The sequence below is a fragment of the Equus przewalskii genome, chromosome 9 (genome assembly GCF_037783145.1).
Source record: "Equus przewalskii isolate Varuska chromosome 9, EquPr2, whole genome shotgun sequence".
NCBI lineage: Eukaryota > Metazoa > Chordata > Mammalia > Perissodactyla > Equidae > Equus > Equus przewalskii.
The window spans coordinates 49663082-49803135 of NC_091839.1; the positions used below are offsets into that span (position 1 = coordinate 49663082).

The 140054-nt window shown below is 39.4% G+C and overlaps 2 protein-coding genes across 10 annotated transcripts; one reads left to right on the forward strand and one right to left on the reverse strand.

Moving 5' to 3' along the window:
* Window positions 1-293: 293 nt before the first annotated feature.
* On the forward strand, window positions 294-7271 carry POU3F2 (POU class 3 homeobox 2). The gene has a single exon (XM_008519424.2). It carries the CDS (start codon window positions 489-491, stop codon window positions 1818-1820), a length of 1332 nt encoding a protein of 443 aa, XP_008517646.2. The 5' UTR covers window positions 294-488; the 3' UTR covers window positions 1821-7271.
* A 26376-nt stretch (window positions 7272-33647) lies between these two features.
* FBXL4 (F-box and leucine rich repeat protein 4) lies at window positions 33648-100666 on the reverse strand. 9 transcript variants are annotated; one of them, XM_070556720.1, is made up of 9 exons: window positions 100531-100666; window positions 83866-83983; window positions 82641-83224; window positions 75493-75838; window positions 66301-66545; window positions 60414-60576; window positions 42535-42606; window positions 38612-38924; window positions 33648-34199 (listed from the first exon to the last, which is right to left on the reverse strand). In XM_070556720.1, exons 3-9 carry the CDS (start codon window positions 83150-83152, stop codon window positions 34036-34038), a joined length of 1815 nt encoding a protein of 604 aa, XP_070412821.1. In that variant the 5' UTR covers window positions 83153-83224; window positions 83866-83983; window positions 100531-100666; the 3' UTR covers window positions 33648-34035. The 9 variants fall into 9 exon arrangements, with proteins under 9 accessions (XP_070412821.1, XP_070412818.1, XP_070412823.1 ...); XM_070556717.1 differs by having other exon boundaries at window positions 60414-60627; window positions 100531-100650; XM_070556722.1 differs by having other exon boundaries at window positions 83895-83983; window positions 100531-100641.
* Window positions 100667-140054: the final 39388 nt, after the last annotated feature.

The following is a 140054-nucleotide window of genomic DNA, read 5'->3' on the forward strand; positions in this document are numbered from 1 at the left end:
GGACTCCGTGTCCGGGGGGAGGAGGAGGGGGCAGCTCTGCGCCAATCAGTGGCGCCGGCCTGGGAGGTTGCTAGTGGTATCCACGTAAATCAAAGGGCGCGGAGCCAATGGGAGGGGGCGGAGGGGGCGGGGCCCAGGCGCGTGCCGCTGCGAGCCGGCGCTGCCAAGAGAGCGGGAGAGAGCTGGAGAGAGCAGGGAGAGGGGGGAGCGCGGAGCTAGTCAGAGAGTGAGCGAGAGCAAGAAGGAGGGAGAGGAGGAGAAAGAGAGCGAGGGCGGGCGGGCGGGCGGGCGGGAGGCGGCGGCGGCGGCAGCAGCAGTAATAGCAGGAGCAGCAACAGAAGGCGTCGGAGCGGGCGTCGGAGCTGCCCGCTGGGGGAGAGAGAGAGGAGAGAGAAAGAGAGCGAGCGGGGAGAGGAGCCCGAGGCGAAAAAGTAACTGTCAAATGCGCGGCTCCTTTAACCGGAGCGCTCAGTCCGGCTCTGAGAGTCATGGCGACCGCAGCGTCTAACCACTACAGCCTGCTCACCTCCAGCGCCTCCATCGTGCACGCCGAGCCGCCGGGCGGCATGCAGCAGGGCGCGGGTGGCTACCGCGAGGCGCAGAGCCTGGTGCAGGGCGACTACGGCGCTCTGCAGAGCAACGGGCACCCGCTCAGCCACGCTCACCAGTGGATCACCGCGCTGTCCCACGGCGGCGGCGGCGGGGGTGGTGGCGGCGGCGGCGGGGGCGGGGGAGGCGGCGGGGGCGGCGGCGACGGCTCCCCGTGGTCCACCAGCCCGTTGGGCCAGCCGGACATCAAGCCCTCCGTGGTGGTACAGCAGGGCGGCCGCGGCGACGAGCTGCACGGGCCAGGCGCCCTGCAGCAGCAGCACCAGCAGCAGCAACAGCAGCAGCAGCAGCAGCAACAGCAGCAGCAACAGCAGCAGCAACAGCAGCGGCCGCCGCATCTGGTGCACCACGCCGCCAACCACCACCCGGGGCCCGGGGCATGGCGGAGCGCGGCGGCTGCAGCGCACCTCCCGCCCTCCATGGGAGCGTCCAACGGCGGCTTGCTCTACTCGCAGCCCAGCTTCACGGTGAACGGCATGCTGGGCGCCGGCGGGCAGCCGGCCGGGCTGCACCACCACGGCCTGCGGGACGCGCACGACGAACCGCACCACGCGGACCACCACCCGCACCCGCACTCGCATCCACACCCGCAGCCGCCGCCGCCGCCGCCCCCGCAAGGCCCGCCGGGCCACCCCGGCGCGCACCACGACCCGCACTCGGACGAGGACACGCCGACCTCGGATGACCTGGAGCAGTTCGCCAAGCAGTTCAAGCAGCGGCGGATCAAACTGGGATTTACCCAAGCGGACGTGGGGCTGGCTCTGGGCACCCTGTACGGCAACGTGTTCTCGCAGACCACCATCTGCAGGTTTGAGGCCCTGCAGCTGAGCTTCAAGAACATGTGCAAGCTGAAGCCTTTGTTGAACAAGTGGTTGGAGGAGGCGGACTCGTCCTCGGGCAGCCCCACGAGCATAGACAAGATCGCGGCGCAGGGGCGCAAGAGGAAAAAGAGGACCTCCATCGAGGTGAGCGTCAAGGGGGCTCTGGAGAGCCATTTCCTCAAATGCCCCAAGCCCTCGGCCCAGGAGATCACTTCCCTCGCGGACAGCTTACAGCTGGAGAAGGAGGTGGTGAGAGTTTGGTTTTGTAACAGGAGACAGAAAGAGAAAAGGATGACCCCTCCCGGAGGGACTCTGCCGGGCGCCGAGGATGTGTACGGGGGGAGTAGGGACACGCCACCTCACCACGGGGTGCAGACGCCCGTCCAGTGAACTCGAGCAGGGGGAGGGGCAGAGCGCGGGGCTCCCCCTCCCCTTCGGTCCACGGCCCTTTCCCGGCCCCCTTGTTCCCTCTCTAACTTCTGATTGTTCTTTTATTTTTAATTATTATTTCCCCGTCCCTTACAAAGAAAAAAATTAAGGAAAGCAACTAAGGCACTGGACTATCCTTTAAACGGTAGCAGGTGTAATGATATGTTTTGACCTTTACAGGCTAGTAACCAGGCAATGAAGTGGATTGTCTCACAGAGAGCGTGAGGAGAGAGTGTGTGATAGAGAGAGAAAGAGAGATGGCAAGCACTGAGTTAAATACCTGGCAAAACTAAACAAATTACCAAAAAGAAAGAAAAAGTCCACCAAACCTTGATAAACACCAAACACAGCTTCCTGATGCTCCGAGTTGGCACTTGCTGCTGTGTTTGTTTAATGTGGACCCCCATCAGGAAAAAGGAAAAAATACACACGTTCCTTGATGTAGGCAAAATTTAACCACGTCAGTTTGCACTGCAAGAAAATCGAAGTTTACAGGAACAAATTCGTGAACGTATTTTTCTTTCTCCCACCGTTCATTTTGAAATTGCCGGGGTTTGTTTTGTTTTATTCAGCGGAGAGAGTTGAAGCCAGCTCTTGGCCACTCTCCATTTCTAACGTTCTTGTGTTGTCCCTTGTTCTTCTTGCTGTTTGTGAACTTTGGTTACCTTCAGATCCCCCCCCCCTCCTTTACATGGGTGTAACGTTTATTTGCCCCTTTTACCAAAGCAAAACGATTGGCTTCAAACAAAATAAATAATTCTCTGCTTTCAGGAAATGTGCATGGTCCACCCGCTTTATCCAAGGCAAGAATCCAGTACGGAGTACAAAAAGGAGAGTGAAGCATTGGTTTTTGTTACCGGCCACAAAGTAAACTTCATTTTCAGGCAGTGTTTCTGGGGGAGGTGTGAAGGGGAGAAAAAGAAAAATCGATAGTGAGTGACTGATTGCTTCATTTCATCAGGCGGGCCCATTGTGAGAGAGCTCAGAGGAAATGTGGAGGTTAAATATATTTCCAGAGTTGTCCAACAGAAAGAAAGTGGCACTTCGGAGAGAACTAGGGAAATATACATCTTCAGACACCCCTATATAGTTCTCTGCCTTCAGTTTTAATAACTTAATTATGAGGAATTATTTGTGCTGACAACAGCAGTTAAACTTTGTTCCTCTAATAGCTTTTTTTTTTTCAACATAAAGAAAATAATCTGGGAACTTAATGGTGTATGCAAAGACTGTGTTTCTTAGCACACAAATACGCACATGCATACAGAGAATATCTCCACTCTACACTGGTTTTGTCTTCACTAGCTCATTTGTTTATCAAATCGTATTTAAGGTCCCACACCCTCTTCTCCTGTAATTTATTGCAGAAAATACTGGTTTGACTTGGACAGCTTTTCCCCCCTCTTTCAGTAAGGAAGCCAAATGCAGTGGGAAAAAATGCTATTTTCAATCCTTCCTTTTGTTAATAGTTTTGCTAATAGTTTTAAGTGTGTCTTTTTACCTTATCTTGATGGAAAATGGTTAACTCCCATAACAAAAGACTCGACCGAGAGAGTAGGTGAAAAAACTTGTAACTGTATTGAAAAGAAATACCATTAAGCTGTGATCAGTTAAAATATTAAAAAGTAATCAGCACAAACGGGCGCTAAAAGGGAAAACACTTTTTATTAATCTTAAAAGTTTAGGGCTTTTTTTCTGGTTAGGTATTAGGCAAATTTTTATTTTAAAAGATTAAATTCTCAATGCCATAAAATTATGGTTCCGAATCAGATTAGCATTGCACTCAGTAGTTAAGGTTTTAGGAAATATGCTTTATATTGTCTTTTCAAACACCTGTGATTGTTTCATTTTCAATGTTTTTGCAAGATAAATGATGACTTATAATGGGCATATTTATTTGCCTGTATTTCATTTCCCCCAATGAATGTCACAAGGAGATGGGCATGGAGCTGCTTTCGGTGCATCACGCTGCTTCTTCCTGAGGTATGGGGACTGGCCTTTAGTGGAGCAATCCAGAGCAGGGCAAATAGCCAATGGTGGAGGAAATGAATTTTCAGATTCTTATTACCGAGTGGGTAAGGTCAGAAGCTGGAGTTCAGGGGATGTGTCTAAAGCTTCTCTAACTCTCATAGGTTTACTAAGTTACCACTGAACCTTACCACTATGTATATATGTTTAATATCTGTCTTTTGAAATGCAGAAATAGTTTAAATGTTTCTTTGTCTATTTTTCTTTTTTTTTAATGCTACCCAGGGAAATATTTTCATATCATTTTTAAGTGGCCTGCCTCAATGTATATTTATTTCTTTTAAAGCAAAAAGGTTCTGGAAACTGTTTTTCTGTAGCTTTAAGTGAGTAGGTGAGCAAAATCTATATGGGATGTAATTTTTTTGTTCAGTCTCTTTAAAAATACTTTGTTTTGGTACATTTGGTTGTGCTTGTGGGGAAAATAAAAACGCAGAGATCCTTATATATTTATGTTAAAGTAATATTTTATTATCTACATAAAACAGAAATGCACAATACCTTCATAGTTTGTTCTAATTATTGAAATATCTTTATTTTATTTTTAAAGATAGTGCCAAGTTTTAAGGGGGGGAAAAGCCCTAGACCTTATACTGACTGAGTGGAGTTCTGTGTGAAACACTTCCCTTCCTTTATACTTCATAAAGTTTTGGAATAAATTTTATGCATATACTGCCAGGTTTCATGTTTATAACTTTCAGGGTCTTTTTTTTTTTTTTAAGAGAGGCTACTGTTCTGATTCACTTTTCTTGCAAAAGCTATCAGTCCCAAACCTTTCAGTCTCCACGCCTGTAGCAGTGAATTGAAATGACCATTGGGTTTGAGCTTCAATTTGTTTGTCATTTCATGGTCTGACAAAGAGACGTTTGTCCCCTTTAAATTTATGCAGACATCCCTGTATCTTCTTTCCAGGTTAGCTTTACCTTCTCTGGTTGCGCTTTTTTGGAAGGCATCAATGGAACAAGACGGACTTTAATCTCTACCCACATGTCCTCACATAATGTGGGATCTACAGAAGAGCAAGGCTTAGTTAAGAGGACTATTCTTTTTAATAAAAATTAACAAATATCTTTCAACAAAGAATAACTGACAATAGGCAATATGTGTGTTTACCAAGTGATTAGAGATAGGCCCTATATATTATTCCTGTTAGGTTTACAGAAAAAGATGGATTTTGCCATGGTTTATTCAACAGTGTCTATTTCTCTTCAGGCAAGTAAACAGGCTCTAAAACAAGGAAAGAAAAAAAGAAAAGAATGTATGGGAGAGACTCAAGACCGTGATGCCAATAACAGACCGTTTCAGATAGTTTTAGATGGAACATTACACTTACAAAATCAGTTTTAAGGTTAGTGAGAAATCCAAGCAGTATTGGGTTAGTTTACAAGTTTCCTGGTGTATTTAAAGTCCTCCTTGGAACGCTGGTTTAAGTATAAATGTCCATTTTGAGAGGTAGTTTCTGGGCTTATTATATCTGATCATCTTTTCTAACTCCTAGTCAATATTACACAGGTCCCAAACAGATTCAGCCAAATGATCTTATCAATAGTCTGAAGGAGAAGTGACAGAAAGAAGAAGTGTTCTGTGACCACAGATACGCTGATGGGTAAAATGTTTAAGCTGGATATAGATTTGAGTTCTGGGTCAATATCCTCCTCCATTGTAGGCAGAAAACAAGCAGCATCTGCCCTCTGCAGGGCATTTTAGTGGACCTTGAGAAGGCATTTTTTGTTCTTACCCACAGGGGCTACTGACTAGAAACCATCACGTGTTAAACGGACACGCCATGGTTTTGACCCATGCTTGCCATTCAGATTCTAAAGCTACTTGGGCAGTTTTGATGCTGGTTTGGGGAATCAGTACATGCTAAGGGGAAAAAGCTCCATCACTGCCACTGGAAGAAATTTCTGGGGCAGTCATCCCTAAGATGTTGGCTAGCCACAACGACAAACCTTTCTTTTCCCTAAAGACAACAATGCGGAATACGGCCATGCTGAAAGAGCTCCTGTGTTTCCTCAAAATATGTCACTTTTAAAGTTTATAATGTAGGATGGGAGAGAAAGGATCATGTGGGAGAGTTATATGAGGGTCAGATGGAGGGGATGGCCACAAATATTGTTCTTGGCACTTCTCAACATCCTCGGTTCCCACGAAGTTACCTCCTATATATTTCCGATGTAGCAACAAAGGCACTCTGCCTCTTCTCCTCGTGCTCCTACCAGTGGAAACCATATACTGGTTGGACAAATTTTCTGGTGAAATGGCTTTAATAAAGGCACTCATCTTTCTAGCTTCTTATTTCTCCAAAAGCAACTAATAAAGAGATGCAATAGCAACAATGGGGGGGAAATGGCATGTGAGTGCATTGGTACCTGCGCCTGTTTGTCTATACGCTGCATTCATTTGCCTTGCTACAGAAGCAGGTTGGGTAGTGCTGGATGAGAGAAGTTCTCTTTTTATCACTGGTCTCTGTGATTTGTCTTTGTTGATTTTTCCATCAGTTTATAGAACTCTGTTCTAGATTCCATTGCAGTCCTAGACAGGTTAAAGAATGAGGTAAAGAATGGAGCTTGTACAGAAAAAGAAAGAGGGATGGTGAGGTGAGGGTCAAAGGTAAAGATGTTTCTTGGGGTCTGCTTGTATATTTCAGTGAGGCAAACAGGACAGTGTTTATTTAAAATGAAAGGAAAAAATGAATCTTGAAGTACTATGAATGGATCTTGACAATATAACTAAATGAGATGTACAGCTAAATTTTATACATTTTCCCTATTTAGGAAAGTTTACTTTTTCAAGGATACACAATCTCTTAACAGGGGGCAGCTAGTGGCAGGAGAGACCCATGGATCCTGGTACATATTCCCACCACTTGATTCAGAGTGAGAAATAATACAAAAGTGGCAGAGGTTTGCCACTCAGCTAGCAAACCATGGAATAAACTTGCGCACCTCTGTAGGACTTGGGCTAGAGTTATTTCAATGCCCCCTATCTAGAGATGGGTATGGGAGCACCAGAAAATGGCTTTTTAGTTTTCTTTAAGGCTTTGCTAGATTATGGAGATAAAGAAACAACCAGAATATTTCACATTGTTCACATTGTATTTGGTGGGAAGCTAGGAAATTTGTTTCCTCCTTTTTTTTTCCTAAGAAAAAAAGTTCATTAACTTTATCCTGTAGTACTTTCCCATTACCTAAATAAGAACTCTGCTTGGCTTGGCTGTTAGAGATTTTAGAAACAATATCAGACTCCATCGAAACAACCCTGGCCTCCCTTATTGTTCCTAGAATTCTGGTTGTTGATTACATTAAGATGTATTTCTTTTTTAAAAAAAAATGTCTGAAATGTTATTTAATACACCAGTAAAAGTGCATCTATATCTTAAGTTTATTCCTTCCACGTCTTTCTGAGTTTTTATAGCTCTTTGTCTGGGGTTGGGGGGAAACTTCCATAGGCGGTTCGCGCGTGAAGAGTCTGAGTCTGGAGTGGTCTGTAGCTGGCGGCAAACAGCTCTCTGCTCTCAGATTGGGGAGCTGTCATCCAGAAAAAAGAGGGAAATAAATGCCCCACAAAGATTCACTTGTCACTAATTTTAGAAAGACAGGGGAGCATTAGGACCCCATCGGAGCAATATGGAGGGGATTTTGATTGTTATAAATTGTATACGATTAACTCTCGGTGTGCAGAACGGCGGCGATAGGAAACCTCGCTGTGGAATCAATTTGAATCTGCGTCCTTTTTCATTTGGGGCATATATTTTTCCTCCCACTAGTGTTTCCTCTGGGTTTGTTGTTTAAAAAGGAAAAAAAAAAAAGCCACACACGCACAAATGTAGCCAAAGTTTGGCAGGAGAGTGGGAAAAAGAAAAGTTTCTTGCGGGTTTGTAACACAAATTAGCCATTGTAAATCAGCGGGCTTTAAGGTTCCAGGCAAATCCTTGCAGAAGTGTTGGGAGTTCTTTCTCTCCTCATGTTAAGAAATCTCATTCCGTCAGAGGAATTTTTCTGTTCCACAGCACATGATTCTGGAAAGAATGACTTGACATTAATAACTTCTGTTTCTTTGCTCCCCTAACAAAATATTCCTTCCAAGTTGTTACAGCGCCTGGGCCAGGCGGGCGAGGGGGCCGCGACCAGCATCTGCTCTGAGCCCGGGCGCAAGGGAGGCGCCCCCGCCTCGCCGTGCGCCCCTCACCTTGGGGTAGCGAGGGCCGCTGGAAGAAAGGCCCAGCCACCCCGCTTGTCGGCGCAGGGACCGGAGACAAGCGAGAGGAGCCGGGCATTCCCTGTCCTCCAGTCCGGGCCTTCTCTCCGGGATGCTGAAGAGCCCCGGAGTGTTTGCCAGGAATGGGGATTCTCTGCGCCGCCGGGCTGAGACGCCTGAACCCTGATGGGGAGGGTCGACAGCCCAGACGTCGAGGGCCATTCCATCACTCTTCCTTTTCAGGGAGAGCTTGGAGGTGGGGGAGGGGGGCAGCCCGTCGACTAGGGGTGGGTTCTCCCACCCGGGGCACCAGCCGAGGTGGCGAGGAGGAGGAGGGCAGATGCCTTAGGTACGGCGGCCGCCCCTGGGAAAGTTGGTTTCAGTCGCGGCGAGTTGGCGGGGCCTCTGTAGGGGCGCGCGTGGCAGGGACAGAGATGCGATGGGGCGCAGAGGTGACTGAGGGTCAGTGGTCCAGGGGTGGGTGAATCTCCTAGCTTTCTGCCTGCGCGGTTTTTCTGCTTGACTCTGCAAAGTTGGGCCCAGGACATTGCTTTTTGCATGGGAGAGGCAATCGTGGGAAAAGGTGGCCCAAGAGAAGAGGGTAGAGAAGGCAACTGCAGGAAAATCAGGGAGGAAAAAGCGATCAGGTGCCTGTGAAGTACAGTAATTTGGCCTTTTCCTGCTTGTTGGGGGCGGGGGGGGGCGGTGAGGGCGTGGGGGAGGGTCAATGAGTGGAGCAAGGGAGCCGAGGCTGGCAAGGAAGTTCTGAAGCGTGCTCCCTTCAGCTCCCACCCATCAAACTTCTGGCTGCTCCTGACCTCAGCTCCCTGCCTCCAGTGGAGAGGAACCTACCCTCCAAGCGCTGAAGCCTGGAGGAAAACGAGCCTCTAAACCCCGGAAACCGACCACTCCCTGCTGGGCCTCAAGTCGCTCTTCTGTCTACACAGGAGGAAAGTCAATTCCCCAGCGCAGGGAATCTGGGGGCTCCTCTGGGCGCCCCATCATCCCAAGTCAGAGCTGAGGACAATGAGCAGGGAGGGGCCGCCCCAAGACCCGAGGCCTGGGGTTCTCTTCCGGGGGCTGGGCCCTCGCAGCAGGAGCGGACGCCCCTCTTAGCCCTCCAAGGGCCCTCGGAGGAGTCTCCTGGTGGGAGGAAATCACTAAATTCTGAAAATCCTCGTAGATGGGCGCTGGGAGTTCTAACAAGGCCTTTCGCCTCCGGAGTAGGAGGTGAGGCCCGGCGGGGGAGAGGGGCTCCTGGGGCCTGGGGTGCGCGGCGGGGCCCCTGAGGCTGGAAGCCGGCTGAGGAGGAGTGGGAAGGCGGCCAGGGCAGAGGCAGGGCTCTGGCGGGGCGCAGATCGGTGCTGGCGCCCAGCCGGCCTCCGCCCGGCGCGCCGGGCCTCCTGCTCGCTCCCGCCGCGCCCGCTCGCGGCCACTCACCGGGCCCTGCGGCCAGCCCGGGCGGGGACGCACGCAAACAAGGATGCTTCTATTTACTCGCCTCTGCCTGTGGATTTCTAAGACATTCAGCAGGCACAATCATTAAACTAATTTGTATTTGATTGTTTGGGCGGACGGAGGGTAGTTTTATTGCGCTAAGCATTCAAGCAGGCACGCATCGCTGATTACCAGTATACATTAAATAAAGTTGTTTGTACACATTGTCTTACCACATATAGGCAGAGGCTTATTATTCTAATTACTCTAATTAGTGCATTGAAATGTTTTCTACTTGATTTGAGGAGACAGTGATTAGTTCTATTACTTCTTTTAACTCGTATTTTATGGAAAACTGTTGGTGCATGTTCAAATTACTTTATTTGCCCCTGGAATATAACGTTGACCCAAACGCAGTGAACTGCACGGCCCTTGTGGGGCTCCAACTTTGATGTGGGCCTCGGCTTGGAAGAGGCGTCAGTTATTTATTATCCCCCCCGCCCCCCCTGCACTGCCGCGGCTCCCAGAACAGGTCCCACCGCCCCCTGCCGCATCCTGAGCCCCAGATGCGCGCCCCACGCTGGCCGAGTCCGAGCAGACGCGGATCCGAAACTCGCTCGGACGCCGCGTCGCTGGCCTGCTGCCCGCTGGTTCCCTGGGTGCGATTACTTTTAAAAGACGCCCTAAAGCATATTTTCCGTGAATCTGTTTCTTGAGCTTTAATGTTACTATTAATTGATAAGATCAGCTCATCAAACATACTATTTCGATAGGGAATTGTAATTAAAACCTTAATCCTGTTTGAGACTCTTTTCCTTTAAATTCCTTTTTCTTATGGAAGGGGTGCAAAGTTCACTATAAAAAGTATTATAACAGGGAGATTAATTCGTTATCTAAATAACAATCTTTGCTATTGATCCAACGTACTTTCCGCTACCTTTTGTGTTGGTCGGGGAGGCCCTTAAAAAGGAGAATATGACAAAGCAGAAGATTTGGACCGAGCCCCGCAGACTCGGATCGACTTGGCAAAGCGAGGGGGTCCGCGGCCCTCCCCGCTGAACCACAATCCGAAGAAGCTCCCGAGATGGGTCCTGGCGGGCTCCAGCGATGCCTGGGGGATGCGCCGCGCCAGAGCCGCAGGCCTGGGAGCCGGGCCTCCTCCGCGCTCCTCTCCCCTGGCAAAAGGAGATCTGCTCAGTTTCTAGGTAAATATTCCACCGGTTCTGCTTTTACTGTTAATATTTAAACTCGGATTATCCCGTCTCTAAATGTGCGTTCCTAACCTTTGCCGGTGGCTGGGATGTAATAAACCCTGGCGGGGCCGGGGCGCTCAGCCTCCCCTGGTCGCGGCCGCCGCCTCCAGCCTCCCGCCTCCCGCCCCCACCCCGCCCCGCCGGCCCCCGCCCCTCGCCGCCCGCAGCCAAAGCCGCCCCGGAATGAAATCAGCGCCTCCCGGCAGCTGACGGCTGAGCATCCAGGACGCTCACAGGCTGGGGGGGGGGGGGGCGCTTTACCCCGGCTGAGAAGTCCTCGGGGGCTGCAGATGGAGTTGGGCAACCCCGGGGCGCCCAGGAGGAGAAAGAGCCCTGCGTCCTGGAGGTAGCAGACCCCACAGTGGGGTGGGAGGCGGGGAGCTTGGGCGGGGCAGCTGGTGTGTTTGTGGACAGCAGATTCTCTCCAAACCTGAGTCCCCTCCTCGAACGCCCCCTTTAAAAGAGGTCGTGGCCTCAGTTTGAGAAGACGCCCAAGAATTTCTGAAGAGAAGAAGAGCGTCTGTGCTCCTTGGTCAGTTCGGTGGTCCGAGATTTTCTTCTTTTCTAAGAGCTCGCCCCCTCCCCCAACCTCCTTCTTCCCTTCTAACAAAGTCTTCTTCCTCCACGCACAGACTTGTTATGTAACAAAGTCTCCCAGGCGAGTTTAAGTGGAGAAAAAAGGACACCCCAGCCCCACCCCCTCCTTTCCTTTCCCTTCCCTCCTTCCTCCCCCCTCTCTTCCCCCAGTGCATCTGTTCTCCAGGACTTCTGTCCTTGCACCCAAGACGGCTGCAGGCCTTAGCCGAGTAGAACTTTGGCGCCCCACAGTGGCATCGGCTCGGAATGACTCTTGATTTTACAGCCTCCTAATGTGTTCAAATGTTTTGTTTCAGTTCCAATTCTCCTTTCCCCTCCCCTTCCTCTCCCTCGTCACCCTGCATTCTTTCCCTCCACTCCTCCTGGCCAAATCTTTATGAAGGTGACTCTATGCATACGACTCATGCAAAAGTTTCTAAACATCCATTTCTAAGTAGTTCCTGAGTAGGGATTTGAAAAGCTTCCTCTGGGAAGGCCATATATTCTATACCAGAAAAGTTCCCCAAGGTAAGAAGAAAAACATCGCTCCCCCAATTCTTGGTTCCTACATGTTTGGACTGTGGTAGGCAAGTCTTCAGTCTCTCAGAGAAGCCCCAGCTTCTCAGGGCCATCAGGACCCAAATACCAGGTAGGAAGCAATGGTTAATAACAGGTAGGATCCTTCAGCAGGAAAAAGGCAGCCCAGTGAATGCTATTTTAACTAATCCCAGGTTTCACCTGTGACTTCTTCCCATACAGTAGGTTTGTTCATAAGCTTTAAGGTTCAAAGGTGAGTTTCCAGCTGTCACTTGAACAGGGACCTATCCATGGAAGAACTTTCCAGAATGGAGAGAAAACATCCCCCCACTCCTAGATACAACCACCAACGATGTCAATTCAGCACGCGGAGCAGAACTTTGCTCCCTTCAGAGCCCAGTGATTTAGTCCTTCTCCCACACTATAGGCCGTTTCCACCACAACTGGTGATTTTTCCTTCTGCCTTTATCCCAAGTAACATGACAAGAAGGAGGAAGAGGAGAACAAGGCCCACAGGCAGCCCCCAGCAGACCTAACAGAACGGGAAATGGGCCTGCATCAGAACACCTGCATTTGTGCACCAGCTCTGAGCTTATGTGTGAGCAACCTCGAGGAAGTCAGTTGACACCTGCGAATCTCACTTTGTTCACATGCAGAATGTGGATAATCCCACTTCTTTCTTTCCAACAGGATTTAAGTAAGTCCCAGAGGAAACAATGTCTATAAAGTGCAAGGCCAACGTGAAGTGCTGTTGTGGCCAACTTCAGGGGAGGCCTCTGCTGTGACTGTCCAGCAAGATATGTTAATTTAAAAATAATGATGCAGCCTTACGTGTATCAGTGTGGGGAAAGAGAAATGCAGGGACAGCCATCTCAATTGCATTATCCAGGAAAAGCACTAGTGATTCTGATGAGCTTTAAATCAGGGCTGCCACCGCAGGGGATTTTTTTGTATTTAGGATGTTCAAGCCCTGGCTTGTAGCTAAAACCATCATTAGTGCCTCCAGCGCCACACACCAGTAATCACAGCGATTGTAGCTCCAGTGCGATGCCAGGGCTAGCCCAGTGCTCCTGCAAACCACTCCATTCCTTTAACATCTTACCACCGCTTGATGTTTATAGCGTCCTTCTCTGGGTGTCATTTATAGCAGCCTGCACTAGTCAAGAAGGGATACTGGGATCATACTCTTAAAACCAGTCACACACACACACAAAGCAAAGCAGCAGCAGCAACAGCACTAACCACCAGCAGCTTATCTTGTATGGATACAGGCCTCCCACCTGTGGAGAGCTCCAGCGGGCGACGGCCACATCCGGTCCCTGGGCTTGGAAAGACAGTTTGGATCCAAAAGGCGCTCCGCGACATCCCGGAGTCGCCCGGAGGGGCGCTGTGGCGGAAGCCGGTCCCCAACTCTGGGGTCCCCTCCGCCACTCAGAGTTCCCATCCCACTCAGAGCGTCCTTCCACCACCCCAAGGTCCCTTCTGGGGGTCCCTCCGCCACTTTGGCGGAGGAGGAGTGGCCCGGCCGGTCCCTCCCTTTGCCTGCACACGGAGAACCCCCGGGGGCACCCAGCCGGTCAGAGTGGGAGGAGAGGGGCCGGGCGCTCCCCGCCCGTGGCGAAGCCGGGCCCCCAGCGGGCCGGGTGCGGGTGAGGCCGGGTCTCCGCGCAGTCCCCGCGCAGCGACCCGACGGCGCGGGCGGGCCCCGGGCGCCTGCAGAGCAGACAAGGAAGGGTTTCGCCCCGGCCGCTCCGGGGCTGCCTCCTTCTTCTCCTAGTTGGCAAGGCGGGGGCGGCAGCTGCTCCAGGGCCAAGGTTTACAAACACTTTGTCTCCCCAGGAATTCTCAGGGAGGGGGTGGCGAGAGGCGGTTGGGGACCAGAGCCGCCACCCCGAGCGGAGCAGCGGGGCCCCAGCACCGGGACACCCGCGGGACCCGGCAAAGTCGTCTCACGCCGACCAGGAGGTGGCCAGACCGGGAAATGACCAGCGGCCTACGGTCCCCTCCTCTCGGCCCAGCCGCGCTCCAGCGGCTCTCGCCTAGATGTTTCCTCCTGAACCCCGGAGGCCCCCGAGGCTCCCCCATCCCATCGCGCGGGACGGGAGAGCCGCACGGCCCAGGCTGCAGATGGCCCCGACGGCAGGCAGCGCGCCTTGCCGGCGGGAAGGGAAGTAGGAAGACACCAAGACGGTCTCCGAGAGCCCGCCTATCCTGCCTGAGCCGAGCACCTTCATCTGCTGTTGGGAAAAGCCAAACCACTAGCCGAGGTCAGCAGGACTTCTGCCAAATGCGGAGTCCCTGAACCAAGCGGTGTGGGCACTGCCCCCGCAACCAGGCGTCGATAATGCGGATACGTGACACGCGCGCATTCCCGAAAGCACAGATCCAAGTTCAATCCATCAACATTCTTAGTTGGAATAACCCAAGTTGGAAGGGAAAGGTAATTTAGCAATCGTTCTTTTTTTTTTTTTTTTTTGGGGGGGGGTGGGGGTTGAGAGACAGGGAGCTTTGGCCAAAAGAAGAAAGAGGTGGACTGGGCACTCTGGGCAGGAGGCAACTGGCACGCTGTGAGGCAGGGAGGCTGGGCCGGCTGGGCCGGAGAACAGGAGCCGCGCCCGGCGTGAGAAGGCTGCTAAGGGAGCCTGCGTATGGAGTTAATTGGTAGAGGGTCTTGAAGAAGTTTTAATTAGATTCAGAGGCAATTAAGAGCCATTGTAGAGGAGTGATCCGATGAAAATAATGCTTCAGGAAGGAAGAGAGTTGGTGTAGTGCATCGGATAGGTTGGAGAGGATGAAAAGCTCGGAGGTAGAGAGGAGGCTGCGGGAGGAGTGACGCTAAGTGGTCACAGAGGTCTGCAAAAGAGGCGGATGATGGTGCCGGAATGGCTGTAGGGGCTCAAAAGGAGAGAGAAAGAATATCGAGACCATGATTACGTTCTTGCGGAATCAGATGGACAAGGATAGAGAGATGGGAACCAAGGAGAATTGTAGAAATTGTGTTCGGTTTCAGATATGCTAGTTTCACTACTTGTTCTCTCTCTCTCCCCCTCACACACACATACACACACGCGCACACACGCACATGCAGACACACAGAGTATCATGAAGCCATCAGGATGGCAGGTTTGTCAGCAACATTTATCTTATATTGAACCCACCTCCAACGCTGACCCTAGTAAAATCAACGTAATTTCAATTCAGGAAATTTGTATTAAGTATCTACCACGTGCTAGGCCCTTTCCTAAATGATGTGTCTGTAACCGAGCTGGGGAAAATAGGAAGAGAAAAAAGTGAACTTAAATCAGAGGCCACACGTTTTTCTTACACGGTAGGCGCTAACCACGGTGCGGAGAAACCTTTACAGGAGGACCGCAGCCAGGCTTCCAGCAACTTCCCAGAAGGAGGCCTCCTTGAGCCACAACACTTCTTTTTTCACGTATCTTCTACCACATATTTTCATCCAAATCTTTATTTGCTTCTAAGGGAGTTAAAGAAAGGAGTCTATTTTAAAGAAATTTAGACGGACATTAAACTTTCCTTATTTAACGTGTCAAGTCAACTAAAATTATGAAGGGTTAGATTTGGGGATAATATATTTGTTTATATTTACTATTATTTCCCAGTTAAAAGATAGGGATGCTCTACTGGATTACTCTGAGTTAGGAAGAAAGGACGGCCATCTGAATAGAGGCCAGTGGAGCACAAGCATGTCGATATCCTCTTGAATATAGTTTAAAGTAACTGACACTGCCTGGCTTAAAACACAGAGCATGAACGGACTTCCATACCATTTCTCTTCCTCTTTTGTGTGCCACAGATAGTCAACCTACATTGCTTCTATTTTCCACTTCTTATTTAAAATCAAGCTCACCAGAGGACCTTAATTTTCTTTTTCTTGGAAGCATCCTAAGTAATATTCAGAAAAGGACTTTCCACCTGAAAACGTTTGTTAGATATTAATATTTTGGGGATACTGGGGAAAGAATGAGAAACTATTTTCAGCAATATATGTCAGAATAAGATTTAGCCCTAATTTGTTAAGAGGATTAAAGTTTACTGGAGTCCTTTTGCAAGCATCTTTTTCAGATGTTGACATACAACTCCCAGCCCACCCCACCCCCTGCCATGTTTTACAAAATGTACCATATAAGAAACCTTTCAGGTGCAACTAAGTGGCCAGGAGAGGCTTGTGGCTCTGAATGAGAAGATGTATGTGTGTAGTGGAGGAGCTGCCGGATGCTGCCTGCCTGGCTGCTTGTCATTACCATAATTAATTTGGAAAGAAGAAAAAATGGCATTATGGAATGGTACTGCATGTGGGCTGAATTATCAGAATTGTCCGTATAGTGAGGCAACACTTTAGAAACCAATAGAAAAATTATTTCTGGAAGAGTTCCAGGTAGCATAGATTTGAATGATAATTAGAAGATAATTATGAAGTATTAAATTCTCTTTATAATTTTGTAGTATTTAATATAGAAATATCTTTAAAAAAATAACAAATACCTGCATAGCTGCCACACCATTTAAGAAATAAAACATTGCCAATACGTTATTCACCTCTCAGTTAGGGGTCCTCGATGGCCTTCTCCTCGCTTCCCCGCCAGAGGTAACAACCATCCTGAATGTAGTATTTGCCATCCATGAGTTTCTTTCCATTTTTACACAAATATTTTTATTCTTCAGTTTCTTATGTATTAAAACTTTATATAAATTATATAAAACTTTTGAATAAACCACACCATAGGAAAAATGTTAAATATCTCAAATGAAAATAACGGCATTGTGGCTACACTGCTACACTTCTCAGACTTACAGAATGCAATGTATTGGTTCAAAGGCCTGTATGACTCTTTCAACCTAGTTATGTTTTCAAAAACTAAAGCTCTACAGAGCAGAGTAAAAGGCAGAATGGATAGTAATTACAATATTTATGTTTTGCCTTTTCCAACAAGAGCAGAATCTATCTTTTTTACAAATTTATCAGCTTAGCTGTGTATATAAGCCAAAGAAAATAGACTAGCATATGTGTGTACTTATAAATAACTGTATGTCCTAATACATGGCACTTCAGAAATATTTACTTCGCAATGAAAAGCATTATTTTTCATTTTGAGTACTTTTATAAGTATTAAATGGTTCAGGAAGGATTCTATTGAATGCACCAAGAGGATTTGGAAATAAAAAGGTGCACTGGTTTTTCTCCAATTATAAATAACAACAACAGCGTTTCCACAGATGGTCACCACAATAGCCCGCATCCTGCACAGTTTCTGTGATGAGGCTTTGCCACTCCTCTCGTCAACTGGTGGAATTATTCCCCCTACCACCAGTCCTGCTTAAGCTGGGCTGGTCCTTGCTTTGATCAAGAAAATGCGACCATGCAAATGACTCTACATGGGTTGTAAGATGAGCTTCTAGAGACCTTGAAACTTCTATTTTTGCACTCTCAGAACCGCTGAGGGAAGAGGAGAGGTTACCTCAGCCACCAACCTGGCAGAACCCAAGCCCGGCCAATCAGCTAGGTGAATGCAGCCATAAGTGAGCTTGGGCAGGAACAGAAGAATTGCCCAAACAACCCACAGAATCACGGGAAGTAATAAACCATTATTGTTTTAAGCCGTACATTTTGAGGTGGTTACAATGCAGCAACAAGTAACTGAAAGAAAACAATATGAGAATGGGCTCGTGCTATAGGTCTGGCGTATTTGCACTGTAAGGTGAGGCCATAAGAAAACGTTCACAAAAGGAAGTCTTCCTAGTTCTACATCACAGCAAAACTCAACATTTAAAGGTTCTTGGGGTGTCATTCCTGCCCAACTCCCAGTCCTCCGAGGTATGTCAAAAGTGGGTGAAAAATTTTCAACCAACGAGTCCAAATGACACAGTCCTTGTTGCTAAGGGTGTGGGGAACCCTGAACTACTCTGATATCAATACTATTTATAACTGCCACAAGAAGCTTATAATCCAAGTACACAAATACGTATCAATTTCCAGAACAACAGAAGCATGTGAATAGTATGTGTAAGCTGACTCAATTAGAATTCTGAGTTGGAGGAGAATTCAAAGCTAGGAAGGGTAATATAAGAAAATGGTTCAGCAGTGTTTAATAAAATGAGAGATGTGATTTGGCAGGAAGAAACGGGATGGTACTTTACAGAGGGAACAACTGGAAAAGACACAAAGGGAACTTGCCCTTTATGGGAAATGAGTGGGAGAATTATAAGAATATTTTCTTCAAAGTAGTAATATATGACTAGTAGTATATGACTTTCATTTGTAAGTAACCGAAACTAAATCAAACAGATTTAACAAACAACTAAAAAATAAATTTATTGGGTCATGCAACATAAAACTTCTGAAATGACTCGATCCAGGAGGACAAGAGCATCAACAGGACTGAGTCGGGCTCTCTTCCTCTTCTGGCAGGTGAACTCATTCTGGTGACTGGAACTGCTGGCTTGATGATAGGTTAGGTTTGTATCCTGTCCAACAAGGAGCCGCACCTTGAAGAGTTGCACAGGAGGCCCAGAATGAGTCTTATTGCCCATCTTTTTAAACACTCCGTGTCTGGGTGATTGCAGCATGAGTGCATGGGTGAGCGTGCGTGTGTGGACACCTCTGCGTAAGGGGGTTGCAATGCTCTGATTGGCCAGACCTGAGTTCACGTGCCAACTTCTAAAACCAAGGAATTGGCTCCATCCAAACCACATGTCCTGAGAGTCTGAGAGAGGTGTTTCCCCAAAGAAAGGCGGGGTGGTGGTTCAAGAGGAGTCAAAAGATGGCTAAATAGGAAAAAAAAAACTAAAGAAAAATGAAAAGTGTCTACTAGAAGCAGTGCACTTTCAATACAGTAATGCTTTTATTTTAAACATCTGCACGCTAAGACCTAAAAGTAAGGGTATTTGGAAAGCTCTTTTTCTTCTCTATCTTGACTTAGCAACTTAAAGGAAAACGTTATATCAATATTTAAGTGAGTTAGAACAGTGAAGATTATTAGTCTCTTAACCCACAGTTTCCCTATTTTTTCCTGTAGAGGTAATAGACCTTTCTAGGAAACTACGCTTAGAAGATTAAAAGATTTCAGCTAAAAAAATGTACTTATTTGAAATTCCACAACATTCTTAATGAAAAAAATATTATCTGCATAATTACATTAAATGGCTTCTGGAATACATTACCACTAATGATGCTAATAGAGTTAGTCCAGATGCAAACTATAAAAACATCCATTATCTTTTGTCCTTGAAGGAACTTCAAAAATTGCTTTTTTTTCCTTGTAGGAAGCCTACTAATGGTATACTCTAATTTCTTGTATGTTGTTGTGTAAACTGTTCTACAGAGCCTCAATATCTCACAGAAGTTTCTGAAATGATTCTGAAAATATATCCCATAATTTTGTAATTTTTTCTGTGGCCTGATTTCATATTGATTTAATGAATGTAGTAGCCAACGTATTTGAGTCTGATTTTCACATTCCTTCCTAGCTTGTATTCAGCTTACCAATGTTAGGTAGCACCATACACAATAAAAGCATTTTTTACTATTTTGTAAGAAATAAGTTACCATTATTGATAATACATAAAGTTGAAAACAAATTTCATTGAGCATCAGTGTTATGTTAACTTATAGAATTTACAAAATATGTCTGCAGTGATAAAGTGTTTAAATATTCTGGGTCTCAAGTTCATTAAAAAAGTCCTACGAAAATGCTGTTTATTAAAAATAGAGTAGATGTTTGTAAGGTAGGCAAGATCATGGCGATAGTTCAGTCTACACGCTTAAAGCTCAATGAATGACTAGATCTCTCCAATAACGTATGTATAATGCAAACTTCTGCTACCTTTGAGTGATTGTATGACACGGTCATTAGCACAAACAAATGTTTTGAATCTAGTTAATAAAATGTCATTTCCTTGTAAATAATTTTAGGTCACAGACTTTTTTGTCCTTGTTGGGAAGTGTATTAGTCAGGGTTCTCTACAGAAATGGAACCAACAGGATATGTATGTATGCATGTATGTATATATATTTATACAATATTAGGAGGAATTGGCTCATGGGATTATAGAGGCTGGCAAGTCCAAAATCTGCAAGGTAGGCTGACAGGCTGGAGACCTGGGAGAAGCAATGTTCCAGTTTGAGTTCAAAAGCAGTCTGCTGGAGAACTCTCTCTTGCCTGGGAGAGGCCGAGCTTTTTGTTCTAGTCAGGCCTTCAACTGATTGGGTAAGGTCCATCTACGTTAGTTAAGCTTTACTCAAAGCCCACCAATTTAAATATTAATCTCATCCAAATATAGAACACACCCAGAATAATGTTTGAGCAAATATCTGAGCACTCTGTGGCGCCAAGTTGACACATAAAATTAACTATCCTGAGTGCACCCCTTGTCAACTTGGCATCCATACACACCTCTTGAAACCATACTTAATCTCCAAAATAAGAGAATAAGAAGGGCATAATACCACTCAACATGAAACAACTATTCTGCATACAACCAAAACCACACTAATGCTTTCTGCAGAAGAGGATGCAAAGTCCTTAGACGATGATCGCTCGTCTTGATATCCCGTAACTTAAATACTACGACGTAAAGTTAACAATACTTAACTACTCTGATATAAAGTCAATACATCTTATATTACATGATAAGGAGATAAGAGAGAAGACAAAGATATTTGCTGTACAGACACACATAAACATATTCATAACAAAATAAAGAGGAAATACTCATGAGAATTACAGTTCTTATTTCTGAAAGTGTTCACATGGTCATATCCATGACCTCCTCCTTCCACTCCTCATTCCATATTCCCTTTACCTTTAGCAAGCACCTCTGCTGGTCCTGGTTCTTTACCTGGAAGGTGATCCGCCCTTCATTCCCGACAGTTTACTGGCACATAGGGCATTTCTAGTACCTGGTCTGGTAAGTAACAAGCAGGGAAGTCTAGGCCAAGGCAGGGAAAATGTCCAAATAAGTGGACTATTTTAATTTTATTTTAGTAAAAATGTTGTAAACATTGCAACAGCTACTTTTTCTCCTTTAGTTTTCAAAGTGCTTTGGACCTATTGCCTAAATAAGCTCAGTTCTCTTATAGTCAGTTATATTTTTATGGCATAAAAACCTCTATTGATACATATGCTTGTTTTAGAGGGCATGAATCAGAGGATGCTAAGGAATAAATTATCCTTTTAGTTAGTTAGTTTGTTTTTTAATCAAGAAGATTTCTAGTTTTCAGAGGAAATCCAGAATGCTATTACCCACTCATATACCTACCTCATATACGTAGCACATAAAGGTAAGTGCTCAGTTTTATGGGAATGTAAATCTGGTGCCTTTCACCAACAGTGAATTCATAGTTGGAGTTTCATATTTCAATTAAGTAATTAAAACTTGTTGAAATGAAATATCAACTTTAAATTGCCCATAATTCAAAATAAAGTATCACACATAATTAAAAAATAGACTAGAAAAAGATGGAAAGAAGAGAGTTTGCAAAAAGGATGATGAATCTGAAAGTAATAAATTAAAATGGCTTTCAAAATAGATGGGAAATTAAGAGAAAATAAAAAGCCTTTAAAACATTGTCTACTTTATAAAACTTAGATCTTAATAGTCTTGCCTTATACTAGAGACAGGCCAAGCTGCAGAGAATCTCCAAAATTTATTCAACAAATATTTATTGAGTACCTACTATGTGCCAGGTATTATTCTAAGCCCTGTAGATACAGCAGTGAACAGAAGAGTCCTTGTGCTTATAGACCTAAAATTATAGAGTGGTGGGTATAAATCAATACATAATATGTCAAATAGTTATAAGTGCTATAAACAAAAATATAGCAGAGAATGAAGGTTAGTGATTGATGGATAGAAGGGAATATGCTATTTAATTTTGGATGGTCATAAGGGCCTCTCTCTGAGTAGTTAATATTTGAGCAGAGACCTGAAGAAAGTGAGAGCTGTTATGGTGAAGCTATATGGAGAAGGGTATTTCAGCGAGGAGCGAGGTGCAGAGGGCGAGTGGGGATTTGGGGAGATAAGATCCTACAGGAGCCAGGAAGAGGGCTTTGGTTTTTATTCTGGAGGATTTTAAACAGAGAAATGACAAGATCAAGTATGTTTTAAAGGAGTACTTTGGCTGTGGAGATTCGACTGTAAGCTAACAAGAGAAGAACAGGGGGGCTGGATGTAATAAGCCAACTGTAGTCTCGTTTCATAGCATTTCATTCTGAGATGAATCTGCCCTGTATGCATTTAGAGAATGTTAATACCAAAGCACTTTCACTTTAAAGGTATATTAAGATATTTTGGTTTCCACATTTCTAAAATTTATATATGAACATAATTCCGTCACTTACAGAGGTCCAATACACTAAAAGTGGTAACAAAAAACATTAAATTCATGAAGACAAAATATGAACACCCAATAAAGAATGTATAATTGAGAAGCATGCTATTATCAACAACTAATTTTAAATTATTATGATAAGTATATAGGATCCCAGTATGTGGGGTTTTATTATTATTATTATTATCAAAATAATTTATAGGGTTTGTACTGCTTAGACTAGTTTGGACACCTGGGGTGCTTGTTAAAAATGTAGTTTTCTGGGTTCTATCTAGTTTCAGAAACTCCAGGGGTTTGGGGACTGCAAATTTACATTTTAAACAAGCTCCCAGATGATTCTTATATATAATGATGTTTAAACCAGCAAATCTCAGAGTAACGGAAGAGGACTAGTTTGAATATCAAGATTAACAACAAGGAGGACTGTATTTTATCACTTTCCCTCAAATACATTTTTGAATAGGGTAGGATATGAACAAAGGAAAATTAAAATTGCTCTGCTATAATTCTAAGAAAAACAATGAATTAAACTATAATAAAAATTGCAGAAGTATATGCTTTGTTAATTAAATGACAATAAAAAAGCAGTAGAATGAGAGCTTTAGAGTAAGAATGACCTTAGGAAGCTTGTGAAACAACTTTCTTATTTTACAGATGAGGAAATTGAGACCCAGAAAAGTTAAATAACAGCCAAAAGGCAGTGCAGTCCAGATTGTGGACTCCTCATGACTCCTGTTTCCCCTCTGTCATTTCCATTGCTACACCATCAGTTATCTAGGAATGTCTATTAACTTACATTTTTTATTTCCTACAGAATTAGGTGATAGTGATATTGGGAAAAATTTCTTTTATTTTCCAAAAACAAAATAAAGAGAGTGGGGATCCTTTTAAAAATTCTGATTCTAAACCAACATAATCAGTAATACATTTCTTTTTAAAAAATTCAGAGGTAATTCCATTTTATATTATTTTGACATCCTTGGGCTACTCTTGGTGAGCTCAAATATTTGCGGTACACTATGTTACCTGGAGGTACTATTGGTTAAAATTATTAGTTCCCAACACTTTTGGCTATGACTTATGATGGTTTCCTCTAGGAAGGGGAGTCTTTTTGCTCAATGGCTGGGCTTGGCCACGTGACTTGCTTTGGCGAACAGAATGTGAACAGACTTGATGAGCAGTATGTCTTAGACACTTTTAGATAAATTTAATGTTGCTGCCAGTTCTCCTGCATCTGTGCCCTCTGCCACTAGAAGGGCATATCCCAGGTAGGGCCTTCTCTTTCAGCCTGGGTCCTGGACGGAGCAGGCCTGAACCCAAAACACAGCCTGGAGGACAACCACAGCAACCCATTTACGGTAGCCAACATGCCACATGAGTGAGAAATACATGCTATTGAAAGCCACTGAGATTTTTGAGGTTGTTATTCATTGTAGCCTGACAAAAGCTAATATATAAATGCTTCCAAATCTGGACCAAAAATGTGGTACCCGAGGCAGAAAGATATCAAAAGTAAAAATTCTGAGGTTCCTAAACTAAGAATCTTTGTTATAAAAATGTGTAAATATCTTATCAATGTGCCTGCATATATATTAGTGATAGAATGTTTTTATGCAGTTTAGAGTTCTGTATATGATAAGTACATATTTGAGTTATGGTCATTTGCGTTGGGAAAATAGGTGTAATGAATCTACGTGACAATTTCATAATATAAAATTGGACCAACATGCAGAAAGGAAATGTCAGAGTTTATCTGGGGATATAGTTTTCAAAGTCTGTGAAAATATAGTGGGAGGTTTTTTAAAATTGTAATCCCACAAACACACACTGCCCCATCCATTTACGTGACCAACGTCAGATTTACATCAGCAAAAACAATTTGCTTCTCGTCATAAGTTTTTTCAAAGTTTTTCTTCTTAATATTCTTAGTTCTCCTACTAATGATTATTGGATATTAGTTTAGGAAAATTTATTTTAATTTTATTCCTTCAGTGTATTCTGTGGCACGGAAGAATTGCACAGATTTTGAAGGACCACTTGACTACGGATGTTACCATCTCTGGGGGAAAACCAGCTATAGTTTATTATGACTACTCTTCAGAAATTATGAGATCAATTTCAATAACTTTATCTGGCAGTGGTGAGCTGGAGCCGGTTCATATCAACTCAAAAGAGCAAAGTGTGTGCATCTGATCCCAACCCAGCACTGAGCGACTTCACAGTGAGAGCTTGAAATCCGTCACAGTGGGAGGACATATTTACATGACAAAAATTGGAAAGCACTGCAACTCGCGGCTTTCCTCAGCTCCCCCACCACCACCCAGAGAGTTGGTGGTTAAACATTTATCAGTGTACCACTAGGCTTAAAAATTCACCTTCCTTGACCTTTGGTACTTTCACGTTCAAAACATAAAAATTAGGGGGCCTAATTTGATTTATGGGGGAGGACTGAAAGCCAGAGTTAACACTGAAGCCAGTGGCTTGTCACAGAGGGTTAGAAGGCTGGAGGCTCTCAGGAATGAGGCCTGATAACGCTTCAGGAACACTCCTGCTCCGACTGTAGGCCCTGGTAAAAGAGATGCACCGGGAGGAGGAAATGAGAGCCTTGACTTTGGCAAGGAGTGTCCCTAGATGGAAAATCAGAAGATATTTTGAGAGACAGAAGGAAAACAGTAGTCTCATAGTGTTTCTCTCTTCTGTGCAGATACCCATGGTCAGACACAGTGCTGACAAACGGGAAGGGAGCATCTGCTGGGAATACACATTTCGCGGGTCTCTCAAGTTTACAAATATTTCTGATTATAAGGACTTACGAATATTCACTTTAGGTTTTATTGGTTGAAACTACCTTTAGGACTTTTGAAAAAGTAAACAGGGCTTCAACACTATCAATTCTTTATTTGAGGTATCTATCAGCAGAAACATCTCAAGTGAGAACAATGGTGTGCCAGAATTTGTGTTAGTATTAATTCTCTAGCTTTTGTTGTTGTAATCTTAGTGGCAATTTATAAATATTCTATAGAAACCATAGCAGAAATGTAACTTCCCATTAAAAAATAGTTTAACAAAATAAACACATATTTCCTTGATAGACTGAAATGAATATGTGTGTGTGTATATATATATGACCACATATATAAAATAGGCTTCATATAAAAGTATCTATTTGGGAAGAAATGATTCTTGTAATAAACTACCGCCTTCCTTCATTCACAGACTTGAGTAAAACAGATGCTGGTAGTGAATTTTTACTATATCTTTCTTTAAAAAAATTATTACATATTAAACATTTTTTAAATAGTCGCTCATCAGAATTTAATCTAAAATTTGTAATTTTTTCTATTACTACAGAATTGATTAAAATAGTTAATGGACTAGCACAATCTATAAATATAAATAAAGCCACTTGACAGTGAAATCCTACATTCAAGTATTAAAAGTCATCAGATAGCACAGCAGTCCCTTTAGCCATTCCCAATGACTAGACTCGGATTCATATTTCACAGAATTCTAGGATACTAAAGGTAACCACATATTCTAAAAAACCTAATATATGAATAAAAATTGAGTTAGGAATTGTGGGCCAAAATAAAAAGTAACCATGCTCAGAAATATTTTGTGAATCACATCACCCAAGTATTAGTCAACTTCCTCATCTTCTTAAATAATAAAGACATTTTTCTTAGAAACAAATTACAATGCATAATCTTTAGCAAGTATATTAAGTTACTGTAGTGAATACTTTTTTTTTTTTTAAAGATTTTATTTTTTCCTTTTTCTCCCCAAAGCCCCCCGGTACATAGTTGTGTATTCTTCGTTGTGGGTCCTTGTAGTTGTGGCATGTGGGACACTGCCTCAGCGTGGTCTGATGAGCAGTGCCATGTCCGCGCCCAGGATTCGAACCGACGAAACACTGGGCCGCCTGCAGCGGAGCGCGCGAACTTAACCACTCGGCCACGGGGCCAGCCCCTGTAGTGAATACTTTTTATAATACATCATATAATGCTGCTTAGCAACATTGTCCAAACTGTACTCTGAGAAAGTGAAGTTTCCACAGAAAACTGAGAAACACTACAAAACTTAACTCATTCCACCTTCACAGTGTCCATGAGATATCAAAGGTTTTGCAGTTCCGCAGTAAAGAAACCTAACTTTGTTGAATTCATTGTAGCCCATGTTTATTTCACCATAGAATTTTTTCTTGGCATATAACCATTTTTGAAAATTGCGCTGTGGTTTTTATACGCATTCTGTAAACCTGGCCCCATTACCCCAAGCTGTGCCTAGCACACAGATGTCAATATATATTTGCTGTCAATATATATTATTGACTAAATAGATGAATGAATGTGTCTTGTGTTTGGGTGTGACTAAGAACTGCTGAACGATTTGGGAGCTAATTAGCAATGAAGGAATTGGCTTCTACAAAAAGCAAATACCACATTACATGATAACTTAGAAGTAGGAAAATGCTGTATCAAAACTTTGGTTTGTTCTAAGTAACAAATCAAACAAACTTCAAGTAAATAAATCTTATTTGGGGAAATTACTGAGAGAGCAGAAAGAAGTAAATAACAGAGTGAATGCCGTTTACAGTTTAATTGCAGACTCATGTAATTGTAGAGTTTAAAATGCATCTGAGCTGATGTCATTTTATAGCCTGAGGACGGGCTGTTAGTGTTCAGCATGTAGATGACAGCTCATCTTCCGGGCTTAGCCTCGTCTCATTTCAGAGGATGTGACACAAACCTATTTACCCAAACCTTCCATTACATTCAGCAGTGTCCTGAAATGATCAATTTTGAAAGTGAGCTAATGAGATACTCAAGCTTATCTTATTATTCTAAAGTACAGAATAATACAAACAATAAAAATCATTAGACATTGAACTGCATTTTTATACAAATAAAATTTTAAATATCTCAGTCTATACAGATTCTCATTTGTAATAGAAAGAGCTGTCTTATCTTTGGTGTAATCTACTCGTCTGATCATATGACTGCTTTGCTTTCAAGTTTTTCCTTAAAAATTTTATAGCTCAGACTGCACTAATTTGCTTTTTACCAAAAACATTAATAAAGATCTTCCTTCCTCTGAAAATGTCAACTTCGACATAATTACTTTTTTCCTTTCAAAATGCAATCAAATAAACCAGTAACAGTATTCATAAGTACAAAAATTCAAGCCAAAAATTCAGACTTACAGGCAAAAATCTTAAATACACTTTCTGCTGTGCCAAGGGTAAAATCTTGGCCTCTATCCATATTTATAAAAATATATATATAATAAATCATGATCTCTGATTAAAGTATCTTTTCTCTTTGACTTGTAGCTATTGCTGTCACTTATCACCTCATTTGCTTATTGACATTAGTGCACCACTAGGGAACTAGGCTGCAAGTATAAAACCATGGTTGCTAGCATAGTTTTTTGGCAATAGTTAACATTTTAAGGGTCATTGACAAAATTTTCAGAGTAGCTGAAAAGAAAAATTCTTCTCAAGTATCGATGTGTTAAAAGCTGGAAAAACTAGATGCAACACTGATAAATCGGCATAAACGGCTTTGAAAATGAAAATTACTCTATAACAAGCATCCTTTAATACCCTAAAGTGAAAAGTGAAAAGCCAAACACTCATTATTAATATACATGGTAACCAAATGTAACTTTTTTTTTTTGAGGAAGATTAGCCCTGAGCTAACATCTGCCACCAATCCTCCTCTTTTTTGCTGAGGAAGACTGGCCCTGAGCTAACATCCATGCCCATCTTCCTCTACTTTATATGTGAGATGCCTACCACAGCATGGCTTGCCAAGTGGTGGCATGTCCGCACCCGGGATCCAAACTGGCGAACCCTGGGCTGCCAAAGCAGAACATGCAAACTAAGCTGCTGCAACACTGAGCTGGCCCCCAAATGTAATCTTTATTGAGTCTCCTTGCTAGTGTTATTACACTTGAAAATATGAGCTTTCAGTCGTTAGTTAATTCCCGGGAAATACCAAAAAATAAAGACTTCTGCAAAGAAATCAGTTTTTCTTCGCTAGGTATTGGTTCAAAACTCATCACTCCAAAGGGAAGGAAGAATAGTAACTGTCTAAATGTTTTGCTACATATTGTATATTTTCAGGGTCTTATTTCAGAGCAATTTACATTGAGAGGCTCCTTTAATTATCCTCAGAGAGTCAGGGATATATCTTTACTATTACTAGCCAATGGGAAGAAATTTATCTTACCAAAATGCTAAGATAAATGATTATTACAAAGTTTAAGTCAGCTGACAATGTTAATAACTCACTCGGCTTCAAACTTTCATGGTAGTCTACATATTCTCTCTTGTTAGGGGAATCCTTGTACACTGTTGGTGGACTGTAAATTGGCACAGCCATCATGAAAAATAGCATGGAGTTCCCTCAGAAAATTAAAAATAGAAATATCATAGGATCCAGCGAAACCACTCCTGGATATACATCCAAAGGAAACGAAATTAGGATTTGAAAGAGAGATCTGTACTCCCACATTCATTTCAGCATTATTCACAATAGCCAAGAAATGGAGACAACCTAAATGCATGTCAGCAGATGAATGGATAAAGAAAATGTGGTGTGTGTGCTTATATATACACATCATTATATATATATATATAAATGGAATATTATTCAGATTTAAAAAGTAGGAAAGGGGCCGGCCCCATGGCTGAGTGGTTAAGTTCGCACGCTCTGCTTCAGCGGCCCGGGGTTTCACCGGTTCGGATCCTGGGTGCGGACATGGCACCACTGGTCAGGACACGCTGAGGTGGCGTCCCACATGCCACAACTAGAAGGACCCACAACCAAAAAAAAAATGTATACAACTATGTGCCAGGGGGCTTTGGGGAGAAAAAGGAAAAAATAAAATCTTAAAAAAAAAAGTAGGAAATACTGCATTTGCAACACGGATGAACCTGGAGAACACCGTGTTAAGTGAAATAAACCAGACACAGAAAGAAAAGTACTGTACAATCTCACCGACATGTGGAATCTAAAATAGTCAAATTCATAGAAGCAGAGAGTAGAACGGTGGTTACCAGGGACTGCGGGAGGGGAAATGGGGAGATGTTGGTCAAAACGTACAAAGTTTCAGTTATGCAAGATGAATAAGCTCTGGAGATCTAATGTACAACAACATGAGTACGGTTAACAATACATTATCGTACACTTGAAATTTGCCAAGAGGTTAGATTCTAAGCGTCACCACCAAAAAAAAGTGGTAACTCTCTGAAGAGACAGATACGTTAATCAGCTTGAACGTGGTGATTATCTCACAACGTACATGTATTACCAAATCATCAAATTGTATACCTTAAATATATACAATTCTTTGAGTTAACATACACTGCCAATCCTCTTTTTGGAGGTGAGCTGCTACCACAGCATGGCTACTGACAGATGAGTGGTGTAGGCTGGTGGCTGGGAATTGGGCCTGGGCAACCGAAGCAGAGCACGCTGAACTTAACCACTAGGCCACCAGGGCTGGCCCCAAATATATACAATTCTTTATTGTCAAATATACCTCAATAAAAAAGAAAAAAATTCCAAAATTCTCTTGTTATAGTAAAAAGTTTTTGTTTTCTTTATGTCCATAAAATACTGTTCTTCATTTTAAAATCTAAATGGTAGAATGAGAAAGATAAAGGCTGAGAACAGGTTTGATTGTGGTTTATAAAATTAGGGATGGGCAAACCTGGGTTTACTAACTGATTTGAGAATATCCTAGAACGGGGGTTGCAAATCCAGTCCACAAAGCAAATCCAGACAGCCACTTAAAAATGGTTTTTACATTTTCTAATGGCTAAAAATAAAAATCAGAGGAAGAATAATATGTTGTGACACATGAAAACTGTATGAAATTCAACTTTCACTGTCTATAAGTAAATAGTTTTACTGGAATCTGGCCACACTCACTGATTTATGCACCGTCTATGGTTGTTTCCACACTACAATGGCAGACTTGAGTAGTTGTAGAGACCTACCTGGTGCTCTTATCCTTTGCACTGCTGCTTGACACATTACAAGTTGCAGCTATAACTACCAGCATTTTGAATGCCACACATAGTCACACGACAATATTTTTTAAATTTTTTATTATCAGTGCATACCCATAATGTCCTAACAAAAAAAAGTAGACTTCAAATGTCATGTATTTAAGGCACAGTGGAGTATGGATTATTTTGTTACCGAATTAGATGGCAAAGCATTGTGTTTAACATGCAATGACACCGTAGCTGCTCTGAAAGAATACTTTATATACATCGGAATGACCGGACGAAGTACTCATCACAATATTCTCAATTCATAGGAATGCAGTGGAGAGAAAAGTTAGAAAATTTAAAACAAGGTATCTCATCACAGCAGGGTTCTTCACAAAACTAAAAAATGAAAATAAAGCTGCAGCCAAAGTGAGTTTTTGAGCGGCTCATTTATTAGCCAAGCACGGGAAGCCTTTTACCAATGGTGAGTTAATTAAATTGTTTTTGATTCATCAGCTGAAGAAATATGTCCAAAGTAAATGTGCTTAAGACTATTTAAATTAGCCATTTGGCAAGAACAGTTGCTCGAAGAATTGTGAACATTGGGAAAAACATCAGTAGTAATAAAAAAACAAGGCAAATGATTCTGAGTGGTTTTCCTTGGCCCTTGATGAGTCATCAGATGTTACTGATACAGCCTAGTTATTGTTTATTTGATAAGTCAAGGCCAAGGTTGAGGTGACTGTGAGTTAGTTTCTATGAATAGTCTGAGTGGAACAATGACAGGCAAGAATATTTTCTAAGAGGTAAGAAAACATGAATTCAGTACAATCTGAAGCAGAATCTGGTAAGATGGATTACAACTGGAGGTGGTGAAAATGCATATGGAATAAAAAAAGGCTTAGTTGGTCAAATTTACAAAGCTTGTGAAAATATAAAGTATTTAAAACCAAGGGTTCTTTACTGTATTATTCATCAGCAGGTACTCTGGAATATCTGACTCAATCTTGTGTTACTGAAGCAGTCGGGTCAACGGTGAATTTCCCGTAACCACCATCAGTTATCTTTTGTCAGGTAGAGAAGCTGAATACCCAGACTGGCCCTACCCCACAGCAGTTTGTTGGCTTAGCAGTGGTACTTTTATTGTGACTTTTTGAGCTCAGAGCTGATACTGAAATTTTTCTGGTCAAAAAGAAATACCCTCAATCACTATTAAGAGAATGCTGATGGCTTTGGAATTCAGCTTTTGTTGCACACTTGAAAATGTTTTGTAATGACTTCCATCAAAAATTGAAACAGTGCAAAACAACACAAACTGTTATTCCCACTGTATGTAGGATTCATTGGGGTTCAGGAAAAGGCTCCAGACTCAAAGAGAGTTCTAGAGCAGTGCTTCTCAAAGGCAGACCAGCAGCATCAGCATCACCTGACTACTCAGTAGAAATGCAAATTCTACTGCATCAGAAGCTCTGGAGGTGGAGCCAGCAAATCAGTGTTTATACGTGAAACCTACTAAAGTAATTTTGATGACAACTAACACTGTGTGAATCACAAAGTAACCCAGCAAGCTGCTTTGTATACTTCCTGTGCTATCAAAAGGTAAGACAAGAAGTGAGATCTCCATTCTCAGGCGAATTTGCAGCAGACATATTCTCTGAGGTTTCCTCACCTGTAAACGGGAGTAAGTGATGGTATCCATCCTACAGGGCTGTGGTGAGGATGAAGTGAGCCAGTAAATGCAAAGAACAAGAAACAGGGCCTGGCACACAGTAAGCATTAACTCAATGTCAGCTGTTGATTTAAGATAAAAGTACTGCTTCATCCAGTTGGTAGTCAAATGATAAATCTCATCCTCCTAAAAGGTCCACCGAATACAACCTTTAAAATGCTTACATATATTTGTGAGTGAAAAGAAAATCCAAGTGCATGAAGATAACAATGGAAGATAACCAAGATCTTTTCCAACTGCCCCTTGCTTCTGCCATCAAATAGAAGAAAGGGCGGGGCAAACAGGACAATTCTCACACAGATGTTTCTTACATGGAGGAGATCATTTTAACATTTTAATATTTTAAATGTCACAATATTACTTTATATTCTATAAAAGAATAAACACAGTACTACTAGTAATAATTTATAACACCTACATTTTTAAAATTGGACATATTGTATGGCTTAACTCAATAATATATTCTTATTTATTCAGTAAATATTTATTGAATGCCTAGTATTTGCCATACGTATAATTCACTAGCTTAATAACTTTGGGGGGAAAACGCTTTCATATACGTACTGTGGAGAATACCCTCAAGAATTGCCTACAGATATATATATTAACCATGCTAATTTTTTAACTATGTGCTTTTTCTTAAATGCCTATATCTAATAACACAAGAAATTCTAGAATAATGCTGTCTGATATGATAACCACTAGCCTCAGGGGACTAGGGAACACCCGAAATGTGTTAGTACAAATGAGGAATGTGTTAGTGCAAAAATGTGCTAGTACAACTGAGGAACAGAATTTTTTTTTTTTTTTTGGTGAGGAAGAGTGGCCCTGAGCGACTATCTGCACCCATCTTCCTCTATTTGTCTGTAGGATGCCTCCAGCATGGCTTGCTGAGTGGTGTAGGTCTGTACCCTGGATCTGAATCCATGAACCCCAGCCGCTGAAGCAAAGTATGCTGAATTTAACCACTACCCCCCCAGGTCAGCCCCAGGAACAGAATTTTTTTATTACATTTAAGTTAACTGAAATTAAAACAGCCACACATGGCTCATGGCTACCATACTGGACAGCAGAGTTCTACGAGATCACTCTCAGACTTGCAGATGTTAGAACATTTTGCCCTATGTGGGAAAATAAATTTTGTTACATTATACCCTTAATATCAGTTTGCTATTCAAAATAGCCCTGCCTTTTCATGCCACAGAATATTCTGTCTACTTTCTTGGCAGCAGAACTAAATCAATTCACTGTTTAGCAAAACAATGTTTCTTCTTCCACTATAGCTGACTTCTAATTATTTAAAGTGCTAGGACACAGAAAAAGAAAACCCATAAAATCCACAAATAATTCAAGTCTTAAACCTTTCCCTCTGGCAAATTTTTAAGGCATCTGCTTAACAGTTGGAAAGCTAGTTTGTTCAGTAGTTTACATCTTGTTCTAGATTATGCCCATATTTTTATACTGGTATTATCCAGTTATAAAACAGATAAATACATCAGAAGAAAAGTAGAAAAACTAAAAATTTTCAAGTTGAGGAGTTACTGTATCAGCTTAAAACAATAATCTTAACAGATGAAAAAGTAAGACTCTTTTCTCCAGCTAACTCTGACAATTTTGTACATATCAAACAAAATACTGGCCAGGTCATAAGGCTTATTAATAAGGCATCCTTACATGCAGGTGTGAAAAATTCATTTTATTTTGCATAAATATCATGACAGTTTATTGCCCAACGTGTTCCTTTAAAAATAAGTTAAAATGTTTCCATAATACCTTTTTTATTAAACACATAATTATTGACTAAAGCATAATATCACTGATTAACATAAGATAAAAATAATATGAGCCCCTCAAAAATTCTTGAAGAAAAGTGCTTGCAATATTTTGTGAAAACATTTGTTTACATTTTTACTTGATTTAATGGACAAATTCATATTTTTCTTTAAAATCTACAAACGTCCTAATTCCCACCATTATAAAAACTAAGCAAAACAAAAAACAAAACCACCCCCAAATAGAACCCTAAAAAAGAGCATTAATTTTATTATAGACTATACATTAAGTCACTGAGTAAAGCTCTTTTTTATGAACACTTTTGGAAAGCTCGCATTGAGTTCTAGCACAGCTCTATTATCAATCTGTGAACAGAAGGACACATCAAGTAAGGAGAGATCTCTACAAGATTCCAGGAGTTTTCTTAAGGATGCTGGACTTACCATTCTTGTCCCTGTTTAAAAAAACAAAATCAAACAAAACACCTTAAATATAACATTTACATAATATCCTGATAAAGAGTCACTTAATTATTTATTGTTTAAAATGCATTTAAAATAATTTGCCTTTTAAAAATTTATTTAAAAAAACATTTTTTAAAAAAACATTTCTTTAAACAAAAGACTTCATACTGAAACAGTCCTCTAAAAAAATACAAACTGAGTCTTCCCAGCCAACTCGGCATCTAGGACCTGAATTTTGTCACTACTCTATCCACTATCTTCATTCCTGCCTCTTCTCCCTTCCGATCAGCTCTCCAGACTTTCCTATTTCTGTCACCCCAGTTCAAAAGGATTTGCACATCTCAGTTTCCTCAACCCATGGGTCAAATCAGGCAGCAATGCTTACAATGATTCAACCTCTAATTCTGAGCAATTACTGAGCAACATCCCTGTAGAAACTTCTGTTTCAAGCACCCAAGATGCAAAGATGAATAAGACCTGTGTCTGCCTCAAGGAACTCTTGGATCAGAGTTGAAAGCAAATGACTACAACACAAGGTGATCGGTTTTACAGTAAGTGGTGGGTATAAAATGGCACTACTGGAAGATGGACGATGAGTACTATTTAGCCCATATTTAATCTGAAGTGATTATGGGCTATTTGGATGGAAGCTAAATTATAGAAATTATGTAAAGCACGTGATACATGGCAGGCACTCACTAGGCTCAGATGATACCGTCAAAACATACCTTGCTTTAACTACAGCTTCACTAGGGAGGAAAAAAAAATCAAAATTGTATTATATAGACACATCTACTGGGATGGGGATTAAAGTTTCTGAAATGTTAACCTATACCTTTTTTTCTGAGAACGCCTTTCTTACTCTCCTCTCTGCCATGGGCTCCAGAAGCTGTAACTATACTGTTACCCTATACTGCTGTGAGTGGCCCCACACCAAACCAATACAGATTCTCCTGGGAATTTAGAACTGGAATTCAGCAAAGCCTTCAGTGTCCACAGATCCCTTGAACTAAAGACATGGACAACTGGGTTGGGACCAATATATTGGGCCATGGTACCTGGAGAAGGAGACATGAAGGTCCTTGTGAGAGTACTGTGCCTGAGGGCAGGGGTAGGGCACAGGGCCAGGGGACAGGTGCCTGAGCATGCAGGATAGGAAAACGAAGGAAAAAGAGAAAACAGCTTCCTTGCCTTTTGATGGTTTTCCAGTACCTCCTGAGGGCTGACCATAGCTAGCTCCTAACCATGGGATCTGAGAGAGACACCTGTATCTTTATAATAATTTTCTTTGCTTTTGCTTAAGTTATCCTGAGTGGGTTTCTGTGAGATAAGATCAGAGACCCTCAACTAAGACACTTGGCGATGGGGTGCTCTTCACGTAGGGTTGTGACTGTTCTTTATTTGCCTGTCTGGGTCATTAGAATCTGAGTTTCCTGATAAATCAGGAGTTCCTAAAGCCTGAGAGAATGCCACGGAAGGAAGCTGGAGACTGAAAATTTAACTAGGCTAGCATCCCCTGTCCTATGCTTCCAGAGCACCCTGTAAAGCTTTTCTTTTGTTATCCACTGATGACACAACTATGTTTTCAGTCAGCTTGATCCTTCACGCAGGGGCCATGTCTGTTTTGTTCACTGACATATCTCCAGTGTTTAAAAGAATGCCTGACACAGTATATGCTCAGTAAGTGTGTAAAGAATGGATGAATGAAGGGATGGTAGTTAATTTCCTAATACTATCACCCTGGTTTGGACCCTCATTAGATGGATTATTGCAGCTAATCTCTCTGATTTTGATCTCTTCCTTCTCCAATTCACCTACTACTTGTTTCCAGATTAATATTCCTAAAACACAGCTCTAAATATATCACTCATACCCCTAATTAAACCCAATAATAGCTCTTGCTTGTTTAATTTTGTGCAGATTCCTCATCCTGGTATTCAAAATGCTCCATGAAAGCCTCATTATACTAACATTCTAACTCAAATTAGATTGCCTATTCTCTGAACATATTCTGGATTTTTAAGTCCTATGCTTTTGTTTCATTCTATTCATTCAGGCTAAAATGCCCTCCTCACCCTATTTCTTACTCACTTTTCAAGGATATCTTTCAAATACCTATTAACCTTTTTAATTAAGCTTTTCCTTATTTCTCTAATCATATACACTCTCTATTCTTTGAGGCCCACCAAAATGGACTTGCTTCTGGCTTGCATTACAGTTATTTATATATTTGTTTTACTCCTCCTTGCTGTGTCATAAACTCTCTGAAGGCAGGGACTGTATCTAATTCAGCCTTGAACTGATCAGGAAGCATTTTCAGCATGAAGAAGGTATGCCATTTAACACTCAAATGTGCTCATCAGAAAATGACAAATAAAATAACTATGAGCTTTATTTGACTCAGAATCCTTAAAAAAACAAAAGGGGATTCCAACACTTAAGGATGAAAGGAAACCAAAAAACAATAAAAATAAATAAAATACAGCATAGTGGTTAAGAGCGTACATTCTGGTTTAAATCTGGATTCCTTATTAGCCATGAGACTCTGAGCAAATCACTTAACCTGTTTCAGGCTGTCTCTTCAATTGTGGCTAACAATAACGACCTCATAAGGTTGTTGTGAAAATTAAATCAGCTAATATACACTTAGAACAGTATAAAGAATACAGTAACACTGCTATTAACATTACCATAAATTATTATTATTGATATCATTTTTTACTATGCTCTTTATATTTGAAATAAGATATTCCAATATATTGGCATGATGGCTGTCTGCCATCTATAATTAGTTTTGACATATAGATAATGATACTTCCTTGCTCTTATGCTCATGAAAGTTACAAATGTTTTCAAAAAGAAGTCATTATACTTCTTACCTATTTTTCTTTTATGTCTCTGCCAAGTAATTCATAAACTTACAGGCCAAAGCTAGGTCACCTGACAACAGACCCCACTGTTCATCATTGTGAACAGTGCTTTTGTTTTAGAATCAGTGTTACTGATGTCTCTGTGGTTCTGTAGCATCTCTTTTAGACACGAGCTACTCTTCATCTCTAGCGTATGAATCTGGTATTTTTTTCTTTTTTTTGGTGGGGGAGAGTTGTAAAATAGATCTTAACCAACAATAGCACCATCCTCTCAAGTGAAGCCTGATGCAATTAGTGATCCATTTTAAAAGCGCTAGCCGCCTTTCTTCATTCTCCCTGTAAATTCATGACTCCTTGAACTTTTCAAAATATTTCTCTTATAAAAGGTCTAGGCTAATTCCAGGAGAAGGTGGGTAGGAAGGAAGGAAACAAGCAAGGTAAGTGGGTATGCTGTAATGAAAAAACAGTACGGACTGTGGGGTCAAAAACCTTGGGTTTGAACCCTTGCTCTGGCACATACTAACTGCTGGGTTTCAGTACCCTCATTTATGAAAAGACAATGATGTCCAACTCCCTGAGCCATGAAGATTAAGGAAAATACAACACAGATGAAGTACCTAGCCCCAAGTGTGCATATACTAGGCAAGAATTTCTCCCTAAATTTTTAGCTTAAATAAGTAACATACAACTATATAAGCAACATCTATAAATGTATCATCAACCTGGACTGTGGAGAGATTTTAAGTGAAACCACAAACACAGGTGTTGAAATCTCCAGGTTTTCCTTTTGTTCAATGTTTAATAAACAGGAACAGATATAATTAGCACTTCATGGACTACTCTATCAGTACTTAGTAATGATTAGCATTAGTAGCAATCCACTGGTAATAGATTACCAGAGAACACAGTGCAAGTGCTCTGTGGGTTCACAAAGTCCCAGTTGTGTGGGCAATCGTAACTGTGGCATTGCTAGCATTTCTGAAAGTTAAGGTAAGAAGGCACAAAATCTCCTGGGGCTCCTGGCTGATAAATTGCAATAAGGACACAAGAAATCCCAGAACTGGGAAGGATTTTCAATAGACCTGCCTTGGGGTAGAACTATTCCTAAAAACTAGAATCATCAGGGATGGAGATCTTCCAATAGTCCTTAATCAAGTTTAACATCAAGAATGAACCTGAATTCATTTTACAAATGGATTAACTTCTTACCCGGCCTTCATAACAATGGAGAACACAGCTCATATAAGTTCTCACTCTTATTACTAGAGCAAGAACTAATGGTCATTTAGAGCTTTCTGATAGGTTTAGACTAAAAAATTCTGTTATTGTCCTCACTCTTTTACTTAAATTCATATATAATTACTCTCTATATCAGCTGGCCTGTCTTGCACTTCTGATCAAACCAAACAGTCTTAGTAAGACAAAATTTTTACTGCATCCAAGAAGTTTTTCTTTTCCTTGCAGGAAGTCTGAGATTAGCTTTTATGTCAAAGAAATAGACGTTATCACAAATTTATATATAGCATCCTTACCTAATATGTCCAGTTGCCGTAATCGGGTACAATTACATGCCAGCTCTTCAATGTCTGTGTCACACACAGACCTGTTAGCCGTGAGGAAGAGTTTCTGCAAGTTGGGGAGCTGGCGCGCCAGTCTAGCGAAGCACCCGGTGCTGCTCTGCAGAGTGGGACACCAGCCGAGGTCAAGCTCCTCCAGCAGCGGACACCCAGCAGCCAGCTCTGCTATCCCGTTCTCAGTGATGTTCTTACACCTCCACAGATCCAGAGTGCGGAGTTTTTTGCACTTGGCTCCTATCATGCTAGCTATCACATCATAGTCTTCAATCTGGAAACCAAGAAATTCCAATCTTTCACATATTATGCTCAGAAATGCAAACTATTGAGAGCAAGTTAAGACATTCTTAATCATCTCCTATTGTTTGTTTCCATGTAAACATACCCACATTCTCATTAATACAGATCTGCCCACTCATCTCACAGATCTGCCACTGTTTCATAAAACAGCAAGAGTAATCACTTACTTAAAAATCCATTTAACAGAACTCCAGACAGAGGACGTTAATGAATTGAATCCCAAGGCAGCTGGAACTCCTCAGTCCCTCAGGAAGAATTTGAGGATTCTGTGCTGTTTCTTGTAAGCCTCCCATTCTGACCTTGCTGCTGCTACTCATTGAGACGGCTGGTCTCTCCTCTTTTATATATGATGATTAATAAACTGGTAGGTATATAAGATCTCCCTGAGAAGGGTGTGCACTTCGCTAGGCTCTAAAATAGTATGTGAATACGTTGATAGTACTAAAAAGGACCTAGTTTTGGGTTAAATGAGGCATCTGGGGACTGAATATACGAGACGAAAATAATTGAGATTAGGCTATGTTCACTGTTGTCAGTTACTGGAGGTGTCACCTGATTTATCTCATGATCACAGGATAAACCTCTACTAATCAAGGAGTAAACACTTCCGTTCACAGGCTTTATATGCTTCAACAACGTTTCTTTAAACAGGTTCTTGTAATTGTTTCATTTGATTTTGTTATAAGCAGGTGTCCAACCTACACCAGAAGTCAAAAAGAAATAAAATAGCAAACATTTCCAATGATTATTTCCTTTGGATCATTTGATTATTCATACTTTCAACTACCATGCGCCAGCACCACTCTCGATGCTAGGAACAACAGGGAACCAAAAAAAACTCTGTTCACATTTTGGGGAAAGACATACAAATAAACGGGCCAAATAAATTCAGAAAGTAGTATGACAATAATAAAACAGGGTGACATGAGAGCAAACAGAGTGTCGGGTGTTGAGGGAGGGAGTGTGGTTGTTGGGATCTCCAGGAAAGAGCGTGGCGCACTTGAGGAACAGAAATAAGATGGGTATGTCTCAAGGCAGCAAGGGAGAGGAAAGGCTGCGAGGGCAGAGGCTACACAGGGCCAGGTGAGTAGGCCATGAAAGCATTTGAATTTTTAAGTACTAAGGAAATCAATGGAAGGTTTGAAACAAATATGATTAACATTAAAACAAAACCAAAAAACAGCTCTGGCTTCTGTCTGGAGCATGGTCTATGGTGCGTAAGAATGGGGGTGGAAGCCCAGTGAAGAGGCCTGCACTAGCTTGGAGATGAAGGGGCTTGGACTAAAGTAGTGGAATTAGAGACATGGACAGATTGAGGGCTATATTTTGAGTAAGAACCAAAGGCTTAGACACAGTGGTGATGATTTCTGAGGTTCTGGTCTTCAGCGCTGTGTATGTAGAATCAAGTAGAAGACCGGAGAAACAGATTGGGGGAATGGAACTATCTAGGTGAGTGTACCCAAACAACACAAAACCATAGCTTTGATAAGCAGTGTAGCCAATTAGCTTTTTTAGAAAGAAGCAATTTAAAAACTTTACATAACCCATGATTCTGATTGCTATTATTTTGATAGTCAAAAATAAAATATCAAACGAATCATCTTGTCTTTTGGTCAATTAACAGGAAAGAAACTGAAATAAACATGGTACTAAAATATCGACCAAGAGCTGTCTGTGTTACTGTCCTGGTGAACCCTGGACAATGTTTCAATCTTTATGTTAGTGGCGGTTTCGGTAATAGCAGTATTTCTGAACTTCAATGTCAAGTCCTTAAAACCTCATTTCCTGGCAAACAAATATCAATGGTAACAATACTTTACTGGTAACTACATACTTTAATTTCAAAAATAGTCTATTTACCTAAAGTAGTCTTTCCCATAATATAGTACATATTAATAGATATAAAATGAAAAAATGAATTCGGTAGTCAGGTAAAGTTGGAAAAGACTGGTTTAAGCAAAGGCAAACAGTTTCTTTGCTGTAGGACATACCACTGAAAACTCTAGGAGGACATAAGTAGCCTCATTTCCTAATTTTGACCAGGAAACCCTACTCACCCTCTCCCCAGCCCATATACATCTTTTATTAAGTTAATATCTTTTAGGACTAATGATCCAGGGGTCAACTCTGGAAAATGTTGACTTGAAATACACCTAATTCCAACTATAAACATATATATATAATTCCAACTCTAAAGTGACTGTGGCCAGAGACCTGCTTTCTAGAGAATGCTGCCCCATTTTAAGGGGAGGTAAATAAGAGGCAGAATAAGGTACTTCTAGCCAAAGTTAAAAAAGGTCCTTAACAATCTAGAGAGGGGAGGCTAGCAATAAGTAAAGATCCAAGTGGCAGTAATTGGCTGGTTTGTTGTCACAGAAAGTGCCATCAAATGTCACAGGGCCCTTATAGAAGAGCCACTGGAGGGACCCAATAGAAGCCCATGAAATGGCTTGCTATGGTAAGAATTTGACCATAAGTAAGGAAAACCTAACGCTGAGTTACTGGGCTCCCAAGATTGTTTCCAGAGACAGGAGAGGGCCTGAGCCCATACTTGGGGTTTAATCAGGCTAGCGATCAGGATTAAAAACCATGGAGACATGGAGATAAATGTGTCATTAGAACAGGCCTCTCTAGCCCACACTGCCAAATCTTGGGGCATCTCTAAAGCCAGTGTTGAGCTCAAAAAGGTGCTCAAATGCGATCTATTTTAGGTTGAATCCAAGCATAGGGCACCAGAAGAAATTCTCTGATCTTGCAAGCATCCTGCTTATTCAGGTCTTTCTAAAAAAAGGATGCAAAACTGGAATGGTTTCTGCTTTGAAGGGGTAAGGAATGAAGAGGAATGGACTGCTCCACCGTCAGTTATACTGGGAGATGCATTTCCTGTGAGGGTCCGTATACGTGCATGCACACACACGAGTTTTATTGTTCCTTGAGTCTCAATAGTATTCACAAGCCATGTAAAAAAGACTTGACTTATCCCATGAGCTCTTTCAATGGCACATAAAATCATAATTTTAAATCTGGGAGGACTTTAAAGACTATGTAGTTCAATAGTCCCTGGGCTTTTGGATTTCACAGACCAGTAACATTTCAAAACGATCTGAGTTCTGACATAGGGTGTCCATCTTTTTATCTTACCCAGAAAGAACAGTGAAACAAACAAAAATAAACCTATCTACTATCATCAGCATTTCCAGGAAATAACCTCAGAACTTAAAAACTAAAATTGGCTTTGTGAAAACTTACTGAACTGCTGGCATTTGGGTATGATGGATATCTTATTTTGTAAAGAAATCCAGAGAGGTAAATAGCTTGTCTGAGATAACATCTGCCTTGAGGCAGAACCGAACTCTTTCCACCACACTGTATTCTTTCCTTGCTCTCACAGATAAATAATGTCAATGTTCCACAGACATATTCTCTGATTTAAGAAAAATACTTGAAAGTGGGGTACACAGTAGTGAACCATAAACCTGAAAAGTTGTGGGTGGGGGCGGGGTGGGGTGGCTCAGGATTAAATTCACCCATGGAAAGAAAGAGAAAAAGTGATTGAGTGAAAAGAATTTTTAAACACTTACCATGACACAACTACCCAAACTGAGGTGCTGAAGCTCTGAGCAGAAGTTCAAAATGCTGAGCAGCGCAGTTTGCTGCCATCAGGGACCACATCAGAGGCAAACGTGAAAAGTGAAAGAAAGTGAAACAAAGAGAAGAGGTCAATTAGACATTAAAGGCTGTCACTGCTTTTCCTGAAATAGAGCTCAAAACCTACGTTACAGACACCACAAATGCCATTTAATGAGTCCCCAGTGCTCCTGCCATTGATTAGCTTGGAGTCAAGGTAATCATTACAAGTCCCCATGTAAGCCGTCACTTTGTATATGGTTTTGCATGCCATAAACACACCTATATTCCCTCTGACCTCTCAGTTCATTTCCCAGAGGTAAGCAATTTGGAAGTCTGGTTAGGACTGAACAACGAGACAAGCTAAACAACCCCTCCCTCCAAAACACCCACAGAGGGCTGGTGACACTCTGAAGAACAGAGGCAGCTCTGACATTCGCTGATCAGCTGCAGCCTGATGGAACTGCCAATAGAGTCACCCCAAATCAGGACTGCGCTGGTGACTTTAATGTCAAAGGATTCTCTCTGCTGACAAGGATACCAACAACCATTGAGCACCTGTCACTAGCAACATGCCGACTGAAATATACACAATGTGCACTTTCTAGTCATGTTCCTGCCATTTAAGCCCATCTATCCTGCACAATGAAAACGGTCTCACCACTAAAGAAACTGAAAGGGACGCTACACTGCTCCATAACCACGGTACCTAAAATATTTCTAAACAGTCATAATTTCATTTGATAACATGCTTGCCATGAAAAATTGTCAAAAACAAACAGTGCAAAACACTCAAATTTATGGTTTTTCTTTTACAAATTGAGAAAAAAACTATCCAAACTTATGTGGCAAAATTTCTTTCTAAACATTTGAACTAAATCATATCTAACCAAATTAAGATGATATTACAGAAACTCTGTTTAATCTGTTACAAGTGATCAGAAACAGAAAAGTATCAGTTGGGAAGGGGATGAAGGAGGTGTCAATGACAATACAGAACATTTGTACAAACTCTAGATAAGATTCTCATTGAGAAAATAAAGTATTTCAGATAAATAAACTTAGTTAAGGCAAAAATAAAATAATAATAGTTCTAATAGGTCCTAGGACAATACTGGACTTAAGACTGTTTCCCTGTCAGCACTTCTTTAAATTTAAGCAAAAAATAAATGTCTACTTGATTTTATGCTTAATTTTCAACACAACTTATAATATTTACAAGACAATCCCATGTAGCACTCAGAAATCTGACATTAGATGAGGTATATGCACATAAGTTAATTTTCAGATTCTCCAAACTAAAACTTAGCTATTTTAACTTACTACCAGATGGGAAAATGACGTTAGGTTTGTTTTTATTAAAGTACCAGATCCTTATAACAAGGTTATTTTATAAGATTTTCCCATGAGCAAGATCCAGAACATATTAGAGAATGAAATTAAAAAAAAATACACACATTTCATTCATGGAACCTGTTTGGTAATTTGTTTTTAAATTACTTACAATGAAGAATTTGAAACAGACAAACAAGTATAGAGTCTAAAATAATGAACATCCATGTAGCCATAACTCAGATTTATCAAATCTTAACATTTTGCCTTCTTTGCTCATCCTATTCTATTTGAGCACCCCTCCAACCATTCATATACTTCCTCAGAGGTAACGTTTATCTTGACTCAGTGTTTAAAAAACATGCTTGAAAATTATGCAAGTTTACTATACATTATGGATACATAAATAGCATATAATATTGTCCCACAGGGTTTTTACATACATGGTATTACAGTGTGCATACACTTCTGCATCTTCCTCAACAGTATCTTTGAGGGAATTGTCCATGTTGATATTCACGGCTTTAGTCCACCAACTTTTTAACTGCTGTATACTATTCTGTTATGCAAACATACAATATACACTCTCATTTGATATTTACTTTAGAGTTTTACCATAACAAAGAATGTTAGACTAAACATTCTCATATGTGCTTCCCATGCATTTATAGAAGAGTATTTCTCTAGAGCACATAGCAGAGGAAGAATTTCCAGGTGTTTAGGTATGCTCTGACTATTCGATTCTGCAAAATAGCTCTCCTGAGTGCTTGTGTCAATTGATGCTCCCACCACAGTGTAAGAATGCTGGGTCCCCACATCTTTGCCACTGTATAGTCTTTTCACCCTTTCTAATGTCTGCCTATCTGATGAGTATGGAGTGGGATAATGTTTATTAGTATGATTACTAATGGGGTTGAAGATCTTTGCAAATGTTTATGGGCCACTCATATTTCCTGCTCTAGAAATTGCTTAATCATATGCTTTGATGATTTTTCCATTAGGCTGTTTCTTCCTTCTTGACCTGTAGGAAGTCTTTTTTATCCTGGATACCAATCTTTGTCAGTTATATCCATTACAAATATCATCTCTAAATCTGAGACTTGTCTTTTTGCTTTGTTTACAGAATCTTCTGAGACACGAAACTTTAGATTTTAATATAGTCACATCAATCTTTTTTTCCCCTTTATGTTTGTACTCTGTTGTCTTTTCTAGAAAGTCCCTCTTTACCCAAAGAAGAATATTCTTCTATTTTTTTTTTAATGACAGCTTTAAAGTTATTTTTTTTACACTTGGGTTTTTAACCCAACTGGAATTGATTTTTATACATGGTAGGATATCAAATTTCATTTTTTTTCCTTAAGAATAACCACTTGTCCCTGTTCAATTTATTGAAGATTCTACCTTATCCACTGATTTGTGATGCTTCCTGTCAGAAACCAAGTTTCTGTATATGTGTGAGTCTATTTTCTGGGTCATTTTGTTTCACTGGTCTATTTGCTTTTCTCGGCACCAATCCTTCAGTCTTAATTATTATAGTTTGTAATAAGTCTATAATTCTAGTAAGAAAAATATGCTTTCCTCATTCTTCAAAACTCCCTTAGCTGATTCTTGGCCCTTTGTGCTTTCAAATGAATTTTAGAATCACCTTAAAGATTTTAGTTTACCTTTTTAAAAATAATACAAAAAGATTAGGTTTTTCTTCTTCCTCGATAGTCATTATTTTAATTTACTGGCATTTTATCAATTTCTGTGTCATAATTGCTTATTACATCTGATACCTTCTTACGGAATTTTTCTTCTTTTTGAAGAATATTTTTAATAGTTCTCTTCACGAGTGTCCCTGAGTGGCAAAATCTTAACAACAATGACATTTACCAAGTAGCTAATATGTCAGGCACTGCTGTAAATTCTTTATACATACATCTTCATCCTCACAACAACCCTAGTGTTCATATGTTTAATCTTCACAACAACCCTGTTCAGTCGTTTACTCACTCAATAAATCTTTATTGAATGCCTACTATGTGTCAGGCAGTGTCCAGGCACTGGGATACATCAGTAAACAGAGCAGATAATAACCTATAAAGAGATACCATTATTCCCACTACACACAAGGAACTGGAGTCAAGGGAAGGTGAGTAACTTTAGTCTTTATACTTCCCCTGAATCTTGAATGAAAGTTGAGCCAGGCTGAAAACTTTAGGGTAACTATCTTCTCTCATCACTTTGAAAGTATCACTCCATTACTCACTAGCCTCTACTGTTTGGTAAGAAGTCCACTGTCAGTCTAATTGTCTTCTTCTGCAAGGAATGTCTTTTCTCTCTGACAGCTCTTATCCATTTGTGTATTATATTCTACAATTTCATCACAAGTATGTCTAGATAAAGATTTACTTTCATTTATTCTGTTTAGTATCCTGAGTGAACACTTGATTTGAAGACTTGCATCGTTCTTCATGAAAGATGAAGATTCTTAACATTTCCCTCTTCAATTTTTGCTTCTCTATCATGCCTTCCATTTTTTTTCTTTTGGAACTCCTACTAAATGAACCCTGGAGTCTCCTAAGTACCAGTGCCTAGAGCAGTTTAAAAAATATGTCCACAAATTATTCTGTACTTCTTCCTTCCAGAGGTGGAGATTAATTCCTCTCCCTTTGAGTGTGGGCTGGACTTACTTATCTCTAACAAACAGAACAGAGCAGAATGGTATGATGGTATGTTAGGTTATTGTGATGGTTAATTTCATGTGTCTTGAGTGTCATGGCTCACTTGACTGAGCCATGCTGTGCCCATATTTTTGTTCAACCATTATTCTGGGTGTTTATAGGAGGGTGTTTTGGGATGGGATTAATATTTAAATCAGTAGGCAGAGTAAAGCAGATTTCTCCATATTGTGGGTGGTCCTCATCCGATCAGTCAAAGACCTAAAGAGAACAAAAGGCTGACTCTCCCCCAAGTAACAGAGAATTCTTCCTGCTTCAAACTGGGACATCAGCTTCTCCTGACCTCAGACTGCAACGGAAACATCAGCTCTTCCTGGATCTCAGGTCTGCCAGCCATCAAACTGGAACCACACCATTGGCTCTACTGGTTCTCAGGCCTTCGGACTTGGACTGCACCACACCATTGGCTCTCCTGGGTCCCCAGCTTGCCGACTCACCCTGTAGGACTTGGGACTTGCCAGCTTCCATTATCACACGAGCTAGCTCCTTATAATAAAGCCACACACACACACACACACACATACACATGTCCTCATATCTGTTTCTCTGTAGAACTCTAATACGGTTACAAACGGGCTGTGGCTCCTCTTGGGTTCCTCTCTCCTCCAGTGCTCGCTCAGGCAAAGTCAGCTGCCATGTCATGAGGACACTCAGGCAGCCAACGGAGAGGCCTATGTAGAAACACTAAAGAGGAACTCTGCCAATAGCCACGTGTGACCTTGGAAGCTGATCCTTCAGCTGCAGTCAGGCCCTAAGACAAGGGCAGCCCCAGCAACAACTTGGCCGCAACCTTATTAGAGACCCCAAGAAAAACTACCCAGCCAAACCGCTCCCAGAATCCTGACCTAAGAAACCGAGTGAGATCATGAACGCAGGATGTTTTAAGCCATTACGTTTTGGGGCAATTGATACACAACAATAGATAAATAATACAGTGACTGGCACATAGTAGGCACAATATATTTATTAAGGCTATTGCTATGAGGATTGAGTTTATACATATATATACATAACAAATAAACTACTTCAGTGGTGCCTGACATTCAAAACTTTTACAAATTTAAGTACATTCCTCAGACCTCTCTTCTAATTTAGGAATTCTCTCTATATCCAATTAAGGATTTATGAACTTATTTTTTTATTACAATGACTGTCATTTATTTCCTAGATTTTTTTTACTACTTGTTCTTGCTGTTTTAGCCTATTAATGTTCCATGATTTCTTTTCTCTTTAAAAAGATGCTTTCATTTACTTCTTTGAACTCCCATGTGCTGACCTCACTCTTTTTCTTCTTCCCTGTCTATGGGTCTTGCAGACTGCCCCCATCCAGAACCGGACTTCTATTGAAAGTGCAGTGGTCGTGCTCTGCAGTGGTGCTGGGCATACTGCAGAACCAGAAGGAGGCTTGGCTCAGTCTGACCATGAGGTGCGGCCAATGCCAGGTCACTATATACCTTTTGGTATATCTGCCCAGGCCCAAATCCCTCCTTTCTCTCAGATTTCCATCCAACCCCCGGGGTGGCTTGGCCAGCCATCCAACACTGTCAGTCTAGCTCTAACCAATTACTCCCATACTGGGACAATGAGATCCTCTTGATATAGTTTGACATTTATTCCATGTTGAATCAGTCCTTCTAGTTAAAAATAAGAGTAGGACAAAAAATATTTGTTGTTGAGAACACCATATTAACCTCTTGGACTGTTCCTTAGAGGAGCTGTATCTATTGGTTACTGTCCCTCTTAAAGATTGTATGTAACTTTAAGGCATAGACTTAACTCACTTTTGAATTAAGATTCTCATAATTATACATCTAGAAAACATTTTGAGTAAAGGTAGATGTATGCTGGAGGAATTTCAAATTGTAAAAGAGCAACACATGGATACTATACTTAATCAGGCAAATATTTTATAATAACTATAGTCTGCCCATTAAATTGGGAATTAAAGTTCATTTAATAGTAGAGAGAATTATCATTTTTCATTCCCACCTTAAAGAAGGAACTAATATAGAACAAAGATATGCATGCTGAACAATATCACACATCTTTGCTAAATAAGAGATGTGAGATCAAATGTTGAGACCAAGATATAAGGGGACGGAGGTGATGGCTAAAGGAAACAAGGACGACCTTGGAAGAGATGCTGTGAGGAATGTAACAAGGAGTCAGACAGAGATAAATAAAAGGGCTGACAGGTAGCACTGAGGTGAGCAAGTAGAGGTTAACAGTTTCATGACTTTCTCCAGCAGAGCTCATGATAAGCCAGAGGCTGAGGGTGTACCAAGGTTGGTAGAACAAGGTCTATAGATTGGTATGCAATCTCTCTAAATCCTTTTACCCAGTTTCCTCCTAGAATATCTTTAGGATATCCTTTCTCTATGCTGTTAATATTCAGAATTAAAGTACTGCAATTGATACTAAAACAAAGAGGAGAAACTAACTCTTCATTTCCAGATATAAAAGGTCCTGATTTTGGAGAGACCACAGGCTCAGTGGTTTAGAGGAGAAGTTGGCAAACTACTGCCCACAGGCCAAATCCAGCCCACGGCCTGTTTTTGTAAATAAAGTTTTATTGGAACAAAGGCACACCCGTTCATTTATGTATTGTCTAAGGCTGTTTTCACACTACACCAGCAGGGATGAGTAGCTGTGACAATGACCATATGGCCTACAAGGCCTAAAAGATTTACTATCTGGCCCTTCGCAAAAAAAGTTGGCCCACCTCTGCTTAAGAGAGTAATTCTGCCATAATGAGTACTTGCAGCACTTCTGCACATCTAGAACACACAAATAGGTGCACTAAAGCTACATGATTAAGTGTACTATGAAAAAGGTATTCAGAAATAAAAAGTGAAAAATTTTAGGAACTTCTTATTAAGACCTAAGGTATCTTTTAGATCTCCAAGTCCACACAGATTCTGCTGGTTTGTTTTGTGAAACTGAATAGAAGCACAAGAATAATTCTATAAAATTAAAATACAAGTTTAATAGTTAGAAGCTTTAATAATGGAAGGCAGCAGATTCATTTCAAATGAGTCTGTAATTTTTAAACAAAGGCCAACCTTATTTAAATCTCTGTGGAAAGGAATTCACTAAGAAGTGACTGGATCCATGTTAATTTCTTCTATAGAATTATCAAAACATGCCCTAGGTGAATGCTGGCATCTAGTAGTAGAATATATGATCATAAAGAAAGAATCCTTTTGTATTCCACCTAAAATCTACCTACTAACCCTGTTAAGCAGCTTCAGAATCTAATGGATAACTATAAGCTATAGAGAATTATTATCAATGCCTCTACTTGTTACAAGGAAATCTACTGAGGTGAAAAAAAAAGGTAGAAATTCAAATTTTCATTAACAGCTTTTTAAGAGATACTACCCATAAACATCAGAACCTCCCATCCTCCAGACGTCTAAAGTGCTAAGCAAAAATACTTAATAAAATGATAACTGAGGTTTATTATACTCACATATAAGTTTTAGACAGTCCAGATTTACAGCTTAGTAAGAGTTATATTTATGCATACATTATGTATATTTCAATAACATAGTGAGACTTTGTATAATCAACGTATGCAGTATTCTGTTCACTATTTAACATTAATACAGGTTTATAGTTGTTATAACTAGTTTATGACTTTTTTTGCTCAGTTAAAAATTAATTATTGCTTATCTTTAATAAAGAATGCTTCCTTTAATTATAACACTTAATATAGGAAGGTAGGATTCTACATCAGCATTCTCCACGCTGAAACATGGTTCCTAGAAAGCATATTAAAGGAACATACAATGAGTTTATATACTACAGACATACGTTAGCTAAAATATAGACTAGTGACATCACCTAAGAACAAACAAATGTACTTTCACTGATCATGATATATTTCAAACACATCAGAGCAATATCTACAAGTAATGAGACCTGATTTTATAAAAGCATATTTGCTAAATGAAAATTCATAAATTTGCATAACAAATACCACCAAAGAAATCCTAAGAACACAATCGCTCAATTATTAGAATTTAAAATACATATATATGTATGGATTTCTCTTTCTGTAATTTTTTTTTTTTGGTCCCAGTGTTCCAATCTCAATAAATTTGAGGAGGGGAATATAGAATAAAAGTTGAAGCATTTTGAGAACTATTTAAAGTGCTTGAAACTAACTCTATGTAGAAATAAATAATCATCATTCCAAAATGCTTAAATTCAATTACTTTACAGAGGTTTGCTCTGAACCATCTACTACAAATTGTTCTCTTTTATACAGTTTAAATATACAATATGGTATAGGTTATGTGCTGATACATAATCATAACTTGAAAATAATATTCTTTTATAAGTTAAACTTTAAGATCAACATTGTGGTGGAAAAGTTAAACTTCTGATTGATCCCTAAAAAGAAAAGGTTAAAGATCATAAATGAACATAAATTAATATAAAGCTCTTACACACGGCTTTAAGGAAAAAAAATGAAAGTTCTCTAAACCTAACTGTAAATGGCTAAAGCTACTCAAGATCACAGACTTAGAAATTTGGCTATATACTACAAGTTTCAGTATAAGGTTCAAATAATTTGTTACATTACAAAAATCCATGTGTATGATAGAATAAAATCTGAGACTAAATCACACACATTCACCTCCCCCTGTAGTCTCATTTCAGAACCCTTTTTACCATGGTAGTGGATCTCTCCTATAATAATACAGTTGAATACATCTTTGCTCACAAATGACTAAACTGATCGATTTCCATATCAACCCATAATGGATGATGGCAGAGATCTGCAGTCAAAAAGTCATGGCAGTTTGCACACCAGCTAGATTTTACAGTAACCTTATTGACTATCTAAAGGAAGAACATTTGCTCAGAGGAGTCAGGGGTGAACTGTCAACATGTAAGAGGAGTCTGAGGCATATGTTGGTTGGCGCTGTTCATCTAAAGGATGCCCAGCTAAGAGAGTGCACTGGTCCAAAGGTTTTATCTATCTTCTTCCAAAAGCACCTCTTTCCTTCCTGTTAAGATGAAGGTGTCAATCTGTTCTGTGCTGATGCCTTTAAGCATTTAAGGCACATAACTAATTCTCAGTGTTGTCATTCTAAACTCACTAAACAAGTCTTATAACTAATTTGGTTTCCCTTGTGACATGCTAACAGTACGAGACTGTGTTCATCAGCTCTCTCTAATGAATGGTGTCCTTCCCAGGTAGATTTCTCATACCTGGTTTATGGGTCACAGTCATGAATGTGGATAACGAGTCCGAACTCCAAGAGATGATCACCCTCCCCACCACCACCTCAGTGCACTGCCAAGTCAGGCTTCTTGACCCTGACTGAACCGCACACTCAGGTCACACACACACACAACTCAACCAAAAGCCTCATATTCCCACCGGAACTTCTATAAAGCCAATCAGGATAGAGGGAAGTACAGATATATTCTTGCCTGGAGACATATCAAAGACTTTTTAAAAGTTTGTTACTTTTAGTATCTGATAGTCAATAAGTTAAATATATTAAAAGTTATTAAAAATCTTAACTCGACTCTATTTAAGAATAATTATTAATATCCTTTTGTTTCATATGTTATCTAGCTAAATTAATCTGTCTGAAATTGACTGTATTTTAGGTGACAGCTAATGACAGCCTGCATTAGTCAACTTAGGTGATCAAAGCAGTTTCTTCCTATTTCAATTTCTCCTCTTGGTCTTAGTTAGTTATCAGCACTGGCTCTGTTAGGTGAGAGGCCATCCCTTTCATTTGAGTTTGTTAGCTGTACTGCCTCTATTAAAGGAAAGGCCATGCCTGCTTCTTCTTACCAACATGAATAATGTGTTCTTTAAATCAAATAAGAATGCAGGGACCGGCCTCGTGGCCAAGTGGTTAGTTCGTGCGCTCTGCTTCGGCAGCCCAGGGTTTCACCGGTTTGGATCCTGGATGTGGACCTAGCACTGCTCATCAGGCCATGCTGAGGCAAGGTCCCACATGGCACAACCAGAGGGACCTACAACTAGAATATACAACTATGTACTGGGGGGTTTTGGGGTGAAGAAGAAGAAGCAGAAAAAAAAGAAGACTGGCAATAGATGATAGAGCTCGAGTGCCAATCTTTAAAAAGAAAAAAGAATGCACTAAGACCACCATTATCTACGTATTGGGAAGGAAATTCATGGTACTAAATCAAATCATACTGTTTTCAAAAGACAGTTTATATATCTTTTGTAGGAAAGCCCAGATGCCTTCATCAACAGACAGGATGAAATGAATTTTTACTTATATATCTTCTGCTGAATTACTCTGCTGAATAAACTGGCACCAGAGGAAAAAAAATATGAAGCGAGTTGATATCCAGCAGAAGTAAAGATCAACTACTTTTGTTGTCTTCCAGTTCATGAGGACAAAGGCAGCGGGGTCCTTGAAACTGTCCTCCAGAGCTAGCAGGCCAAGTAAACCGTTGCTGAACCATACTTATGGATTACTGTCATATACTAGTCCCCCACAATACCTATAATCAGTTTTCTCACTTCTTCAGATTCTTTCAATTTATGCTCTATCATTCCTGAAGTGAGGCAATCAAAACTGGATGCAGGTGTTCCATTTATAACTCCAACTTTTAAAAAACACTCTTGGTTTCTTGTCTGCTGCTAAGCAACAGAATGACATTCTTACTGAGCAACCTTTCATGTCCCATCTCAACCCCGAATCCAGATTTTTTTTTTTGCAAACAAAGAATAGGTTAACAGGCTCAAACTTCTAACACTAATCTAGATTGTCTTAGTATATACACAGGACTTCTCTTAAAGACACGTTTTATGCAATACGCTAAAAAGTTATTCTTATGCCATTCTTACAAGTTGTATTAGTTCACTAGGGCTGCCATAACAAAGAACCACAGATGAGGTGGCTTAAACAATGGAAATTGATTTTTTCACAATTCTGGAGACTAGAAGCCTGAGATTAAGGCGTCAGCAGGGTTAGTTTCTTCTAAGGCCTCTCCTCTTGGCTTGAAACTAGCTATCTTCTTCAGTTATCTTCATATGGTCTTCCCTCTGTGTGTGTCTGTGTCCTAGCTTCATCTTCTTATAAGGACACCAGTCATATTGCATTAGGGCCCAGGCTAATCACCTCATTTAACCTTAATTAGCCCTTTAAAGAGCCTGTCTCCAAATACAGTCACATGGTGAGGTACTTGGGGTGAGGACTTCAACACATGAATTTTGGGGAGACACAATTTAGCCCATTACACAAGTATTGAAGAGTAGGCTACAGATATATGGCCTTTTAGGGATAAAGGAGAATTATATCTTCTACTTATTTTCAAATGGTTCAGAAAAAAAATCATGCATATAGTAGGGGAATTTACTTTTTATGCAACTTTTCTGTAAGTCTGAAACTATTTCAATATAAAAGGTTTTTCCTTCTAAGTATTTAAAAATCTATTCAATGAGTTAAATTTTCACAGCCCTCCTCTCATGAAAATACATCATCATATGGGTAAAGAAGTGCCTGCAATCGATGTTTATGATACATAATAAGAATCTTGTGAATGGAGAAAAAGGGACCAAAGGGACTGAGACAAAGTCCTTCTAATCATCATATATCTTACTCTACTGTAATTACTTCCTTGTCACGCTGGTAAAAGAAACTAAGTACAATAGAACTAAAGTTTCTTTCCCGTCTGTTCCAAGTTGCCATCTTTTGCCTAAAGTGTTGTCTATGTAACCCTAAAAGATCCACCAAATTCAGTAAAAAGGAAATTACCCTATTTACCAACCCAGTCCATTAATTACTCTGGGATCACACAGTAAATAGGGCCTAAATCTCAGCTTGAAGGTCATCTCCTCTCAAAAGCTTTCCCAGTACAGACCATTCTCCAACCAAGCACAGATGTGTGGCACTGCCGGCAAGCCTTTGGACTTGACTGTATACCAGTCCACTCTCTCTCTTCAACGTAACAGTACCTCGTTCTTTACCAGGCACATGTTTACTGCTCTGCAACTATTGAACTTCAACAACTGTATACTACTAATGCTGCAAATAGCTTATTTAGTGATTTTTTGGGGGTTGGTGTTATGACACTTGTTATTTCTCTAATAAAGCGATTTTTTCATAGCAATCCTAAACACATGTAAAGAAAGAAAAAGATCTCATGAGATAAACTAACAAAAGAAATTAAACTATATTTCACTATCTTTTAGGGCTAAAAATTCTGAATACAGTTCAAATATTTTCTTACAAGTTTTTCAAGTTGCCAATCCACTCATTCATCTGCTTAATGTTCAGTACAAAGACAAACTCATCTCATGCTTACTAACTTACCTAATAATGAAAAAATGAATTGATAAGAGATAGCTATCAGTCATTATTTCAACACGAATTTACTGAATATCTACTATATATATTCACTACGGTGAATACCAGACATTAGTCTATGTACTAGATGTAAAGAAGTAAAGAAACATGGTCCCTCTCATTATGGAGTTTACAAGTTAGGAATGAACGTTCCTTTTACCAGAAACAAATCATAACGGTGAAAGAGACAATTCAGTCTAAGTCTCTCTTAGCATATGATGGAAAAGGTACTCCTATTTAGGCAGATTTATAGGAATACTTCACGAATGTGGGAACAACTGTGTAGGACCATGATGAGTAAATCTATACTATCATTTTCACATTTACACATGCCCATCTAATTTATAAAGTGTGAGCATTGCTTTTACATGTATGACCTAATTGGGTCTTCTCAATAGCCTAAGTGATAGGGTTTTTTTTTTTTAACAGATAGATAAACTTTCAGCTTAGTATAAGTTACTTACCCAAGCACATAAATCTTTCAAGTTGGGAAAGCCAAGATAAGGACTGAGTTTTATGACTGGGGTCCATGACACAGACTAAATAACAAATATCTTCCCAGTTTTCAACCATCAAATAATGTATCAATCAGATACCTGAACCTCACTGCTAAGCAGTTTTGATCTTAGCTAAAGTCTCAACAAGATCCTACTACTGCTTTCTCTCACTGTAGGATGTTAGCAATAGTATTTCCAAAGCAGTGGAGCTGGAGAGAAAAATCTTCACGAGCTAGGCCAGACCATAAAAGGCTGGGCTTGAAAATTACTGACAATTTTTGAGTGACACCTGGGACTTGTTTTAAGGTTGCTCTCATTTTAGTTTACTACCAAAACAGCAATCAAGCAGTACAAAGGATGTGCACTAGGATACCACCCCGGTTCCTGACAAGGCTACACTTGAGGCTCGGTGGTCAACGCAGCAGCCTTGTTGGTAATATCTGTCAGGCAGAGAGAAGCCCAGCGCCCGAGGCCCACTGCCTGTTTCACCACTGGCTCAGGGAGGGGCCACATCAGCATGCCAGGATCCACCATCTGGCATATAAAGCAATTCTGATCCTCCCATAGTTTCATTCTCCTGGGTTCTCATTTTTATTGAGTTATCAGGCCTGCAATAACCTGGCTATGCCTAACCACTTAAGAACACATTCATATCTTCTTTTTCTTCTCATATATTTCCTTAGAGCAAACAGAGACACTTGAAGTCAAATGCCATTCCTTTGTTTCAAAACAGTTTATAACATCTGAATGTACGGCCAGTGATTACGTGGAAGGTTTAGAGAGAAGCCAGTCCTCTAAATCTTGTCTTCTCCTTCCCCGTGTGCTCTCATCCACCACCATCATCGAGTGCAGGACCGAAAGGGTGGGTGTACGGAAGGGAGAAGGGGGTGACATGAGGCTTTGCTTAAGTGACAAGGGAGATGTGTACAGATTGTATGAAGACCAGGGCTGTGGCATCTGCTTGTTTCAAAAGAGACCAGCTGACGGTGTTGCCTTCTCCCTTTATTCTCCTGAGTTACTTAGTGCCCACGTGGGAGTCTGATATAGATCTCACAAATGAGAAGATAATAGAAGGGAATAAAGTACAGGCAGAGAGCAGTGAATACAGAGTTTGGAAGCAGAAAAAGTGAACAATGCCTGGGGAAGTGTTTTGTAATTTAAAATTTTGCCATTTATATCACTAAAATGATATTATTTTTAATTTTATTATAAGTCAACTGTAGACCAATGAAAATCAATTTTATAAATTTTTCTACATACTCAATGTCAGAAAAATTGTATAGGATAAATTTATAAATGATTTTTACAGTATTTTAGCAAAGGGACTACTAAAAACAAACTTCAATAGGTGGTAACAGAGGATACAACCCAAATTTTAACGCATTCACACAATGATTTTACATCTATATTTAAGTAACTGAGGGAATCTGGAGCTGATGCTATCTAGACCTAGATACACATATATATATCTCCACTCTTGAGATATGAAAGCTTCTCAATCCTTATAAATCATATTTTTAAAAAATATAATCATATTTCATAAGTTTCTTGAAGTAAATTGAAGAAAATTATGGACTATTTAATGATTCTCTGACAATTAGATCATGTAAATATATGGGATATATTTTTACAAATCATCACAGATTATATTAATTAGCAAGCTACTAAGAAGGTTTCTTAGTTTTTACCCTATTTTTTTCCCAAAGGTTTATTTAATAATTAACTCTGCTACATTTCCTCTTAAAGTTAAATTTAATCAGAAAATTCCTAAATGAGGCATTATCTTGCTCAGAGAATCTTAGACTTTATACTACAGACCAATAAAATAGTAACAAGCAGGTATGGCATAATTTCGAAGGGACAGGCCTAGCCAAGATAAGATAGCTGACAATTTTATACCCACACAAATGGTGAGTCATTTCACCACAGACCAATGAAAACACGGGTTAACACTCCCTTCTAACTGGCATTCAAGGATGGTTGTCCTCTCGTTTTACAAATAAAGAACCAGGGAATTTGGCAGACTATGTGACTTAACCTAGATCACTAAGCTGTCACTGGTAGGGCCAGAACTAGAATCAAAGTCTTCTTTCCACAATACCAGGTCACCAGTTAAACTCTAGCTAAACATTTTGCCCAAAATCAGGAATACTGCATTAAACAGAAGCTCTCATACGCATATACTATCAGGCTTCCATAGATTAGGAAAAAAGCTATGTCCAGAAAAAGGTATCTATTCTTTACCAATTTTACCAATTGGTAAAAAAGGCTATTTTATTTACCAACAAAAAAGGCTATACATTCAGATGGCTTTACAGGTAAACTCTATCTAACAGATAATTTCCATTTATTCAAGTAATTCCAGATCAAAGAAAAAGGTGGAAGTTTCCCAAATCATTTTACTAAGCTTTCATAACCCCAGCCCCAAACTTGATAAAATAGCATGAAAAATCACAGCTCAATTTCCCTTAAAAAGCAGATGTAAAAAGTATTTATGTGTTAACCCTTAAAGAATATTTACTATGAACCATGCACTATTGTGTATATTAAATCATTTAATCCTCACAACAACTCTTTGAGATGCATACTATCATTATCTGCACTTTATAGAAGGGAAAGCTGAAGCACAGGGGGTCAAGAAACATCCTCAAGGTAACACAGTTACTAAGTGATAAAGCTAGAATTCAAATCCAGGCAGTTTGGCTCCAAAATATTAGGAAATTAACCTAGCTACGTATTAAATTTAAAACATGTAAGGATTACCCCAGGAACATAAGGACTGTTCAACATAAATTCATATATTAATAAATAAATAGAAGAAAAAAGATGAGTGTGTTAATGGGGGCTTAAAAACTTACAATATACATTTTTGATAAAATAATCAAACAAGAATGATAAAGACTAACTATCAGAAAGCAACATCAAACAACACATAAGATTAGCAAGCCATATGAGGAATTGTCTATTTAGCTCACTACTTAAGTCCTACTGCTTAGAACAGTGCCTGGCACACATAGGTACTCAAATATTTGTTGTATAAATATTAAAAAAATGAAACATTGAAGACATTCCCACTATATTAGAAATAAGATTGATATGCCTGTTGTGACTCTATTATTCCACATTATTTAGGAAGTTCTATCTAATGTAGCAACACTTCAAATACAGCTGTCCCTCGGTATACATTCGGGATTGGTTCCAGGACCCCCACAGATACCAAAATCCATGGATACTCGAGTCTCTTATATAAAATGGCATAGTTTTTGCATATAACCTACACACATACCCCCGTATACTTTACATCATCTTTAGATTACTTATAAAACCTAATACAACATAGATGCTATGTAATACTGTACGTTATATTGTATTCTTTAGGAAACAATGACAACAAAAAAAACTCTGTACATGTTAGGACAGACAGAACCATCACAGGTCTTTGATCTATGTTAGGTTGAATCCACAGATGCGAATTCAACCACCGGATACAGAGAGCCAACTGTATTGTAAAAGGAAGAAAAGCATATTAATTTCCAAATTATATAATTGTATCATCAGAAAATCTAAAAGATATAAGTAAAAAATTATTAGAACAATTATAAGCACTCAGTAAGGTGGGCAGATACAAGATAAATATACGAAAACCAAATTTTTATTTACACTAACAACAACCAATTAAAATTAAATAGAAGAGAAAATAGTATCTGAGACTACAAAATGCAAGGGATAAATTTAACCAGAAAGACATAAAACCTAAGTGAAGAAAACTATAACATGCTCTTGGACATAAAACAAGACCTAAATGAACAGACAGGAAGCCTTATTAAAGAGCAAAAGGGAATATAATGAATGTGCTTCTAATAAAATCCTTGCTGAAAAAGATACCTGGAAGAATAATATACAAGGATTTAAAACAAAAAAATCCCAAAACATTTAAAAAGAATAGAGAGAGGAGACTTCCCCTACCACATAATACAACATACTACAAAACTACCATGATGATAGTATTACTACCACTGTTATTAGCAGCTCATATTTCTTGACAGTTTACTATGTTCTAGGCACCCTCTAAACTACTTTACATGTAACTTAATTCTCATGATGACCCTCTGAGAGCTGTATTTTTACTATCTCCATTCTAGAGGTGAGGAAACTGAAATATTGAGAGGTTGAACACCTTGACCAAGGTAACATTCAAGACAGACAAGGATTCACTATAATGGAAAAGCCATTGGTTTATCATTTAGGAAAAGTAATTTGGTTATATTATTCATTCGCTTAATAAATATTTATTGAATGGTCAATTTTTACCAAGTACTATTCTAGATGCTGGACACATGGCAATGAAAAAGATAGACAAGGCTCCTACCTTCATGAAACTTATATCCCAGTTTAAGAAGACATATAATAGCAAGAAAACAAATAAGATAATTTCAGAGTGATAAAGATTCTGAAAAGGAAAGAAAACTAGGTGATACGAAAGAAACCACCCAGAAGTAGGGCTACCTTTTATCAATGTCCAAGAAGCCATCTCTGACAAAAAAATACTTAAGTTTAACATTGAGCTGAGAAGAAGGCAGCCATGTAATAAGCTGAAAGAATTTTCCAGACAGGCAGAAGAGAAAAAGCCATGAGCTGGGACCAGATCAAAATGTTCAAGGAATAGAAAGAAGGGCAACATGACTGGTGTCAAGGCAATAAGTACATGACAATAAGTGGGCTAATCAATTAAAAAAAGCAACACAACAGACTCTAAATAATTTTGAAATGACTGAATCAGCTCTAATGATTTTACAATAGTCAGGTGGCATCATAAACTTAATCTATTTAAAAATCAGAAATTACATTATTATGAGCAATGATAGGCAACCAAGTATTCAGTTGGCTATTACACTAGCAAAGATGTAAATAATGAGTATATTCTTACCTCTACTTTTGTTCGATAGAGAATAAGTCGTTTAAGGCCACATAATTTGGCAACGTGGTTGAAAGCTTGCGGTGGCAGTTTATCACAGGAAGAGAGATTTAAGTCTTGTAGATTTGGACACATCTCAGAAATAATCTCCAAGCACGTTTCATTAAGAAAGTGGCTGCAAGATAATTCAAGGCGCACTAATTCAGATCCACAAACCTTTAGAAACCTGTAAAGACAATGTTCCATGTGAATTTTGTAAAACTAAAAGATTTTTGCAAGTACTTTGAATTATATCAACTCTAAGCAGACACTTTCAGAAGAATAGGTTCCTATTAAGGAAAACATAAAATTGTTTCACTTAAATTTTCATTTACTGCATACTGAAATGGTTAGGCTAAAATAATCAACCCAAGAAGATAAAATGGATTCACATCACATAAAAAGTCAGCTCATGCTACGTGGAAAATTAAGGAAGCAGAGGGTGTATTTCTCCTTCTTACCTGTAATTCACACCCGAGTTGGCAGAGCCAAAAAACAAAATATAACCAAACTCTAAACTCTTGGAAGCTATTTCCCCCTAAACAGTACCCATTCAGTACTGGATAATTTATTTTGAATGTGGCACACAAAGTGAGAGCTTTAATTAAATGACCTTAAAACAAACCAGAGTAGCCTTCTCTCAACTCAGAAAATTTCTGGGTTGGTTTCACTGTACTATTATGATACGTTCCTTGTAACTGTTACTATTTAGCAGCTAGACTGATGTTGAAATTATTACAAGACACACAATTGCAGCTTCACATAAAATACACAGAAATAATTACACTTAGAGAACACAAAATTCCCTATCAGAGTAGGAATAACAATATTTATCTTAGTTACATTACAGACGGGGGGAAAACAGTCCTGTCCATCACCATCATCTGAAAATAATCTAAAAGTACATGCAAGTCTAGGAGTATTTGCATGCATGAAACTTTATCAACTAAGTAACTTGAACCCTTAAACAGGTGCACCAATCATTCCTGTCCAGATCTCTTGACATTTTCTTGCTTCAGTGTCACATCAGTAACATGCTGTTTATTTATGCCACATCTTTTCCTAAATGATTTAATTAGCTTACAGACACACATACAAAAGAAAATTGACTAAATCAAACACTTATGTAAATAAAGGAAGTGCCCAGTTCCACTACTTCTTAGCATGGGACCTTAGAAAAGGTGTCTAGCCGAGTCTCAGCATTTCCTCAGCTATAAAAGGCTGACTGGAATTATATAACAGCACTCACCACGCTGCATCACAATCAACACGCAACATCAAACAACATGTGAAAGCAGTCTGTAAAGGCCAGAGAGCACCCAGAAACAGTAAACTAAAAGTTAAATCTTGGCCAACTCACATTCAGACAACAGCAAAAAAAACTCAGTTGCTACAAATTTATTTTAAATATTGCAAATAACTCAGTAGCCTACATGTTTTATAGACACCTGAATACCCATTATTCTTAATCCATTGCAATACGTGTTCTCTTCTCCCTAAATTCGCCCTTTGCTTTTAAACATCAAATTCAATGGCCTTTCTTTTCAGTCTTCATAGGACTGATTGTAGCATTTCACACAACTGCCCACTCCTTCTTGAAAATTCTGACACCCCTCAAGCTACTCCCTCTCCTGGATTTCCCCCAACCCCTCTTACCACTGTTACCTTAGCTAAATTTCAGTTTGCATCAAGCAGGTTCCTTTGTTCATTCAACAAATATTTACTGAGCTCCTGCTATGACCTGGGCATTACTCCAGACACTGGGGAGTTCACAGTGGACAAAATAAAGTCCCTGCTCTCATGGAGCTCACCGACTTTTTGATCAGAGAGGCAGACTATAAACAAACAAATGAGTAAAATAAATAGTAAGTTACAGAGTGAAAAGTGCCAAGGAGGAGATTAAAGCAGGGAAGGACAACAGGAAGTTAACACTTGGTTAATATCACCATACTCTCTCTTCCTAAACCTACAAGGTCTACACTGCCTACTTCTTCATAACATCTCCGTTCCAAGAAGGCAGAAGTAGCAGCAGACTCAAAAACTTAGCCACACAAACACTTGTCTCTTTCCTGAATGCTCCTCATGTAAGTTTCATTTTACTGCATGATTATATGTATGTTTTTGGCTTGGTCATCTATTTATTCACCTCAGTTCTATACTGGTCACCTGAAAGGAGGACTACAGCTTCCTTATTTCCTACAGCCTATTCATTCCATGTGATGGAGCCTCATAAAGTGTTTCTTGATATTGAGGGTATTATGAGAAGACCTAAGTTCAGATAAACAATCCCAAACTAGGTCTCCTGCTACGAGAAAAGAAGTCTCTAGAGAGAGAAATAAATTGCTTATCCTTATGAGGTGAATTAATTTTTCCAGAATAATATAAGTACATAAGAAGCAATTTACTAAATGGTATCTTGTATCCCAAAATAATTAACATCATGTGAACGAACGATTTAATCTGAGTTTACTCATCACAAAATAAAAGGCACTAATCCTCACAACCTGTCTGATGTCTAAAGGAAAGGAGAGAATGAGATATAAATATCCCTGGCTTCTGGTTCCTAATCTTATGTTTTCTTAGCTGACCCTCACTGAGTTTTATAAAACAGCATATTTAAGAAAATTTTTAATCCAAATAACCTTAGAACATTATTTAATATATCTGATCCAAAATAAAGTCATTAAAAACAAAACTTCCTGCTCAGCTGTGTATGGTATTATCCAGCAGTGGGAGAAGGAAGAGGAAAGGAAATCTTAAAATCGTCTCTATTCTCTAGGAATTGACAATCTAAAAGAGACACTGTGTAAAGCATAGGTAGGCAATGGAATAAACAAATATATGAATAGGCAATAAGCTCTTTATCTAATAAAACTGTAGCTCTGTGTTAAAACATCCAATAAAGTTCTTGAATCTAGAATGCATCCGAGAATGTTTTCTGAAGGAAACAAGTAGAGGGGTTAGGGGTAAAGATCTCTACATAACTGAGGCAGAGATCAAGGTGATATGATTAAGCCTCAAAGCACAAACAGGCAGAGAGGCAAAGGAACAGCCAAGACTTTAGAGAACTGCATTATCAAAGAAAAGTGGAATTATAAGAGATGTGATTTTAATGAGTAATGATATGCATGAGCAGTACTTGAAGCTGCAAATCACAAATCTGTAGACAGAATAGGATTTTAATAACTGATTAAAAGTTTTAAGTTCTCGTTATTCCAATTCAACCTATTTCCCTGCTATGTTGAAAAATACAAATTCCTAAAAAGTTCTTTAAAATCCAGTTAAATAGTTCCAACTTGTGAACATAAGGTTTTTAGGCAACAAAAATAAACTATATCAAACTCTACCGGGGCCGGCCTGGTTTTCCCAAGATTTGCTCAAAAAGCAACTCATCATCATTGGTCTCCAGTTTAAAAATGTACCCTTTTCCTTTAAAGCATTATAAATAAATCTTCTTCACAGTAATGAGCATAAATAGACCATACTTATTCATAGATTATTCATTAATAATCAAGTCATGAATATTTATTGTTTATTCTGGGAATGCTGCCTACAAGCCATCATGACTATGGATTCAGCAGTCAAGTCAAGGGGGCCAACAGCAACCAGCAGGCAAAACTCCAACATCTGCCACCCCAAAAAAGAGTCTCTCTCCTTGCTTTTTAGGCTTTCCTTTTCTTAATGGGAACAATCTCTATGCTTAAGGAATGCCATCAAGATTTATGGTTTTAGTGACTGAAATACTACAGTAAAATATGGAAACAAATTTATGTATATACTTTTGTGATTATTTACACAGTCTCACAGCAACCAACATGGCTGAATTGAAAATGGAAGAGAAACTGCTGGCAAGAAAGCAGACTGAGGATTTAACCTTGCAAAAGAAGATCTTTTTTATCCATTATGAGTCTAAAATTTAAACACAGCATTGCTAAGTTTTCTTCCCACTACTTTTGTTTCTGCTCATGCACCAGAATGAGCTACATAAGTTAAAAAAAACTGATTTTTTTTATTACCTTTACATTTTATTCATTATATTATGGCTATATGCAACATTTCACCAAAGAAGCTGGACTTCAGCCATTCACTACCAATGTTTTCTTTAATGCCTATACTCTACAGTTGCCACCCTATTTTATTTATAAAAATATAAGGACATATTGATATGTTTATATCTTTATCTTTTCTGTAGCCTGAAGGCAGGAACTATATTAGCCATCTCCTTACATGGTCAACACCACTCACTAGAATGCCTTACACACAAAAGCTGAAAACAAACACTTGAGTAATTAAAGTACCTGAAAAGGTCCTTATAAGGTAAAATAATGCTTACTGAAACCAATTGTTCTATGTGCTCTCAAAGTCAGTTAGTCTTGGTTTATGATCCACAGAGCATGCTCTAACCACCCACAGTTCAGCTTAGCTTCAGTTCTTCTTGGTCCTATTAGCAGACAGGAAAATTTCCAAATGAAGTCTGTGTGTCTGGGACAAGAGGCAGTAGAAAGGACTAAGCTGTGTTTCGCTGGATAGCTGTTAAATGTCCAGCAATTTTTATTCTATAAAAATTCACTGAAATCACACTGCCAAAAAGAAATGCCTTATTTTTCTACTATAGATATCCCCTCTTAAGCAAATTTACATAATGACAAAGAATGTTGCATCCATAGCATGTTATAAAGTCTTTAGGCTCTCTGACCCACAACACCATTCTCTTTTATCTAAGATCCCCTTCCCCTGATTCTATTTCTGGCAGAAAAGAAGGAAACTCAGTGCATCCATGGTTTCAACATATGCTATAAGCCATTACCGCCTGTGTTTATTTTTTACTTTGATGCATGAACTATCAATACCAGCATTTTGAAGACATTATTACTATTTAAACATTATTATTTCATCCAAATCTAATGGTATCAAATATGTATTTCTGGAACTGAGACTTTATTTTTGATAATCTGAGTCAAGGGGAAACAAGGCTCAATACACAAATTTCTAATTCATAAACCACTGTTCAAGAATGCACCCACTGGGGATGTGCGTAGGGAGAGCTGTAGTTCATTTCTAACTTCTAAAAACAGAATAGAAGATTATTCATTAATCAAAAATAGGTGATTTCCCCAAAGTTTCTACTCTTCATTATTTAACAACGAAATCATGGGATTATACTGTAACATACAATGAAAATAAGCATCATCAAGGTTAAGAGAAAAACACCTGTTTGTATCATAAGACCAACTACTATGACATTACTAATGAAATCGCACTTGTGCAAGCTTTCAAATGTTTAACAGGTGACATTTAATAGTAAGGAAACTAAATGCTTAAATAGAAAGGAGCAGAAACACCTGGGCAGGTCTGCAAGTATGGTCGCCTGTTTAGCATGCAATTGCATTTTCAACATAATTAGTTTAAATGAGCTTCTAAATTTGGGTGATGTACTGCACATGTAATTAAGATTTAATTAAAAATGTTCTATAATAAATTGTTTTCCATTTCTGACAAATCACATTAGAGAGGTAGATTTTGATTTGGAAATAGTTTTTAAAATGTGTTAATCATCTTTGCTGAAAATATGAGAAAGGAAAAAAAAAGGAGCTCTGTTGAAAGTTACTTGGGATTTTAAAAATATGAGGTAAAGGGCATAGTTTCCCTTCCTATTACCGTGAATTTTAGCTCAAGAGGACGGTGAAACTCATTCACTTTCACAAGCAGAAGCATTCTTGAACATAACAATACACAAAACGTCTTTCTTGTTCATTTCTGTAAAGTACATGGTCTATAATTCCAAACTTTTATTATGGAAACTACGACACAGTAAGTACACCCTGCTGGTGAAATAACTTCTGCAAGGCTTGGTACTAACCTGCTAAATCCTGCAACCGAAATGAAGCCTCTATTGCCAGTCCAAGATAAATTAAGCCACTGGACGAGAGTGCAGCGAGCCTGCAGAAATTCCAGGGAGGCGTCATTGAGTTTTGCCCAGTAGGGCTGCAGATTGAGGTGGAGGTACTGCAGTGGGTCACAGCAATGCTGGTTCAGGAGTTTGCAAGTCTGTGCTAATCTACACAGGTCTGGGAGAGTAAGGTGATTCAGGATCAGCTGAATGAGCTACACAGAACAGAGAAAGCAAGATCATCAAGACTGAAAAACACTATCACTTTAGTAAGCATATAATATGGTCTAACATAGAACAATAGTATCATATATTTTATAACAATGTTTTCACATCCTAAATAAGTCAACATTCAACAGAATTATCCAGATCAGAAGAAACCACACATACATAGGACCACATTACATTTCAAAACTATTCAAAGTATACTCAGCTCATGTTAACCACTCATTTTTTTTACAGTGCAAAGACATATTTTGGTAATCCGTTGAACAATACAATTTTTCATAGACTCGACATTCACTGAACATCTACAACACACCAAACACTGCTGACAGAGAGAAAAGAGTTTCCATTTTCAGAGTTTTCAGAGGCTGGTGGAGATTGGTAAGTATGATGATAAGTACAATGTTTTCATAGCTTTGATGAAGAGAAGCATAAAATGCTCCTAGAGCCTCAAACAAAACACAAGCCTGACCCCAAGTGAACGTGTATTTGTGCCAGGAAGGCTCTGCTTTAAAGGGTGAGAGGCCAAGCAGGTGAAAGGAAAGACTAGTTAGTGGTAAGGATTGGGTTACAAAGAGCATCATGGAGGAGGCTGGATTCATCCCAAAAGCAATGAGGAGTCTTGAAGGGATTTAAACTGCAGAGCGACATGGTCAGACTTAGAAAGATCAGTGTAGGAGGTACTACCGGAGGCAGGGAGACAGGAAGGGAAACCAGCCAGGAGGCTGCTGCAGAATTCTAGGAAAGAGAACACAGGGGCCTGGGTAAGGTAGCCGGCAGTGATGATGGAGGAGCAAACAGATGCCAAAAAGTATTGAGGAGGAATCAAAAAGATTTTCGGAGCAGGCCTGGTGGCATAGTGGTAAAGTTCGGCGTGCTCCACTTTGGTGGCCCAGGGTTTGCAGGTTGGTGGCATAGTGGTTAAGTTCAGTACACTCCACTTCAGCAGCCCAGGGTTCGTGGATTTGGATCCCAGGTACAACCTACAGCACCCATCAAGCCATGCTAGGGTGGTGACCCACATACAAAAATAGAAGAAGACAGCCACAGATGCTAGCTCCGGGCCAAGCTTCCTCACAAAAAGAAAAAAAAAAATTTGTCTCTAATTAGAATAGTTTCCTTCAGTTAGTCCAAGATTTGTTTTTTCCTTATGGTAAACAGTTGAGGGCTTCTAAACAAATTTTCAAAGAACTACTGCTGATAGCCTATTCTGAACCAAGAAACATAAAGGAAAAAAAAAGACCAAATATTTGCTAAATGGTAAAAATCTTTAGATGAGAGAGAAGGTGGAGCTTTTTTAACTTAATGCAGTGCATTTATCTAGCTACAGTTTTTGCCTTGCAAATATGACCTTTAACCTAAATGCTCTTCCTCAATTTATTTGACTATGTAGGCCCAGTATTGATTTCAGGTCAGAAGTTCACTGTTTTTGGCCAAAATATTACAAAATAAAGAATGACAACAGCATGATATGTAAAATAAGTTTGCTTTTTTCCTAAAGATTGGCCCTGAGTTAACAACTGTTGCCAATCTTCTACTGTTTTCTTCTTCTTCTCCCCAAAGCCCCCCAGTACATAGTTGTACATTCTAGTTGTGAGTGTCTCTGCTTGTGGCATGTGGGATGCCACCTCAGCATGGCCTGATGAGCAGTGCCATGTCCACACCCAGGATCCAAACTGATGAAACCCTGGGGCGCCGAAGCCGAGCGTGTGAACTTAACCATTCGGCCACAGGGCCAGTGGCCACCGGGCCAGCCCCCTAAAATAAGTTTAAAGAGTGTATATAAAACATAGGCATTTCTGACTAACATATATATTGAGTATAGCAAGGCTTGAGGTGTTTTTGCTATTTTTTTAAAAATTTCTTTTTTCTTCTTCTTCCCAAAGCCCCCCAGTAGACAGTTGTATGTTCTAGTTGTGAGTGCCTCTGGTTGCGCTATGTGGGATGCCGCCTCAGCATGGCTTGATGGCCAGTGCTAGGTCTGAGCCCAGGATCCGAACCAGCAAAACCCTGGGCCGCCAAAGCTGAGCGTGTGAACTTAACCACTCGGCCACAGGGCCAGTATTTATTTTTAACATTTGAACTGGGCTTTTAAAAAATAACATTAAGGTGTACGTCTGTTGTTATAAAAACAAGGAAATATAAAGAAATTAAAAATTAGTCTAAAATCTTATCATCCAGATAACATGTAAACTGTTGACATGTAAAATATTATACAAGCAACGAAAGAAAACTTCAGGTCCAACATTAGAAAACCCAAACACTGAAGAAAAGGTAGAAAATAAGAAGTTTCTCCCTCTCTATTCTCAAATCTTACAGTCTCTCTCTCCATTGGTAAGCCCTGTTAACAGCTTTTCTGATCTCTTCCAGATAAATATGTACGAAATTCTATTCTTTGATTTGCACTCTAAGAATGATACTATGTACACTGTTCTGTACCTTAGTTTTCTCATTTAATGATCTGTCTTGTAGATATTTCTATATCTGTACATACAAATCCACCCCACTCCATTTTACAGATGTGACATGCTGATTCAACTAATTTCTCATTGATGTATTTCCTGGGGTTTTTTCCTATTGCAAATAACACCACAATATCATTGCGTGTATGTATGCAAGAACATCTTGGCCAACTTTGCAAATATACTTTAGCGTAAACTTAAAAGTTTTGATATAAGCCCAAAATTGCCCTTCACAATGTTTGCATCAATTTACCACAGTGTATAAAAGTACTCATTCTCTTATATCCTAGACAGCACTGCTATCAAGACTTCATTTTTTGCCATTCTGAAAGGCAGAAAAAGAAGGAAAAAAAAAAACCAATATGGCACTGCTGTTTTTATTTGCAGTTTTGGGTTTTTCTTTTTTTTAATTATAGTAATGTAACCCTTTGCCAAGGGGGCTGCCAATAATACTTCCTCTTTCGTTTGGTCTGTTTCTGGACTCCATTCTGATCCATTTATTTATCCACTATTTCTCCCATGTCAGTAGCCCTCTGGATCAAATAAATACATTTGTTCTCAATTTTTAGAAGTTTATGTGTGGGAATGCACTGGATTGTTTGGTTGCAAAAGAGACTCAATCTTCATTGTCGACCCACAAATATCAGTATTATAGCTTCATAATATGCTTTATCTGGTGGGATAGTGGCCCTTCCATCACTTTTTTTTCCCAGAATTTTCCTGAGTATTTTCATGGTTTTTCAGATGAACTTTTCAATTAAAACACGAACAAACAGAAGTTCTGTTTCCGTTTTAACTGGGACTTCATGGAATACATAGATTACTTTAAGGGAAACTGACACCTTTACTGTGTCCTCCTACTCAAGGGCATCTATGATTTATCATTTAATGATCATCTGTGTTCCTAGAGTTCCTAAAGCTATTGATTTTTGTCTATTAACTTCGTAACCTGACAACGTACTTATTGTTCCCAATAGTTTTTGGTCTATTTTCCCGAGTATTCTAGTACATAATCATATTGTCTGCAAATGATGATGACTTTACAGCCTCCTTACCAAAAACTGTGACTAATTTCTGTCTTATATGTTCCAGCAATGAGTACTTTCAGAACAACGTTAAGTAACACTGTTGCCTTGTTCCTGGCTTTAATTTGAATGTGAGGCACATACGTAATTTAAAATATTTTAGTAACTACGTTTTTTAAAAAGTCAAAAAGATTATAGTGAATAATACAGTATGGTATACTTGAAAGTTGCTGAGAGTAGATCTTAAGCATTCTTATCACACACACACAGAAAAAGAGTTAATGTGAGGTGATATATGTGTTAATTATCTTGATCAAGGTAATCATTCCACAATGTATATGTATATCAAATCGTCATGTTGTATACTTTAAATATATACAATTATATTTGTCAATTATTCATCAATAAAGAATTTAAAAATAAAATAAGGTCAAAAGAAACAGGTGATATTAATACATTTCATTTAATAAGATATTAAAAATTATCAACATGTAATCAATTTAAAAATTATTACTGAGATACTTTATTCCCTTTTTTTTGTATTGTCTTTGAAACTCTGTGTGTCTTACACTTTCAGCACGTCTCACTTCAGACTAGCCATGTTTCAAGTGCTCAGTAGCACATGTCGCTAGTGGCTACTATATTAAATAATGCATACCTAGTGTTTGACAATTAAATATGATGTTTTGGTTAATAGCTTTTGGTTAACAACACTTGGTAGTGGACAATTAGTAGATAGCTCAATAAGGTATTTACTTTTTAACAGAGATAGATAAAAATTTGGATTTCTATCCAGCTGTCATTTATCAACCAATTTTGTACATCTACTGAGATGATCATGGGCTTTTTCTCCTTTTGACCTAGTACTATGGTATTATTATATAGATTCTCTAATATTAAAACAACTTTGAATTCCAGGAATACATCCTGAATGATTCTATTATCTTTTAAAATAATTCTATTGCTATATTTTATTTGTTTGCAGAAGTAAAATTAGTCTGTAGTTTTGTGTGATATAGCATTACACTGGCTTCATAAAAAAGCCCCAAACTTTCCTTTTTCTTTATGCTCTGAAACAGTTTAAATAATATAGGATTTATCTTTCTTAAATGTTTGAAAGAACCTATGAGCCATCTGGGCTTGGCCACAGTAGGACCTTAAACATTTGTAGAATGAATTAAAAATGTGTTGTTTTAACTATAATATTAAAAGTTACTTCAGTAGAATTTTTAAGCAGTTAGTGCAAAGAGGCATTAAAAGTTAAATATATCCCAGTATCAGAGGATAAATAATTTACTTTTTCCAGATTGTTTGTAATTTAAATAACTCCCAGCAATTTCTGGCATTATTCCAAACAAAAGTCACTAATATCCAAAGATGCATAATGTGTGAAAACATTCTATGATCCTTAATATTACATTTTAAGCAAACATCAAAATAGAAAAAGAACAATGAAAAGTCATGGAGACCATGACATTGACATGTGAAAGAACACTTTGGGATTTTCATTAAATAAAAGATAACAGGTTTCAGGCCTGTTACCCAGACAATACCCATAAATCATTACTCATCCAGTATCTAGTGTCTGTCAAAACGTGTTTTTATATAGGGGTATCCTAGCATAAAGTACCATTTGATACCATGGTGAATGCAGGATGTGATGTGTTGGGAAGGACCCCCAAAACACAGTTGCTCTATCTGCCCTCAAAACCCACTCTATTCATAATACAATTACTTTCAACTATGCAAACATTTTACCACTGGATATATTTCAATGTTTTTTTTCCTTTAAATAATTTGGATTTCCTTTAAATAATTTGGGTAACTTTTATTTAAAGGAGTGTCTTTTTGTACTCACTATGGAATCATTCAGTGTTTTGTAGTATTAACTCTTTACGTGTGGTACTCTGCTTTTATCATGGCTAATTAACGTCCTCTAGGACCTCAGATTCTATCTCTTGGTTCCATCTACATGACTTTGTCAAAGTGATTAAAACCCCTGCATGTACTGGAACCTTTCCCTCTCTAGTGGCTCCTTCCCTTTAGCAAATAAACATGTTCAAATCTCTCCCAACCTGCATCACAAACAGAAATCTTCCCATTCTGCTGTCATCCACCACTCACTTGTCTGTTCTCCCTTTAAAAACTAAGTTAGGGGACTGGCCCCAGGGCCTAGCAGTTAAGTTTAGTGTGCTCTGCTTCGGCAGCCTGGGTTTGCAGATTTGCACCCCAGGCGTGGACCTACACCACTCATCAGCCATGTTGTGGCAGTGACTCACATATAAAGTAAAGGAAGATTGGCAACAGATGTTAGCTCAGGGCTAATCTTCCTCAGCAAAAGAAAAAAGAGGTAGGTTAGAACAGATAATATGTGTAATAATTTCATACTCTCCTTCATTGTGATATGCATTTTTTGAGTGTAACATAAAGGGGTGGAGTGTTAGTTTTGATGCCAGGTGTTATTCCTTATTGGTGGATAGTCTTATTCATGTTAGAGCCTATATTAGAGTATATTAACAGAAGTATTTTTCTGCTTATACTCAGAGTAAACACTCTTTGTCTCTGCTTCCTCCCTGCTCCTTGATGCCTTAAGTAAATATGGTCAGATTTTCTCATCCCTCACCCCATGGTCATGGCTCTGTTGAACTGATAATAGTAAAGGATTATCAAAGATCTCCCAATGACCAAAACCAGTGGGCACTTGTCACTTGGCTCTCTGCAGCAATGTGGCTGACTACATCCTTTTTATGGTTTTTACACCTCTTTAGTTTCCTATTGCTTTGCTTTTAAGACTCTCATCTTTGTCTCAAGTGCCCTTTCTGACTTGTCTTTGTCTATGGTACTCTTAGATGTTAGTATTACCAGAATTCTATTCTTGACCCTTTATTCACACTCCACAGAGTTTTGCTGCCAATTTTATCTCCATGGTGCCCCTCCCCTCTTTCAAGCAGACTCACTCAAACACAAACTCAGACCTCCTTTTGGTGTTTCAAACTCAAATAGCAACTGCCTACTGTCTTCACCCAGACAGGTCTGCTCTGATGAATCACAGGCACCTCAAAGTCAAATGCTCTTCCCACCTTCCCCCACTGTTTTACGGTTAATGGCATGTCCATCCACCAAGTTATTTCAACCAGAAACCTAAAAGTCCCTCTGATGTTCTGCTTCATCTCTACATTCACTAGTTACTTTTGATTTCTACCTTCTGCATCTCTGAAATATTTCTCCCACTCATCGCCTTTCCAAACCTTCCAGTATCCAGGGCTTCATCATTTCTTGACTAAATCACTGTAGTAGCTTCGTAACTGATGTCTCTGCCTCCCACCTGGACCACCTTTTGGTCTATTCTTCATTTACCAACAGAGTAATCTAAGACAGAAATCTCATTTTGTTATTCTCCTTTTTAAAATAAATAAAATGAAACCCTCAATGTTTCCCTACTAACTACAGAAAAGGTTCCCAATCATTTTTTATACCATGACACATATGAAAGACAAAATTTACATGAGGCCAAACACCTGGGCAATTATGCTAATTGTGAGCCAAAGCATGTGCAAAAATGCCTGCATATTATGGATAATTCCTGGAATGTTCGCTATTATTCCACACCTTTCTCTCCCACTCAAAAAAAGCATATGAAGAATATAAGAGAACCCGACAAAGTGAGTGTGAAATTACTACAGCTATAATCTTGAATCTGCTCTAATTTTTCACCAAAAGTAAGTTATTTATAATGTCTGGAGTACCTATGACTCTCCCAACTGATTCTGCTGTGTACTGGAGAAACACAGCACCTCGAGGACCACTGGCTGAAGGGATAAAATGCAAACCTCTTGGTAAAACCCACAGGGCCCTCTATGATGCAGCCAAGCAGGCTGTGCATGCACTGCCACCGCTAGGAGGTCCCAATCATTGTCGTCTATGTGAATGATGTCCTGAGGAGTTATTCACTGAGGCCACCTTGAGCCTCCATCCAATTTCATTTCTTGCAGCTTCTGCTGCCAAATCCTGTTCCAGCCATAATGAAACAGTGGAGTTCCCAAACAGGTCACAGAGTTTTACGTCTTCTCACCTTTGTACAATCTCTTCCCTCTGCCTGAAGTTCCCATCAGTTACTCATCTGATTGCTATGTGTCAAGCATTTTATCAGGACTGGATAGAATTCAATAAACTGTTTAAATATATTTGCTGAATTTAAATTTCTATTTCGTAGTTTTAGGAAATGGGTAAGAATCAAAGGGATTTAGTTTCCTCCAGACGAACTGCTCCCACCGCTGCCAGGACAGATCCTCCTCAGAACAACATTGTCAATATCCAATGCTCCTCTCTTTCCCCAGCTCAACTCTTTCTTCGTCTTCTCTCCTTCCTCCCACTAAGAGCCAGAGGGTCTTGTCCAATCTGCGAAGCCTCCCTTCCATAACACAAGACTTGACCTAGAAGGCTTAGGTTGGATCCTGGTCCCATGGTTTACTGACTGAATTACCTTGGATCCTTAAATTCAACTTCATGTGGCAACTTTCGCTACTGCACAGGATGCACCATCGCGTTTTAACTGTAAGATGTTGCACAGGCATTACAGTTACCGTCACGCATCGAAGGGGCTACCGTATGGTTCCATGCAATTAAGCTACCTGGGTTATTACACTGAAACCCGAAATACTCACCAATTTGGAAGGGGAGATAGTCTGAATTCGTTAAAAGTTGACTTTATACATTTTTCTTTAAAAGATTTGATTATATTATTTTTAACCACACACAGCAGTTCTCAGCAGGACACAGAAATACCTGGCCCATCCCTCCCTCGCCCCCCGCCCCAGGGGTGCGCTACTGGCATTTGATGCCTGGGAGCCAGGGAGGCTAAATTTGCTGCAGCAACGCCCCTGTAGGGACACACTGAAAAAAGACTTTCGATAAAGGCACTCTGCACCTGTCTAGAACAAAAATTATAGCTAGTTAGAAGAATACAGAATAGAGTTAGTATAGAAGAATGAATGACACTTGGAGAAACTGTGGACTATTAAACAGAATAAACATTTCTCTCACAATCTTGTTAATGCTCTTATTTTTAATAGCAAATCATCTTTAACATAACTGGTATAAAGTTAAGCACACATTGCCCATATTTACATTGCATAATTATGAATTAAAGTGGAGTGTAATTTATAATTGGTTTATGTATTTTGGTTATTGTTAATCCGTGATATAGTAACATATATTTAATAGTTTATCCAGAATCACTAAAGTCAACCCAGAACAAAAGCGGTGAAATTACTCAACATAATTTTGCCTAGTTTTTCCAAAATCAAAATAGACAATACATCAGATTATGCACACCTTACCAATGATTCTATTTCTCAGATGTCTAGCAAAAAAAAAAAAAAAAATCATGACCTAAAAATTTAAAATTATAGTGCTATGTCCACTATTACTACTAAATATCTTTGGCTTACCTCATAAGGTAGTTTATCAAAATATCCATTATTTGGCCCTTCCCTGAGGGCAGTACTGCTGAACTTTTTGTTAAGATTGTCCATTCCACAACCATCCTTTTCTTCATAGTCATCATCTTCTAGATCATTCATGTCAACGAGTGAAGTCTTGAGGGAAAGCACTGGCTTGTCCTTCATACCATGTAAGACAACTGCATCTAATTCAGTGTAATAATCCAGAAGAGAACTATTTACTTCCAGCCGTATAAGATTTGTGGGAAAGTTTATCTGCTTAATACAAGGTTTAAACTGGCGAGCCTGGGAAGCATTCACCTTCGTAGGTCTCTCTGACCAAAGAATCTCCCATCTGCCAAAGAAAGAGACTTCCCTATAATACCGTTGAGAACGAGATTTGCTGTTACCTTATGGTTATGGCCCCACGCCCAATACATGATAGTGTGAAGCAAAGGCATTAAATACGGTGAATAGAACAAACACAAGTATTGCTTCCAGGACATGAAAAAAATTTAAAAACCAAATGCCATAGACCGTACTACTTAAAATATTTTTACTACTTAAATTATTTTCACCACTCCTAGAAAGTCCTTTTTGGCAGATTTCACACTGGTCAGTTAAAACTGGAATAGGCAGACAGAGACACATGAAAAGCGACATTCGGCTTTGCTGGCATCATAAAAATGCAAAACTTTCATTAGCTTTGATTTTCTTTTATCCAGTTGGTAGGTTTTGTCCAATTTGTCATGAAATTGTCTCATATATACCCTTATCCTAAATTTCCATTATTGTCATCTTTTAGTCATCTCGTACCTAGCAAGTATCTACCACATAACAGGTAAATAACATTTTCTCCTGTTCCTCCAAAATGAACTCCCACTTTCCAGCCAGATTAACCATTACTTTCCACATAATAAACTTATTTCCACCTTTGCATCTTTTTTCATGTTGTCTTCCCCCAAGGAAATGAACAACCTTCTATTATCTGCCCAACTGTTCTTTAAGGTCCAACTCATATTCCGTCTCTTCATATATACCTTCTTATAAAACTATTTCCCTAAGTTATTTAAAGATTCGTTATAGTATCATTAGATACATCATATTCTTACATATATGTCATAAGTAACCATTTCTAATATTGTTTCCTAATATATCAGAACAATTAGAAACACAGACAAAAAGTACTTTAATAAACATCTTTCTTCTATTTCTAATTATTTACCTTAGCAGAATATTTTAAATAAAGATTTCATCTCAAAGACTATTTTCAAGTCTCTCAATACACACTACAAACTGCTTTCAAAGAACCTTATGCCAGTAGTATATAAGAATGACCACTGAAAGCATTATTCATTTTTAAAAATAACCTCTAATTTCATAGAGGCCATATCTCCATATGAGGTAATTTATAATTCACTGATTACTAATAACACTTAAAATGTTTTCACACATGTATTAATCACATGAGAGTTTTTTTCCCTCCAATATATTGTCAGTTCATTTCCTTGGCCCAATGACCTATTGAGATGTAGGTAAAATCTGACTACAACAAGGCATTTGGAAAACTGAACTAGACAAAACGATGTGAAACTCAGGGAAGAAATCTGAGCCCGAACTATAGAAATCATCAACATACAGGTAACCTAAAGGTTTTTAGGCCAAGATGGGACACAAAGGGCAGAGAGCAGCAATCTTGGGAGAATAGAGAAGGGAAGTATGGTAATTCCTACCTTTGGGAATAAAAGCAAAAATTAGAAGCTCAATGGGGATCCTAGTAAACATATCACTAAACATAACAGTGGGCACTTCTGCAGTTACCAGAACCTCTATAATCACCCCACATTTGCTAGTTTTGCTGATTCTCTCTTGAAAATTAGGACTAAAACCCATCAAACATAAATTCAAGCCTGTGAGTATTTGTATTTGGAGACGACACAAAAGTAGGAATGGAGAGATTGGTCCCACTCTATAACCAATCCTGGGAAGCTGGGGAAGAGCTCCAAGGGACAGAGCAGGCTGTGGCAGGTTCACAGAGGAAAGGAAAGCAGGCTGGGCACCTTCTTCTTCCTGTGACAAGGCAGAAAAGCAAATACGGAATGCCAGCCTAGACCCAAGAGCCCCTAGAGCTGAAGGGCAACAATCTTGAGGGTTCCTAACCATGGAAGTGATCCGAAGGTTCCAATGTAAACCTATACAGCTAAGCGAGCCAGCCACCCAGGTACAGCGGAACCAAAGGACGAAACATTAGAACTTGTTGGTGGGAAGACACACTCCTAATTTTGGACAGGATACATCCAAGAATCATGGCATAAATGGTGGAATGCATCAGAAAATTCAAACTTTGGTTTTACTCATCCTTTTGTTGCTCCTACAAAATGATATCAGATGATCTTGGAGGAACTTTTCATGTCTAAGAAACGGGACTGTTCAGGCCCCTGTGAAATAACTGCCAGTACTAGTTCACAACACATGTGGACTAAACCAGCCCAATTTACTGCTGAGCTTCAACAAGGGGTTTTTACAAGGCTTAACAGAAATACTAACAATGTAACAGAGAAATCACCTCTGACAGGTCCTTTGCAATAAATGAATACACAGAGAACATATGTTCTTCATGTATAGCTTGAATTTCATTATAATGTAAATTACATTATAAAATTACAAATATAAGCTTAAAGAAAAGCATTGATTAGAGTAGAAATATTTTATTTTAATAATGTGTTAATCTACTAAAGTCCTCTCTGTCCACCTTGCAGAACGGACAAGGTTAAGACGATGCTTTAAATTGACATCCTTAACACTTCTAGTGTGTTTAAACTTACCAAGTTTAATGCTATTTTAGCATCATTTTTGCTTCTGACTTCTATATAGCATGAACATTATATATTTAGTTATATACAAGTTGTAAATATGATAGCATACTTAAAGTAGAATAATATCAAAATATTTAAAAATATGTCTAAATTTTAAAAACTCTCAAGTATCAGTTTTATTTTGGTTTTTCTTGATAATCTAAAAAGTAACAAAGAAAAATGATAAAAAGACAGAAAAATTCTTTTACAGGTCTGTGGCCATTTGAATTAAGTTAACATCAACTATGAGATCAATACAAATTGATTTGGGGTGATCTACATTACGGTGACTTTTTGTTTAAAATTCCCTAATAGAAGTGGAACATATTATTTCAAAGTAGAAAGAGAAAGGTATCTATTTTACCCAACAAGAGAATATGCCAATATCTTTTTATTCTGGAAAACTAAAGCCAGAATCTTGAAAACTAGTCAGTGAAAACAAGGAAGCAAATACAAACCAATGCACACATGTGCGTGTGTGTGTACACACACACACACACTCTCTGTGACACAGCCCCAACTCTTTTAATCCCCCAGACCCAGGGCAGTGTTGACGTGATTAAACTACTGTAAGCCACGGCCTTTGTAGTCTGTACTTTTACATGTTTACTGTATATGCTCACAATACTGTATTTATCTACTGGACAAATCGGACAAATCTGACGTCCTATGTAAGTATTTTAAGTGTACGGTATCATATGTGCAAAATTCAGCTGGGAATCCTTTTCAGGCTGTGCTTCAGTCTGCTCTTGGAACACTTAATTCTGGGATGGTAACCAATAGCATTCTCTTTACCGGCCCATTTATTTCTCTTTCTGTTGATTGTACTGAATAATGGAACCATGCATCCAGTGCCTAGAAACAAAGAAACAAACCACTCTGTCTTTGTGACTGTCGATCTGTTGTTACCTCACTAAGAAAGTCTGTCTAGGGCTCCCAGGAAGCAGCAGGTAGACAAGACAGAAAGAGAAGTTCATCAAGGGAAACCAGAGAAAACATGTTTTCCTTCAGGTTGGAAGCCAGGTACATGAACGGCCAAACCTTCCTTATAACCAAAATTCTCCTGGTTAGTAAGCATGTCTAGCAGCCAGCGCAAAGAAAGTTCTCTTGCTAACACTGTTCCATTTCACCAGCTGCAAGTGAAAGGAAAGAACAGAAAAACAAACGAAAGAAAAATATTCTGATAGATGTACCTACTCACTGCCTGCCTCCCAGCCCGTCTCTAACTGGAGCTAACAAACTGGCATCTGCTTTAAAAAGAATCAACCAGTAAAGGGTCTGGTCAATTGTGATTTAAATGAGACAATCAAGTTTCTTGGCCCATAAAGTCAAGAGGACCAGAATATGACCAATTTGTGAAATCGTTGCTTAAGCAACTCCCTTTGGCAGCAAATTCTCTCTGTGACAGCCACATTTTCTTTCCCTGCTTTCTTAACTTTAATATTATATAGTTATAACGCTTTTAACACTCAAAAAAACCAAGATCCATACCACTAAATTTTATCCCCAAATAAGTTTATTCCAATGACTTTCTTCAATCTGATCTGACTTTGTCATTTTCTTCTTCTCTTTTCACTGTCTCTTTCTTCCCACGTGGAACCCTGCACTAGGCGACTTTCTGACTCTTATACAAGCATCCGTTAAGATCTTATCCTCAGGACCAGTACACTCTATATTTCCTTTTTTCTTTTCTCTTAATATGGCACTAGGCAAGGAAGGTGTCAGAAGACTTTGAGATCTTATAGAACTACCTATAACTTTCCTACTTCACTCACTGAACAAAGAAATGCAGCCAGATGAATGGGGGAAGACTGCTTTTAAACTTTGAATGTTCTGGGACTTCAAGTCTATTTCCTGCAAAATACCCCTGAGCTACTCCAACACACTCTTGTTTGCCAACTCTGAAGGTGGGCATAAAACCATGTGCTCGATGACTTAATAGGCAGTATAGTCCAGTGGGTCCCAAACAATTGCGTGTGATGAAGCTTTCTATTACTAAATGTGAAAAATAAGGAACACATTGGTATATATCAAAATATGCACACATATACATGTACACGTATACATGTAAAATTGCCAGCCATTCTTTATTAGAGATTCTGATCTGCTAGTTTATCAGTAGAAATTGAGGTTTCTTTTATGAAATGATGGTGATGATAAATGATGTTGCTATTTCATTTGTTTGTCTTTTTAATGTGTGCTTACTTAGCAGAGTAAATAATCTGAAAACCCTATATCAGTCCTCTAATTTTTATTATACTATTATTACGTTTTCTAGTTTATCGTAGCCAACTTTCCCTACCTGTGCTCCGCTCAGATCTTCTGGTGGGTTCTGTGTGCCCACCCTCCAGACCTGCTTGCTTTCTCCTAAGGGCTTCCAAATGCAGCCTTCTTCAGAGAACTGCCTGGGCTCCTGGAGCCTCTGCATCCAGAGGGGAATGTGCCTGGAAGATTTCCATTCCTTTTCCTACTTCCTCAGCCCATAGCTCAAGACACATGGGTGCAGGGGTGTAAGAGCCCAGCTCCCTAGCAAGTTTGCCTCCAGGCAGACAGGGACTTCAGGTGACATTGCATCCTGGCCTGACTTCTTCCCTTCCCTCCAGCACTTTCCCCACTCCCTGCCCAGTTTCTCCAGGAGCACTTCCATAACAAACCGTTTGCACAAGAATAGTCCTCTCCAGGTCTGCTTCTGGGAAACTGGACCCCAAAGCTCTGGGAAATCCCAAAGTCTGGAAACCACTAGTCTAGATCTTAAGAATGCCACTCCTGCGCTTGCAGCCCTTCAACAGCTGGTTCTTACACTCTTGGACTCTCCTCACTTCTTCGAACACCAAGCTCTCACCTCAGGATTTCACCTCTGCCTGTGCTTTCTCTCTCCACTTTTCCTATCCAAAATAATCCCTCAACCCTCTGGTCTCAGTTACGTCTCTTCCTCAGGGAAGGCCTCTCTGAGCCCCACAGATGAAGTGTTTCCCTCCACAACAGACGCTCTCTGCGATATCACAGTCTTCCAGGCTGGCCTGTGAACTCAAAGAACAGGAGCCAGGTCTGTCTGCCTCTCTGTTTTGTTCCTGGCAGTGAACTGGCAGAGAAGGTGTTAATCTTTCTGACTGTCTAAAGAAATTCGCAAAATGTTAATAGTTACTGAATCTGGGCAGAAGAATTGCAGGGGTTTTTTTTCCTGTATATTTTCTTTTTTGGTATTTTCTAACAAGTTTTTCAAGCAATGAAACATCTATTGATTTCATAATCAGTAAAATTTAAAAAGTTCTTTATTATTCTGCCAATAATATATACTGGTTAGATTCTTTTTCTCTTCAAATTTAATGGTATTTTCTGTGGAATAAAGCTAAAAATCAGTTATGCAAATTAGAGATACATCTGTAAATAAAGTTGTCACTTTAATCCCAATCACACACTACAAGTCTCAGCTAGGAACCCACGAGCATGATTTATATTCAAAATCAGTTAGGCAGACGTTAAGTTTTCAATTAGCAGAAAGACATTACATGTTTCTTAGATCTCATCCCCAAATTTGTTCAGCTTTTTAGGAAAAAAGTAAGTAACTCTGTAAGAAAGAGGCAAAGAATGACAGAGTCCAATAAAAGAATTCTCACATAAGGAAGGATCCTATCTGAAGTACTGTTTTCCTCTCAGGAAAAAAAAAAAAGCTGTATATTAAAGGACGCTGGTTTTCTGTGTTTTAAAAAAATTGATTCATTAATAATATTGTTCACAATGAATTATCAAAGTAGTTCTGAAAAGAACAGATAAAGATTATACCAGCAGTCTCCAGCTTGAGTTGAGCAGTACTCTGCATTGCTGTCCTGGTGGGCTGGAGAGGTGTCCCTTAGAGCCAAGGGGACAGGGACTTCAAGGATGCAGTGTGTCAGGTGGCAGTTGATCCCTGGCCCCACTCCTCCTCCACTGGCAGCCGGGGTCCTACAGTTTAACGGGTGCCCACAAACTGCTCTGTCGCTAGAATAAGCTCATAAAGGCAAGGATTTTGTCTATTTTTGTTAAGTGTTCACTGATGCATTTCCAGTACCTAGAACAATGCTTAGCAATGGTAATGCACAAATATGTAATGAATGAATGAACTCATAAAGTCATAGAAAGACCTAAAAACTGATAATATCAACAAGTAATAGAAAAATGGGCAGATACTATGATCAGATTTGTTTACAAATCAAATTTGTTCAAATTACTTCAGACAATGCTTCCAATAAAAAAAGACCTCCAATATTAAAACAACCAAAACCTTTCAGTCATGTAACTTGGTCATTAAAAAATGAGTCTTACCTTACTTCAGCTGGCGGGCTTGGGGAATAGGGATTTGCAGAACAAGCTAGAATTCTAATGACTGCTCCAGGGTGATAGGTTTCCAGAACATGAACAGCTGTAGGATACACCTGATGTTCAAAAGTAAGTTCCACATAGTCTTGGCTCTGAAAATTAGGCGGTGTCCTCTTGAATGGCAAGGAAGCACTAGGACACTGATCCCACCATGTTCCATAAGTTCGAAACACAGCTGTCTGGGTGAAGTCACCGGAATTTGGGAATACATTTGGTACACCTGCCAAATTCCACATAGTATAGGACATACTATTCTCACTTCCATAATGGGAACTGAAATCCACTACTTCTTTGGCATACTGGACCACCTCTGCCTTGAGAGGGGAAGTCCGGCTGTTTGATTCTATGGGTCTATGGCTGTTCATCATTTCTCCTCTTGTAGCTGTCCTGGCTCGGCGCCAAAGGCATATATAATAAAACATAGTCAGAACTGTTAACATGGGGAAGACTGGTGACATCTAGATGTGAATTATGAAGCTTCAAAAGGTCAGGTGTCCTCAGTAAGACGCATGAACTCTTTGAAGGATGTTCTAAAAAAATGAATGGCTTGGTGAAGTAAAATAATTTAAATAAGCAGAAAAATGCATGAAGAAGCTAATAAACAGGGTTTTTATTCAATGTAATCTCCCAGAATGAAACTAAGGAACAAAACTCACTGTAAATGTGAATCTCTGGTATAATTTATGTAATGTATTTTTAAGAAACCTAAATATTGAAAATGAATACAATTTTATGCTATACGGGAAGCAAAACTGATATTATAAGGCAATGGAAGATGTATGATCCAAAAAGTCCTATTTTATACAAAATTATAACTATCCTTCAAGAAAGCCCTTGAACCTTTAAAATTAAAATTATTTAAAATATATGGTGAACTGCTGAAATACTATAAATCCAAAAGAATCTTAGGCATTTTATAATTTCACGTTTTAGTAAATAATTCCCTATTGTTAATTATTACTCACTTCTAAACACACTAAGTACATGTTTCACATTATGGGAATATAGCTTTCTGGAGCTGACGGTTAATCCAGACGAGCTAAATTAACTGCCTTACACATCACAGATCACCAGACAGTGTTTAATTTATAACCCTTAGCATTATTTGTTAGGGCAGTCCCTGGCTGGCTGGCATCTGGTTTGTTGCCAGCTACTCTTAGAAATCACTCACTCCAGATAGAATGGTCACAGGACACACACACGAAATGCAAAAGTTGGCATCCATCCATGCGGCTTGAAAATTGCATGCTCATTTCAGGTACAAAAGTTGAAATGTGACATTCTTTTACCTGTAAGACAAGAGTTTTAGAAAATAATTTATTTCCAACTTAGTAAGTCAAATCTCCCAAAAAGATTATCATCATAGATAAAAAGCTACTTCTTAGACACAGCATTTTCTAATTGAATGAGTCACATTTTTGTGGAAAATTTTAAATAATATATTTTTTAAATTTTAGGATAGAATGTAATAAAAATACAATAATGAACCCTTTCTATATAGAGGTTGCAGACCCATAGCTTATGGGTCATACTATGCTGGCAGATATTTTATGGGGGCCAAACAGTGTTTTTTTAAATTTGGACTAGTTTGCAACCTTTAACAACTGAGAGGACCCCTGTGAAAAGAGGCCTGAGCTCTTCCGGAGGCCACTATTGCTGTTCCCACCCAGCTCTACTAGTTTATAACACATGCCTGATCCCTGTCCGCATTGAGTGGGTAACCTCTTGTCTACACAAACAGGGAAATCAACATACTTATTTTTGTACCTGTAAAGTCTCGAGTTTAACTTCTAAGTAAAGAAGGAGAATGTACCAACTTTTCTTCATAGAGAAACGTGCTAGGCTTTCAAAACTTTAGCATTAAGATTATAAAACATTAAATGTCCCTCACACTCAAAAATCTCCCATGGTTTTTTCTTACCACAAGATATAATCTAAATTCTTTGGTTTGACGCTTCAAGGCTATCCTCAAGCTAGCCCCATTTCTTCTTGTCTAACCCAATAAATTCAGTCAACTTCTAAACATTCTTCATGTTTTACCTCGAGTCTCACTACCTCATCATTTCTTTTCCGACCACTTTATTCCACATAAGCAGGCTATTCTCCGGCACCTACTGGCACCATCTTTGTATCAAATGTATACCCTAGCTCTACAAGGGCCTACATCAGGACCAAGTTTTTGAAGGAGAGAATCTAGCCAAATATCTTGATTTCTCAAAGTACTCAATACACAGTAGGCACCAAATATTTGACATGTTGACAGGTGATGAACAAACAAATTTATACCGAGCTAAAATAATTTAAAATTACATAACAGCATCCTTCTGCCTCTCAATCTCAGCCATATCCACACACACTGAAATGAATGACAAAATACAACCAGTAAACCAGCAAATAAAGACCTGAGCTTGAAACAAATGAGGAAAATTCAAGGTGTGAGAAACAAAGAGGAAAAGTCAAAGAGCTGAGAGCAGGAGCTGAAGCTGATATGACTCATGCAACCAGTTATAGGCCATAATGGTTATCAGGGAACTTTCTAACACCTATGCAGAGAGGTTATTTCAAGCCACAGGGTACATTTGGAAGGACTTTTATAAAGCCAAAACTTAAGAAAGATCACCCTATCTTTGAAACCAGGAATGTGAAAGCTTAGCTCACTGGCCAGGAAGTCCAAGGAGACATGACATCAACTTAGGCAATGGGGGAAAGTCACCAGAGGAAATCAGAACCCTGCTAGGCAAGTACCATGCATAGTGTGGGCCTAAATTCACACTACCCTATGCTTTATTATCCCCACCTCAAGCCAAAAAATGTAAAAAGAAAAAGTAGTCCTGAACTGGTAAACCTTTAGGACCTGGTGGGGGCAGATGAAGACCTCTTTGCAGGGATGCTTCCACAACACTGAACAGACGACACTGTTACGTCACAGTACAGTTACAGTAAAGATGCAGCACAGCGAAAACTTTCAGACCATGAGAGAACAGGAACCACGATGAGGCGGAGTCAGTAGGTAGACTGTGGAGGAACTCGCACCCCACCAATAAGAAATAACGGAACAATCTGAATAAGACTTTTGCTATAGAAGAGTAACAAAGCATGTACCAAAATAAACAAGGTGTTTCTGCAGCACACATTCCTAGTGCTGATGTTTCATGAATCAACGAGCAAGATTCACCTCAGGAAGTGTAACACCCAGGGCTGAAGAATAGGTCATATTATAAACACAGGAAAAAGTAATTATCTAGTATATCACTTCTTTACTCAAACATTTCATCCACCATAAATATAAATCTGTCAAACAAAAAAATATTTTGCAGCTGCACAAATCTCAAATCCTTAACACCAAATTTTGAAATGATGCAGCTCTTTCTTTTACCATATATACTTTATTTCAAAATAGGCTCCTAGGCAAATTAAGAAGCGTTATGTTCCACAGAGGTTATTTGGTCCTTCTCTTTCTTAAAAGAATTAATGAAATACACTTAAATTGCAAAAATAAAATTCAGGAAATAACACTTTGCAAGTATCCAACTCAATGGAGAGATGAGCTAATCTGGAAGATTGTGGCTGCGCTATTGCTGGAAGTCTTCGCGGGAAGGACAGAAAACTTTATCTCCCAAGGTGCATGGATGAGTTTGACAGCATAATTGTCGGACATCACTTCTCACTCCACGGTCTATAAACGGCTTCAGCGAGGCGTCTTTCAATTTCTTTATAAAACTCCACTTATCAGAAAGTAAAAGTTTTATAAAACCAAAGAAACATCCATAAAGTAAGATACCACCATTTAGTGAACTTTCACAATGATTCTTGGCAAAAAGATTGAGACAAATTGTGAAAGTCAAATTCTATTTGACACACCAAGCCACAAACTTTGTAACTGTTTCCCAGCTAGCTTTTACTATTGTAGGTTATGGGATATCAAAAGTAGCAAGATTGTCATACGGGCAATATCATTTTTAAGCTGTTTTAAAGTTAAGCAAAATTTTGCATTGAGGCAACATTTGTAAAAGTGAGTTATAAATGGTAGATACATGTATTACATGTTCAAATTTCTTCAGTGCAGAAATGTAAATAGATGCTTTATATCTTCCAACTATGGATAACAATAATCTTTAGAGTTCGTTTTTTGTGAGGTAAAGCTAAAAACGACACAAGAAATTTTTGAAAGAAGGAAAAGCAGTGTATAGTAAACTGAAAAAGCAAATATATTTATTCTTTTCCCAGCGATACTATCTGAAAGAATGTAATGAAGTTAAAACCTGTTTTTGAAAATAAACAAGGCACAGAAATAAAAAAAGGAAATGTGCAAACCCACTGTTAACATCCTTCGCTGATTCTAAACTCCTTTCCAACCAAGATGATGCATGAAAGTGTTTTGGGGGTGGGGAAGAACATATGGAGAAGAAAGGATAGCTCACTCTTCTTTTCCCTGGGAAATGAAGCTGAAAAAGGGAATAGACCCATAGTCTCAGGACTCATGTGGGCAGCAACGACCAATGAGAAGTCCAAATTGTCCATGTACTGCCTGGACTTTTGCCAAGGCATGGAGGCAATCTGTGATAACCAATGAATATCCCAATGGGCAATGAACCAAATGCAAAAGACACAGTAACCATTTGATGAGGAGAACGGGACTCAAAGACAAAATGATTTTTCCCACCTGGTGCAGATAAATAAATATTAGTCTGCTACACTAAATTTACCCAGAAGGGTGATTATAAAAAAATACCTTTCGGGAGACATTTTCTTTTCCAGTTCACTCAAAACACTAATTTTAAAGACTCAAAACACATAAAAAGATTCTTTCCATTTAACAAAATTAGAAATAGGGTGATCTTTATTTTATTAGCTGTTTAATCCAATCACTTATCAACGATGGTTATGAGGTGAGAAATTCTCTGCAACACACTGAACTTTTATCCCAGCACAGTCAAGGAACACAAAACAACAGCCATTTTAACTTGTATCATGAGACTTTCAGACTCCTTGGGAAACAACTTGCTTTATACGACATGATTTTATCATAATACAACTTTACTTTCAACCACATCTTTCATATTATAAAGTGCTTAACAAAGTTAAATAATACAATTACAGAGAAAGCAATAACAGTGGAAAAGAGAAATTAAGAGGTACAGACAAGGGAGAACATATGTTTACTACTGAGATTTGAAGTGAGATGGGGAGTCGATGAGGCGGAGAGAAGCAGGATGGCAGGAACCGCAGAGAAGACGGCTTGTGCTTGGGCAGAGGAACAAGGAGGAAGGGAAAGGACTTTGCACGAACTAAACAAAAGGACGCAATTGGAATGAACCCGAGCCAGGAAAACGCAAAGGCTAGGTTCACAGTGTGATGATCTAACCAGGAAAACAAGTCTAAAACTCAAAAGAGCACTCTCACTTTAAAGTCAAAAGATATACAGAAAGATAGAAAGGACAGGCAATAAGGCACAGCCAGATATTGAAGGCAAGTCATAACACAATACTTACTTGCAAAATAGCCCACACAGACAAGACAAATGAAGTGATAGAAAAATCGAGGGCTTAGGCAGCTTGGCAGCATAGTACCAAAATATAACAGAGCGCATAACGAGGTAACCAATCAAAAGTAAAGACTGAACTTTAAATGTTACCATTTCTGAATCCTGTTGAAATTGATGGGGAGATACTATTTTGAGGAAGACTTTTCTGGTGGAGTTTAGAAATCAAGACATTGGGGAACGGAGGAAACTATCAATCGAGAAGAGTGGAATTATATTTGAATTTGGTGTAGCAGCTGACACTCATAACCAGTCCTCTTTCCTGGCCCGCCCCCTCTAGGCTTCTATGCCACCACATGCTCTTCTATCTCCTTCCGCCTCTCTGATGACCTCTGCTCAGTCTCCTCCCTGGGTCTTCTTCTTCCTCATTCTCAAATATATAGAGGTACCATTAAAGGATGGCTGTCTTTTTGCTAAAATGATACATAAGAACGTTCCATCTACCTTGGCACCAGCCTTCCCCACTCCCTTCCACTCCCGCGCACCCACCACCCTCACTGTAGACCCACCAGAACATCTACCTCGCCCTCACTTGCACATTTGCTTTCACATCTCAGCATCTTCAAGTCTTCCTCCGAGGCTGGGTTGCTCTGGAACGCCCTCGCTCTTCCTCTGCTTCGCACCCTCTTATTCATCCTTTAAGGTCAGGTTCAGACCTTATCCATCACACACTTTTTCTTTGCTCTTACATTTTGTTCACTTTTTCTTACATGCTAAGATATTTTTCTACCCTAATAGACTATGAATTCCTCAAATTCAGAGGATGTGTCTTAATTATAACTATACCCTTAGGGCCTAGCACATGCTAATATATGCTCAATAAACATTTGTTCTGTTTTTTGAAAATTGGCAGAGTTGATGGCAGCAGAAGATTAAAATAAACACAGAAATGAAACCAGTGATTCTTCAAGATAAGGCATACGTGGACCAGAAAAATGAGGCAAAAAACCTTCCATGTATTGATATAGAGAAAAAGAGGGAAAAAATGTATAACAAAAACCGAAACACAATAGCTAAGAATCAAATGTATGACTTTTGAAACCATCCAATAAGGACTAGTACATATATTGAAATTTTACTGTTCAAAGAGAACATAAAAAAGTTATAACTTCTGTTAGTACAAAAGCAGCCCCTGAAGATATAAGACACTTGATCTTGGCCACAAAGAAACTCTGATTGAAATTAAAGAAAGATTCATGAAAGAGGTGACTGGAGAGGGAAAAGAAAGCTATTTTCTCACAAGGATTTTTTTGAACGTCCCAAATCTATATCAAGACCATAGGGTGATTATGGGAAACTGGAAAAACTATGAATGAAAAGAAGTTCTTTAAAAAAAGGATAACCTAAGAGCAAGAGGGAAGAGAGAGGCCAAGAGAGGCAATCACATAAGAGCAGGTGTAAAAAGACAGGTTGATACTTCTGGTATTAGACATGCTGGGGAGGAGCACAGGCCAAGTGTCAGCAAAAGCATCCCTTTTTCTTCATCATCATTATTTCATTCCAATGTGTGTACCAAAAACATGTATCAGGAAGAAGACTACTGGGGACGAAATATTACAACTTTATGTGCCTCTGTCTTCCTCTATGTAAATTCTCCTCCAATCAAAATATTTCTATTATGATTATAGTTTTTAATCAACAAGGCCCCAATCTAGAATAAATAGGTAGAGTCCTTCACTGAACCAAGTCAATGAACAGAGAGAACAGAGCCTCCTGTCCAGCTTCAGAGTTCTCTTTTTGCTGTTTTTTTGGTTTGCTTTTCATCTCGAAGATTGACCCTGAGCTAACATCTATTGCCAATCTTCCTCTTTTGGCTTGAGGAAGATTGTCACTGAGCTAACACCTGTGCCAATCTTCCCCTACTTTATATGGGATGCCACCACAGCATGGCTTGACCAGTGGTGCTAGATCTGCACCCAGGATCCAAACCTGCAAACCCCGGGCTGCCAAAGCGGAGCCTGCGAATTTAACCACTACGACACTGGGCCCACTCCCAGCTTCAGAGCTTCCTGAAAATCCAGGCAAATAAAGCTTAAGGAGAAGGCAGGGGAAACAAACAGGAAGCGATAGATAAATGGCAAGCAATAGGATATACTGGGGTATTTGGTGTCAAACTAATTAGGCCTGGCCTGACCTTGTTTTTCCAAAAGGGCCTGACATGGCCATCGAGCATGAATTGTATATCTGCCTTAAGTATTTATTATGTCCCAAAGACAAGAACAATGCCCTTTAAGATAAACAAAGATGTAACTTCCCCCACACTGGCATTTCCTTAAGGATAAGCATCTCTCCCTAGGCTAGGAATTGATTGCTGACCTGCTGTGACCACCCAGCTGGAGACCACAGACCTGCTACCTGCTGTATTCATCAATTGCTATGTGAATCGCTGTACGGGCCAGGCAACCTCAAGTGAATGTTGTAAAAGGGACACTCCTATCATACGTGATACACGTTCTTTGACAGTATATAACCACTCTGCCCACCCCCACTTCTTCAGAGTGCTCCATTCCTTTGTGAAAAGACTCTCCCAGGCTATATGGTCCTCAGATCTGGCTCATAATAAACTCACCCCAATTGTGATTTATAGATTGGTTATCGATTATTTGCATCGAAAAAAGAAAAACCTAAAGGCCAAGGAAAACTCTTGAAAACCAAAGAGATAAGCAGTACGTCTCTTTCTTCTACAAATCAAAATAGGTTTCAAAAATACAAAAAAGGTGGAACCCAGTGGGCTCTTCAAAACTCTTGCTGAGTTAATGAAGAACTGGCAAGGACTAAGCAAGAAGCACCTAAGAAGTCGAGCTGGGAATGAACTCGTCCGAAAACAAGGGATGAGACAGAGAACCAATTTAAACTAGGAATTGAGAACAGTTAATTCTGCAGGATGTTTCCTCTCTCCTCTTTCTTGCCTAGACTTTAACAAGCATATATAAATTTATGAAATATTTCATAAGCAACCTTTAGCAGCAAGAAAAAGAAATTAAGGAATCATTTTTTTTTTTTTTAAAAAGCAGAGTTGTAGAATAAGTGAATGGTGATTTTCTGATAAGATGGATCTAGAAATGCTCTTCCTGCCCAAGGTACAAAGTGACAAGGAAGGACATGTTTCTAATTAGACAGGTATGATAATACAAAGCACCTTAGATAAAATGCCACTATGCTAATATTATCTGTATTTTACCATGGGTAAGAACAGACCATCTGAATGGGAAGACTACAAATTTAGAATAACCCTAAGTCTTTAGGAGATGTACAATGTACATTTAACTAAAACCTAGAATATTAAAAATTAGGAATACTTGACTGAGGATAATTTTTGTGTACATGTGAGGAAGATTGGCCCTGAGCTAACATCTGTTGCTAATCTTCCTCTTTTTGCTTGAGGAAGATAGGCCCTGAGCTAACATCTGTGCCAATCTTCCTCTGTTTTTTGTGGGATGCTGCCGCAGCATGGGTTGATAAGCAGTGCTGGGTCCATGCCCGGGACTGGAACCTGCAAACCTGGTCTACCAATGCAGAGCACGAAAACTTCACCATCACACCACTGGGCTGGCCTCTGACTGAGGATAATTTTAATGGATGTACTAAAGAGAAAAAATAATGTCTCTCTCCAGCTATTAAAAACCATAAAGTAAATGTGAATTTACTTTAGCCGAATTCTAGCTATACATTTTTGTATGTTAAAACAAAGAGCACTTTACATAATAAAAATATACTGAATTTAGTTAGCCTTTGTAACAAAAATCCTAGTGCAAGATCATAGGTATGCCACTGTCAGCCATTCAAGCTAAAAGAACAATTAACTAAAATGGTGTATTACTATTAAATTAACTTTGGGATATAATTTACATTCCAAAACATGTACTCCATTTTAAGTGCACAGTTGAATGAGTTTTGACAAAGACATAGACCAGTGTACACCACAACCAAGATATGGACATAGACTATGTCCATCCTCCCAATCATCCATGCCCTCCCTGGGCCAGGAATAAACTGATCTGCTTGCTGTCACTATAAATCAGATTGTCCTTTATTCAAGAATCACATGTAAGAGAAATATGCATGTACTTTGTGTCCAGGTTATTCTGCTCAGCGTTATCTTTAAGATTTATCCCTGTTATTACGTGTCAGTGGTTTGTTCCATTTTCTTGCTGAATCATATCCATTGTATGGACATATCCATTCCCCTGTTGATAGACACCTGGATTGTTTCTAGTGCTAAAATGTTTTCAAAATGGCTGTAGCATTTTGCGTTTCCAGCAGCAATATACGAGAGTTCCAGCTGCTCCACATCCTCACCAACAGTTAATATTTTCAGTCTTTAGCCATTCCAGTGGGTGAGTGGTAGTATCTTGTGGTATTAATTTGCATTTCTCAATTGACTAATAATGATGTGGAGAATCTTTTCATGTCCTTACTTGCCATTTGTATCTTCTTTAGTGAAATGTCTAGTTTGACCATTTTTTAAATAGGCGTTTTTTTTTTTGTTGAGTTGTAAGAGTTCTTTATATATTCTAAATACAAGCTCTTTATCAAATATATGTTCTGCAAATATTTCCTCCCAGTCTGTGCTTGCCTTTTCATTTACTTGATAATATCTTTTAAACAGAAAAGTTTTCCATTTTTATTAAGTCTAATCATCATTTTTTATGCCACATTTTTGTGGGTCCTAGCAAACATTTTACTTAAGAGCAGTAGCAGGCATAGTGTCCAAAAGGTAAACCCTGGGATGGACAGTATTTAATATTTTAAATCTAGGAACCATTAATTACGGATTAATCAAATTTTAAGATGTTACCAAACTGCATACTGCAAACACTTCCAGTGGGAATGCAAAGTGGTATAGCCACTTTGGAAAAGTTTGGCAGATTATTATAAAGTTCAACATACCCTTACCAACCACCCAGCAATACCACTCTTGGATATTTACCCAAGTGTATTGAAAACCTATATTCAAACACAGGTGTATAGCAGATTTATTCATAATCACGCCAACCTGGAAACATCTAACATGTCCTTCAACAGGTGAATGGATAAACAGTGGTCCCTCCATACAACGAAATACTACTCAGTAACAAAAAAGAATGAATCACTGATTCATGCAATAGCACAGATGAATCTTACAATGCATTTTATAAGTGAAAGAAGCCATGCCCAAATGCTACAGATTAAACAATTTCATTTACACGATACTCTGGAAAAGACAAAACTACAGGGAAGGCAAAAACATCAGTGGTTGCCAGGGAGGTAGGGGAGAAGACAGGGTTGATTCCAATGACTAGAAAGGGGTAGCAATTCTACAAAGGAATTCTTAGGGTGACGGAACTGTTCTACATGCTTTTGTCTTCAGTCTTTGTTTTGGACCAAAATAAGTCAAGTAGAAGATCTGAAACTCCAGCATCGGCTTGTTTATGGGCCTCCTAGCTTATCAATCTGTTCTTCATCAGCACACCCTGAGAGACAGCTACGAGTTGGCATGTCCTACCCATTCATTACACGCAGAGCAAAGCCTGATCACAGAGCCCCAACCACTCAGCTGGCCTGAGGGAACTACTTGGCCAGAAAAGAGCATAGTGACCTTCATGACTTCACAAAGACTCCTGACCAGGAACAATATCAATATAGTGAATATAGCTCCGCATTTATATATACGAGTAGAATTAGTCATCTTAAAGATGCGGGAAAAGTTGGGCGATTAGAGCAAAGGGTTTCCAATAATGGTTAATGCAAAAATATAGGAGGATCATTTTAAAGTAATTACTGTTATTGTTAGTGTGAATTAATCAGGTATTGGATCCATAAAACAAGTACAAGCTAATTTTTTAAAATTTTTAAGTTCCCAGAAATTAAAAAGATGGTGGTCAAAATAAGTTAAAAATGAAAATAATGATAGGTGACCCAGAACACAGATTCAAGAAGAGACTGAAGCTGATGAAAATTCAAGCAAATGTTAGAAGATATGCAATATTCTGGAAATTCTAAAGGAAAAGAGCTGACTCAAACTCTTATTCACATAGAAAACAACAAAACGAAAATATTTCTAGACATGCAAGTGTACTTCCCATAACTCTTTTTGAAAACATTACTCAAGAAAGCATTTTAGTCAAAGAACAAATGAATTAAAATAAATAATTTTAAAGAGGAAGATACAATGTTCCAGTAATCAGTGACCTTATAGTTAAATTCAAATCATTATAGATACAGTACTGGTAAAGTTGAAAAGGATGGTTAGAGAAAAAAACAGAAGATAAGTAATAAAAAAAAGAAATCAAATCAATAAAACCAAGAATGTGAGGAAAGCAAGGAGTCAAGGTCCCACCTTATTAAATGGAATTGTGAGAGCAACAGAAAGTCATTTATAGATGGTTTTAAAATTTCCAAACTTGCAAAGGGGAGAAAAAAAGGAAATATGAATAGGTTAAATTTTCCTATTAAAAGATAAACTCTTTTGTGGGCCAGCCTAGTAGCATAGTGATTAAGTTTATGCACTCTGCTTCAGTAGCCCAGGGTTTATAGGTTCATCCCCCAGGCGTGGACCTAGCACCACTCATCAAGCCATGCTGTGGCGGCATCCCACATAAAATAGAGGAAGATTGGCACAGATGTTAGCTCAGGGCCAATCTTCCTCACCAAAAAAAAGGAAAAAGATAAACCCCTTTGCACAAGAGATCCTTATAATGGAAATGTTCTGTATTTAGACTATGGTGGTAGTCACAAGATCTACATAAAATTGCAGAGAACTAAACACGTACACACACGTCTGTAAAACGGATGAAATCTGGATAAGACCTGTGGGTTGTAACAATGTCAATTTCCTGGTTGTAATATTGTACTACAGTTAGGCAACATGTTACCATAAGGGGAAACTGGGTGAAGTAAACACAGGATCTCTCTGCATTATTTCTTATAATTGCATGTGAATCTATAATTATCTTTAAAATAAAGTTTTTTAAAAATGCAAATAAATAAATAAAGGCAAACTTTCAAATTGGAGGGGAAAACTGGAAGGAAAAGTAAGTCCAGCTATAAGATGTTGATGTTTATAGGAGAGGCAAGTAAAGCAAAATGATGAAGAATAGCTGAAAACAAACACATGGGCAACAATGAGATCTATCCGGTACACAAAAAACTGAGAGATAGCAACAGTAATGTCAGACAATGTAGAGTCCAAGGCAAAAATCATTAAACAAGGCAGAAAAAGATACTTTATATTTTGTAAGATTAAAATCCACTAAGAACCATCTCTGTAATCTATAAGGATGAAATCAACCAAATTCCTGGTCACAGGAGACTAATATATTTTGCTTACTGATTTTCCAGTTTTGAGAAAACAATAAATAAAGATACAGCATGTTATGAAAATGTGTTAAGTCAAAACAACAAGGAAAGGACAGCTTATTAAAATAAATGTTTTGAGAAAATGACCAGACATTTTTAAAAGTAAGTTTAGAATACTATAGCATTTTTAAAAAATCTAAATATATGATACAAAATATCCAATTAGAGAATATGTACAAAGAGTATTTTAATAATCTTCAGGTGTAAACTCAGACCATAAAGGAAGAGAATAACAGAAATGATATCACATACAAGATTTCTATATAGCAAAAGCTCCCAGAAATAGCATTAAATAAAGAGATTATGAAAAAGTTCTAGCAAATGGCACACCAAGTCATTAATAGCTACCATATGTAAAGAGTTACCACAAATTAATAAGAAAAAGAGGAACACTTAAACAGAAAACTAAGCAAAGAATATGAAAGAGTAACAAAAGATTACAAATGGCCAATAAACATTTACAGATATTCAACTCCATCAATAAGCAAAGAAATACAAAATTACAACAATAATAAAAGTTTCCATCCATAAAATTACTAAAATGTACAAAATGACTGTATCATCTTAGCAGTAATTGTTTTGAGACAATTCTTCACAAGTCTCTCACACGTTTGCATGTCTTATAAGCAGGAGTACTGATGGCCTTTGTTCCAGACTATCTTTTCAAGGGTGTTTATATAGCAAACATCCTTTGCAGATAAAGACAGCTTTCCTTCTGGAGTAGAGGGCAGGTTTGTTTACTACCCAGCATAATAAAGATAATCTCTCTCTAGTGCAGAGTTTAAGCAGGTTTACTTGCAGCCCATTATGAAAGAGTCAGGTTCCCTAAGCTCAGGGTTCCTTTCCTGTAATGCAATCTACTACATGTGCTAGAGTCATCTGGCCGTTGTCACATCACCCTGCAGAAACTGGGGCTCAAGGAAGCACCACAAGAAATGTGATACTCTGGCTACCGTTGTTGCTCTGCTTTGTCTCTGACCCAGGAGTCTCATGTCTTCTGCCAGTATCCACGAAACTGTTAGCTTGCAAGTAGGGTAAAATCTCAGATCCTTGACAATTCTCAGCAATGACGTGGCAGCAGCAGCATTCTTATAAACTGTATAAATTTACTCTTACAACAACCTTTTGAAGAGCAATATTCCATAATCCATCATATTTTAAAATGTATGTAGCCTTTCACCCAGGAATTGCACATCTAAGCACTTACACTAAGGAAATTAACAAACATGCAAATACATACATACAAAAAGGATCTCTGTAGTATTGTTTGTAATGGAAATAAATTTGGAATAGTGTAAATATGAACAGGGGATTGGTTAAATAAATTTTGGTTATTCCTACAATGAAATACCAAAAAGACTTTAAAAAGATAATGTTATATGCACTGACATAGAAATATGCTCATCAATTATTACTGACTGGAAGTTATAGAAAATTATAGATAATACACTGCAACTTATGAAACAAACTTATGTAGACTTATTCACATGTATTTTCAATGTCTGGAAGGAGAAAGAACAAATGATTAAATAGAGATGATCTCTGGGAAATGGGGTCATAAGGTAGGTGGGCACATGACATTTTCATTTTCTCCTTTGGCTATTTCTGTATTACTTGACTTCTTTTTTCTAAGACATACATTTACTTTATAATCAAATAGAGTTTCAAAGCATCTACTATAGCAACACCTGAAAATTCATTATATTTAAGATGTCCAGTTGGGATGGTAAAATACAAATGGACGTGAAGCGGTCTCAGGGATCACTCCTACAGGCATTTATCGTGTAGAGCTGCTAGAACCAGGTACGGAATGTCCCAAGTCACAGCTGATGCGGAGAGACACACTACACTTGCTAATACACAATGCAAAGTCAGGAAATGCAAATCAAAACTACAGTGAGATACCATCTCACACCCATCAGAATGGCTATCATTAAAAAGACAAGAAATAATGAGTATTGGAGAGGATGTGGAGAAAAGGGAACCCTCGTACAATGCTGGTGGGAATGCAAACTGATGCATCCACTATGGAAAACAGTACAGAGATTTCTCAAAAAGTTAAAAATAGAAATACCATATGAGCCAACTATTCTACTTTTGGGTATTTATCCAAAGAATGTGAAAACATTAATTCGAAAAGATCTATGTATCCCTATGTTCATTGCAGCAGTATTCACAATAGCCAAGACTTGCGAGCAACCCAAGTGCCCATCAATGGATGAATGGATAAAGAAGATGTGGTATATATATATACATATACAATGGAATACTACTCAGCCATAAAAAAGAGGAAATTGTGTGATTTTTGACAACATGGATGCACCTTGAGAGTTTTTTGCTAAGCAAAACAAGTATGACAGAGAAAGACAATTACTGTATGGGGGCCAGCCTAGTGATGCAGTGGTTAAGTTAGTGCATTTCACTTTGACAGCCTGGGGTTTGCAGGTTCTGATCCCAGGAAAGGCACCTACACACCACTCATCAAGACACATTGTGGAGGAATCCCACATACAAAATAGAGGAAGACTGACACAGGTGTTAGCTTACTGACAATGTTCCTCAAGCAAAAAGAAGAAGATTGGCAAGAGATGTTAGTTTAGGGCCAATCTTCCTCACCAAAAAAAAAAAAGAGGGGAGAGAGACAGAAAGGATTACTGTATGACTTCACTCACATGTCGAAGATAAACAAACAAATGCATAGATAGGGAGAACAGATTGGTGGTTACCAGAGGGGAAGGGGGTACAAAAGGGATAAAGGGGCACATACATATGGTGACAGATGGAAACTAGACTTTTGGTGGTGAACACAATGCAGTCTATACATAAGCCAAAATATAATGATGTACATCTGAAATTTACATGATGTTATAAACCAATGTGACCTCAATAAAATAAAGAGAGATGCAGATTTTTAATTGAGCTGCTTCTCTATGTACAACTCTTGAGGAGCAACTCTACGTGGGGAGTTCTGAGTTAACAGGAGAGGGAATTTATTTAACAATGGTTAATTATTGACTGACCATGGCAAAGGCAAGCTGAAAAATAGAACTTCGACAATAGGCAAGAAACTTTAAAGGAAGGGAAGAAAGGAGAAAAACAAGGAAATCAACTTACCCCCACTAAATTTATTCATCCCCAAAATATTTAGTGATATCTACAATATGCCAGGCAGTATTTAAATCACTAGATATTAAAACACATTCTAAAGCTAGAGTAATAAGAACAGCATGGCATTAGCACCAGAAGCCAGAGGTCACTGAATAACAGTTCAGAAAAAGTCCCAAGGATATACAAGAATTAGAGCCTAGAATAAATACAGTATTTGTTATCAGTAGGAAAAAACATCACTCAACAAATGATGATCCCAGTCACTGGCTAACAATTTTGGGAAAAAAAGTTAGAGCCTTATTTCCTTTTTCACACTAAAATATGGTTGAGGTAGGTTAAAGATTTAAATACGAAAAATAGGAGCATTAAAAGTGCTAGAAGAAAACAAAGGTGGATATTTATATACAATTCATGTGTCCAATAGTCTTTTTAAGAGGACACGACAATTAGCTCCATGAAGTTAAGACAGAGAAATGCTGATCACGGGAAAATTAAGAGGATGAGGCACTGAAACCAAAACAGTCAAGGAAGAAGGAGCAGTTTTTGTTAACCGACCACAGGGAAAGCAAAAGATAGACAGTTAACAATATTTTAAGATGCCACTGTACAGACGACTACAATTGCATCACTGGATCATAGCATGAGTAAAAAGGAATTAACCATCTTACATTGACCTGACCTCTCCGATTTTCAGGTCCATTACAGAAGGGAAGACCATGAAAATGCAGGGTTCAGAAAAGCCAAAATTTGGGACAGTAGTTACAAAAAAAGAGTTGATACTCGGAAAGGAAAAATGGAAAGAAGGATCCAATTCAATGAACAATTACACAGTCATTACAATTACTATGGGGTAATGCACACTGCCACTAGAAAGAAAAGTACACTGTGCCTTTCCCCCAAGAACTTAATATCTAATAAAGTACTATAGGTGTATGGATGTATCAGAAAAATCTCCCTCTAGTCAACCAACAGGTACAATATGTAATAGAGGAGAACAGAAGCATCAAGCGAATTTTAAGGGAAAACTGTGCCTATATTCTGAACTTAAGAAACCGCGGAGGCCAGGCCGGGAAGCAGTAAAGGCAGCTTGTGTGCTCAAACAGGCCAGAACAAGCAAGATCGCCGCACCTGGTGTCAGAGAGCATTCCAGGGCATAAAACCAGACATGGTGTCCTGCCAGCAAAACTACCTGACCACTCAGGTTTCTATCAGTTTGACTTTCTTTCTAATCATTTGTATATTTCAATTAGTGAATGCATCCCGGGCCTTTGTGGCAATGAGCATTTGGGAAACCATCAAGGAAATCCAAAACCACTCTCACTGCAAACACGTTGACAAGGAGGCCAAGTGGATGTTCATCATCACACTACACTCTAAGGACATCCCTAAACATAGAAACAAGGTTGCAGCCGGGTAGCTTGTGGCCGTTCGGAAGAAAGACATGAGCCTGGTTAGGCAAAACCCATCAGATGCCAGAGGGCAATCAAGGAAGTACGCACAGCAGCAATAACTACCCAGGCAGCCGGTGGCCAACCCGGGACTGCAGTCAGCCAGCCCCGCAGACCCCGCGGGGTAAACCATCACGCGCCGCGCGCACGTAGGGGCAACGCCCCACGCCCTGCGGACACGCTGGTGCAGAGAAGCGGCGCCCAAGTCACGTCAGCGGATTTTAGGGTCCCCAGCAAGCTCCGCCAGAGCAGCGCAGACTTTGGGGGAGGGACGACCGGCGGGGACCTCACCCGGGCGCCCAGGCTCCCCTAAGCGCGGCGCTCCGCCACGGCCTGGCCCCGCCCCAACGCCGAAGGAGCAAGACAGAGACCCTCGGGAGGAAGAAGTAAAGGGCCGTACCCTGCAGCGTCCGGGAGAGGCGCGCGCCGCAGGCTTCACCAGCGACCGGCCAGCGCGGGAGCCCCGCCCAGAGCGACCCGGAAGGAAGACAAGAGGAGGGGCGGGGCCTGGAGGCGGGGCGGGGCCTGCGGGTGGGGCGGGGCCTGCGGGTGGGGCGGGGCCTGGGGCGGGACGGGGGGAGGCGGGGCGCTGCGCCAGCTGGAGGCCCTCCGCAGCGTCTGGACCGCCTTCTCCCAGGCCGAGGGGAGGAGCTTCCAGCTGGTTTCCCAGCCCCGGTGGTGCCCTATAAATTGCCAGTTGCGCTCCAGTGGGCAGTGGTTGCAAACCCATTGCAGGAGTATTTCCTTCCTCCCACCGGCCTGCCACCTGTAGGGTAGTCCTGCTAGGGCTTCTTCAGTCCCAAGTTGGTGGGTGAGGTGATACATAGGGATTACAGGTGGTAAAGCCCTTAGAGGAAAAGTGGAACATAAATTATAGGCACTCTAAAGGCATAATTCACCAAGTTTGCAAACCTCTTCTGCCCCAGATAACAAATCCTTCCTGCAGGTTCATCTCTCTTCCAACATTCTGAAGCCCGTGATCATTCCCTCTGATGAAGAAGATGCGCTCATGGGCTTCCTTACTCAGTTGTTTTTATTTATTTTCAGTAGATACAATGTCACCCTTTTTTTAGTTTGCATCATATTTATCTCGTTACAAGGTTTCTGTTAAGATGCAAGAACATTTAATAATGAAGAGATGTTAAACTACACATTACTTGCTATCTAATTTGCTCCTAAAAGGCAAAATAGTAAGGATATTTATTTATAAATTATATACATGAACTGAGCTGATACATGATGTGCAGTGTCAATTGTATCCAAAAATGAAGATTTTGAAAAGAAAGTGAAGCTTAATCTGCATCCCACCCCCAAACCCCCTTGCGTATGGCCAACATTTAGTGACTTTCTTCCAAAGAACGTGGAAAGGAGGGAAGAGTATCGTGGAGAAACCTGGTAAATAGTACCTTAGTGAGATGAAAGTTAACACCATCAGCAGTAAGCTGAGTTGATAGCATGCACCCTGATATGGTGTGAGGAGAAGGGAGCTTCATCTCTCTGCTGTTCTTCTTCAAAACCTGTGAATCCCGTCTAACCCTGAGACAACATCAGAAAACCCAGATATCCTACAAAATACCTGAACAAGCTGTCAAGTTAATGAAAAAGAAAAGCAAGGAAAAACTGAGAAATTGTCACAGACCAGAGTGGACTTAGGAGGCAGCACTACTATACGTAACACAATATTTTGAATGGGAACCACAAACAGAAAAAGAACATTGGTGGGAAAACTAGTGAAATTGGAATAAAAAGTGGCACTTAGTTAATAGTAATGTACCAGTGTTGGTTTCTTAGTTGTAACAAATGTACTATTGTAATGTAAGATGTTAAAAGTGGAAAACCCATAAGTAGTGTAAGGAAACCCTATGTACCATTGTTACAACTTTGCTGTAAGTCTCAGCCTATTCCAAAATCAAAAGTGGATTACAAATAATAAGTTAACTTATGAATAAGTAAATAAAACTAACTCTTTTATGGTTACCAGTGAGACTCAATTGAGTTGATGCCTTTAGGGTACTTTGCCCCAGTCTAACTAAAGCACTTTCTCATTTCTAACACAATTTCTGGATAAACTTTTCATTGAAGTATAAAATAGACTCAGACAAGGACACGAAATATGAGGGTAGAGTTTGATGAAAAGTGAACACACCCATGTGTTCACCACTCCGATCAAAAAATAGATCATTGCTGGCACTCAGAAACACCCCACTTCACCTCCTAAATCTTCCCTTTCCTCCTCCCAAAGGTAACCATTATCCTGACTTTTGATACCACAGGTTAATTTTGCTAAGTTTTTGTCTTTATGTAGATGGACCCATACATTATACAGTCTTTCGAGTCTGGCTTCTTTCTCTCAACATTAGCTTTGTGTATAGTTTTTCGTGTTGTTGAGTGTAGTGGTAGTTTCTTGAGTTTCTATTGTATAATTATACCATAATTTATTTATCTATTCTACTCTTGATGGACATTGAGCTGTTTTTAGTTTTGATTGTTATAAACAATGCTGCTATGAACATTCTTATTCATATCTTTTCGTGCATATCTTTTGCATGCCACTCCGTGCATTTTCATCTCCTCGGTGTCTAAGAGATGTGGTAGCTGGTGGTGTTATTTGTTTAGTGTTTTTGGTGAGTTTTGTTTTTAAAGGCACTTAAAGTGCTGCTTGGAAAGTATATAAGTTTATATTTAAGAAAAGGAGAAGATTAGGGCAAAGTTCCATTTCTCTGACTAGCCGGAATTTTAGTCATCACTGCTCAATCTCCCCTTCCTCCAACCTTCTCGTCTCGAGGGCCAAGCCATTGCCATGCTTTGTTTCCTGAAGAAGAGCCAAGTGAGGCCATGGAAAAGGGCGATACTTATCAGTTAGTGATGGCGCTGATTTAATGGATGAACTAATGCCTAGTTATTAAAAGGAATGTTGTTTGGAGCTGAATAGCATCCCACGCTGTAACAGGACTATTACAAATAAAGAAAGTCCCAACAAAGCTTAACTGTGCCTAAAGTCACGAGCTTAGCAAGCTGGTTATGATCCATTCTATGTGAGCTTCAAAAGTTACAATGTTCTTCTCAGACAGGGAGGCGGGCAAAAAAGCAGCAGGTTCAAAACTCCTCTGTCTCTAACTCTGGAAACACTGACCATCATACCCTCCACTATTTTCAAGTGATTTTTCTGTATCTTAAAGCAAAATGTCTATCAATTATAAACTTTTGGGGTGAAGAGTATGCATGACAATAAGACTGTATCAGGGAGGTAGAGATATTCAGCACATAGCAGAGAGGGCCAAAAACGTGTCCATAATGAGCTCCTGTAGCTTTTCTATCATTGGTTCCCAAGGAAGGTCTTTGGTCAAGTCAAGACCTCTCAGATAATGCAACTCCATGCATTTTCTACATAACTCAGCCAAAATCATTTACCTCTCTGTGAAATCTTAGGTTAACTAGTCTGTTGGAAAGTGGTATTCAGTCAGTAATATTAGTCCAAGGTTTTTAAAAGGCCAGTGGCCAAAGAGCTTGAGTAATAGCCAGTAGAAGTGATCTCTTAGTGTACTCTTTTTTAACCTCTTAGAGTCTATAAAAAAGTTTCATTTTAATATCAATCTATTATAATATTAATCTAGAAGCAGTCACAGCCATTAAAAAGAAAATAAGAATTTTAAGCAAGAAGTAAGCCCAAAAGTCGTGAAGTCCAAACCCCTTTTTTTACAGGTGAGGAGCCTGAGGCGGAGAGAGGTTAAGTGACTACCCCAAATCATAGCGTCAGAACTGTCAATGAAACTTACTTCTCTGACGTTCAATCCAGAGGGGTTTTTTTTAACGATACTACATTACTTTATGATTTAACAAAAACTTAGCTGATCATTCTTCCATATGACCATAACCTTGAATTAGCTGAATAAAGCTGAAAGAAGATTGAACTGAGGAGTGAGAGAACCCGTCTGTCCAGCTCTGCTACGTACGTCACTCTGCCATCTTGGATAAGTTACAATTTCTCTGAGCTTGTTCCCACTTCTATGAAATGTGCCTAACTCGCTGGCACTGGAGAGATTTAAAAGAGATCTTATAAGGGAAAGCACTTTGTGACCTATAAAGTAGTATGCAAATGTATGAATATTATCAATATTTAGTAGAACATGTTGAAGATCAGAAATTGTCTTTCCAGCACAAAATGTGAGATTAGCACCTTCAAGTTCATTCTAGTCTAATCCTTTCAATTTTCACCGAAGGAGAGAAAAGCCTAGGAAGACTGGGTAATTTACCCAAAGACTTATGGCAAGTTGCTAGCAAAGCCAAGACTTAAATGTCGGTCTCCTAACTTGCAGTTTCCAATGAACAACTCTAATATCTTTGATAAGTGAATACTAATTACAAACCAGTAAGATGGTTTCAAATAATCTGATAAAACTTTAGACTGAATTTACATGGGCCTAGAAGGGATATCCTAAAATATTTTTTTAAATATTTTAAAATTACATTTTAGGGGCTGACCTGGTAGCGTAGCAGTTACGTTCACATTATCCACTTTGGTGGCCCGGGGTTCACTGGTTCAGATCCCGGCATGGACCTACTCACGGCTTATCAAGCCATGCTCTGGCAGGTATCCCACATATAAAGGAGGGGAAGATGGGCACTGATGTTAGCTCAGGGCCAATCTTCCTCACCAAAAAAGAAAAAAAGAAAAGAAAATCTAGCTGTGAAAAAGAAAACTATCATTAAATCTAAAACCACAATAATGTACCAATGCCTTACAGATTCAGCAATATTAATTGTATAATTTCTTTCATAGTGCTGAGTGTAGAAAGGTCATTTCAGGATGTGAATAAGGTGGTCCTATAAAAACAGTTTTGAAAAGGGGCTTAAGCATCAACATTTTTTTAAAAAACCAGGCCACGAAACATAAATGAGCTTTCCTGCTACTACTACTGTCAGAATGCTGATACTTCCAGTGGCCGGCCTGGTGGTGTAGCAGTTAAGTTCCCCTGCTCCACTTCACCTGCCCAGGGTTCGCAGGTTTGGATCCTGGGCACTGACCTAGCACCACTCATCAAGCCATGCTGTGGTGGTGTCCCACGTAAAATAGAGGAAGACTGGCACAGATGTTAGCTCAGGGTCAATCTTCCTCCCAAAAACCTCCAAAAAACTTAGCATTAATAAAAGATTGTCAGTGGTCGAGAATGCTGTAGGAGAGATATAACCTGGAGACAATGGACAGAATAGGTCTCTTCCTGAGATAGCTTCACGCCTGTGGTTCTGCAATGGCTGGAACACACAGCCATGAAAATGAAGGTCATGGCCAAGGCTTTGGGTAAGCCCAATTGAGGCTACAATCCCTCTCCTTCGTACTTTTTCCTTTTTAAGTGCAGATGCTTTTAAAAGAGTTCCTGTGTATCTGCATTAGCCAGATCCCTATAGTCCATCCACAGAGTAACATGGTAATCAAGAGAACAAAAGCAAAGATTTTCAGTCCATAAGGGGAAAGCAAAAGCAATATGTGACTTTCTAAGTATCAATATTAATATTCCATATAACTCAAAGTCTTCAATACTTCACTGTTATTTTTTCCTCAATGGAAGATTTGAGGGGACCGAATTATCCAGATAAACATTCAGTATTCACCCATTTATTTGTGCCCTTGCACAACTGTAAATGTCCCTTCTCCATTGTAACATAATCTGTGTATTTAAAACAAAAAATTCAAAATATGATTTTCTGGGTTGCCTATATCCTTTGGAAAATAAAGAAGCGTATCCTATTTTCCCCATCTAGTTGATATGGGTAACAAAATGTATATAGTCAATACAATATTTTCCCCGTCTGGTTAACATGGGTAATAAAATGTATATAGTCAATGCAAATGATTCAAGAGTAATTTATTAAGCGTAGTTTAAAATGAAATCTTGACAATAAATGATGAACCGTTATTACAAAGCTTTGCCCAAACCCAATACCCTTTGATGGTGCATTTCCTTCATCTAGCTGTCCTATGTCTCTCCTGGACAGGGTGTGGAAGGACAAAGGTGATCTGGTAAGTTGCTTTCCAAAGGTGCATCTTTAAATATTATCCTTTGTGATACTGTAGCTGTTTGGGGTTTCTCAGTTAGATTCCTCAGTGCCTTATTGGGAAAAACTCCTCTATGTCAATGTCATTAAAAAAACATAGAGTCGGGCCGGTCCAGTGGCATAGTAGTTAAGTGCATAGGCTTTGCTTCGGCAGCCAGGGTTCACAGGTTTGAATCCTGGGTGTGGACCTGTGCACCACTCATCAAGCCATGCTGTGGCAGCATCCCACATACAAAATAAAGGAAGATTGGCACAGATGTTAGCTCAGGGACAGTCTTCCTCAAGCAAAAAAGGGAAAGATTGGCAACAGATGTTAGCTCACGGCCCACCTTCCTCACCAAAAAAAAAAAAAAAAAAGACAAATAAATCCTATAGAACAAGTTTAAAAGTAGGCTTGCTTCTTTTTCTGGTTATAAATTGTATAAATTTTCCAGAATTTTGAGGAGGAATTGACTTTCCTCTTAAATAGGTTTCTCAAAATGTTACCAAAGATAAAGGTCCCTATTATAGACTTGCTGTGTTTTTTTCTTGCTTATCATTTCAGCTTTTAATGGTGAGAGATTTGATTGCTTTAGAGAAATGGTCTTTTCCTCCAAATCAAATGACTCACAAAGCAAGTCACTAAGAGAAGAGAGTGAGAAGCCAGAATGGGCTGTTGGCAGCGTTCCCCCTTCCGCCCCCCCTCCTGGCCTCCTGCCCCCTGAGAACGCCTGCAGCTGCCAGGACAGCACAAACAACTTGGAGATGGGCCAGACAAGATTTAACGATGGTCAGTTGGGATGGATCTGTTGTGGAACTGGGTACTTTATTTACTATTTACTAAGTAGATTGCTATTCATATAGTGTTAGGCTATTTTATAGGATGAGAGGTCTTGAGCTAATTTCATATATGTGTGTCTTATTTCCCTAATAATGAATATTTTTCCATAGCCTCTAGTGCAACTAGAAAGCAAGCTTAATGCAATCACTCAAAAGTACCTCTTTAGGGAACCAACACAAGTATTTGAAATTCAGAAGAGTGGGTCTTGAGCTACTTTCTTTGAAGGTCATATTTTGAGGATGCGAGGGGTCACTTTTTGTAAGGACAATATCAGTATTTTGCTCTCCCACTAATAAAAATTTATGTTCATTTTGACCAAGAGTTGGACCTCATATACAAATTGTATTTGGTGGGTTTTTTCTATTCGAATTTTGTCTGTGCCTCCAACTACAGAAAGGAATCTAAGCAGGCATTCTTTCATACAGAATGCCTGAGACATACCATTTTCAGTAAAAATAGAAGTCCTATAGGCCAATACTTCTCAAACTTTAATGTGCAATGGAATATTATTCAGCCGTGAGAAAGGAAGATATCCTCGAATTTGTGATGGCATGGATGGACCTTGAGCTCATCACACTAAGAGAGATAAGTCAGACAAAGGAAGACAAATACTGTATGATCTCACTTATATGTGGAATCTGAAAAGGTTAAACGTGTGAAAAACAGAGAGTAAAGTGGTGGTTACCAGGGCATGAGGGGGTGGGGAATAAGAGTGCTGGTTTTTAAAGGTACAAACTTCTAACAAGAAGTAAATAAACCGTAGAAATCTAATTCAGAATATAATTAATGTAGACAATAATATTGTACTATAATTATGTAATGTGATAAATATTACTACACTGGCAATCATATTACAATATATAAATGTATCAAAGTTACACCTTGTACACCTTAAATTTATACAATGTTACACGTCACATTTATTCAATTAAAAAATAACTTTAATGTGCATATGAATCTCCTAGGAATCATGGTAAAATACAGATTCTGATTCTGGGTGGAGCCTAAATTCTGAACTTATCACAAGCTCCCAGGTGATCTGGATGCTACTGAACCCTGAGCTACACTTTGAGTAGGAAGGTTTAGGCCATTTCCCTTGCAGAATATTGTATCCAAACTACGAAGATTTAACATGAACAGGTACTAATATGATAAAGCAATACCTCAGCTTTAACTAAAAACTTGAACAAAGTAAATGGATAGAATCCTGTAGAACATCTGTGTTGACTCCTTTAGGTGGTTTTAGGTTTCCTTGGGAATGAAGGGAAGTAATCCATATTCTATTTTCATTTTACTGAAAAGGCAGGTGCAAGAGATAAATCTATGAGGTGATGGCACAAGTGGGCATTCCTTTAGTTTCAGCAGACTATAGCTGGTCCATCTTGCAAAGTAATTGAGGAAGCCAGCAGCTGATATTAGAAGAGTTTTGGGGATGAAATTCTGGCGTGTGCCAGGACTGCATGAGTGTGACCAGTTCAACTTTCTGTATGTCAAAGTTCTCAACCGGTAATGTCGCGTCTCCAGATGCTGTTCTACTCCAGCCTACCTTTGTTTTCATCAAGTGCAAGCACAGCTCGGAAATGAGGGCATAAGAAAGCATCAGATTTGTTATTCACAGCAACAGCTCCAAACCCAGACAGCTCCAAAGTAAATCTGAGCAAGGTCTTTCTGTGACTTTGTGACCAAAGACTTAATGTTCTCATACCATTAGTGGGCTCTGGCACTTTATCAAACCTGTGATATTGACTAACTACCAGTAATTGCTGATTTATGGGCAAAGTTTTCTCAGCCTTGTTTTCTTCAGGACTCTAATATACTTCCATCTTCCGGAAAGGTGTTGAATCAGTCAGTTCACGTGCTCTGCAAGCTTTGCTGTTGACATATCTAAATAGAGGACGTCTTGCTCTTTTACCTGTTGCTGTTGAGAGGAACTTGTAGTACTTTAATTGCCTTAAGGTGTCTCTTTAAAAGAAACAACCACACTTCTGTGAATGTAGGGAAGGCAACTAACAGAATATAGCATGTGGGAAATAAATTTCATTGTTCTATAATTTTCAGAAGCTCTTTACTTAAGCAGGATGAGGTAATGATGTAACTAGAAGGGTTTCTAGAGATCATCTAGTCCAGGATGACAAATGGTGTCACTTCCAGTGCCATAGGACAGGGGAACGAGGGCAGATGTGCCTTTTATTTTCCAAACCAGATGTAGTGTCAACCCTCACTTCTAGTCCATGCTTTTCTTTTCCTCTGTTTCTATCTTTCTTTCTCTTTTTTCCCCATTATCTGGAAACCTCTACCTAAAACAATTACCAATCAGGCCCCAAAGATTAGATGCGAGGAAGGATTAGGGTCTCATCAAAAGCCTAGGACTGCTCTACCAATTTGATCTCACCTTCAAATTTCCTCTACCTCTTCTTCCATCGTTGACCAGCACCTGGGCCTCCCCAGAACCACATCCACAGCAACATTTGCCCTCTAGCATTTCCAAAGGGGGTTGTAGGACTACTGGATGCTTTGTGCCTGATTCCATCATCACAAATGATCATGTTACAGCAACCCTTGAAACATACTATAGAATGTTCAGGACCAAGCCACAGCTCACAACAGATGGAAACATAGATATGCCTCTGGTTTTCATTTACATATTTTTTCAGAATCAAGGCCTCAAAATTCCCATCAGGTGCCTCCTCCATCTCTTTTCACACTTACTCATTCATTACAAACAGCATTGGGAGGGAGGCAGAGGTTGGTGACAGCATCATTTGAGACCTTATAATATCTTGGAAGTGTCCAAGTACAGAAATATATTTTGTCTTGTTTATTTCTGGGTTCAGGAGAGTGCTAATTGCAGCCAAGACGTGTAGGGCTGCTTTAAACTTCTCTCTGGCTCTGTGACCTTGGATGAGTTACTTCACCTTTTTGATATTTTGTCAAGTGTGGATAATGGCATCTGCTCTTAAATGTGGTTAATCAAAGAAGATATGCAAAAGAACTTTGCTCTCTCCACAGGAAAAGTTCTAGTCTATATAAACACAAGGAATTATTAAGATACTGATATTTTCGGGCTGAGTTAAGTGTGATTGAATTTTACACCATTAAATGTGCATGTTCAGTGATTTCGTTATTGGTGGGCTGATTCTTGGTATGTTAATGAGGACCTATGTATAGTTTTCTTGATTAACTCATGCCTCAGGACTTGTTACTTCAAGCACCAAACAAGATTCAGTTTTTTGAGGCATTGCATCCAATATCTCAATTATTCATCTTAGGAATTAGTGTAAAATTAGCACAGATCCCTGTTCATATGGAAATAGATGGGTATGTTAATTGGAATGCTGTAGCTAGAAAAAGTCTTGCATAATGAAAGGATTGATATTAATGTCTTTCAATGGAAGATGTACATCATATTGTTAGTAAGGAATAATTCATTCATGTGTGCTTGTTCTGAACTATTATGTGGTTTGTTTCACTTTCAAAGTAGATGCTATTCAATATATCTAGCAAATATTTTGAAATAGAAATATGCTAACACTTTTTAACTTAAAGGAAAAGCTATGTTAAAACATTGAAATTTCTTTCTTGCTCCTTCTTATCATATTTTCTATCACTTTTCATGTTCAAATTTCACTTTCAGCTGCTGTAAGGGTTTATTAATTCTAATCAGAACTGGATAATTAGGATACACTTCCACTAATGATCCAGATTAAATACCATGTGTGTGTGATAACTTGCCATCACTAAAATTCCTTGGTTCTTCCAGATAGGTCTCTCAGAGGCTTTTCTGAGTTTACATACAAAGTTAAGCCCAGATAGTTGCAACAATAATTTATAGAAATGCTGAAGGAAATGAGATACCAATTTACATCACATGTAAATATATATACATATACTTATATATATATGTATACACGTACACACACACACACACACACATACCCTGGACTCAAGTCAAGGCCTCTAGTCAGTTTTAAATTTCTGAAGCTTATTATAATATATAATATATATACATTACATATAAAGCTTATTATATTATAACCTTATTATAATATTTCATCATTCCTTTTCATTTAGAAATTTAACTTGATAAACTTATATTAAAGCTCTGTTATGTGAAAGACATTCTACTGAATGTTGTAGAGGAAATAAAGACCAACAACAACATCGCTATCCATGTGTACAAATATCTTAATCACAAAAAAGGGTTTAAAAGCACTATAAACAAAATTGTGTGTGAGCATAAAGTTGGACAAGATTGCCGCTAAGCATGGCTGCTTAAAGGAGTTGGCATGATTAACTGAGCTAAAAAGATAGGTACAATTCCAGGGATTTCCAGGCAAAGGCAACTAGCAAGAAAAGCCTTCAGGGAAAAAAAGGCAGGAAGTAGTTTGGGGCTGGTGATGAGAGAGTTGCAAAAAGTAGCAAAGTAGCTCCTACCCTTTTTCTACCCAGAGCACTTTGTGATAATTTTACCTCTGCTTCGTCAATGCTGTGAAAATATAATTTTTGAATAAAGATTGATATGTGAAGAAATTCTAAAGCAGAGATTTTCCAGGGAGAACATACATAATGATTTCACTGCTTCAAATTGCCCAAGACAACTGAGGATGGCATTAACTAAGATTGTAAACGTTCACTGGGAGCCTAAGGAGTACCTAAAAGGAGGAAAGAATCATCTGGTAATACAATGTGGGCAGCCATCTGACAAGCCCGGTGCACAGAGAAGTTGGCTGGCAAGGCGTAAGAGGCCACTTGAGTGAGAATCTGTCAGCAGACACTGTCCAGGCTTCAAGTATCACTTCATGCTCCAGTTGAAACCCCTAATCCTGAAATGGAGGGGCTTCTCCAACCATTTCTAACTCAAAATTCTGGGAAGAGAACCCCTAAACTTACTATGTATCTACTTACTTGCCCAAAGGGCCTGTTCTACTTAGTATGACTACATAACAAATTAGTCTACAACCTAGTGGAGAAAAGCGATTTATTATGCTCAGAGAAACTGTGGGTCAGGTTTTTGACAGAGCATGGTGGGGTCAGCTTGCCTCTGCTCTGTACTGTCTGGGGTTCAGCTGGAAGACTTGAAAGCTGAGGACTAAAATTGTCTGAAGACCCATTCACTCACTGGTCTTGCAGGTAACTCTGGCTGTCGGCTGGGGGCCTCAGTTCCTCTCCACTTGGGCTTCTCCATGTGGTCTCTCTGCAAAAAAGCCTGTTTGACTTTGTCACAACACGGTGGCAGAGTTCACAGGGCAAGCATCCTAAGGGAGAGAACCCAAAGTAGGCTAGCTATATCCTTTCTGTGCCCAGGCTGTGGAAGTCATGTAGCATCACTTCAGTCATATTTTACTTGTGGAAATAGGGGCAAGCTCCTGCCCAAATTCAGGGTGAGAAAACAGAGACCTCAACTCTTGGTGAAAAAACAGGAGGAATGGCAATGTTCTGAAGAGCATGTCAAACCAAAAATACTGCCATGGCCATATTTGGAAAATACAGTCTGCCACAGGGCCCTTGAGAGCTTGTAGAACAAATACCACACCGCTCTCTGTTTCTGCCCCATGCTTCCCTTTCCTGTACCTTTTGTAACTATTGCACTTTCTTGAATAAAGAGAGGCCAGAGGACTTAACAAGAAGATTAGACTCTGCTTAGGGGAATTATTAATAAAGTTTATTGTGAGTTTCCAAAATTCCAACTCAGTATAGATTAATATTCCTGAAGCATGGAAAGGAGAAAGGTATTTGGAGAGGTGACATGGGAGGAATCGTTGAAGACTTTAAATGCCATGCTGAGAATTTAGGTTTTATGCCAGACTCAGGACCTTGTTCTGTGACAATGGAGAGACGGCTGCATGTTTGTGGTCAGGTGAGTGACATAATCATTTAGGAAAATGACTCACTCCGAAAGCCCTGGGAAGGATGGCAAGAGTTTGGAAACTGAGAGAGAAAAGAAGTTTTCTTAACTGACATTCCATTAACTGAAATGCCACATTAGTCCTTTCTCTCAGTGTTGTCCCTAAAATCCAGGGACTGATTTGCAGGGCACTCAGGATGCTGAGACCAGTAAGACACACTCTAACACTCCCTAGTATTCCTACTTTTTCCAGATGAGGTTCTTCCTGAGTCTTAACTTATCTCCCTGCTTTCATAACTGGTATCTCTGCCTTCATGCTTTCTTCTTCTAATCCATGCCTCACATTGGTATCAGAGTTATCTTTATAAAACGCAATATGATCATACTACACAAATGGTTAAAACTCTTCAGTGGCTCTCCATTGTCTGTAGGACCTAGCCCCAAATTCTATAGATGGTACATAACACACGTGACACGTTGTGATCTGCTCTCTGCCTCTCTCTCCAGATTCATCTCTACCCCTTACACTCTATGAGCAGCCACAAGGAATTTTCATGAAAACAACCCCACTTCCCAGAATTTACCATTCAAAAACTTTCCACAATGGAGTTTTCAAGGCACAAAATCTTAACTTGATTAATGAAGAGCATCTTTATTGCTTCAAGGATCTTTCAAGAAACAGAAAAAAACAATCTCAATCCAAACTTTCTGAATTCATTTTAAGAAAGCTTACCTAGCATCACTCTCAGAGGAAAATCCTCAAAAAGGGATGTTCGCAATCTATATTTTATTCTAAGCATTTGTTTTGTGAATTTATAAGTATTTGCTTCTAGTTAACAACTGTATATTTTCCTTTGTTTACTTTGTGATTAATATTGGTATTTTTATAGTATTAATAGGACCAGAACTCTGATTCGTAATATTGTATCTATAAGACAAAAAGAATTTATCTAAGAATGACTTGACTTCTAACAATTATGCAAGCACCAATTATGCTGTCAGAAATGCCCTATAGAAACAACAAATGTTGGAGAGGATGAGGAGAGAAGGGAACCCTTGGGAGGGCAAACTGGTACAGCCACTATGGAAAGCAGTATGGAGTATCCTCAGAAAATTAAGAATAGATCTACCAATGATCCAGCTATCCCACTGCTGGGTATTTATCCAAAGAACTTGAAAACACAAAGGCACAAAGATACATGCACCCCTATGTTCATTGCAGCATTATTCACAATAGCCAAGACTTGGAAGCAACCTAGGTGCCCATCAAGGGACGAATGGATAAAGAAGATGTGGTATTTATACACAATGGAATACTACTCAGCCATAAGAAGTGATGAAATCTGGCCATTTGTGACGGCATGAACAGCCCTTGAGGGTATTATGCTGAGTGAAATTAGTCAGAGGGAGAAAGTCAAATACCACATGATCTCACTCATAAGTAGAAGATCAAAACAATGACAAACAAACACATAGCAATGGAAACTGGATTGATGGTTACCATAGGGGAAGAGGGGGGAGGGCAAAAGGGGGCATTAGGCTCACATGTGAAGGGATGGACTATAATTAGTTTTTGGGTGGTGAACACGATGTAATCTACACAGAATTCGAAATATATTACGATGTACATCTGAAAGCTATATAATGTTATAATCCAATGGTGCTGCAATTAAAAAAAAAAAGAAGCACACTATACATAAAGTTAGAAATAAAAAAGAGAACAAGAGAGGATATTAAAAGAACTCCAAGAAAACACTTTGCACAGCTCTATAATAATAAAATCTAAAAAAAAAAATGAACAGTAGTCTAAGAAAACATAAATTTCCAAAATTGGCCCTTGAAGAGGTAGTAAATCTAAATAAATCAATTTTCATGGAAAAAATAAAGTTGTCACAGAACTACTCCTCAAAAATGTGCAGGACCCAGATGGTTTTACAGATGAATTGTTTCAAACTTTCCAGGAAAAAATTGTTTCTTTGTTACATAAACTGGTCCAGAACATAGATAAAGAAAGAAACTTTCTCTATTTCTTGTATCAAGTTAGCATCCAGCTAACAGAAGAGCACAAACTTCAGACCAATCACCCTTAAAAGAACTGACATAAAACTCATAAGTACAAGATGAACCCATTACTTTAAATATTTTTAAATGTCAAAGAATGACCTAGCAAAGTTAATTTCAAAAATACAAGGATAGTTCAGTAGTAGAAAATGTATAAATAGATCAAAACAGGAAAACCATATTATTATCTTGTAATGCAAGAAAAAAGTATTTATTTTGGTAAACTTGAACTAGGAGGATGCACAGATACTCCATGTTTGGTGTAACTATCACCTACTCTTAAAATGGGTATGAAATGGTTAAACAATAAAGCCCTGAGTTGCCACAAGGTATCATAAACGCCATACATTCTGTGCAGTGGAAGAGCCTGTTTCGGTTCAGTTCTGTCTACTTCCTCCTCCCAGAAATGGAATGAAAAGTGAAATGCTTCCCACAGCTGCCCTGGAGCAGGGTGCGTTTAGATAGAGCACAGGGAGACAAGGCAGGGAGCAGAGGGCACTGCACACGTATAAAAACCCCAGTCCTGGGAAAGCAGGCAGCCACAGCAGGCATTTAAATGAGCACGTAGACAGGGAGAAATACAACTGATGAAGCAAATGCTGATTCAAAGGCTGTTCATTCTCTGAAATTGACATTACGGCTCTGGTGTGAAGAGGTGATCATTTAATATAGATGACAGAAGACCTGAACAGCAGGGGACAGAGAAAAAAAGTCATTGATCCAGCTCAATACAAGAAGAGCTTCCAAACTCTTAGCCACACCTGGAACCACACTGGGTATGTGCTATAGCTTTGACTATGTATTTATAGTTAAGTTCATCGTACAACTTGTAGGGTAAAGAAAGAGAGATGTACTAGTCATGTTACACCAGTCCATGAAGACCTCTGTGCCTACAGGGTACACTGCTCCTTTCTAAGAAGAGTCTCCTGAACTGTTTTGTTTTGTTTTTTCTCCCTTGAAAAGGTGGGATGAGATGTGCCTCCAGCTACAAATGAAAACAACCTACCACTTTAGCCATTGCTGATTGGGGAAGAGATTGGTACATGAAGCAAAGCTGGCCTTATAGTGGAGCCTATAGACATTAAACTAAGAGTAAATAATGAAAATTGTTTATAAAGCAATAAGTTTAAATTTAAGTAAAAAGATGATGTTTGAACTCTAAGTACGTGATTACCTTTTGAAAATATACTTTGGTGGCTTGTGTGCATGGGCAGCTATGTCCAGAGTCCCAAGACCACCTTCAGGCTGAATGGTTCATTGAAAGGACTCACAGGGCTCAAGAAAGCTGTTGTACTCGTGGGTATGGCTCATTACGGTGAGAGGACACAGACGAAGATTAGCATAGGGTAAAGTTACACAAGGTGAGGTCCAGGAAACACCAGGCACAAACTGCCAGATGTCTCTTTCCAGTGGAATTGCACAGGGACATACTTAATACTCCCAGTAACAATGTTTGACAACACATACAAGGTGTTCCCAAGTAAGTAACTCAACTGAGTCTTGGTGTCCAAGGTTTTAGCTGGAAATCAGTCACGTAGGCATGCCTGGCTCCTTGAATGATCATAGCTACTGAGACTCCACCCACCTGCCTAGAGCAACAACAAGCATTCACCATAAATCACATTTTAAAAAAAATAGACCTTATTTGTTACAGCAGTGTTAGGTTCACAGCCATATTGAACAGAGTGGACAGGGATTTCCCATATACCCCCACCATCCCCACATCCATAGCCTCCCCCATTACCACCAGAGTGATACATTTGTTATAACTGATGAAGCTACATTGACAAATTATTGTCATCCAAAGTCCATAGTTTACATTAAGCTTCATTCTTGGTGTTGTACATTCTATGGGTTAGAGAAAATTAGTAATGTGTATCCACTATTATAGTATCACATAGAGTAGTTTCACTGACCTAAATATTCTCTGTGCTCAGCCTCTTCCTCCTTCACTTTCCCTAATCCCTGGAAACCACTGATCTTTTTTCGCTGTCTTCTTAATTGTGCCTTTTCCGGAATGTCATATACTTGGAATCATTCAGTATGAAGCCTTTTCTGATTGGCTTCTTCACTTAGTAATACGAATTTAAGGTTCCTCCATGTCTTTTCATGGCTTGATAGCTCATTTCCTTTTAGTGTTGAATAATATTCCATTGTCTGGATGTATCATAGTTTATTTATCCATTCGTCTACTGAAGGACATCTTGGTTGCTCCCAAGTTTTAGCAATTATTAATTAAGCTGCTATAAACATCCATGTGCAGGTTTTTGTGTGGACATAAGTTTTCATCCTCTTTGGGAAAATACCAAGGAACTCAATTGCTGGATCACATGGTAAGAGTATATTTAGTTTTGTAAGAAATTGCCAAACTGTCTTCCAAAGTGGCTGTATTACTTTGCATTCCCACCAGCAGTGAATGAGCGTTCCTGTTGCTCCATACATAAATCTCATTTTTAGGGTAAACTTATCTGGTTGAATGGGTATAGAATGACCCAGGGTCTCAGGCACACAAAAACATTCTTATCAAACAGAATATTCCAAGGTCTCAGAGGTTATCTCCCAGAAGTGGGCCAAGGGCCAGCCCTGAAGACAGGCCTTGAATTTGAGCAGCCAAGCCTGCCGAGTTAACCCTTTCCTGCCCCCACAGCCCAGGTCCTGAGAGCCCAGCTGCTCTCGGTAAGAATCTGTCTACACCCAATTAGTGTCATAATTGGGAAGTGCCCCATGACCTTCTCCCAGGCAGCCTGAAGTAACAAGAAGCACCCAGTCTGAAATGCTGGTCCTTCTCTGCTCAGACCATCATTCCCAGCTGATAGCACTCCAGTCCCCAGTTCTCACCTTTCTGCCCAGCTGGCACTGCACCCTGACTAGAGAGATGAGAAATGAAGCCTTCTCCCATCCTCTGGGCCAGAAATGCAACTCCTGCCCATCCACAGAGTCCGAGGGAGGCTGGGAGGAAGCACCTGGTTTGATCTGGACTTGGTGAGTTGGAGTTCTTGTAAAAGGATATATTTGGTTAAAGGAAAAGAATGTGCTCTCAGTTCCTTCTTTGGAACTAAGCAAAATATTACCCTTTAAACTACTTTAGAGACAATCTTTGCAAGGCTGGGATGTGACCCTACAGAATGAACCATGTGCTCTGGATCGGTGATGCCCCATCTCTCTCACAGCTGGAATGTTTGGGTCCAGAACACAAAAGTCAGAGGTGAGGGTGATGCCACTCATAATGACACCTAAGGACCCACTCTGAACATTTCAAGTTAGACAAGGCCAGACTAAGAAAAATAGTGCATGCCATGTTAAGAAAATTGGGTTTATCCTGGAGGTAATGGGATACTATTGAAGTAACTTACATGGACCACAGCGCACTAAGGTTTATATTTTAAAAACATTCTTCTGAACGCGATGAGGTTTGGAAGGAACAAGAGTGGATGCCAGTTTACGAGGTTACTGCATTAGTTAAGGCAAAAACTGACTGAATTAAGACAGTATCCGTGGGAATGGAGAAGAACTCGGATAAGAGATATTCAGAGAATAAAACTGACGTGTGCTGGAAATAATCTAGCATGATGCCCATATTCTGGGTTGGATGAGAGGAGGATAGAGAATCCATTAGTCCAAGGCTTCCAGTAAGGAATACAGAGGAGGGAGTAACACCTCGCAAGGTGAACTACACATAGATGGGGTTAGTACTTCTTTATTAAACTGAATGTTGGCAGAGGAATTTTAGGAAGATTATTCTGGAAGCAATAAGTCATAGGCCCTGGATAAGGGCTAAACAAAGGCGAGAGAGACTTCAATTAGAGTGTGACAGTGAGAATAGAAAAGGCATAAGCACTAACGAACTTTTAAAGGAAAAATCCATAAGCTCTGATGACTGATTAATAGAATACAACGTATGAACGAGAAAACAATGAGTTAAATGTGCCTCCTGTTTTCCAATTTTTAATTCCTGGCTAACGTACTATACATGACTGAAGTCCCATAGATGAATAATATTATTAATTCTAGTAAGAAAATTCAATTTGAATTTTTATTATATGGCTAAATTGTTTTTCTCCATTTGGCACAAAAGTCTCATTATATTTACAACCGTTATCCCCATTGGGGAAAGAAGTTTTCTTGCCCAGAATTACGCTGATTGCCAAGTTACCATTTGTGCTGATGATGCTTAAGTGCCATAGCTTTTGTTTCTGTTACCCTTGCTCCCTGAAGAATGGTCATTTAATCTGTGTAACTGCTTAGTGCACCAAATTTTAAAGCCTGATGGCAACTTTTAGTTTGAGATGTTTGACCTTTTAGCCACATTTAAATATCTGAAAAACATTTATAAACTTCAGCTGGAAGATCAAACAAAATTCTGTCACAAAGGTTCCAGACCTTTCTACATTTCTGAGAAAAGGAATTAAGACATCGGGCTTTCTTAATACACATTTGAAACCAAGTTCATTGATTGAGACCTTTCTGTTCTGCGTTTGTCTCCTCGGCTTCACCAAATGTCAGTGTGAAATCTGTGGCTCTCCATCCGTTTCTTTCTCTTTTTTCCCTCTAACCTCTATAAAGTTCAAGTGACTTTCAGTTGAGCAAATACAAGACCAGATTCTGTTTAGGTTTTAGTACGTATTACCAAATTGGTCGGAGTCTTCTACTGGAAAGCTAAGATATCAATAATCCTAACAATGACTGGCAGAGAATTTACTTAAATTTGTAAACTCAGTCTTGTTTTCATTTTAATAAAACTGAATATTTTCCATTTCTTCATTTATTTACTCAAGGATTCCTTCTCGGGGTGTACTGTGTGCCAGATACTTGGTGTGCATCAAGGAACAAAACTAAGACCTTTCACTCATAAAGCTTACACTTGAGTGGGGATGTAATACAATAGGCGTAGTAAACAAGTAAATCTATGGTATGTGAGGAGGTGATTACTGTTGTGAGAACAAGAAAATCTAGAGCAGGCTAGGGAGGAAGGAGGAGAGGGGGTGGGGTATATGGACAAGGTGGACTTCTTGGGGGAGGTGAGATAGGAGCATAAACCTGAAGGACATGAGGGAAATAACCAGAAAGATATCTGGGGAAAGAGCATTCCAGGCAGAGGAAACAGCAGGAGCAAAGACTCTAAGGCAGGATGATGCCTAAAATGTTCCAGAAACAGCAAGGAGGTCAATGTAGGTGGAGTGTAGAGGGTAGGAGGATAGTGGTAGGGGAAGCTGTCGGAATTGTACCATGAAAGCTGCAGATCAGCAGGGCTTTGCGAGCTCTTGTAAGGACTCTGGCTTTACTCTTTTTTTTTTTTAATGACTTTTTTTTTTTTTTGGTTTAGCAGAGGATGTAGGCTATTGCAAACATAGGCATGTATAGGTACACAGAAATACCTCTTGACAAACTCAAGGCCCCATTTGATCTGTCCATAACTATGTAATCATTTTTTACCCCCCAAATGAATTTTCTGCTTGTTAAGCTCATGCTTCCTCCATCTCGCCACGACTTTCATGTCTAGTTCTATCTCTATGCCTGTGCACATTCCTCTTACACCACATTTAGTACCTTTCTCTTGGTAGTAAAATTCTCTCCTTTGCTAAGGTCTACCCCATGGTTCATCCATCCTTGATGATGTTTTCCCTAATGTTCCCTTACTAATTTTTTTTTTCATTTACTCGGTGCAGCACATTTTATCCCTTAAGAATTGGCTGTCTTGTGTCATCCCTTTATCACATCGTGCATGTTACTCTTTTCTTATAGAGTATGTGCTTGTGGATGTCCCAGATCATGTGTCATACTTTATCTATATTTAACTAGCTTTTGCAGAGTGTTTGTGTCATATCAAGCACGAGTTATACAGAGATGAATAAGACTCCATCCCTATCCTGGAGGAGTTTAATCTGGAGAGAAAATGACTGGCAAATCAATAAAGATGATGCTGTACGATCGATGTACAGCTATGATTCTGAGAGAGACAGCACTCTGAACAGAGAGGAAAAGAAGAACCAATATGTATCAGATGTCATACGTTATCTTGTTTAATTCCTGCAATAGTCTGGCAGATAGAGGTTTTACACCTCATTTTAGAAGATGAGGAAATTGAGGTCCAGAGAGATGAAATTTCTTGACCATGGTTACTCAGGTAGCTATGATCAGTCCTGGGACAGGAGCTAGGCCTTGATTTCTATTTAACTACCCCATTCTTCCACTCGCCTATTTTCCTTTGCCGGTCCAAAGAACACAGCAACTAAGAAATACATTTCACTTCATCCAAAAATAGCGATTTTTCATTTGTCCTTATGTTGCCTTTCAAATATTAGAGAATGCCCATGGTAAGCATACTTTTCTTTATTTTATAAACTTCAATCTTGTCTCTCCTCAGACTTTGACTTAAAAAAAAAAAAGAACTCTAGCCCTAGCTATATTTTTCTCTTACAATTCCTATTATATGTTTGTTTAAAGATCACTTGTGAAACGAAAATGTCAAGTTCAAATTCTAACTCTGCCTTTTACTTATTATAGGTTATTCAGTTTAGCAGTTTTAGGTCACTCCATTTGCAAAATAGAGATGCCAATATGAAGACCCTGTAGAGTTAATTAATATTTTTAAAACATCTGATACTATGCAACTGAAAAATGTTATTTAAGTGAACAGAATTACAATTTTCCTTTCATGCTTAGAACACACTATAGGGTACAGGCATTAGACAATTGTGAGACTTCTCAAGTAACTGTTGTGGCAAAAATCTAAGACCATTCAAATGAGGACAGAGGCTATTCATTCAGAGCTTGCTATAGCAAGGGAGTCAGCCGCCATCTCTTATATTTTGGCAGAGAGTCAAGGGCAGGTAGGGGAGCGGGAAAGCTTTATAATAGGAAAAAAGGAAACTTCAGGTGTGCCCTGACTGGAGGCTGTTGGCTGGGGGAAGTGGCAGACAGGCCAGCTAGAAGTGGGGCATTCCGTGTGATTGGTTAATACCGTTTATTTGGCTCTCTCTGGTTGGTCCTTAGTAGGGAGCAGGAACAAAAATTAGGGAAGCCGTCAGTTATTAATCAAGTCCTGGCCATTTGTTTACAGAGGTTATTGTTTGGCTTTCTGGGTGTGTTGCTAGAGACAGTGGTCTGACTTCGTACAAGTCCGGCTTGTAGCAGGTCATCTTGGACTAGTTACTGCAGATAATGGACTGGTTTCCTGGGCTGGTTGCTGCAGATGGTGGGCCAAGTTCTGTTTTTATATATGGCTGGCCATCATCTATTTGTATATTCAGATTCAGATTGTAGACCTATCAACCCCTTATTTACCAGCTATCTATGATTTACAGAACTTTATATGTGCTTTAATGAATTGCTATTTTTTAAAATTCATTCCAAATTCATCTAGAGTACATGTACCAATTTTTCTAAGCATGAATCTCATTAAATTTGATGTTAATAATGTGAGTGTTTCCTTCTCTTGTCAAAACTTTTAGCTAAATATTCCAAATGTGACCTGAAATTTCTGTCATGATTCATTAGACGATATATGTAGGGTGGAAAAGTCATTGTTGGATGCTAAAGAGTTTATTACCACTGTTAATTAGCCCTCCAAAAAAAGTTAGGTTGACCTAACTATACATATATGTGCTCATATACTCCAAAAGCTTACAGGAAATAAAAAACTATAACTGGAACTCAAGGTGCTATACATTAAACAATATGAAATTTCTGGAAAATGAATTCATTCTCAAAACTCTCCTTGACAAAAATCACAGTCGCCAACACAGAAGAGGTAATTCAGATAATGCGGAGAGAGTCACAAGACTATTATCAGCATTGTGGCTTTAGTAAGTACTCTCTTGGTAACTTACATGAAGAAGGCCAGAAAGACAGAGTGGACATTTGTTGTTTGCCTGCCTGGATAATTTAATGCACCCCTCCTCCACCCTCAGTTCTCATTGTCAAGGCGAGATGAGGCTCCTCTCCTAGCCTTAGAGGGTAGACCCAGGCCTAACCCAATCAATATGTCAAATTTCATGACCACAATGATTGGTTCGAAGATGGAGTCATGACCTAATCTGGTTCAATCAAAGTGAATGTCAAGACTTTAAATGAGAATGCTGGAACAAACACTCTTACACTTTCCTGGTGAGTATGAGCCAGGAAGACTATACACCAAGGGCAGTTGGCAGCCATCTTGCAACCACAGGAAGGGTGCCAGTCTGAGAATAAGATCAACAGAGATGAATCACAGTCCAGCAGTAAAGAGAGAAACCAGAGAGCAACTGATCGTATCATTATATCTATTTTCTATTTGTAACTTTATAGTCTTTCCCTAATTATAAAACAGCATGGCAAAGCATAAAGACAACATAAAGGCTAAGGAGGCAAATAATCCCACTGCCCGTAATTCTATCATCCAGCGATAACCACGCTAACATTTCAGAGGACAGAATTTCAATTGGCAGAGTCAACTGGAGGGAGATAAGTTTGCAGCTGGAAAATGAGGAGGGTATTTAGGAAGCAAACCAGAACAGCAACATTGTAGAATACTTATCATCAATAGCAATAGATGGCAATTGCCACACAAGATAGAACAATTTCTTCGGCAAAAACTCTGTGGCAAAGATGATGATTTCCTGCAAGGAGGAGCTGTAACCCCAAACCAAAAAGCAGGATTTGACTATAGACAACATAAGAAACATGGCTAGTCTAGCTCAGGTTTGATCAGACAAATTCACTCATTTAACCTTAGTGTCAAAGAAAAATTGCAAAGTCACTGGCTGAAGCCAAGACAAAAGTCATTGCTCTGAAGGGGGAGATCTGTTTAGATGTCCCTGAGGCTTCCTTTCCCTCAGAAAGCTTTCCATCAAGAAACTGGCTTCTCAGCCCTTACAGGAAGTGAAATAGGCAGTCATGGGCGTCGTGTGATTTTAGGACTACAAGTCTTCATTTGATCAGAAAAGTACCTTCAGGTTGGGCCTTTGATATGCCATGGTACTTAAGCCAAAAGCTCCCACCCCAGAGACATTTCTGTGCCTTAGAGAACAAAGCTTAGTGCACCAGTCTTAAAAAGATATTTTTTACCTCTACAAGTAACAAAAGTCGACAGAGCCAGAGTTGAGTAAATGAGTCAGAGACAGTCCCTGTGTGTTAGCCTAAAATGGCCCCAGTGTTATTTACTTCTTCACAGCAGGCTGAGGCCATTAGACCAGAGCCTGTTGGCACCAAGCTCAAATTCTCACACATCCAATTGCTTTAAATAGAGTCCATATAAACACATTTTTAGCCATCTGGAGCCTACCTACTTTACATACCCTGTGAAACTGCACCCAATATCTGCTAACCATAGATAAGACGAAGCCTGCAGCTATGAAAGACACGGAACCTCAAACTCCGTTGCCCTTCAGAGCTCTCTAACCCAGAATCTCCCACCTGCTGCTAGACACGAAGCCTCCCCTCCAGTTTCCCCTTCTGCCCTAGGAGTTCCGCTGCCCTATTCCCCTTTGAGGTGGTGGCCTCATGCTGCTCTCTGGAAGGTCTCCTGCTGGGAGGGGCTCCCTCTGTCATGCAACCCTGTCCAAGCCCTCCCCAAGAAAGCTTGTTGTATGTTCCTGCCGCTCACCGTCCTGTCTTTCTTTGTTCAACCGCAAGATCTCTGAACTTACCAGAGCTAGCTGAGTCCAGCCTTTCTTAATGCACTTGTACCATTTTGTTCGGAAGAAATGTGTTCCCAAAATCTTATTAATGAAACAAATTTAATTGTACATTAATATTAATGTATTTCCCCTGATCACCCAAGTTCTGAACTGACTGAGAGAAAAAGGAGTCAGGGGCAGGTGATCAAATTTCTGATAAAGCTATGAAGATGATGGCATTTGTGTGTGAATTCAACAATGGGTTTCCTATTGCTACATGCAGAATTAGACAGATTTACTCACTCAGTCTCAGGCGGGGCTGAGTTTCCCACTCCAGAGGCAGATCAGAGCTCCTGCTTTCTCCAGGCAGCCAGGCAGATGCACCCCAAAAGGACAGGCAGAGAAAGGGGCTTAGTCTTTTCCCAAGTGCATCAGCCAGAGAAGACACTGAGTGATGGGAGAATACAGGCCAAGATCTTCCTAATGGATGGCCCTTCACATGGAAGGAAACAGCAGCATCGGAAATAAGCGTTCTCCCCTAATAACCATATCCTCTTCTGTCATTGCATCCTTATAAAGGAAGAAATGTTTCTGTGGAGAAAGTTTAGATCTAAGACGGTATGATTTGACCCGAGAACCACCACTTTTACAATCATATATTTAAGGGAGGAATACTATTATCTCTTTTGATAAAATGCTCACTAGGATACTCAAATTATATCAAGGAACATGACCAAATTTATTTTTATGTTTAGAGTAATAATATATATGCCTAAAAATAGGTCAGCTTACCTGAGCAAAACACAATGGACTGACCAACCCTTAGTTTAATCGATGAAAATTTCATACTATATTCTATGCTAGGAAAACACACTACAGTTTCGGGCTTGCTTAGAAAGTTTTCTAGTGATTGTAGTTACTTTCCGGCTTTTCAAAACGAATGATTCTGTCTTGGCTTTCAGAAAGATGAGGCGCTAAACTCCAACAGTGGTGACAGCCTAAAATATAGCAACAAAGCAAAGGAGAAGATGTGTGGGAACACATCGACCTAAGCATCTCCAAGGCAGGTTGTCATGTGACATTTATCAAATCACAACCTTGATTACAAATTCCATAAGCTCACTTATCTGCCTGGCGTGCTTCCGTGTTTTGAGGTATGCTTGTAAATATCAACTGGGTGGGAAGGAAGCATAGTAAACCTAAGTCACAGGAAACAAGGAGGGAAAAGTTTTGAGCACATGAGAAGAGAGAGGTTATATGAGGGTACTGCGGCTTTAACTGTAAGCCCTGAAACCCTGAACATGTTGTGACACTGTTGTGACATTTGAGAAGAGTTACACCAGACACTTTAGATTTCACTGTGACATATGCTGTATAAATTCTTTAATGTTTAGCTTATCTTGCACTAAACAGCAGAAGAATACTTAGTAAGTGCAAGTAGGTCAACATCACTTTAATTTGCATTATCAGTTCAGAAGAACATTTTACACTATATGTGTTGTGATAAAACACTGTGTCATTTCTGTCACCCAATGCAGAGTATTTTTAGGTCTTTGCACATTATGTGTAGAGATATTTGGTATTGCCTTTAATGTAACTTGCCATCTGTGTTCTAGTTTCTAAGCATTGGCAGAAGTGAGCTAAAAGCATTGGCCAAACTTCAAGGGGTTAAGATTTTTGCTAACAAATATGGATTATTTGATATGAAAACCATCATTGTTTGATGTGTCAAATAAAACATTTGTCAATCAAAAGTCTTTAAGCACTGGGCTATGTGACATTTACTCTTTTATAAACCAACAAAGTCCCTCGTGGCATGCCTTTTTTCCTCTCATTTAAATAGTGGTAGGAGAACAAATCATACTTCAGGGCAAGTTGATAACTGCCAGTCACGATTCCTGCCTTGTTTACTATAATGAGGAGGGTAATAAATGCATCTGACCATTTCGGCTGGCATTTGCATAGATGAATGATTTGTCCAGTCAGTCGCTCTCCAGTGATTTGGGTCTTTTTGTCAGCACAAAGAGCATTCAGTCTCTCTGGAATTTACAGCAACCGAGCTCTCATTAGCAAACATCCTTTACCATGAATGATTCAAATAATTACCACTGAAATAATAAACTGTTTCACAAAAACATTTTATTTGATGGCCCCAAACATCAACTTTTCTGAATTGTTGACATTCAGATAAGCCAGAGAGCTTCATTGTTGAGGAACAATGGCGCTCTTGTTAACGGGTGGGCATTGTTTTACCTCAGTAGACCTTTAAACTGGGCCAGCTATCAAATGCGTCCCTCCAACGGCCAGCCAACTTTCTGGGTAATCAGAGGGCATGGACCAGATGGAGCTGTTAAAACTTTACGCATTCAAACTCCAGGAAATATTCTTTAGATTTTCTTTTGAGGTTGCAAACCTAGAACTCCAGATTAATTTGCATCTGCTACTTTGTATCTTTTTTGCACCTAGTGGAGCCAAATAATATTAAATGTCCTCACTTATACTGAGCTATTCAAGTGCGAGTTCTTTGCTGTAATGGTATTCTATGTGTATAATTAAGTGTTATTTGATATAGTTTTGGAGTTCAAGCAAATGAGCAAGCAACAATTATACCTTATTATGATCTTCTCCAGTGCATAGCCATCGGGTTGCTCTCAGTGCATTACCAAATTCATAGCACCAGGCAGGCAGCAGTTCCTGTTATCAACTTTTTTCACCCTCCGCGCCATGCATAATTTAGAGAGTTTTATTAATTTTGAGCTGGTTTAATGTATGCGCATGTTCTAAAGATCTAGGTAGATTGTATGACTAAGTTTAGCTTTCATACTGCAATTGTTTATGCATGTAAATGTCTGAAAAATATTTGCCCTCAAAGCTTAAAAAGCTATGGTTTCATTTAAATAGATTAACTTGCACATTGCACCTTCTTCCTTACCTGCAAGGAAAAATTCAGGAAGGGAAGGAATGGAATATATTTCTGTGCTTTGCAAATTCCCTCATTACTTTGCTTTCACTTTCAAATTTAGACATGTTATATATAGCAGGAATGGGAAACCGTCAACGATACTGAAATATCTTGATGTTTATACAAAATCACAACACGATACAGGAAAGTCGCGATCATTGGTAAGCAAAATTTTAAAATGTTAACTTTATGGAAGAGCTTAAGGACATTACTATATCAAGTAGATTTGATAGACCTTATAGCCACTCTTTCATAGAAGTCAAGGACATCAAAATTACCCTTCAAGATGGCCTAATATAGGCGGCCACTTAAAATGGCATACAATTCCTTAAGCTTCCATTTCTATCCCACAAGGATGGATGCAAATTAGACACACAATTTGTCATACTTAAATAATTTACTTTCCTTTATTGAGACTTCGTGTCCAAATTCTCAAGTTTCTCCTTTGCCACCAGCTCAGAACCTTTTACTCCGAATGAAGTAGCTTTTTCTTTCTCCTTTCTCATGCTGCCTGCCCTGGTTGGTAATCATGGTCAAGACTACAGAGCCCATTTTTCATTTTGTTATTTGGGTTGTCAAATCAAAGGTCAAGAGATGATGAAGAAACCCCAAAATAGGGCACGATTGGCAGATTTTCCCCCAAGTTTTTGAACGGAATTTGCTGCTTATGGAATTGAGGGAATAAGGAACTGGCTATAGCCATAAATCATGCAGGCAAGAGCTTTCCAAGTTTTGCACAGTTTCACTGCCTAGTGCCCAGAGGCCCAGAAAAGAAAAGCAGGCATCGTACCCTTCATAGTGGCATCTTCAGGCTCTCAGGACTGAGGGTGTGCAAGGACAGCTTTCTGACACTGGCTCATCCCTTATGATGTCTGTGTGGACAAAGAAGAAGTGCAGCCTTAGCTTTTTAGCTGGGATCCCTTTCAGACATGACTTGATATATGAGGAATATAGAATCACAGAGTGTTAGTGCCAGGAGCAACATCAGGACCACGGTCAGCAGCAGAACTTGTACCTGAATCCAGGTGTCTTGACAGTCTAAGCAGAGGGCATTCTCCTAGGGGTAGACCACAGTGAAATGCCGCTACAGCTTGAACCTTACTTGTGAGGACACTTACATTACAAGTTGACACAGGCACATGCCTCATACATGCAGGCACTTTCTTTCATGTCAATACAAATGATTCCACACAGTGCTGCTCTTGGTCAACAGGTCTTTCAGCGATGATGTCACTGTAGGAGCTGGACAAGAATCATTCATGGAATATTGTCAGTTCTTCTCCACTGACCAAGGCAGAATTGTCTGGTATTGTGCTAATAGAGTAAGGGGCATATGTTCTCTTTAAAAGGCAGGGGTTTTTGTTTGTTTTTTTGTTTGTGGTTTAACGAAATATTCCAGGGATTGCTACTATCAAGTTGCTGAGATGTTTTTAAGCCCAGATCTTCAACTCATGTGGGCAAAGGATTGGTTTCAGTTCCATTTGGTAGGGAGAAGAGAAAGTCCCATAGTTCCTTTTGAAACAATTAATACAATCTCTTGAATTGTCCCAAAATACTGATGTATTTGACATTGTGGTTTGGTTGTAGAATGTACGCAAGTATTTTCTCTTTATCAATGCTTTCATACTATAAAATCTGCTTTAAGCTCTGTTATGGGCTGAATTGTGTCCCCCTAAAATTCTGACGTTGAGGATCTAGCCTGCCATATCTCAAAATGTGACTATATTTGGAGATAAGGCCTTTACAGAAATGATTAAGTTAAAACGAGGCTGTTAGAGGGGCCCTAATGCCATCTGACTGGTGTCCTTATAGGACGAGGAAATTTGGACACAAAGAGAGACGCCAGGGATGCGCCCAACAGAGAAAAGATCACTTGAAGAGGCAGCAAGAGGGCAGCCACTTGTGAGCCAAGGAGAGCAGCCTCGGAGGAAAACAACCTCGCCAGCACCTTGATCTTGGACTCCCAGCCTCCAGAAATAAGAAATGAGAAAAAAAGTTTCTGCTGTTTAAGCTACCCAGTTGGTGGCATTTTGTTACAGCAGCCCTAGCAAACTCATACAAGTTCCTTGAATGTGTGACTTTCTCTTACCTCGAAAGTAGCCCTTGCTAAGCGCTCTACCTGAAATGTGGCTCCTCCTTGTCTTTTTCCTGGCTAAGTCCTACTCATTCTTCAGTTTTCAGCTTAGATAACACCTCCTCCAGGAAGACTTCCTTCACTGTGCAGCCCTGGTCCAATGCCCCCCTGGTCCAGTGTCCCTTCTTTGGGTTCAATAGCATGTCACAACTCTCATCACGTGGCATTAAGCAGTAAACCTGAGTTGGAACTCTTGAAAGCAGCAACCAAGGGCTAATAGATTTGACATGTGACACTATCTAGCCCAATTTCAATGGAAAATGCATTATGTTACAAATCTTAGTGACATTGTCAGCTTGAACGTCTGTAAGGAAAGTGAGAAAGTTCTACGCACATGTGCCCTGTACTAGCTTTAGTGAGACATTTTCTTAATTAGGGCTGGTAAAAAAATAGCATAAACCAAAAAGTTAGAGTTAGGATAGGCAATAAAAGTTGCATCTAAAGGGTTTTATAAAGCAAGACATGTGTCGACCCATAAGTGAGAACAATGTAAGTTAAAAATTTGGGGAGGTTCTGTGGTTAAAACACATACGCAATGGAAAATCATCAACTTGAGAAATCAAATAAAAAGCAGCATTGTTAAAGTCTTGGACTTAGGCTCTCAGACTTGCCATGCTGACTGCTGGTCTACTAGAGACATACATGTACACATATGCATTCACACATGCATACACACATGCTCACATGTACACACTTGTACACACATATGCATGTACATGCACACGCAAGTGTGCGTGCATTTGAGGAGGAGGCAAACTGGACAATCCCAGAAGGGAGCTGTCACTCATTAACACTTTACCTAATCATGTGTATTTTTCCTGTTTAGCCTTCATTAGCTGTTTTGAGACTGCTTTTCACGGTCAGTCTGATGTGGAAAGTCTTCTGATTGGGTAGCACTTAACTAAAGCAAGAAATTCACCTAGTGGAATTGCCTCCCTACCCTGAAGCTCCCTGAGAGCAGGAACTGCTTCCACTGCATCCTCAGTGCCCATGGGCACAGGACCCGGAATGTACAAGGCGCCCAATAAATATTGTTCTTGAGGTGGAATACAGTGAGAGAGGGAGAAAGAAAGAGTAAAGTCAGGAGAGAGAGGAAAGGGAGGGCAAGCTTTCTTATTATTCTTGTTCATTCCTCAACTGCTTGCCTCAAACCCAACAGCCTCCCAGATTTGCATTCATTCTTTTTGTACTTGAACCTCTGCCAAATGACCATGTTTACATTTCTTTTTAATTTTGAAAGGGATGGATTTGAATCCAGGTTTTCTGAGTTAGAACAGCAAATTCTGCCTTTCCTAGCTGACTAAATAAAAATACAGCGACAACCCTTCTGATAACTTCTCCTGTTTGACTCTAAATAGTTATCATGAAATAATTATAGATGCTTTCTCCTGTTACGTGGAATAATTCCCTCTCCACCCCTACCCCTCAACTTATTCACTAAGCTTTAATCATCACAAAAAATTTATTTATGCAAGGAAATAGCAAGTTATGCACTCAGCTCATTTTATTCACCATTGTCTTCTGATTTCTTCACACTACTTAATTTAGCACGTCAAGGTGAAACGATCAGTTTTTCTCACCTTGACACAGCTATAGTCCACTGACAAAACTCGTTCATGGACATTCTTGCTGGATACTTTCTTTCTAGTAATATCTGTCTCCTGAATTACTTATTTTGGTTGGTATTTCCAAGTCAGAATAAGTATGTGACCAGCAGGTAAATCTGGTAGATAATAAATCAGAACAAACAAGGGCATCGAAGAAAATGCCATCTCTTAGGACCACTACACACAATAAGTGGTTATTTCAGATCACATCTGCTTTTACTCCTCTTGATGATAAGAAAAGCCCAATTAACACCCTCACTTTAAAAAGATGCAACTTTTTATTTATCTGAGACTCTACTGCTAAAAACCTTGCCAGATTTACAATTCTAAAGACAACAGCTTTTTGTAAATGTGTTTTATTTGCAGTTATAATATCTATAGTTAAGTCAGTTCATTAAAAATAGAGTTGTAAACTATCTCCCCAACTGCCATATTTGAGTGTTTAAAACAAAATGATTAAATCATATTCTTACACTGCATTTGGGTAGAACTGTGAAGTCATCTAGTATACAAAATAATGTTCCTAGATAGGAAATCCTTCCTTAATGAAGATAGAGGTTAGGGCCGTGTAATTTTACATTACATATCTAGTCACTCAACCCAGGATTAGATAAGAATTGTCCCCAAGCACTTTACTGTGGTCGTATTTGCTACACTTAACTTCTAAAGAGTTGTTACCTGTCTAGGTCTCAAGGCAAATGAGCAAGAGTATATGATCAACAGAAAAAGTGACACCTTCTTCAGGCCAGAAACAACCACGGAATACACTCAAGGTACAAAACCTTTAGTCTAGGTGAAAGCAGGCTGTTTTTGCCTTTTGAATTATATTATTTCTTACAGGCTTACTTGGCTTCATTCTTTTCACAAGAAAGCTAAGGGACTTTTGCCTTTTAATAAGAGCTGAAAAGATCCTAGAGTTTCCATGCGGCTCTGTTGTGGAAAAAGTCCTGTGAACGAGGGTGCACAGGCAGGAGAAGAAGTTGTGGACTCACAGCCAGAGGCCTGGGTCCCCAGGGCAGCCCTGCTCTGCTAATTGGTGATTTGTGTTTGTCTCTTAATTGCCTCTTTACCTTTATGTCTTCATTGTTAAAACAGAAATACTGATAGCTGCCCTGCCTGAATAGTTGTTATGAGGATCAGATGAATTAATAGATGTGAGAATGCTTGGGAAAAGTTGAAAGTGCCACTCAAGCATTAGCTATTCTTATTTGACTTTCATGTTCTTCAGAAACCCCATTTATAATAAGGCTTTCCCAGAGAAGCAGCTGTGTCTTGAAATCCCATGAAAGCTTTATCCTTGTATTATCTCCTATGGGTTCCTTTGGAAGTTCAGCAAGTCTGTCTGTTCCCCCACTGTGCTGTGCATACATTGCCCCAAGTGGTTCTGCAATGGACGGTCTGCTCAGCACATGGTCAGCGGACTGGTGCTATGGTGATGAGATTAAAAATACATATGCTGTTATTGTCCTTTTTTGGTTACTAAAGTGATACACATTCTTAGTAGAACATTTTGAAAGGAACTCACAAAGAAAGAAAAAAAATGTAAACTACCCTCAATCTTACTACCTTAACTCAAGCATTGTTAACATTTTGATGTATAGGAGGTCCTTCAGACCTTTTTCCATGTATATGTAATACATGTTGTGTATTTGTAAATATGCATATTGTTGTGGACTAGATGTTTGTGCCCCACCTCTCATTCATATGTTGAAGCCTTAACTCCCGATGTGACTATATTGGGAAATACGACCTTCAGGAGGTAATTAAGGTTAAATGATGTCAGCAGAATGGGACCGTGATCAGATAGGATTAACATCCTCATAAGAAGAGGCACAGAAAGTCTCTTTGGTCTCTCCCTGCCATGTGAGGACACAGCAAAAGGCCTCCTGCAAGACAGGAAGAGAGTTCTCACCAAGAACCAAAGTGGCTGGCATGTTGATCTTGGACTTCTAGCCTCCAGAAGTCTTAGCCTACCATATCATTTGTGTTTTTTCACTTAGCAGGATATGCTGAACATTTCTGCATGTATTAACCATTCTACAATGTGATTTTTAATGGCTTTAAACTATGAAGAAACACAGATGCAACCTAAATTTTTAACAATGCTCCATTATTAGACATTTGGATGATTCCCAATTTTTGGTTATTATAAATAATGCTGTAATGAATATCCTTGGATTTGTCTTTTTGAGTAGCTCTCATTCCTCAAAGTAGAATGGCTGGATCAAAAGGAATAAAAATTTTTAAGTTTTTGATATATGAATTAAAACGTCCTCTAGAAAGACTGCATAAATTTACACTCTGAGAGTTATTTGAGGTTGCCTATTTTCAAGAACTCCCACCAACAAAATGCACCAGCATTATAGAATGATACTTGTTGATTTGAAGGTAAAAAGCTATCTAATTACTATTTTAATGTCTATTCTTAATTACTAAAACTGATGAATTATGTTTATTTTGGATTTATTCTTTAGAGATAGAAAGGAATGAATGTCCTTCTTAACATGTATTATTACTATTAACAATTTTATTATTAAAATCTTAATTTTTCAATATAGTACTTTGTTTTATGACATACAATTTACCACACATAGAATACAGAATGTAATCACCAATCCTGTAGGTTCCAACATCATTTGCACAACCTCACTGCTTCACATTTCATGATTCTTAGAAAACCCCAGAAACATGGAAGTTTTATAGGTTTTAAGGGAAACTGGAATTTAAGTCTGAATTAGACTTTAAAAACTTCCAGGAATCCTTAATACAGAGGATTATGAAATGCTTCAAGATAAATGATATGCTGATAAAATGATAATAGGATCTTCAGAATGAGTAAGTTTAATTTTATTGCCTGGGTGTCTTTTTCTATAAGCCTTAATTATCCACTCTTATTCTTCATTATGGCACATAGTAGATGCAAAATAAATATTTTTTTGATGAGTGAATGGATTAAGAGGGGAATCATCTACTATTTTCTTGTTTCAAATAGAAGCAAATAAAATCTGATTCTATTCTAAACCATTTTAAATTAATGACTATTATCTTATCCATTCCTATCTCCAATGTAATCCTTCTTTACATTCCCCTTTGTTATGACGAATTTTACTTTTTTCTTCCAAGATCTCCTGAAAGACCATCTTTCTAAAAGTTACTGAGTAGCTAAAGGCTCAATTGTTCTGCTAATGCTCTAACTGGATGACCAGGTCTTTAGCTGAGTTTCAAAGTAGCAAGGGGTAAAACTAGGGAAAGTATGCTTCACAATTTCTCCAAGTCAGATGGAGAACAAGTGACATGTAAAGCTCCCTATTTACTCTTTTATTTCATCAGCAATTGTCATAGAAAATTTGCCCTAAATTGGCCTTGGAAAATTCTTTTTTTTTTTCAGCTCATTACCCCAGGAGGCTTTTTGATCTTTATTTTCTTTGACTGAAACTAACCTTGATCTACCCTCCACTTTTGTCCACTCCCAATGAAAATATCTGTTTTTAAAAATTAGTGTCTATTTGATGGTCATTTGTGAAGAGGCAATTGCTGAAAGAGCTGTCATAGCATTTTTGACACAGTTAAAAAAGAGTTAAAAGAAATTTTCTTCAAAAAGACCAGTACAAAAATACTCCTACATGTACTAGGCTTTCAGATGCCTCAAATATTTTCATGAATGAAAGCCCTTTTGGTTATTTTCATTATAGGAGAAATTCTTTTAGGGAAAATTCAAACCAACAAAGGAAGCTCAGATTGCAGTTCTAACATTTTTCAGCAGAGTTGACCAAACATGAGTCCTAAATTGACGTATTATGAACACAATAAATAAGGTTTTAAAGATTGGCTAACACTGCAAAGCTTTTTGAAACAGACCTCTCCTTTATCTATCTATCTTTCTGGGAGTTCATGGATCATGAGAGGACATGGAATTTGAAGGCCGCTGGTTATTCTTACAATAGCCACAGCTAACGGACAGCTGGGCAGTGAGGGTCAGTCACTTCCGTAGAATTATCTGTGATGAATTACCCTTGTTGCCAGTTCAGAAGTGGAAGAGCACTTACATTGCCTGACCAGGCAGAGTTATTAAAAGACTGCACCGGCACTGTGACAGGTTAATTGCTAATGGATAAACAATTCAACTCAAACAATTTCTGTTGAATTCCTACTTTGTATAAGGCACAAAGATGGTAGTGTTGGCAGCTGAGGCATGGGCAGTGGTGGTGGTGATGGAGGTGGAGGCAGTGGAGGAGGGGGGTGTCTGTGATGGGGAGAGAGTTACAAAGAGGAATGACCCACTCTCTGCCCTCAAGTGTAGAGAAGCTATAACAGAAGCATAGTGAAGGGCAGTGGGAGCAAAGGGGCAGGAGACATCCATTCTAAAAGATGGGGAAGAGGTGTGGATCACCCAGGAGAAGCCAAATCGTTCTAGTCTCAAGGTATAGGAGATCAAAATTAAAGTCAATGGAGTGGGTCAAGAGGCAGAGGATAGTTTTAGAAAGAAGTGTCTTGTAGGTGGCCATGGGAGTATAGCTCAGACGGACTAAGGATTCATCAATGAGAGAGAGAGAGAGAGAGAGAGGCAGAAGTCTCATTGCAAGAAAAGCAGAATCTGGAATAGCCCAGGGCATTTGGTGAGACCTAATTCCTTTCAGCTTCTTATCTGTAATAACCTACCTACACATAGAACGTTTGCTTCATCACTAGAGTGCAAGCTCAGTGGAGGCAGCCAGTTGGTCTGTTTTGTTCATTGCCCCCAATGGAGCACCTAGAACAAGTAAGCACAGAAAAATATCAGAAGAAAGAATATATGAATGAATGTGATGGATGACTTATAGAACCACAAGAGAGGCCTGTGTTCCAGAGCTGGGATTTGCCACTCCCCTCCCCACAATATCAGGTGGTAGCATAAATCTGTAAATTGCAAACTGCAAGAAATGTGTAGGATATAACAAGAGATTGCTTAGAAATTTTCTTTTATTCCCCAGGAATTGGCATCTAGGACCCAAGACTGACACTAAAAAGGAATTAATTACACCATATTTTCAAAAGAGCAGAAAATCATTAGAAACAAACACGTCTTCAGAGTTTACTAAGAGTTGGCTAAATTGGTTGTGCTATTACAGGGAAAGGGGAATCAAAGAGATGGCTGGAGTCAGAAGTCATCAGCTCAGCGGGGAGTGCTGTGTGTTTTTTTGCTCTTTCGTCCTTCCTACTAACCCTCCACTCCTTTGTGAAGTTAGGAGGAGGGTTTTAGGAGACTTACTTGTAGAGATTGAGGTTGTCCATAAGAAGAGGCTGCCCCTCATTCTCTGGCTGAACACGTACTATGCAGCGTACTACTCTGGGTGCCTTTTTGAGTAGAAAGAAAAGAGAGGGATGGCAGAATGAAGAAGAGGACTAAAGACAAATGGTCTGACTCCCACCATTTGGTGTGGCAAGGATGGCTGAAGTCCCCATGGGTCAAACAGGAGCCTCAGAAGGTAGCTGAGCTGAAGTCCAGAGTGAGAGGACAGCAGAAGCAAGAGGTAGTGGGGCCTATTCCTAGAGATGAAGGTGGAGAGATTGGAAGAGATTGAGCTGAGTGGACCTCCCACGTCAGGACACGGTACAGTGGGAAGGTGCGACATCCTTGCAGGGCCTCCCCAAAGAGCTAGAACCCTCATGTAGAAGACCCAGAGCACCTTCGTCTGATGAGAAAGACAGCATGTGGGTGCCTGCCATGCAGAGAATCTCATGGCCTGTCACTCTTGGCTAAGAAGCAGAGACAGCTATGAACAGATCAAGGCCACACTCAGGTAAGTAAGAGATTCTTGTCTCTTTCCATCGTCCTCCTCCCTGCGCCAACTCATGGGAGGAGAATGAGACCCAGTGAGAGAAGAAGCCAAGCCATTTTTGGGGAGGGAAGAAAGGATGAATGTGAAATTGAATGTGAAACTAAAAACTTCAGTTAAAATGGACTTTTCCTTTTTAACTGAAAGAGACTGTTGAAGATGCTATGGAATGATGAAAAAGGAGGATTTGGCAGACTATAGCTAAAGGCTGTGATTTGGGGGGAAAAAAGATGATGTTGTTGCTGTCAATATCAGACTGCTCAATAATTGATGACAGGTGTAATCATGGTCTTTCCTCACTGGGAAATCAGCAAGACTTTGAGCCCAGAGGGGTAGGTTGGTATTGTTATTCTAATGCTGGCCAGATGCCTTAAATTTCAACATCCTGGTTCTCCGTCATCTGTTTAACATGTCAATGAATCATTCAACAAACATTTCTTAAATCTATAACACTATGAGCTAGGTCCTGTGCTGGGCACTGGATGTAGAAAGGAATGAGACGGCCTGGGTCTCTGCTTTGTGTCACAGGTCCACAGTAGAACATGCTGGACTGGTTGTTTCCTTGGATAGAAGATTAGACACTAATTGCACCCAGTTTGCCCTCTTAATGTCTGCAGAGGTTCAAAGCTCAAGTTTCAAAATACAAAGAGTTTTTGCCTTACATAATATAAACGTTTGTATTGTTTTTTCGAATTCCTTCTTGCAACTACATAGTTTCACCAGTGACGATCAGCTCAAGTAGGACTTGGCAAACTTTTCCTGTAATGGGCTAGACAGTAAATATTTTAGGCCTTGTGGGTCATACTCTCCCTGTTGCAACTATTCAGCTTTCTCTGTGGGGCATGAAAGCAGCCAGAGACAATACATAGATAAATGGGTATGGCTGTGTTCCACTAAAATTTTACTTAAGGACACTGAAATGTAAATTTTGCATGATTTTCATATGTCATGAAATATTGTTCCCCTTTGGATTTATTTTCAACTACTAAAAAATGTGCAAACCATTCTTAGCTTGTGGGCTGTAAAAGAACAGGTCGATGGTCGGATTTGGCCCACAAACCATAATCTGCTGATCCCTGGGCTACAGGCTTGATCTTTATATGCAAATTCATCTGCAAATGCCTCCTACAGAATACCGGCTTCTTGTTAGAGTTTGTGAGTTTCTTTTGTCCATGAATGTCTGTAGTACTCATGATAAGAGGGGATTTATAACTCTCTTGGTTTTAGATTTTACAAATTTTCTCGACTGCATGTGATTTGGAAAACTCTTCTCCCCTTATTCAGTTCTTCCTCTGTGGGATACCTCCTGACACCATCTGGTAGTCATGTGGGTTAAAAGTGGTTTCTTTTGCCTTGATATTCTGCTGTTTCCAGCTAACATCGCATTCCCTAGAACGAGCCGTGTTCCTTCTCATCTTGGCCCGCTGCTTATGCTGTGTTTTGGGCCTGCAATGCTCTTCCAGGGACTGCTGTCTTCCTTTACCAGGCTAACTTCCCTTGGCTCTTCAATCAGTTCAAATGTCAGTTCCTCAGAGAGGTGCCAAACTGTAATTATTTTTGTAACACTTTGATTAACGGATGTCTTTTCTTCTAGACTGTAGCTTTCCCAAGGGCAAGGGACCCGGGCTCTTTGGCTCACTGTTGCCTTCCAGTACCCGGCACAGTCCTTGGCATGGAGTTGTAGCCTGGTGGTGAGGAGGGTCAGCTCTGGGGTTAGATTACTTGTTAGAATACTGGTGTCAGCCTCGTCTACCAGTCACTGCTCTAAGCCTCAGTCTTCTCATCTGTAAAATGGGATAAAAAATGTATTGACTCCATAGGGTTATTGTGAAGATTAAGTAAAATAATACATGTAAAATGTGTAGCTTAATGCCTGACACACAGTTATTATCCACAAAATGGTCAGCTATTGCTATGATTGGCATTCAGCAAATATTTGCTGAATTGAATTAATAGCAAGAGCCAATAGTATTGGGTGCTCATTATGTACCAAGCACTGTTGAAACTACTTTACATTTATTATTTCATTTCATTCTTCAACCACTTTAAGAAGAAGGTTCTACTATCAACCTTCTTTTACTGGTAAGGGAGCTGAACTACAAAGAGGTTAAGTAATTTGCTCAGAGTTACGCTGATTAAAGTGACGAAAACAGGTTAAGGAGCGTCCCAGGTCATGACATAGATTATTGGTTTCCAACAGGTTTGTTGTAAATGCTTTCTTATCGTTAACATCCTCTTTTCTGGTCCAAACCAGAGTTGTTAGCAAACATCATCTTATATGAGAACACTTATTTTATATAGATATGTACTAAAAATAGATAATTTTTGAAAGCACAATCAAACAATCAAGGGAACTTCTTCTGTGGTCACATATAGTATTTCCCACAATTCAATAAATTATGTCATTTGTATCAAGGTCATTTTGTTATTTGCTTTTATGGGACAAATGCAAATTTAGAAGATACCTTAGCATCTGTCAACCTGGAAGTGAATAAACACTACAGCATTGATGTAAATATAAATCACTCAAAATATATCAAGGTAGGAATTCTAGGAAAAGTTTGAATGAGGAAAAAAAATCATAGATGTCTATATTTGGCGATGTTCACATCGACCTATGTAAATAAGTAACAGTCTACTCATACTCATAAATATTTAATTCAGCAGTCTTTTAAATTCGGATTCTTACCTTTGAATGGAGCTTACACTTCACTCACTGACTAATTTAACTTAAAAAAATCTTCAGGCAAGTAGTCCACTTAAAGCATTTTACCCAGAAAGTTAATAATTTTTTCAGTGTGTAAGCAATGCACTGCACAGTATTAAACAGCATTTCCTTCAGAGTCTCGTCTTTATTAAATGCACAGACAGATTCAGTAGACTGAGTAGTTGGGAGCTCAGCTCTTGAGTTATATTGACTTGAATTCAAATTCTGACATTACTCAGTCAAGATATTTAAACTGCTTAATCCTCAGTGTCTCCATCTGTAAAATGGGATAATAACAATATTTACCTCCTGGGCTGTTTAA

What these genes read in the sequence shown, in the direction of transcription:
- FBXL4 (XM_070556717.1), bottom strand. Translation starts at nt 83,152, where the DNA reads ATGTCACCAGTCTTCCCCATGTTAACAGTTCTGACTATGTTTTATTAT. An exon ending in TCGGTTGCAGGATTTAGCAG is followed by an intron (nt 60,628 to 66,300) that starts GTTAGTACCAAG and finishes TTGTCTTTACAG; the next exon opens with GTTTCTAAAGGTTTGTGGAT. An exon ending in ACGGCAACTGGACATATTAG is followed by an intron (nt 34,200 to 38,611) that starts GTAAGGATGCTA and finishes TTTTTTAAACAG; the next exon opens with GGACAAGAATGGTAAGTCCA.
- POU3F2 (XM_008519424.2), top strand. Translation starts at nt 489, where the DNA reads ATGGCGACCGCAGCGTCTAACCACTACAGCCTGCTCACCTCCAGCGCC.